At 40.2% G+C, this 137,141-nt stretch overlaps 9 protein-coding genes across 12 annotated transcripts in view; 3 read left to right on the forward strand and 6 right to left on the reverse strand.

The window, feature by feature from the left end:
- Window positions 1-2,562: 2,562 nt before the first annotated feature.
- Window positions 2,563-9,188, forward strand: stx7l (syntaxin 7-like). Of its 2 annotated transcripts, none has more exons than XM_086263649.1 (10): window positions 2,563-2,702; window positions 4,298-4,390; window positions 4,498-4,567; window positions 4,826-4,916; window positions 5,417-5,554; window positions 6,845-6,891; window positions 6,985-7,075; window positions 7,189-7,261; window positions 7,396-7,478; window positions 7,726-9,188. In XM_086263649.1, the coding sequence occupies exons 2-10, from the start codon at window positions 4,306-4,308 to the stop codon at window positions 7,819-7,821; spliced, it is 774 nt and encodes a 257-aa protein (XP_086119775.1). In that variant the 5' UTR covers window positions 2,563-2,702; window positions 4,298-4,305; the 3' UTR covers window positions 7,822-9,188. The 2 variants fall into 2 exon arrangements, with proteins under 2 accessions (XP_086119775.1, XP_086119774.1); XM_086263648.1 differs by having other exon boundaries at window positions 2,570-2,702; window positions 6,842-6,891.
- Window positions 9,189-42,413: 33,225 nt separating this feature from the next.
- On the forward strand, window positions 42,414-45,150 carry ccn2a (cellular communication network factor 2a). The gene is made up of 5 exons (XM_086263653.1): window positions 42,414-42,679; window positions 42,871-43,087; window positions 43,184-43,459; window positions 43,554-43,765; window positions 43,865-45,150. Exons 1-5 carry the CDS (start codon window positions 42,617-42,619, stop codon window positions 44,159-44,161), a joined length of 1,065 nt encoding a protein of 354 aa, XP_086119779.1. The 5' UTR covers window positions 42,414-42,616; the 3' UTR covers window positions 44,162-45,150.
- A 1,356-nt stretch (window positions 45,151-46,506) lies between these two features.
- LOC147312371 (uncharacterized) lies at window positions 46,507-53,808 on the reverse strand. Of its 2 annotated transcripts, XM_086263651.1 has the most exons (8): window positions 53,534-53,807; window positions 53,142-53,191; window positions 52,257-52,350; window positions 50,675-50,743; window positions 50,523-50,591; window positions 49,707-49,994; window positions 48,563-48,957; window positions 46,509-47,299 (listed from the first exon to the last, which is right to left on the reverse strand). In XM_086263651.1, the coding sequence occupies exons 1-8, from the start codon at window positions 53,577-53,579 to the stop codon at window positions 47,216-47,218; spliced, it is 1,095 nt and encodes a 364-aa protein (XP_086119777.1). In that variant the 5' UTR covers window positions 53,580-53,807; the 3' UTR covers window positions 46,509-47,215. The 2 variants fall into 2 exon arrangements, with proteins under 2 accessions (XP_086119778.1, XP_086119777.1); XM_086263652.1 differs by lacking the exon at window positions 50,523-50,591 and having other exon boundaries at window positions 46,507-47,299; window positions 53,534-53,808.
- Window positions 53,809-59,543: 5,735 nt separating this feature from the next.
- On the reverse strand, window positions 59,544-66,566 carry LOC147312372 (phospholipase B1, membrane-associated). Its single transcript, XM_086264004.1, has 16 exons — window positions 66,341-66,566; window positions 65,998-66,062; window positions 64,317-64,407; window positions 64,130-64,188; window positions 63,459-63,526; window positions 63,240-63,283; window positions 63,007-63,127; window positions 62,840-62,891; window positions 62,679-62,759; window positions 62,513-62,578; window positions 62,308-62,399; window positions 62,139-62,220; window positions 60,856-60,957; window positions 60,551-60,646; window positions 60,344-60,415; window positions 59,544-59,884 (listed from the first exon to the last, which is right to left on the reverse strand). Exons 1-16 carry the CDS (start codon window positions 66,396-66,398, stop codon window positions 59,759-59,761), a joined length of 1,275 nt encoding a protein of 424 aa, XP_086120130.1. The 5' UTR covers window positions 66,399-66,566; the 3' UTR covers window positions 59,544-59,758.
- Window positions 66,567-66,675: 109 nt separating this feature from the next.
- On the reverse strand, window positions 66,676-77,224 carry sel1l (SEL1L adaptor subunit of SYVN1 ubiquitin ligase). The gene is made up of 21 exons (XM_086264003.1): window positions 76,671-77,224; window positions 76,491-76,528; window positions 76,038-76,227; window positions 74,752-74,919; window positions 73,927-74,032; window positions 73,257-73,419; window positions 73,083-73,136; window positions 72,938-72,997; window positions 72,764-72,845; window positions 72,528-72,682; window positions 71,942-71,998; window positions 71,770-71,838; window positions 71,345-71,422; window positions 71,140-71,202; window positions 70,821-70,908; window positions 70,530-70,678; window positions 70,201-70,366; window positions 69,921-69,995; window positions 68,922-69,094; window positions 68,665-68,793; window positions 66,676-68,515 (listed from the first exon to the last, which is right to left on the reverse strand). The coding sequence occupies exons 1-21, from the start codon at window positions 76,756-76,758 to the stop codon at window positions 68,249-68,251; spliced, it is 2,418 nt and encodes an 805-aa protein (XP_086120129.1). The 5' UTR covers window positions 76,759-77,224; the 3' UTR covers window positions 66,676-68,248.
- Window positions 77,225-79,815: 2,591 nt separating this feature from the next.
- arhgap18 (Rho GTPase activating protein 18) lies at window positions 79,816-99,883 on the reverse strand. Its single transcript, XM_086264273.1, has 18 exons — window positions 99,499-99,883; window positions 90,590-90,854; window positions 90,027-90,153; window positions 89,326-89,408; window positions 88,942-89,091; window positions 86,430-86,493; window positions 85,881-85,999; window positions 85,209-85,280; window positions 84,983-85,076; window positions 84,653-84,744; window positions 83,801-83,878; window positions 83,090-83,249; window positions 82,914-82,996; window positions 82,609-82,815; window positions 82,343-82,474; window positions 81,459-81,580; window positions 81,314-81,369; window positions 79,816-81,135 (listed from the first exon to the last, which is right to left on the reverse strand). The coding sequence occupies exons 1-18, from the start codon at window positions 99,630-99,632 to the stop codon at window positions 81,044-81,046; spliced, it is 2,130 nt and encodes a 709-aa protein (XP_086120399.1). The 5' UTR covers window positions 99,633-99,883; the 3' UTR covers window positions 79,816-81,043.
- A 2,291-nt stretch (window positions 99,884-102,174) lies between these two features.
- On the reverse strand, window positions 102,175-107,502 carry fkbp6 (FKBP prolyl isomerase 6). Of its 2 annotated transcripts, none has more exons than XM_086264132.1 (9): window positions 107,165-107,502; window positions 105,230-105,347; window positions 104,881-104,970; window positions 104,575-104,792; window positions 104,328-104,447; window positions 104,007-104,204; window positions 103,683-103,792; window positions 102,825-102,925; window positions 102,175-102,432 (listed from the first exon to the last, which is right to left on the reverse strand). In XM_086264132.1, the coding sequence occupies exons 1-8, from the start codon at window positions 107,237-107,239 to the stop codon at window positions 102,844-102,846; spliced, it is 1,011 nt and encodes a 336-aa protein (XP_086120258.1). In that variant the 5' UTR covers window positions 107,240-107,502; the 3' UTR covers window positions 102,175-102,432; window positions 102,825-102,843. The 2 variants fall into 2 exon arrangements, with proteins under 2 accessions (XP_086120258.1, XP_086120259.1); XM_086264133.1 differs by having other exon boundaries at window positions 104,590-104,792; window positions 107,165-107,451.
- Window positions 107,503-107,722: 220 nt separating this feature from the next.
- On the reverse strand, window positions 107,723-115,555 carry tmem244 (transmembrane protein 244). Its single transcript, XM_086264134.1, has 6 exons — window positions 115,400-115,555; window positions 112,336-112,421; window positions 112,138-112,214; window positions 108,944-109,069; window positions 108,613-108,657; window positions 107,723-108,403 (listed from the first exon to the last, which is right to left on the reverse strand). The coding sequence occupies exons 1-6, from the start codon at window positions 115,490-115,492 to the stop codon at window positions 108,306-108,308; spliced, it is 525 nt and encodes a 174-aa protein (XP_086120260.1). The 5' UTR covers window positions 115,493-115,555; the 3' UTR covers window positions 107,723-108,305.
- An 8,765-nt stretch (window positions 115,556-124,320) lies between these two features.
- The window catches only part of tmem200a (transmembrane protein 200A), a 17,417-nt gene continuing 4,596 nt past the window's right edge, over window positions 124,321-137,141 (forward strand). Inside the window, exons 1-4 of the mRNA XM_086264412.1 lie at window positions 124,321-125,039; window positions 135,834-135,971; window positions 136,197-136,414; window positions 136,492-136,655. Of these exons, the coding sequence (XP_086120538.1) occupies window positions 135,841-135,971; window positions 136,197-136,414; window positions 136,492-136,655 (513 nt within the window). The 5' untranslated portion in view covers window positions 124,321-125,039; window positions 135,834-135,840. The remainder of the gene's footprint in view (window positions 125,040-135,833; window positions 135,972-136,196; window positions 136,415-136,491; window positions 136,656-137,141) is intronic.

Raw genomic sequence — 137,141 nt, forward strand, 5'->3', positions numbered from 1 at the left:
CACACACTCAACAAGGTGCTGACCATAGCCTTAGTTTTATGTTCTTGGCTGATAGGAGTGGCATCCAGTGTGCTGCTGGAGCCCATCTGCTTCAAGGTTCAGTGGTTATTTGAGATACTGTTGCCTTACTATAATCTTGAAACAGTCTTTTTTCTCTTTTTTGGACCTTTCTTTGGAAACCCTAGAGATGGCTGAGTGGGGAAATTCCTAAAAGAGCCAGACCAGCCCACAACAACCAACACCTTTAAAGCCACTATAACCTTTCATCCCCATTCTGATCCTCAGTTTGAACTTCATTAGGTTATCTTGGCCTTGGCTATGTGCCTGGACATTTAGATATGGTCTACATGTCTATGCATGTAGTTGCAGCCATGAGATTGGCTGATTAGAGAATCACCTTAAGAATCAGTCAAACCAGTGCACCTAACAAAGTGCAGTATACTCCAGTGAGTCTGTACTGGATACAGAAGTTAAGACTGTTATTGATTTGGTTAATCTGAGTGAACTTTGATGTGCCTGATGCGTCTGGTAAACAGAACATGTCTCATAGCTTTATGTAACATCATAATGTGTTTTGTAAAATTACCACGGAGTAATTACCAATTACCATGGAGTAAACACCAAGAACCAAATTATAACTACAATTTTAAAAAGTTGAGGTGGTGTTAGCAAGTGAACTGTTAGGTAATACTATTTAATCCAGATTCTGCATTATTCTGAAAGCAAAGCCAATTTTATATGTAAAGTAGGGTAGCAAATTAAAAAGAAATATCTTTCAGCAATATGGTGGCATGTATGTATAAATGGCCTGTATTTGTATAGCGCTTTACTAGTCCCTAAGGACCCCAAAGCGCTTTACACATCCAGTCATCCACACATTCACACATACATTCACACACTGGTGATGGCAAGCTACATTGTAGCCACAGCCACCCTGGGGCGCACTGACAAAGGTGAGGCTGCCGGACACTGGCGCCACCGGGCTCTCTGACCACCACCAGTAGGCAACGAGTGAAGTGTCTTGCTCAAGGACACAACGACCGAGACTGTCCAAGCTGGGGCTTGAACCGGCAGTCTAGCACATATAAACCACAGAAGGTGAACCAAAGCGCTTTAGAGACTGACACATTTACATTACATCCATCATTTGTACACAGTTCAGTTCTGGCCCATTAATGCATGAACATGAGCCCGTTGGTCTTGTTGGTGTGTCCACCGTGGATGATCTATTCTGGCTCCTTCGTGAATGTTCAGGTTGGGATCTGAGGAGTTTGATTTATGCAAATAGGAGGATGCTGCCATTGGAGGGTGCTAGTGAAATATTTGGTGGATAGACACCTGTAAAAGTAACATTCACAAGAATTTTAAAATACAAGGTTTTCCATGAAAACGCTGCATTGCAAAGAGATAATGAATGTATTCATTTCACCTGTCAGTTGTTTGTTTTTGTTGTGGTTAATCAGTTATGACCCATGTTAGCTGCAGGACCACTGTTTCTTTCCCCACCTTCAAGGACATTTCCCACAAACTCTGTATTCACAAAGCCACCATCATTGTGTATGATCCCCCACACACCTGACACAAACCTTTTACTCTCCTGCCGCCTCACAAGATGTACCAGAACATCTAGTCCCTCACTTCCAGTCAGTGCAACAGTTTCTTCCTTCAGGCCTCAGAAAGCTCAGTACTCAGAGTCTGGACTGGAAACTCATGCACATAGAAGTGAACACCCTACATGAATCAACTAGACTAGTAACATACATACACACTGAAGCACATGGACACACTTTACACATTCATACTTATATTGTTGTGCACATTTCTGCACACATAGTGCAATTAAATTTTACTTAATGCCAAATCAAAAGTAGATTTATATTTTAAGGTAAAGAACCTACAATAACAGTGAGAAAACTGCTACAATCAAATGACCCTCTATGAGAAAGCAAATTGTGACAGTGGGAATAAAAAACTTTCCATTTAACAGGAAGAAACCTCTGGAAGAACAAGGCTCAACAAGGGGAGGCCATCTGCAGTGACTAGTTGGGCACGATGGGAAGGAAACAGGCTAAAAAACACACTGTGGAAACCAACCAGCCAACTTTACCATGTAGAAAAACGGCATAGGTGTGAGGTTGAAATTGCACTAATTGTTTCTTATATAAAAGGGGATTAATTGTGCTGTTAAACGTCTTTACGTTCAGAGAAAGGGGCTTTTGTAAAGTTGGCCCACGATTTAAAAGGAATGTATTCAATTCAATGTGAATTCAATTTATTAGGCCGATTCTGGGCCCCGAGCATCATATATGACACCCAAGACCTAAACAGAATTATAATCCTTTTTATGGCTCTTACACTAACTAAAAGCACTGATGTTGTCCAGTGTAAACTAGCATTTTTGGAACTGATTTGGACCCCTCACCTGCCCACGAACCAGCATCTCACCTGGTAGCCTACAGCCGATAAATACCTAAGAATGAAAGATCATGAAGCACTTAACCTGTGCTGCGTCGTTGCTCTGTTTTTAAGAAAAGGACAGTTTTTTGTTTCTATACTTTTCTGGCCTGCATTATGTTACCGTTTGACACCTTTAATTTACAGCTGCGATCTCGCTGGGAGTGCAGCAGACATCATGTGACGGAGGAGTGGCCAAAAGTAAAAATCAGGAAGCACAACGACGCAAGAAACAAGTCACGAGAAAGGTAAAGTTCAAACTTTTACACAACTCAAGTAAACTTTTAGTCATTCTTGACAATTTCACTAACGTTTTAGACGACCAACGTATTTTTACGAGGTTGTTTCGTATTTTTAAGTTTTTTTGTTTTGTTTTACAACGAAAAGCGACAAACATCTTCATACTGACTTCCCTTGTAACTTCATGACTCTTAAACCCGCTAATGTTAAAATGAAGAGCAGTGTACAGGTAACATTAGGACAGCGTTAACCCCAACAAACACAAGTAGGTCATAACTAAGTATTTGCAGTTTATCCGTTCATGTTGATGGCATAAAAAATACTCTGGTGATTTCCGCATTTTTTCCTTGTTGGCAAGGAGACAGAAACAGAACATGCACGTTGGTTTAATTAACCCTAATCACACTTTAATTTTTAATTAAAGCAAACGAGAAATATCCTGTCACTGTGACAGTTTCTTAGCAGGTGGCTATTTGCATATTAAGTTTCAGTCTTTTTTGAGTCAGGAAGTCTGCATGAGGAGCTTGTGCTAAATATTCCCGGCCCAACACTCCTTCACTTCAGGTTGTACAGTATGATATGAGCACCTTTATCAGACTGTAGGACTTTCCTTTTGGCCTTGATAGCTGTTTTTTTTTTTAAGGTTAAAAGATGAAAATATTTTAATTCTGCAGCATATTTATAATATTTTATTTCACAGCATTGATATCAAATCATTTTAGCTGTAATGATCATTTGTGTGATCCCTCAATAATGTAAGTGTATTAGTTTCGCAGTGTTTTTAGTGGATAAGTACCAGCATAAAACTTGTTATTGTTACAGTATTTTTTATTGTTTCAGGTTACTCATGTTTACAGTATCACATTCCAAAGAAGCTGGACCTCTGAACCATTTCTAGGTCATGAGTTATATTATAAAGTGATTTATTTAAGCCACTCCTTCACTTTACTATTTCAGCTTCCATCCTTGCTCCTCTTAGCTTGAAGCGTAAGCTTACTGTGACTAATCACACACTGTACTCAGTGTTTGGGGGTGGGTCCACTGTATTCCTGTATAAAAGAAATAAACTTGCCTTCTCAGAGCTCTGAACTCAAATTTATTAAACACTGTGAGCAATGAGGACACCAGCCGTGTGGCAGGCTTTACTGTGTTGTGTGAGAATAAAACCTCAGACTGAGTTCATGAGTATTAAGAAGCACCCAGTGAAAGATAGTAGTGAGCTTCTCAACAGATATTTCTGGAGCTTTGCTTCAAGATGAAAACCTGTAGAAAGAAGGTGAAATGTAAGGAGGTGTCACAAACGTTGCATCATTTTTGGGGAGAGGAGATCACAGAAATCACTGTTTTATCTTGTATTTAATGCTGTACCTAATGTCAAAGACGCCATAAATAGAAACACAGTTGCAACATCTCTTCTTGGAAATTTGCAAAATACAATGATTATACTATATCTACACAAATGCTTTCACCCCGAAAGCCTCTTTTTTTTTTTCCTACACATGACAGTCACGAGAACAGTGAGCTGACTCCAGACGCTAATTAGATCTCACTGTTAACTCATGAGCGAGTCGAGTGAAGCCTGTGGTCTTGTGTGTCCTCGTAGCTTTCATCATGGCCTACCAGGCTGGGATTCCAGAGGAGCCCAGTGTTTTGGTTAACCAGATCAGCTCCAACATCCAGAAGATCACACTGCTGAGTAAGAAATGCACACATAAAAACGCATTATTGTCAGCCAGCGCGTCCAACACGTGGACACACTTCAATACAAATAAACAACATGCTTCTCTGTGACTTTCTTGCCAGCCTCCGAGCTGCAAAGGGCAATCTCTGTGCTGGGAACTGAACAGGACAGCAGCCAGCTACTACAGACGATGTGAGTTACTGGGGCTTGGTTGGATTTACATACCTGGGCTGTTATCAGAAGTATCTTGGTGAAAGTGTAAATGTGCAAGCGTAGAAAATGTTAGACTATTACAGCAATGTTTAATGCCGGCTAATTTTTTTTATATACTCTAAATTACTTCTGATTCCTTTTAAACCTATGCACAGTATTATGCCTACCATCCTTTGTCTTTGTAATGTCTGAGTACTATTCTCTACTTTAACAAATTCATTTTTTTAATGTCATTAGTCAACAGAAGCAGCAACAAGGCAACCACTTGGCAAAGGAGACTGACCGACTGATGAAAGCTTTTACTGCACTCCCAGTCGGACCTGATCAGGTAATGAGTTTCTAAAGTCTTCCTGATCTAAAAGGTTTGTCACAGTCAAGCAAACCACAAAGAACAACCTCTCTTTCTGTCTGAAAAATAAACTCACTGGCACAAAGGCTGTAGTTCCTCACATGTCCCTGGGGCCTGGTTACAAAATTGAGTCAGTCTTCATAGACTCCCATGTTAAATGCCCAACTTCACAGCTTCACTGCAGAAATAAACGTGTTGACAGATTGAAACAAAAATGCTTTTGGCTTCTTCTTAGCTATAATTGTTATTTATATATCACATCATAGCGCTTCACTCTTTCATTCAAAGTGGTTACTTGTAGTTCCAAAGAAACCATGGCAACATCTAAATGTTCAAAATAGCAGTCCACTGACCAATGAACATTGTAATCCATCTTTTCTGTAGAATCTGTGGTACCATACCAGACTGATTAACTACAGACCATAGTTCTGACAAGTCCATTTGTTCATCTGTTTACAATATTTTTGTGTTTACTTTAGCGTCAGAGAAAGATACAGAGAGAGCGCCTGCTGAACGACTTCTCCGCTGCTCTGAACAGCTTTCAAAAGTCGCAGCGAGATGCCGCCAGCAAAGAGAAGGAGTTTGTGGCCAGAGTCAGAGCCAGCTCCAGACTGTCTGTAAGTAACTGCCTGTCATCAGATCACCAAGTTGTTGGGTAGAGCATTAAACGACAGTTATAAAATAGGTACTGTATGGGAGTATGAGAGTGGGGTGAAGCCACTGCTATAAATGTAAACACATATATTACATCATTGCGTAGATTTAGACGGAATTCAGGTCTTTTGACACGCGTGTGAAGTGCTGTTTAAGAAGTGTTGTGTTTTTCTGCTTAGCCATAAACTGGACGACACATACAGGCGATTTTTGTCAGCATAAGTGCTTGTGATGGATAGCAGAGGAGAATATGTTTGGTATCCTATTGAAAACCTACAGAAGAGTAGAGACTTGAAAATTAGACATTCTTGAAACCATAGAAAATAAAATAAAAAATGGTTTTATGCAAAGCTTTTTAGTAGCTTGTTTAAGCTTTGCACTAACAATCCAGCAAAACAAGTAGGTGCTGTACATCAAGGCTCACTGCCTTTTTCCTTTCAGCAGCAGATTTCACTAGTGTTTGTTCTCACTTTCGTGTTTCTTACTGTTTTCACTCTCTGCTTCCCCTCTCCCCAGCCTGCCGAGGCAGATGGTCACCATCGCTGAGTGTAGTTCTGCTGCATGTTAAGGGGGTTATCTTTCTCTCCCCACTGTCACAAAGTGCTCGTTCACAAACCTTGTTGGGTTTCTCTCATCAGTATGTCGGCTTCTGCTGAGAAATGTCTACTTTTTTATTTTTACAAAAATCCACATAAAATTGTTATTGCACTGTATTCCACCACAGTGCTTGCTTGAAATAGTCACAGCTGGTTACAGTTTCACTCCTCTCTTAAAATTGTTGTAACCGCAGGCGTCAGTTCAGAAGTAGTTTCACATGAAGCTGTCACATGATTGTGAATCAAAAAGTATCTTTAATTGTGATTGTTGTAGTCACAGATTCCCATGATTGGACCCACTCACAGCTGTGTTCCCGTATCTCACTCTTGCTTATCTCGCTTCACTCAAAGTTTTTTTTTTTTTTATCTGCTATGCTGCTGATAAGTAGGAACAGCGTGTTACTGCTGCTATGTTTAATAATTTATTTTTGCACAGTAAATAAAGCTGCAAGGTGAATTTATTCAACTTGGCCATGCATATATTTTAACAATGAAGTGTTCTGCAAATACTGAATAATTCTTTTTCTTTTACTTACATATTGCAGCAAAGGACATTCTGTACTTACTGAATCATTGCTATACCCATAATCAGGAATAGAAGGACCTCTGCAGATTTGCAACAATAAGACTTAAATGTGTTCAATTGACTTCTAGCAGGGTGGTCAGCCTGAAGACAGCTTTCGAAATGTTCCTCCTATACCGAGGTAAGCCCACTGTTTCTGAACAGTATTATTCTTTCTGCTTTTTATTATTATAGTAAATAATGTTTTAACTACTCTAGTTGCATCTGTATGCAGTGATTCCCAGATGCAGGTTCAGGCTGACGCTGTCACTGAAGAAGATCTGAGACTGATCCAGGAGAGAGAATCAGCTCTAAGGCAGCTGGAGGTAGGGATCAAATTTCAACACCTAATATCTGTGCAAAGAAAATTCCACAAACACAAAGTCACAAACATCCTGTAAGTGCCTCTTGAATATGGACCGGCTCTCTTGATTTTTAGTCTGACATCGTAGACATAAATGACATCTTCAAGGACCTGGGTATGATGGTCCACGAGCAAGGAGACATGATAGGTAAGAATCTTTCAGTAAGTTAATGCTGACAGGTGTAACAGCTTCACATTGACAGTTTACGGCTCAGTGAGCAGGATTGTGCAGTTTCTACTCTTACCGCAAGTAAATTATGTATTTTGTTTTGTTTCCTGCAGATAGCATAGAAGCCAACGTGGAGAATACCGAGACCAATATCCAGAAAGGGGTGCACCAGCTGGCCCGAGCTGCAGGCCACCAGGTAATGTGACAGAGATATCTTAATGTATGATATGACAGAAGTGGTGAGGAACAGGAGTATGAAAAGACAGATGAGCTGTAATAAATGCTAGAAAAATGAGATTTTAACTTGGATTAGTAAAGCAAGACTGGTTGTTAGAGCCCGTTTCTGTAAAGCAGAATGTGTGCATGACTCTACATCATTTAGTTAGATTATAAAGGAAAGAAAATTCAAAAACATTAAATTCCTTCTGCTTATTTTCTTCTAGCAAAGCTCCCGGAAGAAGATCTGCATTATATTGATAGTGTTGGTTGTTGTTGCTGTTGTAGTAGGACTAGTCATCTGGGGCTCCCTCAAAGCCTGAGGGCTTCCTCCTCCTCCTCCTCCTCCTCCTGTGTTTATCACCATGGACCAAGAATGAAATTTCATTCTTAATCTTTTTCTTCTTCAAAAACTGACAGAGGGGAAAAAGATTGAAAGACCGTCTCTTTTTTTTTTTTTTTAAGCTTTTTTTTTTTTTTTTTTTAAATCAATTATGTTTTTAAGATATTGTAGTCCTCAATGTCAGGACTACAACCTTGTTTGCTGTGAAGCAAATCTAGCTCTGGTAGCTTTATTGTCATGATCAGTGTCTGATTTAGGCATGGTTTCCTCTGAAATGGAAGACTTATCAGATGAAAGAGGCGAGTATTCGTGTTTAGTGGCAGTCATTGTTGTTGAGTACGTCCTGCCCTAGCAATGTGGAGTCGCTCCAATAAATTGAATGTACACAATACACACAACGCTCCTGGGTGCAATAAGCAGCATGTTGGTAGGGGACGTTGCTGCAGCTGCCTCTTTTTGTCTGGTTACATATGCAAAATCCACATACTATAAGTTTCTCAGCAATAAAACAATGAAGTGCAGTATGTAAATTAAGTGGAAATGAACAAGCGCTAGGTGTGGGTTGCAGTAAAATGTAGCCAAACTACAGTCAGAATATTTAAAGCCTCTGAGGGGCAACAGTGTTTTTATCTGTTGTTTCCAATATTTCAAGTGATTTGATTTTTATTCAGTCTTATGTATAACAAAAATAAAAGCAAGTGCAACTTTAATCTTGCTGTTAAGACGTTAGACTACACTCCAAATAATAAGGGGAAGGGTTTGTTATTATGAGACCAATTCTGGGAAAATGGCAGCGCTGTGTAAAATGTAAGTAAAAGCAGAATGCAGTGAACACAGAAAACGTAGCCAACCATGAAAAAAATGTTTTACCCAGCGTCCCATTTTTTTTTCCTTTTTCCAATAATCATGTTTGTACATTCAGTAGGGACTTATTTCTTTTAGCTTGTCAGGGAAATCCTTTTCATTTCACTGCCTGTCACACAAAGGATTGAAGTAAAATATTCACAGTAAATAGTGCAAAGTCAAGTAATACACAGTGAGAGCATTTGTAGGTTATTTGGCATTCACTTGTGGTTCTCAGGAAAAGGCATCTAATTGAGCAAATTACGTAAGAGCTGAAGGAAAGTTGTCACTATTTTCTGTGAGAACTCTCTTATCCCTTGTTTTTAAAAACAAATAATTAGACGACCGATCTTAAACCAAAATATACTAATGCAAAGTATCCTAAGTTGCCTTGTATTAGTAAACACTAACACTGTTGTTGTCATGCTTCTGTATTTGAACCCGATGGAAAATTATGTGTGTGTGCGTGCGAACTGTCTTCTATTTGCTAAATAAAAATTCAGAATCTGAAGTGTGAAGAGTGATTTTTAACCAAAATTGTAGGATACTTGAAACTAGATTATGCACTTTCTGAGACTGTTGTACTGCTACCAAGTTGGAGGTAGAAAGCTGAAGTGAGATAGCAAATTAATAATTTTTTTGAAATATATTTTTAAAACTTTATTTTGATTCATTTTCCTTTTCAGTAACAAATGGAAGAAAGAGGGGGAAAAGGGAGGTGGAGGTGGGTGGGGTGGGGGGTTGAACTTAACCCATGAACAGTTTGGATTGTTTTGTCTTATTCATCTTCTTCTTGATCTTATGACCTCTTGGTGATTTGCCTCCCGTCATACTAGAGCTGAGACAGATTCATTGTCAACTGTGACCTTTTTATTTTGAAAATCGAAGCACTTTGTTAATGACTTGAATTGACATTTTAAATTTCACAAAATAAAAAAAATTTCTTGGTGGGGAAAAAAGCTGAGATTTCACAGCCTCCTATTCAGTTCCTGTAACTATCCCAGGGCAGTTTTGAAAGAGTTCGGTGAAAAACAAAAAAATCCACAAAATTTAGAGCAGTTTAAAAAAATAAATAAATTATTTATTATTATTATTATTATTAAGGATATGTATGAGAGAAAGACAAGAAAATGATGATAATCAATACTTAAGTCTGTGATGATTTCGATTTAAACTATAGTATGACCTGAAAGTTTAATATAAATTGGTGTTTACTGTATGCCCATACTCAAAATCACAGACAGCCAGATGAAATTTAAATCTACCAATTACTCAATTTCAAATTAGTCATCACCAACTGCCCCATATGCCTCCACATATGTCAATAGTTAGTTACCATGGTGAGAGCATTTTGTGTAACAGGCTGCAACCAACTGTTGACTTTTGCAAAATGGGCTTGGCATTCCTCTTGCACAATGCCTCATAAAAATCAAACCTGTAATTCATATCAAAGCGTTTTAAAATCCATGAGGTTCCCAAGAAGTTGCTTTGCAGATTCATGTTTTTGTGTTTCATGGAACCAAGATGAAAAAGAAAGTAGTCAAGAACCAGTTAAACGTTGGTTCCTCTGGTACTATGGTAAATATTTGCAATTATTTTTGTGAAAGCTTTAGATTTAGAGTACAAAGTGGTCATCATCTCATTTCTAGGGAATCTAGTATTGGAAATTTATCTGATCAAGATCTGAGTCTTGCTACCTGTATGTACCCAGGGTTGAGTGTAAACTTTGAGTGTCTTTTGAGAGCTGGTTCTTATTTCTTGGTGACAATACTGAGTCAGCATTTTTTCCAGATAAGGGTGGCCTAAGTAAATGTTTCATTAAAGGCTGGGGTTATGCCAGACCCAGTGTTGTTTACATAAAAGTGAATGTCTCTGATTTCACAAAAATAGCATTTAAATATAAATAGTGAAGTGAAAAACAAGAAAAGAAAAGAGGACTAGTAATAGATCTTGTGGTACACCTCATGGGAATTTTAATGGAAAACATCTTCAAGTGTACCTTGAAAATAGTTAAAAATCCGCGTTATATGGTAGGTTATATGATATTCTTGTTTAATGTAAACAGGAGGAAATAGCATTCAACAGAGGATGAGATCAGGGAGCAGTTGAGGTAGCTAGAATATTTCAGAACAGACAGTGTTGGAGTTGGACTCGGATGTGGAAGTAACAGATTGCTGTGACGCAGAAAGCAAAAGTTTCCATGGCAGAGCGAGTGATGAGGAATACTGGACACTGTTGCAAATTCATCACTGAGGCACAGAAAGAGTTGAACTGAGCGTCAGTAGGACAGGGAGTATTTTGAGCTGTTTACACACACAGAAAGTAGCAGGTTGCTGCAAATAGCTGAGCAGAATTTTCCTTCCCAACAGAAACCTCCCAGCTGTGGAGGATGAGGAAAGTTTGACTGGGTACAAAGTTACCACAAGAGAAGCTGGAGATTTTTAGCTTTTGGAGGACAAATTAAAGGACTTATGTTTAAAAGGATTTAACTTTTTGGTGGAAGTGTTAATGCATATCATTTTATAATAATATGTGTCTAGAAAAACAATTTATCACATAAGTACAGCTAACAGGAGCAATAGTATATGGAAATTACACTCTTTCGATCAAAAGTTAAAAAGTGGAGATAATAACCTCCTCTGGAACAGACAATGACCTCACTGAAGCGAAGTTTGTTAGTGCGTCATCAGAAGATGGACCAGAGGAAATAACAAGTTGCTATTAGCTTTCCTTTTCTTTTTTTTCCCTGAAAGAAGCTGTTTGAAAAAACGTAAATGGAAGAGAAGGTGGCATTGCTTGTGTCAACTTTTTTTTTTCCAGAGACGGGAGAAGAAATTTTGATCATTGTAACTCAAATTCTGAATTATGCATTGCCTAGTTACATTAATTCACAGAGCAGAAAACTGATATACATTTCAACTGGTCCAGAGTCACGGCCGAACCAAAGTAATAAATATTAGACTTCCAACAGATCGAGGGACATGAAAGAGAACATTGTTAAAAACATGGAACTCAAAATTGAAGCCAACAAGAAGCGGCAGAAATGGCAGTTCCTCTAATGGCCTTTTGAATGTTTAGCTCCAAAATAAGCTTAGGAATTTGAGGGTTATGTACAGTACCTATCTGAAATACTATGACTTGAAGTCTGTCCAAGAGGCCTGTATTTCTGTTTTAGGGATAGAAATGACGGTTTATTAATCTAGTAGGAATCCCTAATTAGCAGCTAACATGTACATGGATTTAAATTGCTCAGTTCAGAAACCGTGGCTGAGGTCACAGTGGGTGTGTCCACCATTTATATCCAGTTTATAGTCCCTAAAAGCTCCAAAAACACTGGAACCTACATTTCCTACAATTCACCTGATCCAATCTTTTGTCAGATTTACCTGGTTTGCTTTACACAGATGCTTTTAGACTCATTAAATCTAGGTTTCATTGCATTTTTCCCAGATGCAGAAAACAAAACTGTTTTCATTAAGTGAAGTCATTTGAAATGATAACACATTTCTTTATGTGTAAATTTAGATGCTCACCACATTCAAAGCACTTTTCACAGCAGGTACTTTATAATATACATTACCTTAATGATAATGGGTGTGTTTGGTAAAAAGCCCATTTCTGAATTAGAAAGTAGGTAATTATTGCTGCCAGCAGGGGGCAGTGTTGTATTGGCTGCTATAAAGCTCATAATATACCACAGTGCAATGACCTTACTTTTTATTTTTCAGTGGCATTCTAATGATGTTATTAGAGTGGTATGTTAATGTGCTTATGAAACACTTTTTTCCAGAAACAGAACAGCTACATAAACACTTCTGCTGCCTGCTGTTTTATAGTAGTGCTCACATGCAGACAAATCATTATGTAGTGACACAATTAAATCAGGCCAACCAATCAGGGCTCTGATCTTTCCTTAAATTAGATCATCTGTGTATGATCCATGTTAGTTCACTTGAATCAAAGTTCAGACTGTCCCCTAAAGAAACTACAATTTCGAGCCCTTCAGTAGCCATGCAGTGCATTGAGTGTCCTTGAGATGGACAAAGTGTCCCCTCCTGATGTAGGGTGCAAATCTACTAATAAATACTATTATCCGATGGAGCAATGGAGCAGTAGCTTATTTATCTTTTCAACTGAAATCTTGTTAGCAGCAGACTTGTTCCCATCATAAATCAATCGTATTTTTATCCACTTGTTTTAACCTCCTTTTGTCCTGTCCGTTGTTATGGCTCATGCTACCTCTTGTCCATTCTACTTTGTTATTAAATGCATCAGTCAGCCGCAGCGTTAAAACTACTGATGGGTTAGGTGAATACGAGTGATCGTCTTGTTACGATGCACTGTTCTGCTAAGAAACACTGGGTCTAGCATTCTTGTTAATGTTACCTTGACATTTACCACGCAACCTGAACATTGTTAAAGAAGCGCACCCCACTCTGAGGGTTCAGAGCTATCATGGTAGGAATATGGAGACCTGCACAATGTTAGGATAAGTTGTACATAACTTTATTCATTATTTTTGGTTTCATGAGGATCCAGTCTCTATTTTGAAGGTAGTCAGGGTTACTGACAGTATTTTCATTGCTATTAAATCTCATGGATTGCTGAAGTTCATAACTCATAATCAGAAATTAATTTCAAATCATCTAAAGTTCAGTAAACAGAAGAATAGATAAGTCAACTCAATTACTTTCTTGTCTCAGTGTCTTCACTCTCTTTCTGCAATCTCAGGTTGTCTCTGTAATGTTGAGATAAGGACTTTGGACTTTCTAAATAAAGTTTGTGTTGCATAACCTCTCCTTAAGCATCCCAGTCTCCATCCACTTGTATTCCTCGAGGGGGTCCAGAGCTGCAGAGGGCAGCATTCCACCCAATATCCCAGGAATGTAAACTTTACTTTGGAGTCTAGCAGAAGGAATGCAGAATGTTTGCTGTCAAAATGTCCTCTCTGCGGTGTATGAATATTAGAATAAAAAAGGTCATAAATAAAGATGAGGTACAGCTCTCACTGGTGGGATGACAACTGGCACTAGAACAGAAAAGCATGCTGTGGGTTAGGGGGGAGGGTTGGATTTGGAGGCTTCTGTGTATTCCAGTAAATATTGATGTTTTTTTTCCTGAGGAGGAAGTAGCTCTCAGTTATGTGACAGGATGTTCCACGCTGAGGTGAAACCGCTGCACTCACCTGCTGTTTCAAAGCTAAAAATCGAATGTCACACACGCCAAAGAGTGCACCTGTGAAAAACTGTGTACCTCCCTGTGCTGAAAAACACAACAAAGAAATGACATTGAGACAAAGTAAATACTGTGTTTTTGAAGTCTAACGGCTTCTCGTAAAAAGGCCACAAGGAGCTTGTGGTAAATGCTTAAAAAACTTCAATAACCAATTGGTAAACACCAAACCAGGCTGATATTTACCATCAGGGATCAAAGAGGCAGAAATGTAAGGGACTTTCCTTTTTAGTGTCCAGGTTAGTAAGAATAAGGGACTGGCATCGTCTGGCTCAGATGTAGGGCTAAAAGATTACATTTACCAAGCTGAATTTAGTGTTTGTTTGTTTTTTAATTTTAACTGACATACTTTGTTTTTGTTTTGTTTTTTAAACTTGAGTTGATTAAAAACATAGTACTATTAGCAGTATTTCTACTTAAGTATAGCTTTACAGGCCTCTTTGTGCCAATGACAGTGTGCCACTTCTGAATCTGAATCTGAATTGTATGTATGTTGTATGAATGGATGTGTACTTAAATTAACAGTAAGACATACTTAAACATTGAAAATACTAAAAATCACCACCTGATAGAGGGTGATGGATAAACTTAAAGAGTAACTGTAAGTAACTCTACTACTAGCTTTTTAGCTTCTTTCAGCTTATTTTTTTTATTTTAAACTGCACTAATTTGCTGTTTTGTTTTAGTCTCACTTGACTTCTGTAATTTATTCTGTCTGCAGCAGACAGTGAGAAATTTTCTTGAAAGTTGCAAACCTCAATCGTACCTTTGCAAACTGTCCTCGTTTTGAGCAGGTTCTGTACTAGTTATCATACAAGGCTTAAGTGTGAGTTAATGAAGGGGAAAGCTTAGCTTAAAAGAGAGAGAATATTTAGCTTAGCTTACATTATGAAAAAATAAGCTACCGCAGACGTACTCGTTTACAAAATGAGGGAATGTATGTGTTAGCATACAGGGCTGTGTTCCTTGGGCCTAACAGGAACATTACGCTGATAACGATTGGTTCCATTGTGACCAGTTACACTTATCTGCTAAGTTGGTTGTTACAATCACCAGATTCAGCAACTCAAAGCACTTTGGCAGAATGGGGAAGAAAGGGGATTTACGTGACTTTGAACATGGCATGGTTGTTGGTGTCAAATGGGCTGTTCAAATTATTTTTAGAAACTGCTGATCTACTTGGATTTTCACACATGACCATCTCTAAAATGGTCTAAAAAAAGAGGAAAATATCCAGTGAGCTGCAGTTCTCTGGGAGAAAATGCCTTGTTGATGCCAGCGATCAGAGCAGAATGACCAGAATGCTTTGAGCTCATAGGAAGGCAACAGTAACTCGAATAGGTAAAAATAAATAATTAAAGGAAACTCATTACACTGATTACAAATAGGGTATACAGAAGAGCATCTCTGAATGCACACACATCAAACTTTGAAGCAGATGGGCTACAGCAGCAGAAGACCACACTGAGTGGCACTCCAGTCAACTAAGAACAGGAAAGTGAGGCTAAAGTTCACACGGACTCACCAGAATTAGACAATAGATGCACGATGGCACTGTGGTTAGCCTCCCGCGCCCCTGAAAAAGCAGAAGTGAAAGGATGGATTCTTGGAAAACAGTTGCCTGGTCTGTTGAATCTCTATTTCTGCTGTAGTTGGTAGGGTCACAATTATAATAATAATGCTTAGATCAACAGCTAATCATGGTATAATGGTGTGGAGGATAGTTCTTAGCACACTGTGGGCACCTAAATACCAACTGAGCATTGTTTAAACATCAAATTCTACCTTAGTATTGCTACTGACAATGTCATGCCAATATGGACCAATATCCCTGAGGAATGTGTCCAGGAATTTACTGAATCTATGTCACAAAAACTTACAGCAGTTCTAAAGGAAAAGGAGAGTCCAACCTGGTATTAGCGAGGTGCACCTAATAAATTGGTTGGTAAGTGTGTATAATTCATCTTCCAAAGCCAGGAGCATGATCAACTTCTAGAGTCCTGCTTACCCTGCAGACATACTTGATTGAGTGGATTTAACTGTCAAATGGGCAGGACGTTCATTTATTTACTCGTTAATAAACAAGAAGCAAAGTAAAGAAGGATTTCTTCAACCTCCCCTTCAAATGTCTTGTGTGAACAAGTGTGGTTTGCTCAGCTCAAATCACCTCCTATATATGTAGGAGGCTGTTTGAACAGAGGAATGTCACCACGAGGAAAAAATGCTGGAAGACAAACTATGGCGAATTCGTATTACACAACAGACGTCATAGCCTCCAGCCGCCTCGCTGTTGGAGGGAATGAAGGATGAATGATGAGGGAATGGATGGAAGAAGGCAGGGAGGTAATTGAGGAATGAATGTGTGTCTCCTAGGTGGCCATGTTGTTGTCCTGGAAGGATGTGGGCACCAGTCAGACCACACACACACACACACACACACACACACACACACACACACACACACACACACACACACACTAGCACCATGGCCTCGCCAGAATCCAGCTCTTGTTATTGTTATGTAGTGGTAAGATTTAACTTCATGGTGGACCATTGGAATTAGAGTCTGGATCCTGGTAGATATTTGATTCTTGGTTTCCATAATGGCGGGTAATAAATTGTGGGTGTATGTCACGGTGGGAGTGTAGGAATTTGGCTCTAGTTTCTAGTTCCTGTTGAACCACAGTTACACTTAAAATATTGAGATGGTATACAGTCTTCCATGCTAACTGCATGGTTTTAGGCGGTCGGGGAAACAAATCCACACCATTTTCTGTTTCCTCTCATTCCATGGTAGCTCATTGGAGGGCTAAGAGCAAACCAGAAAATATAATTGTAATGGAAAGGAAAAGAATGAGGTAACCTGTACGCTGCACACAGCCTTATGGAGAGTCCTCAAGAATATGCGCGGTCATTAGAGTTACTGACATTAAGTGTTTACATGTGTATAATGAAACACCTCTTTCTCTCTCCTCCCCAACCATTTTCAGAGACTGAAAAAGATGTTTAAAAAAATACAATTTTAAATCATTTTAAACGTCTCGTGAGTAAGAATGTGATTCCATGTTTGTGGATTCCATAGACTTGAGTCTCAAGTGAGATATACCTGTTAATGAGCTTCACTGACAGGGGTTTTGACGTCAGAGACGGAAAGAGCTAACAGAGGAAGAGGTGTTAACAGTGTGTGCACAAGCGTGTTTGAGGAGGCAGGTGGACGGGGTCAAGGGTTAAGAGGGTTCGATGGGTGGAGAGATGATGGTGATCGAATGAATGGTGCTCCGCAAACACAGCTTGCTGTCACGAGCATGCTGGAGATGTGTGGACATCCACGAAACCGTGAGAGAGGAATAAGTGGATGAGTGTGTGAGAAAGGAAGAGGAAGGAAGAGAAGGTTGACGGAGTGCTTACGAGAAGGAAAGAGTGAAGGAGGGAGGCCCTCAGTTTACTCACAGTGTTGTGATAGATTCGTCATGTTTCCACAGCAGGGGGATTCTCAGACTGTTTGTTTCCATTTTATCGTCTGGTATTTACCTTTAACTGTAAAAATGTAGCTGTGTGTTAAAGATCAGGTCTATGAGAATAACTGAGACAAGACTTCAAATGAATTCTGTACATTAAGGAAAAATACTTGTTTGGCCATGTGATGAGAAGTGATATAACAGTGCTGAGAAATAAGTTTTTGCATATATTTTTTGCATATTTGTCATACTTACATGTCTTCAGATCATCAAACTCATTTTAATATTAAAAAAATTACCAGAGTTTCTAAATGATGATTTTGTTTATTAGGTGAAAAAAAGCTATCCAGACCTTCCTGTGTGAAAAAGCTAACGGTGAGATGAATTTTATGTCATACATGAAATCAGATGTATATACATGTCACAAGATGAGCTCAATCACACTGAAAAGGTGAAACGAAGATAAAAGGAGAAGAGGTGACATTCACTACCAAAATTAAAAAAAGAAAATGTATGAGATACACAGTACTATGCAAAAGTCTTGAGCCATCCCAAATTTATTTCTACTTATCCAGGTAAATTGTAAATAGGTGGTAAATGGAAATGCAGTACATAAGCCAAAATAAAGTTTGTACAATTCTAATCAGCTTCAAAGTCCATATTTGGTATGACCGCCTTTATTCTTCAACACAACTCTCTTAGACTTGTCGTAATCTTCAGGAATTGTTCTCCAGGCTTCCTGAAGAACATTTAAAGCTCTTCTTTGGCTGCTGGCTGTCTTGTTTCACTATTTTTCAAGATGATCCCACACTGCTTCAATAATGTTGAGATCTGGGTTCCGAGGAGGTCAGTCCATGACTGATAGTGTTTAACTGTGTGCTTTTCTATCCAGGTATGCTTTCCTGCAGTGGCCGTGTGTTTGGGATCATTGTTATGCTGAAAATGAAGCTGTTGGCAATCAGATGCTTTCCAGATGGCATTGCATGATGTCTGTTTCTGATGATACTTTTGTGTGTTCATAATTCCATCAGTTTTGACAAGATGCCCAACACCACTGGCTGAAATACAGTCCCAAACCATGAAAGAGGCTCCACCATGTTTTACAGATGGTTGCAGACCCTCACTGTTGCACCTCTCCTTAACCTCCTCCATATACGAACAGAACCCACATAATTCTAACTAAACCAGCCTCAGGAAATAAACATAAAGAAACCAAGAATGAAAACTGTATAAATTGTAACAAACTAATCATATAAGAGAAACACAGAGAAACAGAAAAGAAAGTCCCAAACCCACAGGACTCGGTAAAAAACCCGGGATCATGACAAGGAGTTTATATTTTTGCAAAGCCTATACCTTTTCACATTTTTTTTACATTTTTTTTATTTGTCGGTGACTTCAAGCGGCAGTTTAATAAACCAGTAAGACACAACAAGCCAAAAGGAATCAATGTCAGACTTCAGCTAAATTCATCCCCATGTTTCTGCACTGACTGGTTCAATCCGACCATCAAAGGCACAAATCTGCCACCACCTCAAGCATTTCTTTTTTTGGTTCTCAGTATAGACTTTTGCTTTTTTGCCTTAATTTATCCTGGGAATATTTGCCAAGTACACACAGTCTCTTTCATCAACACCCTTCTTCACACGTACAAAGTTACACACATTCATACCTGGCAGTTGCCCAGTGCAACCACAGTCTTCTACTGTTCGTCCAGTGAGCAGCTCCATCAGAGCAATCTGGAGTTCAGAAAATTGCTCAAGGGCATTTCTATGGTATTAGTTAAAAAAGAAAGAATCAGGTCACATTCACTTCCCAGAGCTGGATTTTTCTTGGCAAATCCAAGACCTATCTCAATTTTCATATCAGCTTTCTTGTTTAAAGTTAAGACTGGCACATATTGGAACTAGTCCCTTTGTATAATGAGACATATTAAAAAGAAAAAACTCAGTGAAACTCATCCAATCAACAGTAATTTTTAAGCCTCAGCTAATAAAAAATATTTTATTATTAATTGCGAGAGCCAAATTTTAGATCAGCAGATTTAGAACATATTGTTAAACTTGGCAGTGAAAATCTGTAATCATACTGATACACATTTTAGGCCTAATTTCTGTTGATTGCGTTCTGTAAGAAGACTGCTATATGCTAATTTAAGCATGATTATGACATAGACTGTATGTAAAAGATGGAGATAGCCAAGACCTTTGACAATATTTTTTGCATATACATTTGTAAATGTATCAAGTTGATAAGGTATATTGGCTATGATGTTAATAATTAGCTGACAAACTAATACTAGCTGTAAGCAAAATATTTTATGTAATAAAAATAAATAATAAATAAAACAAAGACTAGAATTTGACTAGAGAACTAACTAAACATGTTGTGTGGTTGAAAAACTAAATAAACTAAAATAAAAAAAATGAAACATGTCCTTAGTTCTAGTTTTACTTTTTACTGTTTATTCATAATGGTCAACAAAAGCAGCATGGGGATTGTTTTATGCAGGTTTAAAAGGATCTGACTGACTAAATGGCTGTGAGTGAATTACCTTCACAAAGTGTTGTGTCCTATTGTTACCATCATTCTGGATTTAAATCATATTTCTATCACTTTCCTCAATTATTTTCTCAATTTGTGTTTGATCGATGTAATTGTTACAATGTAACAATGGTTCTTGGCAATAAATCCTACTGTTAAAAAGCCAGTTTATGTCCGTTTAAATGGTGCCACATTTGTAAGGAAAATGCATTTGAGGGTTGAGCAGCAGAGTTGAGTATGCACTGACTCTTTGAGCTTGTGGTACCCCAGGTTGATTGACAGTGCTGCTCAGCGACAAGTCCAAATTCTGCCTATGGCAATTAGATTGTAGGGTCAAAGTGTGGGGAAGACACAGAGAATGCTGTGCTGATTGCTACACAAATACAGTAGCAGCTTTTGATAGTTTGGTGCAGCATCTCCATCACTAGAAAAACAAGGTTTGTAATCTTTGGAAGCAATCTGAATGCATAGAGATATGAAGATGAGATTCTACAACCAGTGGCACTCCCACATCTCCGCAATTGAACCCTGTACTCAAAGATTCTGGCACTTGCCTCCACAGAGTGGGTTTTATTAGAAACTACCTCCAGAATTTGGGAGTTGAGAAGATGGAATGACCTGCTGGCACTCCTGATCTTAATTTCACAGAACTTGTGGGATCAGTTTGGACATGCTCTTTGTGCGAGAGTGGCCAACACAACCACACTGCCCGAGTTGTGCAAAATGGTGGTTGAAGAATAGGATGCCATCTCACGGCAGTGTGTGACAAAACTGGCGACCAGCATGATGAGGAGGTGCCAGGCTGATGTGGCTGTGTATGGATCTTCCACAAGCTACTGAGGCCCATGTTTTATAAATGAATAAATTCTTAAATTGGCAATATGTCTTATTTCATCTAATCCCATAAAAGACACCAATCATGAGTCAATAGCTGAATAACCTGTTTGGCACTGGCAGAGAAGATATGGCAAGTTTCAACAGTCGCATCCCCTTAAATCCACATACTCAACTCTGTTGCTCAACCTTCAAATGTATTTTGCTTACAAAAGTGGCACCATTTAAGGTGAAATAAACAGGCTTTCCAATGGCAATCTAAAAGTGACACTTGGATGTTCATTCTCAGTGAGCGAACCGTTCAGTGCTCATCTTTTCATAAGAGCCATCCTTTCACGCAGCATGTTGCTCTGCTCAGACCAGTCTGAACTGCCCGTTGCTAGGACAGAGCCACTTCAGCATCAAACGATATTTTTAATCAAGTGGTCAAACGCTATTGCACAAACATTCTAAAGTAGCTTAGGTCAACAGCATCCCAGAGCCTGTTCTGTTAGCTGGAATGCTCCCGTATGCAGTGAACAGGCCTCTCTTTGTGTTTCAGTCCAGCAGCCTCACGCCACAGCGCACCGCTCTGGAATCCTGTTTGTTTTCTTTCAAATTTCTCAACCTAGTTCCCTCCGCTGTAGAGGCGCAGTGTACTTTGTGTATGTTCGTACTCTGTTTTAAGATGCATCTGTGTTTGAACCAGCGTAGCAACAGTATGGCTCATTGAGCGTGCGCTCATTTTAAACTGGTGCCAGAGTTCATATGCTTTAAAGTGGAATATGCTGGAAAGTGAGAATTTTACGGGGTTTTGTGCCTGTGTAAATCCAGTCAGCCCCGGCGCTGGTTGTTAATGTGAAGGATAGCAGGTAGATGCGTACTGGATTGAACTCAGCTTTCCGTGGCCAGCAGGCCTGGTTTCTAATTTGCAGTGCAAAATATTTGCTCTGGTAGTTTCCTCCCTCTGATCGAAGTACCAGGGTTCATGAAGACTTGACGAAGTTCTACCTTAAAAAGACACTTTCAAAATAAAATTCAGTTTGTTGTTTTGCATTTCTGTACTCCCACACATTTCTAGTCAATCCACTTATCTAACCAGTAATCTGCAATTATCCACAATACAGAGGACTTGCTAACACCCTCCATGCTGACTGGACAATCACCTCAGGCCTCCTCTCTCCCTCTTTAAGTCCTTCTCCCCTCTTTATCCTGGTTTTTCACTGTTGGCTGACCAAAACCAGAGGAATTCATTATCCAGGAAACTTTGCAGAACAGTGTCAGCCAAGCAGGGCAAGGCTATTCTTCTCTCTCATGCTTCCTGACAATGAAACCATAGCAAACAATTGCCCTGTCAGTACTTCTAAACAGGATGACCACTGTTATCTTATCATCCTGTTTCAAATACTGACAACACCATTTAATGTTTGGAAAAGATGACACTGTGAAAATGCCTTTTAATTTTCATTTTGAGCAAAGATATTCTTCTGAGATTACACTTCAGCTGAATTTACAGCAAAGAGGTTGATTTATTTCAAGAGCTGATTAACTCACTCTTAACTAGATAAAGATTTCTACAAAAAAAACCAGAAGACTTATCTCGACAAGTCTTCTTAGGTCTTATCTTAGGTCTGGAAACCTCCCTCTTTGAAAGGGGTAGATTACAACCTGGACACTTCACCAGTCTGCCAAACAGAAAGAAAACCATTCAGAGTCACACCTACAGGCAATTTAGAGGTGGCACTTTATGCAACCTGCAAATCTGGCACACACATCAGATAAACATATGCACTGAATAGACAATACAAACAGCAGTTTGGTCCAAAGGTTTCAAAAGACAGAAGTTTTACATTTGCTTCTAAAGCTGTTCCATCTGGATATTTTACAGTCTCTTAGCAACAAAGCATTACATGTTTTTTCCTGTGATATCAAGCAAGCCCTTCAAACTAGTTTCCTTGATTATGATTTGCTTAACTCAAAGAGAATGGCAGTGCTTTTTTGCTCAAGAAACACACACTAACACACACTTGTTCAAAAAATAAGGTGGCTTATGTAACGCGTGCTCAGCATTCTTCTTTTCGATGATCTTGTTGTCTCACATTGTGTATGGGAACATCAATCTTTCTGCTGTCATTAGAGCATTTCTCACTATGATGTGTTTGACTCCGTTTCAAGCTTTTTAAGACTCCATTTCCAGTAAGCCGAGGAAATGCCTTTTCTGGGCTGTCCCACTTAAATGCCACATATAGGCGGCCCCTTCTAATACTGCAGGGTAAGCTGCTCTGAAAAGCACCTCCAAAATACTCTGCAGGGCGGTGTGTCCTGAACGTCCCGCACCTGCATAAACACATCGAGCCAGGAGAGCTGCCTGCCGCCTTGCCAGGCACGCTAAACCACATGTCCAAAAGGCAGGAGAATAACATACCTGGGAACAGTTACCGTGAGAAGCGAAGGTATCGTAGCATATAGTTAACCGCAGAAGGTCGCACTCAAAAGGCAGGAAAGGCACAACCTTCAGTTTATACAGTACATGCTTAATGAAAGTCCGCTGGCCAAGTTTGGTTTAAGTGTTTGAAGTACAGACAAAAAATACCCGGTAACAAAATACAGAGGACTATATACAATATGTCACAGAGTGGAAAAATGAGGGGAGGAAACAGATGGGTGGAGGAGGCAAACAAAAGTGAAAGTGTTAAAATTGATAATTCAGCATAGGGAATGTATAAAGGTTATAAAGGAAACGTTTTGGGAACAGTAAGTGTACCTGAGACAGGCTACGTGTTCATGTTGCGACAGAACACCTTCCTGTCAGATGTGCTCTGTAAAAACTCTGCTCACCAAGACAAGGCTTCATAGTCACATAGCATCACATGACACGTTGTAATCACCTAACTATCAAACCCTTCAGTCATTGTACTTGTGAGACCTCACAAGGACCCTGGTCCAACAAGCCACCAGGGTTTTAGATTTGAAGAAATGCTATTACGAGGTTATTTAGTCTAATGTTTAGTCTTGTTTGCCGAGTTTATAAACATTAACTGGGAATAGCGAATGGGAGGTGACCCCTTTCTTTTCCCTACAGAGTACCCAGACAGACTGTAAACATGACACTGATCTCAGAGAGAAAAAAAAGAAGCTGAAAATAGCGATTTAATACAGTGAATTTTGTTTAATAAATGAGTATAAATACGGAATTATAAATCGTCTGCAGTCATGTCTACAAAATGCATTAGAACAGCTGCAAAACATCCACTGATTAAACAGATGGAGTGATAGTTCCTTCCTGCGTCATTGCCTTCATGTTTGCTGGTGATGACTGAATACAGCTGTAGAAATAGCAGTGAGCTCACAGTTGATGATTCATTCAAAGTATTTGGGGAGTAGAAGATAACAATGATGCTTTTAGGTGGATTAAGACTTGTACAAGAAATCAGCCTTAAAAGAAAAAGAATGCTACAGTATGAACAAGTCAGAAATGTGTTGAAGGGGAATGTATTATATTTATTAAATGTATCCTGGTTTTGCAGTCACATGACTATTAACCGAGTGACTATAACTTGTTCACCATTTTGGACATGTGTTGCTGTAGAGTCAAGTGAATTAGGCCCCATTCACACAGACCTATCGGCAACAAATGTGTATTCCTTTTTGGGCAATGGTTGCTGGAGGTCTGCAGCAGTTGCTAGGTGAAATTGGTCACAAACAGGTATATGGTGCTGCAATGAAAAAGGCATTATGATCTCTTTGGTCTTTATCAGACTGGTTACTCATAGTTTCCATGGAAGATGGTAATTTTTCTACCAACACCTGCTAACTACTACTAAGCGCTAAAGTGCGAGATAAACCAGAAAGAAAATATTAACCTTCAGTGTAAAACTTGCACCTTTCAAAACATGTTGGTTGCAGGGCTAAGGCATAACTTTTACTTTGAAGGCTAACATTCTTCATTTTTCATTTGCATTTTTCAAGCATGACTACAGCTGGACTGGTAGTTTATGACTGTTTGCTGACAAGTTGCAGTCTCCATGCAAACCACAGGGGACTGCAGTAATCTAGTAATTTACTAGTAAACAAGCAAGCACAAGGAGGTTTTTGGTGAGTTTCACCTAGCAACAGCCACCAACCTCCAGGAACCTCAAGCAATATATTTAATTAGCAAGCAGATATTCTGTATTAGGTAAATTTAGTAACTTGGTTCTGAGGACAGTTAGCTTGGCTCAGAATATAATAAAAAGAGGTTTTTGCACATTCACACACTCTTCTTATGGTCTGCATGTTGCTCTTCTGACTTTGTTAGGGTTAGCATCCTGGCAATAAATCATGTTGTTAAACAGTTTAGGTCACTATGTGCAACTAAATGTCACAGTACTGGGTCGTGTGGCCCAGTGTTTGAGTTTTAATGCATATTTTTGTATTCATTTGTGTTATAGTTTAACTCATCTAGTTGATTTCTAGGTTGCAGTTTAGTCCTTTGTTTCTTAGTCCCTTTTGTCATCTCTCCCTGGTCTGTGCATCTACCTGTCATGTTTCATGTCTGTGTGGTTCTTGTTGTCAAGTTCATGTCATGTCTATGTCTCTGTTTCCTGTTTTATTTTTTTATTTTATTAGTCTGGTGTTCTTTGTTCATTGTAGTTAGTGTTACTCTCCCCTATGTTGTCATTATGCTTCTGGTCAGCTGTGTCCTCATGTGTCTCCACTTCCCCTGATCACCTCATGTGTGTATTTAAGTCCTCAGTCTTCCTTTGTTCGGTGTCGCATTGTCTGTTTAACTTCCCCCATGCTATGTGAGGTTTCAGGACTCTGTGCTGGTCATGTTCATATCGCTTACGTGTATACGTTTCATAGTTCTTTCTTGTTCCAGCACAGAGTCCTGTTCATAGTTTTCTCAGTCATATGCATCATTGTCACCTTATCTTAGCCTTCCCTGTTGTCTGAGTTAAGTGTCAGTTCTTAGTTTTCCCAGTTCAGCTTCTAGTTTTGTCTTGCCTCGGTGCTTTCTGTTATTTTCCACATTAATCAGCCCAAATAAAGGCTTGCGTTTCATTTCAACTTCAGTACTGTCTCCTCTTCTGTCTGCACCTGGATCCTCACACTCCCACACACCAAGAGTGTATAACACTATACAAAAAATTTAATCTTGCAAATAATGACAACACGAATTTCCATCATAAATCTAAAATTTCTTACCGATAACCAGTTTTCCAAGTTGTTTTAACTTTAGGCTCTCTTGATCCATGCTCAATCATCCGGGTAAGGAAATCCCAGAAAGTTGTTTCTGTTCATCTGGATTTAGCATTTTTAGTGGAAGAAACGCATATTAATGAACTGATCTCACGGCTTATTGTTAGTCAGTGGTGCTAGTTTTGGTCATTATGTAACCAAGTATGCACCAAGTCAAGTGAGACTGAAGAAGACCCTTGGATGAGTGACGAAATGTTTCTCCCACTGAAAAATCTTAATCCAGAAGAACAGAATCGACTTTCCGGGGAGTTTAGGGTCCATTCATGTTGGGAACACATTTTTATGCACCACAATACACATAGTTAGCTTCACACAAAGACTGAACCAATGTTTATAGGAGGAAATATGACTCAGACAGTACAAAAAAAACATGAATGAGGCCACCGTGACATCACCCACTGGTTAGCGAAGTCAATTAAAAGTCTGCTGCTATAAGCTACAGTGGATAATCTTCCTCACTCTATTAACGACAGTAATATATAAAATGAAACTCATGTTTTTTTTAGTAAGATCTGAAACTAGAAATTTAGCCCATAAAGTTATGAAGAAAGTCTTTACTAAGGCCACGGAGTTCTTTAGGCACTTCCACAAAGGCTTCACAAGCTACATCCATCTGTTATACCATTTATGACTTGAATATATTTGGTCTTGTTAAGCCAAGCTAAGCTAGCTACCTCTGGCTACGATAGATAGCAAACAAACGTGAGACTGCGATCCATCCTCTCAATTAAATCTCAGAAAGAGGGCAAAAAAATGTTCTTCAGAAATGTTCAAATAGTTTCTTTATGCTGTAACATGCAAAAACACAATTAGCACTTCACAATGACACCTCAATGGTTTACATTTTTTAACCACTACACTATTGTAAGACTTGCCCTTAATCACTCCTGCTTAGAATGGAAAACATGTTTCTTGTGTCTGTGGTGAAGTAGGAGAAACTTGTGAAACCTGGGTTGTCTGCAGCTGGCTTGACAGTTTGCTGACTGATAACTCCTTCCTGCGTCATCACTTCCTCCTCACTTTGCTGAGGAATCCACTGTCAACTGGTCCATGGTTGCTGTGAAAAGTGTGGTGGGAGGAAAAGATTTTCCACTGTCACTCTCAGCTTTGGTACAGGTATGATAATGTTTATTTCACAGTCCTGTGAAAACTAAGTACACCCCCACATTTTGATAGCTTGTAGAAGCATCTGTAGCAGCATTAACTTTAAGTAAAGGTTTTCTGTATAATTTATCAATCTCTCGCATCATAGTGGATGGATTTTGGCCCACTCTTTTTTACAACATTGCTTGAGTTCATTAGGATTTGAGGCTGTTTGTTTATGAACATCTTTCCTATAAGGTCCCATTAGAGCATTTCAATCAGGTCGAGGTATTGTCTTTGACCTTGATTCTTTTTGTTTTCAGCAATTTTATTAAAGATTTGCTGCAGTAGTTTGCATCATTACCCTGTTGCATGACACAATTTAGGTTAAGCTTTACCTGTCAGACAGATGGCCTCACATTTGACTCCAGAATACTTTTGCATACAGAAGAGTTCATAGCAAACTCAATGACTGCAAGGTGTCACAGTCCTGTGGCTGCAAAAAAATCCCAAATCATCCACAAACATCCACCAAAATTCTTGGTACACGGTATGAGATGTTTGTGCTGATATGCTGTATTTGGCTTTTCTCAAATGTGATGCTGTGCAGTATTGCCAGTTTTAATATTCTCTCCCCAAATAGTATAATTTACCCAATATCAAGTCCAAAAACACAGCAAAATCCATTGAGGACAAAGCGCAAGGAAGCAGGACCAAATCGACAAAAGGAAACTGAAGTTAAATGCACACACTGGTAGTAAGAAAGAAGAATAGAAACAACAAGACTGAAACAAGAGGATGACAAGGAAATAAAACTGACAGTGAGGCAAAAGAAACAGGGACTCCTTGATAATTAAACAAGGATATACCCAAGGCAGAGATTAAGGAATTAAATATATAGCTACAGCTCTAAACACAAACTGAAGCTAGATTTTCAAAGGCAGCATTAGTACAGGTTAAGAAACCTAAAGAATAAACCAAGAATATGACCAACAAGGAACTGTATAGTACCTTAAAAAGAGTACAAAACTCAAACCCCTGGTATGGTCATAAACACGAGAATCGTGACTCAAAATAAAACATAGCTAAGATCAACGATGGACCCCATCCCAGAAGCCAAAATAACAATACAAATAAATCAAAACTAGGCCTCCATGACAGTGGTCTTTTCTCCTTGACTCAAAATTAACACACACCTGAATGCTCCAGCGCAGCGAACTGTCAAACCCTGGATTTTATAAAGGTGTTTACACTTGCCGATGAGCAAGTAATCAAGTACATTTAATTAACGGCACCTGGCTGCTGCTTACCCTCTTAATTCATATGGGAATAGACTTAGTGGACTTTTTCCACATGACTGTAGTTGGAATTTGTTTCCCATGTTTATCCCAGGATCTCACATTCTCCCAGTGTTTGTGTTAGTGCAGTACTTATACCTATTATTACTTTTGTATTACACTGAAAACTACAAGTTAATAGAGTAAATACTCGCTATTTTGTTTCGCAGATTGTTAGATCTGTGAGAAATGTTAAATTCAGCTGTTGTGGTAGTCATTTGAAAGAAAACCTGATAAGTTTCAGCGGTTGATCTTTTTGAGTTTAGGGGAATGTAAAAACAGACCAGCTGTGACCTTCCAGTTAGACAATCACAGAGCATCAGGTTGCCAGCAGACAAACAGACAGATGCAAGGCGAGGGTGTAGTCTGCAGTCTGACCTTGCAGCTCGCAGACAGATGGAGAGAAGCCTTTTTGCTCCAGACGCTAAGACAGACTGGGAGGGGTCCTCATAGCCACTGTGCGAGACTGTATATCTGGAAACAATTAGTGCTGATGGGAACCCTGGCCAGATTACTTCTATACGGCGCAGCACAATTCTGTTAGGAGCTTACAGTTTGCTCCTTTGTACAAAGCATTTCACTGTTCCAACACTTTACTTTTCCCACAGCTGAGAGCATTGTTTTATAATCCTTTATTTCACTGAAAGCACATTTATGTTTATACTAACAGCTTAGCAGAAGGGGAAAAACCCCAGAAAAGTCATATTTTCACAGCCATTTATGAAATTGAAGTCCTCCTCGAAGTAATCTTTCACTTTTTGTCCATTCGCATTAGTCATGTGAAAACAGTGTTCACTTCTGCAGCATTCAGCACTAACAACTCCATCAAAAGACAAACCTGCTGTTGACTTTGACTGTACTTTCACCTCAGACATCGCACAGATGCTATTTTTTTGACATCAGTGCCAAAGAGTCCGACCAGGTTTCACTAGTAAAGCCAAAAAGCACGGCAGTGCTGAGAGGCGCTCATAGCACACTTCAATAATAAGACTGTCTGTGGCTTGAAATTTGCTATTTCACATTCTCTTTGTGTTAGAACCTTTGGGCTAGTTTTCTGTTTAAACCACAAGCAAAATACTTGAAGATGAACTTTTTGAAGATGAGTCATTAGCCATGCAGTACTATGTGTTTTGTATTACATAAGAACATAGACAGGGAGTACAGGCACAGGACAAAGTATTTAAAGACAAGAGTCCTGTGCACTGAGGACTGGTTTTGTACACCGAACTTTATGTTTTAACATCAACAGTACAGTATATTATATCTTTAAAGGTTCCTTCCACCTACTTTATACATAAGTCAGTTTCCATGGAGAGTGCTTCCCAGCCTTAGAAAACTCATTACTCATTACTATTCTGCCTGTGTTTATCATGTCTCCTGGCTCTGGAGGAGTTTTGTTAAGTCTTAGAGAATAATCCTAATGATGACATAAGGGTTTTCTCAGCTTGGGTTTTGAGCTTACAAATTTAAACACAAAGTCTACGTTCCAAACTAGGGCTGTGGAGTGGAAAAGCCATGCTGACCAGGCAGGGGGTGGTCTAACTAAACATGTGAATTACACTATAGCAAGGCATTTTTGAAGACTGACCTAAGAACTCAGCTTCTACAAGAACATCTAACGACTGCAATGGAAAATCCCCTGAGGTACTATTTTATTATCTAGCTCCATCTGGAGCTGTTCTGGAGCTTTCGACCATATCTGTTCATCAGCAGGTTTCCCCAGTTGTGATATACTTGTAGATATTGAAATATATTATATACTTATATTTATACATAAAAATTAGCAATATGCAATTTCTGTAAACTGCAAACTTTACCATGTAGAAAGTCCCTAAGGTATCCCAGAAGCCATGTTGTCAGTGAAGGGGCTAATACCATAAAGGCCTTCATAGGTAGCAGGACATATGTGGCTTCCTCAGGCCAACCTGGGTGGAACCCATAAGACCCAATACAATACAATAAGTACAGTTTTTCCCTGTCAGTGCAACCTGGCAACCCACAACCTGACTGGTTAGGCAGTTAATCCTGAATTCACAGAAAGATTGGCTGAATGCTACTATCTCCCCTGTTTAGACAGAGACTAAACACAAAGAGTAAATAATTGTTAGTTGAGCTATTTGCGTGTCTCTTTGAGTAATTGGCTTTTCTATAGTTGAAAGTTAAATTAATCTACACTTCCAGAATCAGAAAAAACGGCAATTGAACCGCTGTAGAAACACAAACAATGCATCTGTCCAGCTGCAGACAAGCTGAACAATTTGATGATGGTTATTGCAAATCGTTGTCTAGGTTTGGAAAGAGGTGTTGTGACCATGCACAGTCTATAGCAACACTAAAATAGCAACAATGTACAAATTTAAATCCAGAATATCCTTGAATTTGAAACCTAAATGTTGTCTTGTTTGGACCCTACAGTTGGCAGACTGAGCAGGGTTGGCAGGTCAGTGAAGCCTAGGAAAGGCCGGGTGCTTTGTGGACTGGGCAACAAGAAGGGACCTAAACATTCCCAAAAAGTGGCTTTAGACACATGGAACATCGACAGACCTTCAAAGGAGCCGATTGAGGTAGTTTGGACATCTGACAAGGTCAGGTGTTTCAGGTATGTTCAACTGGTAAGAAATCCCAGTTCAAAATGGATAAATGGATACATGGACAGATGGAGATGTGAGATGATCCAAAGCAAGTCTAGTCAAGCTAGTCAGTCAACAGAAGCTGCAGTTGTGTTATCGGATAGCTGAGATATAGATGTATAGATATATTTTCCAGTGTTTTGTCTATATGTACTATTGATGACTTGATTGAGAAAGTAATCAGTACAAATGATTGGCGGCAATGACTGTTATTGACTGTTAAATGGAATTTGGGAAAATAGTAGCCAGTGTCAAGATTTCACGTTGGAAGTATTATGACCACAACATGTCTAAAAGTTATTACTCCTTGCATGTGGGCTGGTTCTGCTGCTTATGTAGGGCTTTTCTACTCTAAATGAGCACTCAAAGTGCTTTAAACAACATCCCTCATTCATACATGCATTTTTTTTCCAGCCTAAGTAGAAAAAATATTCTATGTAACATTTACACACATCAGCAGTCAATGGATTCACTGGAGAGCAAACTGGGGTTCAGAATCTTGTTCAGGGATACTTTGGCATGCAGACTGAGCAAATAGGGATCCAACTACCAACCTTTCAATTAGTGGATGACCTTATTTGTCGCCTGAGCTACCGTCACCACAAGTTGCAAGGGAATCCTGCAATAACTTTTTAAATTAAAACCTGTTTTCACCTTAATGAATGGGGGTCTACAAGATGTTGTATGTCTATTCATAAAAGTCAAATAAGCAGCTGCAAACAGGTAAACAGCATTAAATTATTTCTATGTTTGAATGGGTGTATTGCAGTAAATGGAGATTTGTGTTACCAGCATTTGCTAAATAATCAAATTCGAGTCAACAAGCTATGTAGCAGGTACACTATTTATCTAACAGTAAACAAACTTTTAAAGCAGCCCTAAGCTTTATGTGAATCTGTATGAGAGCACGGTTTCCTTCTGACAGCCAGTAAATAACCATCCAGTAAAACAGACACTAAACAAACACTCCTGAAACCAGTTTGACATCTCAGGCACCCTCAGTGTGAGAGACTCGAATAGATAGAAAAACACTGAGTTGGTTTGATGTTCAGGAATTTTTAAGGTAACATCTTGACCTGTGTCGCTGCACATCACAGAGTGAAACACCTGTCTGGGAAGTAGAAGCCCATGAAGCAAAACGTCAATTTTTTTTAAACGCTTGAAGTAACATTTACCTTGGCAGCGAATGAGACGAGGCAGTAGCGTGTGATTAAAGGAGATGTTTTTATTCAAGGCTTTCACGGGAAGCTAATTAACCGAGGTATGCAGTCGTGTGCCAGGCTAATAGGGGGAAGCTGCCGTTCCTGCAGGGAAGCAGTGGCCTCAGAAAGCTAAAGAAGACGTGTTTACATTCACAGCCTCCTCTGTGTGAGCCGCAAGATGTTCAATTCAAACTATTCACGACATGATTCCCCCCCCCCAAGTGAAAAACGAAGAAAAGCTTGGATGTGGTCAAGCTCACTTTTACCGCAAGATGAGAAAATTTGGCAGAGGAGAGCTCGAATTATTTCTCCTTTTAAACATGGTGATAAAGGTTACTTTGAAATGTAGTATAAGCACCCAAACAGGAACTAGTGCAAAGTTACCCTTTTAATAAGTGGTCAGATAATTCCTGCTGAGCAAAGCTGCTGGGTTTAGTTTGGCAATATCAAACTAAAAGCATCTTGTTGTCAGGGGGACTGAAGATATTCTCTCTTCACTGTACACTATATATTAAAGATAGATATGGGTCTCCCAAAGTAAAGCTACTGTAAATGTGCCTTAAGCCTGCATTCTTCTAGTGTCCATCAGGGGGCAGCTCCTGAAGTGCGACAGTATAGAAGTCTACTTCTCCTTTGATCTCCGACCTTATTGGACACTTTCTCCAAATTAAACTGATTGTATCCATCACTAGTTTAAGATAATTAATACTATATTATGTTAATTTTTAAAATATTGATCCCATTTAGAGTATAACAGGGTAGAATTTAGAGCACTGTTACTTTGTGATTGACAAAATTGTTATTACATGCATTTGCAGTGTCCTTGGTCTCTTATGCAAGACCAGCACTTGGTTTTAAAAACACAAGAGGGTTGTCAGCCAAAATGCTGAATTTGAATTTACAAACGTAATCAGTGATGTCACTTTGAGGGTCTGCGGTGTTCACAGAGGGAACATGGTCGTCTCAAGTCAATAGGAATGGCTTTTCCCATCACATCTGGTAGACTTGAAGGACAAACTGAGCTGAACATTCTTGTACATTTCCACTCACTGCACCACCGTGGTGTCAGTGAACAACACTGGACTGGTACTTTCACCACCAATCACACACACATAAACACATGTGCTTTCACTCTGTCTCTTTAAGCACTTTGTCTGGCATTCAATAGAAACTGAGAGAAATGAGTGGGGCGCCCTGACCTTCCTATTGGTTGATGACCCGCTCTATACCTCCTCAGCCACAGTTAATATTCAATCAGGTTCTTTTTACAAGGACAAAATCATAAAAATGTGACCCCAAAAAAGCACAGACTCAGATTTTAGTTGCTGCAATGTGGCAGTATGTACAGGTGTGTACAGGTGCCTTGGCCACTGCTCTCAATGCAGTATTCTTTATAAAAAACTGAACTGTTTACAGTAGCCAGATAACCTGCCTTTTCATAGGTAATCATATATTTGTGTCTCATTTGTTTAGTTGGCAGAGAAAAGAAATGTAAAATGACTTTTGTAGTGGACTTCTTTGGCTGCTCCCTTCACAGGAGCGCTACATCCTTCCATCTTCTCTGTGGTCTTACTCTTCTCCTCCTGTCTCTCTTATATGCTGTTTTTTAAATATTATTTTTTGGGGTTTTCACATTTTTTAGTGGATAGCAAGTAGATATGGACAGGAAATTGGGGTGAAGACATGCAGTAAAGGTGCCACAGGTCAGACTCGAACCCAGGCTTTTGCATTCTAGCCACGTGGTGTGTGGTTGCCCGCTCACACACTGAGCTAACCCAGCACTCTGATATACTCATTATTAATCTTTTCTTTGATCAATCCCAATGAAAATCTTGACATCTTTAACCCTCTTAAAATCGCCACCTACTCCACCCTGCCTGCACTCTCTCCTTCACCTCTCTTGTGTACAGTCTGTTGCTTTGGATGGTTCCGGGTATTTAATCTCATCCACCATCAATCCCTCTGCTTCTTGCAGCTTCACTGTTACACCTGTATCCCTCTCATACATACACATGTATTCTGTCTCGCTTCTACTGACTTTCATACCTCCACCTCCCCACCTGCTCCCGTAAACTCACTACAGATCACAATGTCGTCTGTGAACATCAGTAGTAGAGTTTTGTAGTGGAATAGAGACTATGACATGAAAAAGTCAATATATCTATTTTATTGAATAATCTAGTGTTAATGGGTAAATTAGGTTTTAGGGGTGTTTGTAGGTACGTTTTAAAGCTCACAAATCTGCACCTGACGTAGGATAATTATTCACCTAAATCTGATAAAGAAGTGACCAAGTGGGTTTTTTGTATTTTGTTTTCTTTTAAGTGAACAATTCTTTTCATCTCGGATCTTTAACAAATTTTCAAATCACTCTGAAGGAGCTGCCTCTGCTGTAGTTATAGCACAGTGTGTGGCCGGGCTGATGCCATATTTAGAAAACTATCATCTGTTCAGGCTGGTCCATCTTTAGGGCCACAGAGACTTGATGACCCCTAGAATTCACAGTTTTTTTAGCTGCTGCTGGCATTTGTAGGTCTGAAAAGTTAATTCTGATCAGTAGTGATGGTTTCATGATGGTGTAAAACTTCCTGGCAGGACTGAAGTCAGGTTGCCAAAATACCACCTGGTTTCATCAACCCTCATAGCTCGGCATGAGGTCCACAGGATGAAGCGCTCAGTGAGAACCCAGAGAGTCAGAGATTATTTCTAAGTTTAGAAACCCGCTCGACCTCCAGCTGAGAAGTCACAGAAACAGAACAGATGCTGTACTGGACCCACATGTAGTTGTGTTTAGGTGAAGACCATCTGACTTCCACATCCATGTGTGTGGCAGTAAATCTCGAGCTGTGATGAGCTTCTGTTGTTTGTTGAAAGAGCTATAGCCCAAAATTCTCATCTGTGTCTCTAGTCTAAACAATTTCCAGGATGCAGGATTTAAACAGGCAGTTTCCACTCTCTCTTCCTTTGACAGCTCAGAAACTCATCCGTCCTCCGGTTATATCTGTACAGATGTTCCCAGGCTCTCAGCTTATTACTATAGTTTCCACCTGTGACACTATTTTGCAGCTAGGGAAAAATGCTTTGTCCACAGGAGATGAAAATGATATCTTCCCTTTCCCTTCTACCCAACTTAATGATTTATGAGAAAATTTGACTGAAAAATGCAATCTACCTTTCAACTATGCCTCTTTGGCATCAAATTGTCAGTATATTATACTTAGGTCCATTACCCCAAGTAATATTAAACCCAACTATTTCATGCAGGCTGTGCCTGAAAAAGATTAGGTCTCATGCATGTTTCCAGGCCGAACATTTTCCCCCAGCGCAGCCTTTAAATAGACTCAGTTTCCAGCTTGACAGTTTATCTGCCCACCAACCCCATTGTTAAATATCCACAAATCATACCAGGCTCCAGATCCATTATTGGTCTCCCCTGCTTGTCTCTTCATAGACAGCCTTCAAAGGGTTTCCATCGGTTTTCAACCTTTTCTGTCAGTAATGGACCAGTCCCTTCTCCATTGTTAAATATCTACAGATCATCATCTAATTCATTTAAAATTTCCCCTCTGAGTGTTTTTGCAGACTGACTCCAAACTGTGAAACAAAGGAGCAATTTACTGTTCCAGCAAGTCTTCATTAGCCTGTTTGCTTTGCTGCTGAAACAAAGACACTGCAAATGACATGTTATGCACTTATTCTGCTGTTGTGATCGAGTTTTGCCTTCCTTGTGGAGTGGCTGTGCGTGCAGCGTTGACGCAAAAGTATGTGCACCGTGCTTTCGGAAAGACAATTAAAATGCCCGACATCTTAATTAAGTGCAAAATAATAATAAGGTCTCTCTGGGTTGTTTTCAGCTTTTACGCTCTCGCCATCTCTCTGCAGTCAGCCACCGAGTTCAAAGAAGCAGAAATATGCAGGCAGGAAAATCATTTTGAGATCTTGGCTTCATGTTCGGTTTAGTGGTACATAGATGGTTTGTTTGAAGGCCAAAGCCATGGAACATTCCTCGAATAGTCTGCCAGCTACCACTAATGGAATTTAGTTTAATGGACAGCTGAGTGGAGGTAACACAACTACAGCCTGAAATGTGGACAAAGTTTGGGAAAAACATACTGGATTTGCCAGCATATGCGTATAGATGCACATTTATAAAGTGAGCATAAATCAGAACAAAAGCTAACTCTGACCTTCATGACGGCTATAATAGCATGCATTAGTTTTAATTAGGTGTATCTAACAAACTGGCAACAGGGTGCAGCAATAAAGTCCACTAAGTACTTCTGCACTGCTTGGATAAATGCATCTACTAAACCTCATGCACTTTTTTTAAACAAGCAAGAAATGGAAAGTACATAAAAGCAAACTGAAGGCCGACGCTTTTAGGTGCAATGTGTGTACTGAAGGTGTTCGTAGTGTATCTGACCTGGTTCGGAACAAAAGTGAAACCTCAGGACAGAATGTTTTGTGCGACTGCTAATTTTGGTTTTTATATTCCTGTTTAACTTTGAAAGTGCTGGGAAGGCCTACTATGACTGCAGTGGTGCTGAATGCAGACAGTGTCCGCGAAGCTTGGAAAAGGTGAGGAGATGCCCCACGGGACACAGAGGCCTGCTCTGTGTCGTCAGCACCAGCTATGAAGTCATCAACCGTGGTGTGATAGAACACACATATGAGGTGTTTAAGAAAACTGGGAATTATTTCCACTTTCCAGAGGCGGCTAAATGAGGAAAGCGTTGTTCCCAGAACCTGACGTAGGCGTATGAAAATGTAGCGTGGTCAGACACTGAGTCTGTCATCACCGCAGATCCTAAAGTTGGTGAGCTCCCAGCTGACATGCTTCTGCTGCCTTGTGATGTCACACAGTAAGAATGAATGAAGCACGAACGTAATGAGGCTATAACGAGCAAGCGGCGACTAGAGTAAATCTGGACTGTAAGAGGCAGGCCTTGACCTCAAATTACTACACAGGCCACATGATCTTATGTGATGTCATGGCTAAAGTTGAGTCTAATTGTGAGGCTGGATGTGCAAAGGGTTATTTTGATCTTTATCTACAGTACCTGGCAGTTTTGGTTCACTCTCGTCACTCTGATCAGCATCATAAAATAGCAACTAGCATCCAAACACAGTGGGAAGTTTGACAGCAAGAGTCAGATATGAGGCAGACATAACTGAAGATATGCTAGTTTCACTTAAAGCAGGAGTCGGATGTTGCTAAAGAAATTAAGTGTCATGTAAACCACATTATTTTGGGCTCTCCAAAATTGCACAACAGAAGATTAGAAAAACGTTGCCTGGTCTCACGAGTTTCAATTTCTTGTGTGACATTTGGATTTTTTGCACTCTTTAGAGCCATTAATACCAACTGAGCATCATTTAAACACTACAGCCTACCTGAGTGTTCTTGCTGACTGGGCCCATTAGTTTATGACCACGTTGTACATATCCTCTGATGGCTTCTGATGGCAGAATCCAATAGAGAACACTTTGGTGGGACTGGAGTTTCCCATTATGGATGTAAAGTAACTCTGTGGTCCTATCATGTCAACACGATCCAGAATCTCTGAGGGATGTTTCCAGCACCTAGCTGTGTGGCATGATTTAAAGTTTTTCAGAAGGCAAAGGAGGGTCCAACCTAGTTCTAGCAAAGTAGTTGGTGAGTTATTTAACATCTAACATTCACTCCAACTATAACAATCAAAAGTAAACTAGTGAACTAAACAACAGATTTTTCCACTGTGTAAAATTGTCAGTTAGCATACAGACATGTTTAATAACAGTGGTGCTAAAAAGTACAAAGCTCTCCAGACTCCCCTGTAACACCACCACAGCTCCATTATGGATTCTAACCAACTCTCCGAGGCAAATATCTCAGTCTATACTTAGCCCTGACATATCTGAGCCTGCCACACACAGAGCCATATGTTTCCTTTGGCCACCACAGCCATCACGTCCACACATCCAAATCTGCAAAACAGGGAGAACGCAGCCAGTTGGCCTGCTGTTATTCAGAACGAAAAAAGATTCCTGAAGCTGACAGGCCAAAGTTAGTGAGCGCTCGCTGTGACAGCATCATAACAACATCCAGAAAGATAAGTTTCCTAACCTAGGCCCAGGGTTACGGTGGCTGTCCAGGACACAGCTGACCTTAAACGAAGCAGCATTCATTCATTGTACTTTTGTTACAACTGCAAACATCTTCAAACCACATTTCTAAAAAGCAGCTTAAAAACTGCCTGTGACGCATGAATCAGCCTGACAGACTCTAGATTACTCCGCACGTCAGATAACAATGTCAGTCAGAGTGTTGTTTGTGGCAGGAGTCTATTTCTCCATCAAGCTGTTTCCTTCAGATATCCCTGAACTTGAATTTAGGTCCTGAGGCTGTAATGACTGACAACACACACACACACACACACACACACACACACACACACACACACACACACACACACACACACACACACACACACACACACACACACACTGTTTCTGGTCTGTTTAATCAGACCAGAGACTCATACACACACCACACTTTCTCTCACAACTGTGGTCCAGGAGTCCCTACTGTACTGAGCCAGCACAGAGAGAGAACATATCCTTATTAGGAAAAGAGCAGACGCCCTTATATGGGGAAACTTCCTCTGTAGTAACAGCCCAGTCTGCTGGCTTTCTCACTCACATTCTTTCAGCTCCAGGTTTCTCTGGGAGTTTTTCATTTCCGATTCGCTGGCTGGAGCAGGAGCAGGGCGGCCTTTCATAAGATTCTAGCCTGGTGTGTGATCCCCCCTTTTTTTTTTTTGAAAAAAAAAAAAAAATACACAAACCTCCGTCTCGGCCCTTTCCTGCAATCTCCACTTTGGGGTTTGATGTAATAAAATAAGCCTGGCCAGGGACATGGCACACCTGGCCTTTCAAGTTTCTCATAGACTAAACCTCATTAGGCAGGTGAGAAGCCTTTGTTCGTCTCGTATTTACCTCATGGGTCTTCGTGGGCCAGGCTGCACTTTCACTGCAGTCAGGATTTGTAATCATCATTTATCCTGACTAAGACCAAATGCAGTCAAAACTTCTTGTCAGATGTGAAACAAAATCTCCGGCCTTTTCAGAATCTTCTGAAAAATGTTGTCTTTCGGGAAGTAAGAAAAGCCGCCTAAGACTCAAATCAACAAACATCCATTTCGGGAAGTGCCACTTGGACTGAGAACATTAGTCTTTGTTCCCTTAATACTTGTCCTGCATACCTTGGCTGAGCTGCTTATTCAGCTCAGGTAACTCAGAAAACTGACCATTAGGATAATGAGCAGGATGTACACTGGATGCATTCTTTTAACTGTTTGATGAATATTGGCCAGGTTGCCAGATAAATTTAGATTTAGCCGTGGTGTAAAAACTTTCTATCTTTTTAAATAACAAAGCAAAAACAGTGACAGTAACTAAGTCACTTTTGCCACTTTTGCCACAATATTAACAGGCTGTGTTTATCACCTGTATAGGTTAGCAAGGTGCATTCAGGGACTCTATGGGTCTGATACCTACTAATTACCACTTACTGGCCCACTCACTCCTAGACATGGATAATGTTAAGTCCTAATGTAGTTGACAAGGGTAAAATAAAAAGTGCCATGCAAAAGTCTTTAACCGTCCTTCATTTCTAGATATTTTGCTAGGAAAATCATAATTAACTCAGCCTGAACTCTCTTAGGCAAACCTTCTTTTCATGTTTGTATTTCAGTAGTCTTCAGGAGTAGTTCTCCAGGCTTCTTAAAAGACATTTAAAGCTCTTCTTTGGATGTTGGCTGCCTTTTGTTCTGTTCTCTTTCAAGATGATCCCACAGTGCTTAAAAAATGATGAGGTCTGGACTCCGGGGAAACCAGTCCATCACTGACTGTGTTCCATTGTGTGTTTTTCCATCCAGGTATGCTTTTATTACATTAGCAGTGTGTTTGGGATCACTGTCATGCTGAAAAATGAATCTGTTGACAATCACCTTCCAGATGGTATTGCATGGTGGATCAAAATGCTCTGGGTGAAATGCAATCCCAAATCCTGATAGAGCCTCCACCGTGTTTTACAGATGGCTGTAGACACTCATTGTTGTACTTCTCCTGACCACCTCTGTACATCTTGTTGATTATTTTAATATTTGTTGATTCTTTTTTACCAAAAGCATGAAAATTAGAGACCTTTTTACACTGATTTTCAGTTTGGTTCTTAGGTAACTTGACACTTCTCTGTGTATGATTTCCTTCAGAACCACTTCCACTTCCACTGAGAGCATCTCTGAAGAGTTTTAAATGAATCATGAATGAATCACCAGAAGGGCCATATGCATCTCTTAGGTCCTTTTCCTCAAATTTTGTTAAGAACACACTGCACATCATACCAAGATACGGCAAGTTTCCAGCTACTAGAGCTTTGAGAATCCCCTTGTTGGCTAAAAATTTTACTATTTCATGGTTGTCAAACTGTGTGGAATATTTTGCAGATTCAACAATGTAAGAGATGGGACTGAATGATGCATTTTGAAGCTGCTAGTAACAAAGTGCCTGAAGATAGAATATAAAATTGGTTGTCTGTTATGTGTAGACACAACACTGGTTCAGCTATTGAGTTTGGTGCCCTTGTTGTACTTGTGTATTTTTTCCTCATAAAACAGTCAGGTACAAAGAATGGATTGATAATAGTGAAAAAGCACCCAATCTCCAAAGAACCTTTGAAAGCCCGAAAACCTGTTGTGAAGACTATGCATCCACTATCTTTACTGGCCAATGAAGCAAAGCAAAGTACAGAAATGTTCACCAGCCTGTTGCAGGGCTAACATAGAGATAAGCAATGATTCACATTCACAGCCAAATTAAAAATCCTAATTAACCTAACCTCATGCACTTCTTTGGGAGGAAGATGGCAGAAAACCTGCAGATCCTGCAGAAAACCCACGCAGACACAGGGAGAACATGCATATATGCAACTCCACACAAAAAGGCCCAGTCCTGTATTGACATTCAGGACCTTCCTGATGTGAGGTGCTCACCACCCCTCCACCATGCTGAACTGCTCTTGGTGTCAGCCTCATGTGGTTATATGTGGAACTGCAGGTTCTGTCACTGACAGTTGCCATTATTAGCACAAAGGGCAAATTTTCAATAATAATAAGCCGGTAATACTTTTAAAAAAATCACAACTTTTACTCATAATCAGTTATTTCTGTACTTTGGAACTGGCACTGTTACTCAAGCAAAGAAACCTCTCTGAGTTGCTCCACATTCGGATGAGTCTCTATCTGCAGAACAAATTCACTGAGAGAGTCTGGAGGGAATCAGGTCAGGTATATCACGTACAGCACATGAGGAGGGATTCAGAAACAAAACGCTTCATTCACGGTAATGAGTTCTTAATGATAATGTGTTTAAAAGAGTAGCTAATAATCAAATCTGCAGTCCAGCCACTGATGTCAGTGCACAAGAATGCCGCTGCAGTGTCTCAGAAATAACCACATGGGCATAGAAGACAAAGTCTCTAGACAACAGCTGCCAGGTCTCTGTGCTGGAACAAGCACCTTGACAAATAACCAGCTCAAGTTATTGACTCAAATGAATTTCCTTTCACTAACCACTTGCTGTTAACGTACTAAAGTACATGCTGTCATGTGCCTTTGAAGCCAGGGCTGAGGAATGCTGTTGTGGGCTTAAAGTTTTAACCACATATTAAACTTCTTGGAGTTTGTTTAATTATTGTATGTTTCTGCTTATGAGCTTCTACCTGTTTTATTTCCACTGTCCTTCCTCCTCATCAAGTTATTTGAGGGTTCACTTTTGAACTGTTGCTGCCTTTCCCCTTTTCTTTCTTTTTGAAAAATTAATATTTATAGGTACTGGCTGTCTGTTTGTGAAGTCAGTCTTTAGGAATTCCCAGTGTGGGGTCTCAGGACTGTAACCAGACTTAACCTCCCAATCCAGATGAAAGGTGCTCTGAGAGAGAGACGGTGTTGTTTGGCCGAGCAGCAGAGCCTTGCCTTCAGACAGCAGGAATGTGGGATGTCTGGAGTGGGGGGCAGGAAGCGAGGAAAGAATGCCAAGTATGTCCATGTTTGTCCAGGGCTGGCTCTCCATTCAGCCCCCAGTGACGTGCTGCGAGGGCCAGCGGGTATAAAGGAGGCTCCACTCTGCAGTCAGAACTCAGATCAACTCTTCTACCGAAGCTAAACTCTAGCTTTCACCAAGAAAGGAAAAATAAAAAAGACAGTGAGCCGGAGCAGCAGTTGGGAACAAGACAAGAGATCAATTTGATCAGAAAAGTTTCTCAAGCTCAAAACTCTGACGCTAAAGGACGACTTTTTCCGAGAAGGTGTTTTTGGAAGAATCTAAATTAATTACTAAAGACAAGAGAAGATGGTTGCTGAGATGAAGAAAATGATTTTGCTGCCTCTGCTGTGCATCATGCTTTCCTACATGGTAAGTCAGAAAAAAATAATTCATTTTAGTGTTTTGGTGTAGGCTTTGGCTTTAGCTGGACTTGAATGGTGAAGCCAGTGCTTTAAACTTGTCTTAAGAGCCAGTGTGTTGGATGTGTGTCTGTGTTTCTAGCACACAACGTGGGCATGATATTTACCAGAGAATGTGTCTGTGTGTGTGCCTGTTTTCAGGCTGCAGGTCAGGAGTGCAGCGGCCAGTGTTCGTGCCCGTCCACCCCTCCTCAGTGCCCCCCAGGTGTCAGCCTGGTGCTGGATGGCTGTGGCTGCTGCAGGGTGTGTGCCAAACAGATGGGGGAGCTCTGCACTGAGAAAGACGTCTGTGACCCGCACAAAGGCCTCTACTGTGACTTCGGAGCTCCCAACAACAGACGCATAGGAGTTTGCACAGGTGTGCCACTCATGGCTGATCTTTTCTATGACGTCTGCAATAAATCCAATGTATGAAGCAAATCATGACCCTTCTCTTGCAAATTCTACTTGACAGCTCGAGACGGAGCCACTTGTGTGTTTGGCGGAACGGTGTACAGGAGTGGAGAGACTTTCCAGAGCAGCTGCAAGTACCAGTGTACCTGTCTGGACGGAGCCATCGGTTGTGTGCCTCTTTGCTCCATGGACATCCGGCTGCCCAGCCCAGACTGCCCCAACCCAAGGCGTGTGAAAGTGCCTGGAAAGTGTTGTGAGGAGTGGGAATGTGGTTCTTCCGACACAAAGGAGAATGAAACTCCCACCACAAAAAGCTTCATGGGCCCTGTTTTATCTGGTAAGTGTCTGTTTTTGAAGAACACAAGGCTACAGCAGGTTACAGCATAATTAGCACAGTTTTTCTAACCCAGCGTTTCCTCCTGTGTTTACAGCATACAGGAAGGAGGAGACCTATGGCCCAGATCCTTTTATGATGAGAGAGAACTGCCTGGTTCAGACGACTGAATGGAGCGCCTGCTCGAAGACATGCGGCCTGGGAGTATCTACCAGGGTCACCAACGATAACCGTGAATGCCGCCTAGAAAAACAGACCCGGCTGTGCATGGTGAGACCATGCGAGTCTCAGCTGGAGCAGAGCATTAGGGTGAGTTCTCGTTAAACAGCACCACACTCGTGACCTTTGGGCATATCAGTAAAAGAAACCCTGCTGAAGTTGCTCTTTCCTCTTTTTTTCCTCCTGTAGAAAGGGAAAAAGTGCATCCGTACTCCGAGAGTCTCCAAACCCATGAAGTTTGAGATCTCTGGCTGCACCACCACCAAGTCCTACAGGCCAAAGTTCTGCGGCGTCTGCCTGGACGGCCGCTGCTGCACCCCACACAGGACCACCACCCTGCCCATGGAGTTCAAATGTCCTGATGGAGAAGTCATGAAGAAGCACATGATGTTCATCAAGTCCTGTGCCTGCCACTACAACTGCCCCGGGGAGAACGACATCTTCGAATCCATGTATTACAAGAAGATGATGGGAGACATGGCGTGAGCCGCTCCTGGACGATAGGCGCTTTTGACTTGAAAACAAACACAACTCCATCTCATTTTGCAGCTCAGTATATATGTTTATCATGTTTTATTTTGCCATTTTCTCATTGTAAAAGTAGCCCAGGCGCTCGTCTTAGTGCCTGTATGTTTTGTACAGCTGATGAACATCAGCCTCATAGACTCAGACAGAGGGTTGCTTAGCAGCTCCAAAAGATCCCTGCACTATAACTTCTTTTTTTTTTTGACAAACCTGCTGTCAGGTTTCCGCCCATTTCCCTTGAAAGCCTTTTTACAAACCCGTCCATTTTACTGTGTGCATTTTATACCTTATCTAAACGTTGACCTCCTCTCTAAATGAGGTGTCTAATAAGTCCCTCCACCCTCCCAGTCCAAGACCAGACCTGTAAACTCTAAGCAGCTGTAGAGGGAGCATGCAGTCCACAGCAGGCCAGTGTTTCCCTGTCCAAACAGGTCTGAATGTGTCCTTGTATGTGTGTGTCTGTGTGTGTGCGTGTCTAAATTTTAGCCTTGTCTGTGTGTACGCTTTTCACTGTGCTTACAGAGTAGAGGAAAGGTCAGAGTTTCTGCCCTGGATGAGAAAGCAAGCAGCATGCTGAGTTTAGGGTTAGATAATGGAGTACAGTGGGCTTTGCCACGGCACTGAGAAAAGAAGAAAAAAAACATTTTGACTATTACTGATTCAGGTCAGAAGGAGGGGGAAAAAAGCATCTACAGGAACAAAATGTCTATTTTGTACAAAAATAGAAGAAGAGGAGACTGGAAGAATTGTAATTTCATTCCTTTAAAAAAATACTGATGTATATACTTTGTATATATGTGTACAGTTTAAGTTAATTTAAAAAGCCAAAATGTTTTCTGTGCTTCAAAATGTATCAGTGGTGTATTTTTGGTTATTTTTTACTATTTTATTGAGAAGTGTGACAAAAATGTTACATGTTTGACTTTGTAGCTGGAAATAAAATCTTATATTTTTTATACAAACATGAACTGGTCTGTCTTTAACTTTGATCCGAGACTGAGATCCAGCTCCACAACGGCTTCATTAGCTCTTGGCTTTCAGCCGACATTTGAAAGCACATTTAACCGTAGCTCTGCTAAACTGTTAGGTTTTGACACCATATGAACTCGTGCATCACTCACTCAGAAAAAAAAATAGCCTCAGTCATCGGAGCAGGCCTTCAGGCTCAAGTGATTTAAAGAGGCGTTCAACATAAAGGATGTCTTTGTTTAGCTAATTGAAGTAATCTATAAAAATCCCTCCATTTATCTACGACATGGATGCCTTACATATTCGTGCTGGTTTTATGCAACATGGTGCAGTGCAAGCACTCAAGAAAGCTGTGTGTCATGCAATTAAATTATGTACATAAAAGCAGACAAATATAAGAGAGGATGTTTTAAGTTTAATGGCATATGCATTTATTCATGTGTTTTCTAGTTATTTTTGTAACACACATAAAGGAAAATGGAAAAGAGTCCATGCAAACATGACCATTGTGCATTTTAATCATGCTGTTGCGTTTCTCGCCTTTGAAAAAAAGAGGTAAGAGATGGTCTAATGCTGCCATCTGGTGCCCTTTCACAACCTTAAAAACCCTGAACTATATTTGTAACAGCTGGCTGAATAGTGTAGAGATGCAAAGTTCCAAATATAACTAATACAAAATATCCAGTAAACACTATCCCCATTGTCACTGTTATCTGTGATCTCGGATTATGTTCAGTAACTAAATTTTTCTGTTGAATTTTCTGTGCAAAACCTACCTTCAGATGCAGTATTCAGGCTTTCCAAGACTGCATTTGTCTGACTGTACATGATTCAATTTCAAGTCATGCCTACAGTAGCTATATTTACTCGAGTTGCCAAAGAAAGCAGAACTTTCACATTTTAATTTCTCCACTGCCCACATTGTGTTCTTGACTCCTTCCAGTCCATGTTTCGCTCGGCAGCTCTTGACATATTGCTGTTAAAATGCAGCATTTAAAAAAAACCCAGCTAACACTGTATGATAATATCTACTCTAGATATTTTCTTCTTAATAGTAACAACCAAAGAATTTTCATATTGCTGCCAAAACAAAGGTTAAATTGCCCGTTGAAAAAGAATGTGTCAACAGCCTGTGTGTCATGCTGATGATTCATGTTGTCAGCGTTGTCGCCCACAAGCAAGCACAGACTGTATCTACACTTGTAATTTAAGTTTGCAGTGGATCCTATAGGTTTGTGTGGGTTGTGTAGATCAATCTATACAGTGTGATGGTCCTGTAATGACTCTTAATACTCTCCCTTTAATATGTTAATAATAAGCTGACTTTAGAGGCATGAAAAACAGTCACCAAATAGAGAATTCCAGATAAACTATTCAATTTATTGATTTTCTTACATAAATTCAGTACAGATCACACCCCAGACATTAATCCGCTAAAAATCACTTACTGCCTTGGCTTGATTTGCATCAACTGCATCTATGACAATCATCTAAGTCTTCTCTATCTTTAACTTTGTAAGTAAATGCGCATTCCAGAAAGAGCTTTGTACATGTATACATGCCATTACTGTACAACCTCACCTTGTAGGTGTATACCTGGATTTGCCTTAACCTTTCACAATGAATCAGTGCGCACCGTTGAGATAATCTAAAAAGCAGAAGAGATACGTTTACAGAAACAGAGACGTGATTGTCGGAGAAAATGAAGCTGAACAAGTCGCCTTTCTTCGGAAATCTTCTGAAATGTTACGCACGCAAATGCACGGTACGCGCGCACTTGTGTGTTGTTAGTATGCACGTCTAGCTGCAATGTGCATCTACTGTATGCTACTCTATGTGAACGTCACGAGTGAGGCTGCGGCGGTCGGGCCTCCTCAGGAAAAATAGCGGAAAGACAAAAATCTTGTCACACATTCACACGCTCTGTGGAAACCAGGCAGCTGGTAAAGCGGAGGAGGACGAGGAGGCAGAGGAGGTTGCGGTGTCAAACTTTGTTCCAATCTCTCTCTCTCCCTCTCTCTCTCTCTCTCCCCCTTTCGATTTCTCTCAGCCTCGCCGCAGCTCATGGAGTTTCAGGGCAACATTTTCAAGCTCTGACTCGATGGCTGCCAGACTTTCAATCTCAGGCTCCTGCAGGTATAATGAGAAGGCAGCGTGTGAGAGAAGGGACACCAGCAGTGCAAACAATCATATTTATTCGTGGCTCGAATGTCCTATCTATTAGAGAGAGCGCAGATAACGTCCAGAATGGCATCCTTTACCTTCAATTTAATAACAACTGTGTTGCAGTTTGCATCCATCAAGGCTATTGCAGTGTAAATAGCTTCCTTTCAAGATATTGCAGGGAGTCAAGCTGTAGGAAGAATCCTGCTTTAGAAGCAAACAGGTAAAACATCCTGAGGAACAATTTCATTGCATTCAGGAAGGATTTCCTTCTTACTTGCTGAGAGAAATCCCTCATATCTAAATATGAATGTATCATTAGACTAGAAACAGCCATACACTGTATATCAAAGATGGATGCAACTCCTAGTTCTAAGAGGAACATTCTGCATTCTTTCTAATGGCCAGCAGGGGGCGACCCCTGTGATTTCAAAAAGAAGTCTGGTTGGGCAGATATCTGATGGAAATCTAGACTTTGGTTCCTTTGATCAAGTTTTCTGATGCATCTGTGGTCTCAATCACTGGTTTCACAGCTTATTGAATGCGACATGATGTTCTTTGGTATACTCTTATAGCTGAACAACACAGAACGGAGATGTCCATCTCTAAGATCTATGGTTTAACTCCCAAAAAGATAATCAAACACTCCTTGTTGTTTTACCCCCAAAATGGAGGGAGTACGTAATCGGTTGTTTGTTTGTCTGTTTGTTAGCAGTCTAGCGTCCACAGTTTTCAAGATTTAATGTTCACATTTTGTTTGATGGAAGACACCCAATAACAGCTTGAGATGATTTCACTTTGGTGAAAGTTATGTCGTAGTCAAGCTCACACCAAATGTAAAAAAATCAGTATAACTTTAAACATATTTTTTTATATCTTGTCTTATCAGCTTTACAACAATATGTTTGGACTCTTTATTTTTCCAGCACGTCACCTTACAATGCCACAGCGATGCTGTAACAGGCTGACGTCACCATGTTGTAATAAAAACATCATAAAACTTTTAAGTAGTTTAAGTATCCTCTTTATGCTCTCGGTGTTCTTGTTTGTGTCATTATTAATTAGCGGTTTTATTGGCGGTTATATAAAAACAATTTCCAGTTTTTATTTTAAGCCAAGTTGTGGCTTGCTATATCTCCTAGGCATGTGGAAAGATTCCTTTAAGCGATTTAGCACTTTTTATTTTTGTTTCTCAGACCGTGAATCTCACAAAAGAAGGGGAACGAGCACCTCTGACTTTCTGCTGGCGCTCCCTTCTTCCTCCAACCCCCTCCTCTCCTCCGGTGCTCTTCGAGCAATCATCTGCAGCTCCTTCTCCTCTGGACTCTTCTGAGCATTTCTTTTCTTCTCCTCCTTTTCCTCCGCTATCTCTTTTGAATGATGAGGCACTTCATGTTGCTCCTCCTTTGTGGCTGCTTTCTTCTTCAGCAGCAAAGGCTTGGTTGCCTTGGTCCACCGCTGTAAGCTCTCCCTGTTCCCTCGCTTTGTCTCCTCCTGACGTCCTTCCTCTTTGCCCTTGTTTTTATGGAAGAGTGAGAGCCTCTTGGTCATCTCTTCCTCTTCATCGGATGTTTCGTCTTTTGATTTCTTTCTGCGTGCGTCTCTCTTCTCATCCGATCCATCATCTGGGAATATGAAAAGAATAAGATTTATTTTTATTATTTTTCTCACTGAAACACCTCTGCTAGGCCGCTGCCAGAAAAGTCTCCACCATCAGCAAGATTCCACTTCTTGTAATGAAATATTTCTTGCCAGCTGGCAGCACTGGACCTCAGTAGTGCTAGCAATGCTTTATGGGAATTATCAGCATGGCTGAAGCGATCAGATGACTTGGCTGAAGCTTCATTTTGCAGAATCAGTATCACTATTTCATTGTACTCAAAATAAAACAATTTCTCTGTTGAACATTGCAGAGATAGAACGAGCTGATTGCAGTCTTGATAACTTTAGAGAGTACGGCGAGATGACTGCAGTTGTAACCGAGCGCTTGAATTTTCCAACAGTGAGCTACTCATTCATTCCTGTTGACGAGCTGTCATTTTGCCAGCCGTGCTGGCCTCGCTCCCCTGCGAGTGAGGGGGCTGAGATTCATCATGTAGATGGAAGTGCTTCCATCAATCAGCCAGCCCTGAGATAGCAAGCAGTTTCCATTTACAAGGCAGTTTTTGTTTCACCGCTCTCTCTGTCTTAAGATCCTGCTTCTACCATTAATGTTACATCTTTTCATTTGCTTTGAGTGGCCTGTGTTATCAAAATAAAAAACTCGACTGCATCTTTAGATGCCAAACTCTCGATCTCCTTTTCCAATTTCCTTATGCTACTTTTACTTTATAACACATAAATTTCAAAGAAGGACCAGGAAATGTGTGCTTGCCTTTGCTCTCCTCTTCTGAAATCTCCTCTGCTCGCTTCTTGTCATAGCCTTCTTCATCTTCCTCCCTCTTTTCATCCTCGCCCTCCCGCCACTCCTCTGCAGACTCAGAGACGTGGCTTCCCGGGCTTTCATCACTCTCCCGTTTCACCTGCACTTCTTCAGCTTCATTGTCCCCCTGCAACTCGCCGTCTTCCATGCCTGCTTCCTTTTCATCTTTTCCAGCTCCCGTCCTCTTGGACAGGATAGATCGTTCGCCGGGGCCTCCTAAAGCCTCCAACATGGATCGATCTGAAAATAGGGGAGAGTGGGGATTTAATTTACTAGAAGAAATTGATTTTCTAGTGATGTTAAAAGAAGGCGCTTACACAAAAGTACTACAGTTTATTATGGGGTTTATTGTTGTTACCCCCATGTTTTTGATTGACAGTAGGAGGCATATGTAACCCAGACAATTTAAAAAAACAAAAAAAACAAAGCCCATTATCTTCTTCTTTGACCACATTCAAATTGCTATTCTTGTTTTTCCTTCCCACCTTACCATTGTGTGATTGACTTTGGTACTAGCACTGATTTAAAAAAAAAAAAAAAAAAAAAAAAAAAAAAAATCTAGGTATGCTGTTATTTCCCTCACAGAGCCTCAGCAGAAGTTAAATCTACCTCAGCACTTTTGATGTGTTTTTAGCGCGACTTTGCTGAAAAACATAAATAATGGAAACTATACATCACTGTCACAGCTGCTGCATTTAACCCACCGATTAGATACGCCATAAAAAATAAGAAGCATAACCACATGATGTATAGGAAGGTCCAGCTCACCAGGGACATCATCTGTAGCCTGAAGGGTCGGTGCTGCTGCTGTAGGCGTATCAGCTCTCCCCCGACCACCTTAAATGAAAATGAGTCGCTCGAGCCTTCCATCATTCTTATCTTCATGCACATGTAAACGAGATGAGTAATCCGTGACTCACCTTGAGCAGCGATCTCCTGCATCTCCTTCAGAAAGTTTTGATGACGAAGGATAGTAACAAGTCGGTCATCTGCACACACACACACACATTAAAATGCAAACATAACAGTGAAGAAGAAGAAGAAAAAAAATAGCAGATAAAAGGCAGGGAATTGATGCTGTAGGGGGTAAATCACAGGTGTACATCTTTCCCTTTTCACTGTTTTCAAAGGATTCAGAGACACGTTTTTGTGGATTCATCAGAGTTAATTGCCCTGGAATTTACTGCTTTCAAAGCAAGAGCACAATTAATCATTTGGCCCACAGAGACTCCCACAGCAGCAAGCGAGCACTTGGACTTTCTGCTGACCCACAAACAGCACTGCATATAGCATGCAGCAGCAGGAGCAAGAGACACTGTACTGTATCATGTTCTTGTATCAATCAGTTATCTCTCTTTTCCTTTTACTCCTCCTCTCCATTCTCCTTTCTTTCCATCCCCTACGGTGGTGTACAGTTTCCCGCTCACAGCACCCGCTCAGTAGCAAACGCTCGATGAGTAAGGCTGTGATCGATTTTTTTTGTGTGTGTGTGTTTTTTTTTATACAAGGACGACATCAAGGTAAAACACCATCTATGTAACTGAATCGTCTTTACCGAGTCCTAGTGACCTCTCTGAATAAAACACTCTGCAGCAGACTTTTACCCAGCATTCACTGCATCAATCCATTAACCTTATGATCAGAGCGCTATGCACGCGTTACGAGAGAACGGTGGATTTCTTCTAAAATACAGCACTTTTCCAGCAAGGCCTGGCCTCTTAATCCGCTCTTTTATATGGGAATGACAGCTGTGAGGGTGGGGATGATGATAATAACTGACCAGGGAAATCTGTATAAATCTATAAACAGGGAGCGACCTCTACCAGTGCCCTCGCAAATCGGTAAAGGTTAGAAATGATGTAAACATACATCCATTTTTGATTTTATTCCCATGGGGCCAAATCAGAAAATATGATATCCCAAGGCATTTAGCATAGTCAGATTAAGAGAGCCATCAGTTTTGTGATGAGCAAGCACTTGGCAACAGAGGGGAAAATACATTATAGCTGATTAGACCCTCAGATTAATGGAATGTAAAACTAAAACCTAAAACACTGCCGCGATGGGGCAATATGAAGGAAACGCACTGTGTTTCTGCAGCATGTTTAAGATATGAGGATGTTAAGAAAAGGTCAGCAGAGAGGATAACACCATCCAACAGTCTGGGAAATGTTTTTATGTGAAAATCAAAGTTTTATTGGTGTTTTTAGATGGGACTAGATAATAGCCAGACTGTGGGTTATCTTACAGTCCTTATGTGTGTGCAGCCTGTGTGCAGTAGAAGAAGCGACATGCTTCAGTTTTAGGTAATATTCTAACACGTAATTGCAAAATCAATTCTTTTTCATTAATAACTCATTTTTTACGTGCATGTTGCCTGTGCTAATTTAAGCTATCAATGTAGTTGTTTGCAGCACTGAGCCATGCTAACAGCCCCTTTTAATAATAAAGGACATTTGATTATGCTCAGTGTTGCTGAACTGTCTTCCTTCTTTTGCTTACCTGTCTTCAGTGTGGCCAAACACTCCTGACTGACAGGCATGGGGTGTGGCCTCGATAGGACATCTGCCAGCGCCTCCACGATGCATTTCATCACCTGTGGATGCACACAATCCAGAATCAGAGGAGAGACAGTCCCCAAATGATCCCAAAAAAAGTGAGAATTACAGTAAAACAAGCTGCTGTTGCAAGCAAGATGAATTAAACTGAATCAAAAGCAGCATATGAGTCTGAGACTCTTTGAATGCAGCTTGTGTGCTAACTTAGCCACTAATTGAAAGATATAAATCTCTTTAGATGAGGGATCAAAATTATTTCAACTCCCATTGCGCCAATACTACATCCATACATAATTTTTCACAATCTTTTTCTTCTTCTTTTTTTTTTTTTTTTTTTTTTTAAAAAGGTGCCCAGCTTCTTCACAAAAGACCTTTGAAGTGATCCACATTTCCCTTTTGCAGTCTTGTCTCTCCAAACCTTATTCTGGAAAGCTCTCTCTCCCTCCCTCCCTCTCTGTCAGTGGATTTAGCATCCTCAAAATCATGGAGGTCAAGGCTCTCCATTGCTCTCAAATTGCTTTCTATTGATTTTTACAAAGGCAAATGTGGGTTTGCCTCACAATGAAGGTGCTTAAAGCTTTAAATTATTGGGATTAAACATTTCTAATCACTGCGTGCCTTAAGAGTGCAGCTGGAGAGCAGCTAGAAGGCAATGCAGTGGATTTGTATTATTTGTCATACTGACAAGAAGAATATCCCTGAAGTATCGATTTAAGAAGGTTAACACTAACCTGTACTAGTTTCTTTTTTGCTTTTTGCTTTTCTGTTGCTCCAATAAAACTAATATTAGAATAGAAAATGTTACCAAAAACAATAAGAAAATATTTACCTTTACGTCCTCATTCTCCAGCTGACTCGAAGTCACTGGCAATGAAAGGACTGCAAGAGAACAAGAACACAGAGAGAAAAGAAAATCATGCATGTTTATTTGTTCACATGCTTTTCATAATCCCTACAGCTCCTTTGTGTGCGTGTGTGTGTGCGTGTGCGCTTTTCTTTCCTCACTCGCTGTGTTACTACAAGCCTCTGGTTGTTTTAGTAACGAGAATAATTGTGCCAAAGGCGCAGGTGAATTCATTGCAATTAAAGATGCGCTTGTCGCTGTCCTCGGTGCGGAACCCCGGCAGTCACAATACTTAATGCAGATTTCCTTCAACCAACCGTCTGTGTCTTCATATCGCTCAACTTCATCAAGGTTTAGCTGTCTGTTCTTTTTCTTACCGCAGCTAGACAGGATTGTCAAAAGGAACAGTCCTCTCCCGATCATGTCTGGAAACGAGGCGAAGTAGCTCTCCAGGAATAATAAAAAATAGCGAAGCTTTTATCAGAAGGTTAGGTTTCTTCCCTGTAAATCAAAGTCGGTGAATTAGGGACGCATTCTGAACAAAACTTAGCCGCCTTTCGGTATTTCTGGAGAGCTAGATTTTCTGCAGCATCGGTGACCCGACAGCCTCCGTCCTCTCCGGTCTCTCCACCAAGACCTCGCCGCAACAGCACCCTTTTTATAGCGTGAGCTGGAGAGAGGAAATGACATCATCCTGGGACAAATAATTGCTGTTGTACCTGATCATACCTCGCTGGTTGTCAGGGCGTGTGCCAGTTCAGAGTGCCTCAGGTATAAAAGTGAGCATCTCTATCCCCGTGCGCTGTTTGAGCATCGATCATGTTTTTCATCCTTTGTATGGTTTAACTGGAAGCATATGTATTTTTAAATTAATTTTTGGTTGTGTAGACTTTAGCTTTGATTCAAAAGGTTTATGTTATACATTTGATTTTGAAAAAAGCAACAACCGCACAGGACAAAGACACACAACAATGAAAACAGGATAGGATAAAGGGGGTAGACAGATGGCGGGATTTTAAATAAGTAACAAGGAATATGAAGGGTGATGATCATCATCCTGATACATATGTTTATCCGCACAATTACCACCCACAAAAATATGGATGTATATCTGAACACATACCTATAGCTATATGTATATAAATATATACACCAAGCACTGACATGTGAAGTAAATATTACTGATTATCTCTTCATCATGGCAGCTGTCAGAGAGTAAGTGAACATTTTGTTCTAAAAGTTGATTTCTTAGAAGCAGGAAAAATGTGCAAGTGTAATTATCTGAGGAGTTTGACAAGCTGATGTTCCTGGTCTGCTGTGGTCAGTATCTATCAAAAGTGGTCCAAGGAAGGAACAGTGGTGAGTCAGTGACAGGATTGTGGACGGTCAAGACTCATTAATGCTCATGGGGAACAAAGGTAAGCCCGTGTGGCCAACAGATGAGCTACTGCAGCTCAAACTACCTAAACAGTTAATGTTGGTTCTGATGGTGTCAGAACACACAGTGCATCACAGTTTGTTGCGTATGGAGCTGCATAGCTGCAGACCAGGCAGGATGCCCATACTGCCCCCTGTTCACCAAGGAAAGCACCAACAGTGGACAGATGAATATCAGAACTGGACCATGGAGCAAAAGAAGTCAATCTGATGGTCCGATGAATCACACTTTCTTTTACATCACGTGGGTGGCCGGATGCGTGTACCTCACAGGGGAACACCTGGCACAGGATCCACTGTGGGAAAAAAGCAGGCTTGTGCAGGCAGTGCGATGCTTTGGGCAATGTTCTGCTGGGAAACCTTGGTTCTGCCCTCCATGTAGCTATTACTTTGATACGTACCACCTACTTAAGCATTGTTGCAGACCCTCCTTCCTTGGAAACAGTATTCACTGATAGCTGTGGCCTCTTTCAGTAGGATCATACTCCCTGCCACAAAGCAGAAATGGTTCAGGAATGGTTAGAGGAGCACAACAGCAAGTTTGAAGTGTGGACTTCAAATTCCCCAGATTTAAATCCAGTTGAGCTTCTGTGGGATGTGAACCCCAGAATTGAAGGGGGAAGTCTGCTTTTCCTTCACATCTTGTTTAAAGACTATTTGATCTGGGAGCTGGCGCCAGTCCCCCTCGATCCTGTACTGGATAAGCAGTCAAGAGAATGGATGTATTGTAAATAAATGATAGTGTCTCTGTCAACATCACTGAGTGATTCCCCATAGGACAAAGAGGGATTATCAAGCTGTATTTACTGATTGTGCCGCTTGACTGCCTAAATGTGTTGCCTGGTGATATTTTATTAAAAATTATTGCTGCCATTGTCCAGATTTGCTCATGTGAGCATGTGACCCAAATCAAACTGAGCTATGTTGCAAGGTCTGTTCATATTTAGGAACAATGCAGTATTTATCTTTCTAGATTAATATTTTATAATTACAGCATACAGTTTATTGTGCCTGTTGATACAGATAAAACAGACAACCTCTTTCTCTGAGCCAAATACACAGCCTTCTTCACACATCTATTGAATGAAACACTCTTTTGGTAACGCCTACAATAATTTTCACCTATTTAGACAAAATTTATCACAGTGTAACACATTTAATCATCATGCACAATGCTAACTACAGAACGCAGGTGTTAAATACAACTGCAGCTGTCATTAGATACAAATACTCAGAATTGAGTATGTTTTGCTTCTGTTGTTATGAAACTGATATCAGGTTAGTCCAAAGTGCATAGCAAGAAACACTGAGTTGAAGGTTGATACCAACTGTGGATGAAGAGATAAAAGATCTTTGTCTTCCTCTTCTTTTAGCAGCTCCCTGCTCTGCATATGCCCAAACCATCTCATCCCTGCCTCTTTATCTTTGTGTCTAAACCACTTGACCTGAGCTGTTCCTCTGATGTACTTGTTTACAATCCTGTCCATTCAGGTCACCTCGAATGAAAAACACCTGTCTCCCTGTCAGTGCTACTGTCTCCCAACCATGCATCACAGCACGTCTCACCACCAGCTAGTAAACCTTCCTTTTCACTCTTGCTGCTATCCTTCTGTCACAAATCACCCCTGATACTAGTCTCCAGCAAGTTCCCCTTCCTGTGCACTAATCTTCACCTCTTGTGCACTGTCTGTTGCTTTGGATGGTCGACCCCAGCTATTTGAACTCATTTACCTTTACTTCTACTCCTCTACTCCCAGACTCTCCTTCACCTACTTCCTGCTCTCGCTACAGATCACTTATTCCACAGAATCTCCTGGCAGACCGCGTCTGTCAGTCTGTTTTTCACCAAAGAAAACAAAAAGGAGCTCAAATGCAATCCCTGATGCAATCCCACCCGCACCTTTAACCCATCTATCCACGTCATCACTGTCCTCATACATGTCCTGCACCACCCTGACATACTTCTTTGCCACTCCTGACTTCCTCATCTCTTTCTCTAGATCTACCAACAGACAGTGCAACTCATTCTGACCTTCTCTATTCTTCTTCATCAACATTCTTAAAGCAAACATAACATCTGTAGGGCTCTTTCTCAGCACTAAGCCATACTGCTGGTCATCAGTATACTTCATCTCCAAACCTCATTTCTCCCACAGTCTAAAGACATGCATCATGTTAGGTTGTGAGTATGGATTGCTATCTCTCACAATTAGCCGTCCAACAGATTATCAACCCTGCCTCTTTCCCTGTGACAGCTGGGATAACCTCCAACAACCTCTGCAGAAAACGGATGGAAGGTACTATGGGGTCCTAGGCTAAAACTTTTCCAAGTCACCAAATCTCTGTTTGTTTTATTGCCCCTCCCAACCTACATCAGCCACACTGAAAGTCCCCACAATTACTTATGACTGCAATTTGTTTTCATCTGTTCTTCTGTCATCTCCTTCTTGTTTCTGCTCCTTTAATGGCTTGCCACAGTGGAGCAATGTGCGTTGACCAATCTGTATGCAATTATCCTGATCTGCATAAATATTTGCCAAAATATATTTTATACCAATGCCCTTCCTAAAGGATGATTATAATTAGAACACAGTGAAGCCTGTAAATAAGGTCCCAAATAGCACCCCAATTAATTTAGGTAATTAGACCAAATCTGCCACCCGTGTAACCAATAACAACACTGAAATGGGTAGTGATGATTTATCTAATTACAATAACTAATTTTTTACTTTAAATTTCCTTTTTGCCACATTTTACTGATAACAAATTAATTAAAAACATGACATGAGAGAAATGTATTTTTTTGATTTCAGTAAACCCATCAGGCTTTTACTAAGAGTAAAATAAAAATATCCCTATTAATAGTCACAAATAGTTCCATCTGTTGTGCCACCCGCCTAAATGCACACAACTCTCTCACCTTGGAAAAGCTCGTTGATGGATCCCGCTGCTGTATGAAAGCTGCAGGTGTGGAAAAAACTCAGAGAAAACATCTTCAGGGCTGGATTTTTTACAGACGTTTCAGCGTGCGAAAGATACGATGGAGCAAATAGAGTTGGGGGTTGTTTGTGATGTTGGAGGCGGTGGGTGTGTGATCTGTGTCTGATTCACCTCCTGACCAGCGGTCTTGTCACATCAGAAGTGTCAGAATTGGCAACCCTGCACCAAGTGAAGCTTTATTATTGTTTTTTTCTCCCTTTGAATTTTAATAAGACCTTTTCCCTGAGCCTCCTGAGATCTGACATTAAATGATGATACATTAAAACTGCAGAAACAGTACCAGCATTTTGTCTCCATTTATAAGGAGCAGACATGCACACTGGAAAATTCTAAAACTTCTGGATGTGCATGTCCTCATGAGGTCATTTTCATCTTGTTACTGACATGTTCATTAAAAAACAAACAGAGCAGAGGTTTCTAAAGTGGGAGGGGGCGTTTGGACTGTTTGCAGTTTCACATTCACCGACATCCCAAAGATCTCATTATGCATTCAGAGAAACAATAAAGGCCAATCTGCATCAGAGCTAGACCAGAGGATCCATATTTGTCCCGCGTAAAGTGCCGACGGCTTTGTTTAAACATGAAGACTGTTTCCTTTGAATACAATAAAAGGGTTATAATGAAATCTGAAAGCTACAAGCACTAACTGAAATTCGTCAAAGAGAAGCATCCAAGAAGCAACAAAGTAAACTGGCACAAAGCAAATAAATTTGAAAGAGTTTGGGAAAAAATACATGTTAGGTGATTACAAATAATTACCTTTCTAAACTCAAGGGTTATGCGTTTTATTATAAGAAAACGTTAGAAAAGGGAGGCTTTCCCCATGCAAATATGATTGTTCCTACATATATGACACATGATATACTTATACAACCCAGCTGCACCACACTGAGTACATATCATATGCTTTTCCTTTCCATTCTGGAGGTAAATTGCTATTTCTGAGCACATTAAAGTAACCTGAGATTGCCTTAATATAGTTTCCACCTGCCTTTGTAATCACACTGATTCAATGGAGTCGGTGAATTCTGTATTGTAGGCTCTGTTTAACCAGAGAGTACAATACAGCCATCTGCACTGGATGATTACACCTCAGCTACTGACGCCAACCGCTGACATTTTGCGGGTAAAAGATAATGACTCCACTGCTCAGCACCCAGCAGCATGAGCAACACTTAGTGTTTTTTTGTTGTCGTTTTTTTTTTTTTTTGTTCAGGTGCAATGACTGATGGTTTGCTTTCCCTCTTTTAGTGAAGAATAATAATAATATTTCAGGCACCGGAGGATGGAGCAGTGAAAGTGGGCCAGCAGCTGCCTGGAGATCTGAGGAGCAGACCTGTGACTAAATCTTCCCCTGTTTGAGAAGTCAGAGCTGTCTGGGGAAATCTACAGCAGATGATATGAATGACAAATTTTCATGTTTAAATCATTTTTTTTTTCACTGAGCTGATCGAGGCACATTGCCAAGGTCCCTCTGCGTGAGTAAGCGTGCAGAAACAAACAAGCATAAAAAAGTTTTGTTTTTTAAAAAGGTAAATCTGAGTAAATTAATGAGTCTGAAAACTTTTTTTAAAAAAAGGCCCAGAAGTTTTTAAAGAGGCAAAGTCGTTAATATTTTATGTATGAATGTATAAAAGTCACACGAACCAAAAGTAGGTCGTCATGCTTTGTTAATTACAACATTTGCAATTTGTACAAAGCAAACCTTTTATTAAAAATACATATATGCTCTAAGTCTGCTCCCCAAATGGGGGAGAAACAGAAACATCCCACTACCAGGCATGCGGTCTAACTGGTATATCGTCTTTAGCGCAGGAAAAGTTATTTAAATCTCAATTAAAAACTGTAAAAGGGTCTATTAGAAAGTCACATTTCTCAGTTCAGTTCACTTTGAAGAACAGTTCACAACACCAGTCATCTCCAGGCACTTTATTTAGTAAAAATCTGGCAATATTATAGAGACAACCCCCAACCATCTGAAGCTCCCCTATCCTCATCTCGTCCATCTCCAACATCCTCTGAGATTCAGATATTTCGGCTGCATGATTGCAATGATTGTTTGTTGTCAAATCTGTCAGTTTGCAGTCATTTCCTCCATGCTGGTGAATGGCTAAAAAACTCCTTTCGCCCTCTGTGTGTTTTGCGTCGGGAAAAGGAATTAAAAGCTACATAACTCCAAACTGTGCCAGGAGGAGCAGCAGGAAGATGACTGCTGGTGATGGAGCGTCAGTCTGGAGGGTAGGTTGGTCTGACTTGGCTGCGATCGGTCGAGTGAAGATATATGGGTGTTCCTACGTATATGATATGTAATATAATAACTGTAAAAATCAGATATTGAATTAAGATTTATCACAACACAAATAATGCAGTACTGCAGAGCGTTTTGAGAAGCGTGACGCACCGTAGCCTCTTTCCCAGTCTTTCAAACAGCTCTGAGTTGCTGGTGAACTAAAATTAATTTTTATTTCACCAAGCACTCATTTATTTTAATGCAGTGTCATTTATATGCACAGCAGCATGACAAAGCAGTAACAGAGTGTTTTGAGAAGCATCTAAAGCACAGGAATCATAACAAATGGAGAAAAAAAAGGTTCCACAGCGCTAAACTTCCTTGAATCAACAGACTTTTAAACAAACATTTTAAAACACTTTCTGAAACCTAATTTCACTGGAGGAACGTTTAGTTAATATTCAATTCTTTAGACCAATCAGGCCAAACAAAGTTGTCAAATATGGAAAGCTAATCTTACCATAGGCGGACAGATGAGAGTGATGGGGTCAGAGAAGCTGCTCACAATCGTCTTTTCTCCCTCGGGCTGAAACTGTGAGAGAAGCAGACATGTGTATTTGAACAATTACACAGTTCACATTCATGTGAATCCTACACAATAAACCCTGAATGACTCATTGACCTTTAGCCTCTTGTGCCTTTAAATCAAATACAACTTATTGTTCACCATGTTGTTCCACAGTCCCTTGGCCAGCTCCTCATGTCCCTTTATGGTAAAGTGGAAGCAGTCGTGAGTGAAGAAAGTCATATCGATCTTCCCGTTCTGCTCAGAGAGACACAAAATACACTGCGGTATAGTTTTAGTGATGGACAGCATTGTTGGTGAAACATGACTCGTGAGTTTCTCAGCCAAAATGCTACAGCTGTCACACTGGGGATCACTGATGAGTCAGTCATCGCCGCGTGATGCTTCGCACCGATTGGTCTGAAAGCAGACACTTATGTCACACTGATAGGCGTGAGATGGATTACCGGGAGGCGGGGCGGGTCCGCGTTCTTCAAAAAGGGCTGGAGAACAACGGCGAAGTCGTCCCTGAAGAAGCGGTCGCTGTACAGCAGCTTCTCGAGTCTTTTCTGCAGATGAAAGCAGCGTGAGAATCAATTTGTCTCCCATTCTCCTCGCTTGTGCTGTTACAATAACAGCAAACACACAAATTACAGTGAGAGCTGCGAACATGAAATCAGCATATAATGTTTTGGGTGCAATGTACCCTGTTTGCACATTAAAGTGAGTTATCATTTGGGACAATGACAAGGCAAATTATTATGGAAGATACAGTCAAAATGCATTTTAATGGGCATTTCTTTAAGCTTTGTTTCCTTCCAAAATAGTTCTTCTTTCAGGCTGGTAGAAAACAAATGTTTAAAATACATTTCTCTGCACTCTGTAAATTAGATATTTATACAAATTAGTGCATGTTTAACAAGGCAGTTTTGGTATTCTATGGCAAATGGGCTCTATAGTGCCAGGCAGTGAGCACAGAGGACATCTGTTTGAAGATGAAGTCTGTTTATGATTGTTTGGTCACTGCCATCCACACCATCCTCTTCCTCTTTGCACAAAGGAGGAGATACCAGTCCTGTAACTGCCTGTCTCCTGGAATCTCCTCCGTGCTCTTGAGACTCTGCTGGGAGACACAGGAAACTGCCTGTGCAACCTCTGCAGGGTTCAGGTATCACCTTATGTACCAGTAGTTACACTGACCCTAGTCAAATGCTAAACTAGTGAAAACACAGGAAGAAAAGATGAGGAGTGACCTCCACTGTAAAACCATTGCTGTTTTGGGAGTTGTGTCTCTTTGTTGTCCCTCTAGAGCACCTTTCGTTAATTTCATTAACACTAAAGCAGCTGAAACTGTTTAACAACCCTCTCTGTTACTTTTAGCTGACTTGATGCTATACTCTGATTAAAACATTTTTAAGCAGTGCATGTATATTTATGGCGGTTTTTCCTCATATACTGACCTAGAAATCTCATCTCCGATAGCTCTTACATACAACAGAGTGTGCAGTTCAAGATTCTGCAGGTGTTTTACAGACGAGCTTGTTTGTGCAGCCTAACATTCAGAGTCTGCTGTACAGAATGAACACGTTGTTCCTAAAAAACATGGGATTTTTTTTATGATGCATAGAGGGATCAAAAAAGAGTCCATATTCCTTCTAATGTGGCAACCAAATGAAAGAAGAATTTATCTCCTGTACCATCTTTCCTTATATAATACATAATCTTATAACATGAAAGAAGTAAAGTGCACCTGGAATTCCAGATTGACCTCCACCAGCTCCCGGAGTTCAGGAGATCTGGCTACTGGCTCTATCAGGCACGAGCAGAAAGACCTAAAACAAAGTCAAAAAGTAAAAAGTTCAAGAAGTGTCAATCAAGCCAGAGTTTAACTTGTTCTGAGAGAGAAAGAGAGTGATCACCGCTGGAGCAAACACCCTGGGGTGGGCTTCTGCACCTCCCTCAAAGTCTGCATGGGGAGGATCTGAACCACGTTCACAATCATACGGGGAACCTGAAGCACAGCATGAAGACCTGCACTGTAGTGATTCAGCACAGCACTGACCCTCAGTCTCAGCAGACAGTAAATCCAGGGCTAAGCCTGATTTCGTTTATCTTCAACTTTACCTCATTCATAAGCATTTCCAACGAGACAGTCATATAGTGGATGAAGTTATCTACTGAAAAAAGAGCCTGGAAGTAGAGGAGATTCATCAGAGGTAATAGAAGAGGCAATATTCCATATATAGAGAGAGATTTTCTATTGAATTAAAGATAAGAGACCAAGACAGACTTTATCTTTGCAGTAATCACAGATGTCATTCATGCCCATGAGAATAGTCAAAAGCTTCCAGTCCTCTTCAAAGTTGAGACCCTAAAGGAAGAGACGACAGTCCCGTTACCTCTCCCATCCCTGTGCTGTATCATTACTGAGAAAACAAGGCCTCGCTTTACCTCGTAACCTCTCAGTGTGTCTATCAAATGTCTCGTCTGACCGGGGAGATTGCTACAAAATAAAGAATAACATGTTTCCTAAAGTGAATTAGGTCACAGCTCAGTTATTTTTGTAGAAGAATATAATTTGTTAGATTAGGCAACACAAAAGTAAGCGAAGGTCTTACAAGGTGTTGTGTCCAGTTACGGCCAAGTTGAAGCCCGTTTCACTGATATGAGCCTGCATCCCATGAACTGTCTTTCCAGGAGAAGCTCCAAGCAGACTGGGGTTAAACAGCTTGATGATATCTAAAAATGACAGCGTCAAACAGGTAAAGAAAATGAGCTGGACTTTTCTCGTTGTGAGTTTCATGGAACGATACAGTTAAGAAACAGCTCGGACACAGCAGTGACAGCTTACTTGCCAAAGTAATGACATCTTGATATGTCCCATAGCCTCCAATGCTGCAAGCAGAAAGGAAAGCAATACCAGCAGCAGAACTGTTAATGTCAGTTTAACCTTGTTTCTTACAGACTGACACTCTCATGGGGGAATACAGTTTCTAACATGTTCCTGATATGAGATCAGTCTGCTTCACATCATCCTGATTGTTATTTGTGCGAGATTTGTGACAGGCACCTCCATGACACGTGACGAAACTCAATGGGAATGCCGAGGACAGTAGTGGCGTTGGCGCCGATAGCCGTCTGGAAAAGAAGGGGCACAGCATAGAGAGATCAGGAGCCAAGGAACAGAAGAAAAGCAGTTTTATGAGTAAGTGTTTGTGTGGGTGGTTTGTCACTCTAATATAAACGGATCCTATTATGCCTTTCCAAATTCTCTGCCGTATACGTGCAACGCTGCCGAATCAAGGCTCGGGATGAGAACTATTATAAACTGTGAGTCATGCAACGATACACAAAGAGTCTAAGAATAAAAAATATAGAGGAGATGATAACAGGTCCCCATTAACCAGCTGCAATTTGGGCATCTTCTCTTAGATTATGAAGATGTGCCGTTCTCATAAAAGCACAAAAAGAGATAATAACTAAGCTGACTGCTCTTCCGTTGGTGCAACATTTGGTTAGTAATGCAGTTTAAAGTTTATTTCCATCTCATTTGCACTCAGTCTTTATCCATCACTGTAAGCGTTTTAGCTCTTCTCACGATTGCAGCTGCCTTCTGCTCAGCAGGACTAAGCGAGTATGCAAAATGAATGAATCAACGGTCAGAGCGAGTCTATTTTTGGTCGATGTTACACTGTATCATCGGCACAGCAGAGGAAGCAGCAAACAACATATAACACCTACTGTCAGAGAATCCCCCAAGGCGGCGATGACTTTGATATCTGCGGCCTTCACAAATTCAACTAGACAAAAGGGTGGAAGGAGGGGTGGATAGAGGGAAGGTAGAGAGGGAAAGAAAGAGAAAAAGAGCGTTAGTTCAAACTCTTGAACAACACAAGATTTGAGGTCAGCAGGTGACACCTGGACAGACCTGAGGAGGGGACAGAGGGAGAAGGACTCATGTCTGAGCACTGGAACACAGGATGCTTGAAGCTCACTGGCCGGGTTTTCTCTGGAAACTCCTAAATAAGTAAAAAGAGAGAAGCCTCGCTGTCACATCGAGACCAGTTATGTTTCCTTATGAGTCCTTATAATGACAAATGTTTGTCTTCAGGGACTGACAATTGTTTTCTTCTTTTTTGAGCGTCTTCCTACATCGGAATAAACTGCTATAAATGTCTTAAACAGTTGCGTAAGTTTAATACTGTATATGTTGATGCATTTGTGGAGAAAAAAGGGAAGCTCATGTGCAAAAATTTTTAAAAAAATCAACTTTAAAATCTTCAAAAAAATCTTATTGCATTAGAACGTTTTAGATACATTATATTGCCATAAGTATTTGCTCATCCACGTTCATGCGCATGTGAACTTGCATGACATCCCATTCCTAACCCATAGGGTTTAATATGACGTCAGCCCACACTTTGACGCTATAACAGCTTCAGCTCTCGTGGGAATGCTTTCCACAAGGTTTAGGAGTGTTTATGGTAAATTTTGAGCATTCTTTTAGAAGTGCATTTGTAAGGTCAGACAAGAAGACCCGACTCACAGTCTCCACTCCAATTCATCCCAAAGGTGTTCTATTAGGTTGAGGTCAGGACTCTGTGCAGGCCAGTCAAGTTCTTTCACACCAAACTCGCTCATCCATGTCTTTATGGACCTTGTTTTGTGCACTGATGAGCAGTTATGTTGGAATAGGAAGGGGTCAAACCCAAACTGTTCCCACAAAGTTGGGATGTGGAAGCATTAAGAGTTCCTTCCACTGGTGCTAAGGGGCCAAGTGCAACTCCTGAAAAACAACCCCACACCATAATCCCCCTCTACCAAACTTTACACTTGACACAATGCAGTCATACAAGGACTCCTGGCAACCGTCAAACCCAGATTGATTTTTTGGGAGCATTGGTATTGTGGTACTTTAATACATTTTACAGCATAGCAAGTCTGAAAAACAAACAAACAGGATAATAGCAACTAAATAACTGACAGTAAGATCAGGCAAAGCTTACATTATATTATGATGTGATCACTGTTTTTGTCCTTGTCACATGATCTGTAAATAGTGTCTCTGTATGTTTTTACTAACTTGTGTGTAACACCAACCTGCCAGAGGGTCTGCAGATGGAAATTAGCCCAAGGCTATAATCTGGCATATTTACATTTGTTAAAATGTTCATTAATATGTATTGTCCCTCTTTCTAAATAAAATAAATATAAAAATATTTAATCCAGCAGAGCACAGTGTTTGTGCATTAAGATTCTGTTGTAGATTACAGTAGGCAAACCTGAACATAACTTTCACTGCTACCGTGGAAACCTCATCTTCAGTACCTTGTCGGACTGCGTTTTTATTGATCGATCATTGTTTCACTGTCTTTGATGCGTTAGCTGTGCACAAGTTCAGGATGCCTGCTGGGCCATGTGGTTAGTCTGGTGTGACACGATGATAACCTACTTTTAAGAGAACGGTTAACAATTGCTATATATTGTTTTTTGTCTTTTTAATAAGCCTGTCAACGAAGGCTTTTTGCTGTTTAAATGACGACCAAAATTTAAACTTTGTGTCTAACAACAAAATAAACCCTCAGTGATAAACATAGGTGAAACAGTACCTTATTGAGGGCCTCCTTGCTGTAGTGCCGAATCCCCTCTTCATACTCCAACCACCAGTCATTTCCTTTAAAGGGATCATTAACTGAAACTTTTCAAACCACTTTATAAGCCACTGATAAAGCTCATCTTTAATCAGCTAAATAAGCCCTAGTTCAAAGGTTTTTGGTCTTGACTTTGGCCTTGGTGTATATCTATAAAAACAGATGGTTGATATAAACCCAAACAATCCATTAAAAAAATAAATAATAAAAGGGAGGGCCCCGTTTCAGAGGCTGTTGTTACAATAAATATAGGCACACAGCCTCACGTGGGAGGTGCCCTCCTGCTTGTTCTAGCACTTACCTTTGACAGAGCAGGACGCGAGCACACACGTTGCCACAGCGATCCAAAGCCACCCCATAGTATCGCGTATGGACCAGTCAATGGGTCACCCCTACACACTGCACAATGCGACCCTCAGTTTTCACAGCATTGTCACTTTGTCTCAGCCTCAATGGCTGAGCGACAACCAACAGGTCCAATGAGAAGCGGCCGCTCTCGCTGCTGATCAATGTCAGCAACATTGCAGTGTTATGTCAGACATTTAAAGCCAAGCAGGGCACAAGCCACTTATCCGAACTACAAATGATCATCGATCCAAGCATTTCGGCAATCAAACATTCAGAACATCTTTGAAATATCCATATATCATTTATTAAATTTATAAACGCGTTTTAATGGTTAAAAAAAAAAAAGAAGAAAAAAAGAAAAGAAAAATTCTTCTCTGTAACTTTGCCCAGTGTTTTATTTCACACCAATTGTGAGTTATGTGGGTGCCGATGTGAAAGCAGGAAACAGTTTGGACTTATTTCTAATCATCCTGCAAACAACACTACGCTCTCCTTCTGGGGTTCAATCATGCATATCTATTGGCAGTTAAACACTAACTTTAGTACATTTTGTGGAAGTGAACAAATGAGAAAAAAAAAACAAATGAAGTGAAAAAACAAAAATAAAAAACAAAATGAAATTTCAGATCTTGGTTCCAGAAATGCTGCATGGTCTAACCGTGGCTTCGTTTGCTTTTCAGCGCAGCCTCGGATTCATGTCCGTCTGATCTCAGAAGTGTAGGCAGATTTCCAACTTGGACGTTTGGTGAGGGGGTGGAAATTGTCACGACAGCTGAAGTTTTAGAACAAAACAAAAGGGAAAAAAAAAAAAAAAGAAATGTGATCCACTTCCTCTACTGTAGAAACAATGCAAGGTTTAAGTTGTTGCTATCTTTAAGGCTGCTCCAGATAACAGTTGGCATTTAAAAAAAAAAAAAAATACTAAGCTGCCTTTCAAAACCAGCAACAATAATTAAATCAAAGAACAGTGTTGGAAAAAAAATGTACACATACTGTAGTGTACAACTTCCAAAAAAGTTTAAATTCCTCTCGCTTGCTTTTTAAATTAACTTTGATGTTTCTGTACACATTTTAATCCCCGTGTGCATCAGCAAACATCACCTACTTCACAGCCCAGCTTTTCTGTCAGTGAGAACTTCCCAAACTATTGTTCTTGTACTGATGACTCAGCATAGTTTTAGTATATTTAGCACTTATTGATCTGACAACATGTCACCCAAAATAACTAATGAATGCAAAACTGCAAAGCATAAAGGAATGCAAAATTTGTTCACTCATCAGTTAGCTCAAAAAAAAGGCTAAACTAAAAGTCTGCAAGGAGATCAGAGAAGACATGCAGAGAACCAGGACTTTCTTTTACCAAGTAGACCAGCGCTAGAAATGAAAATGATTTTACTTCACATTTTCCACCCAGACTTTTTTTAAATACTGAACAAAATTGGGAATGAAGCTGTCTAACGAGTGTAATTTTCTCAGTTGAGTTCGTAATGCTTTTGATCTGGCAACCACAAGACTAATTCCATGTTGAGGACACGGGGGGAACGTCTGGCAGTATCCTGAGTCAAAAAGTACCAAGTCCAAACACTCTCTACTGCAGTGTTGTCCATTAACACCCACAATGTGTCGGTTTCAGCAGAAGACCAGCATATTTTAAAGGAAGAAAGAGGTGAGACTGAACAGTTCAGCAGCCATCATCAAGCCTTTTAAAAAAAACCAAAAAAAAAAACAAAACCCACACACACATGGCGGGGAACAGGCAGAGTGGGCGAGGTGCTCAAAGTAGCAGGTATTCAGCTACTGGTGCTCCATGCAGTGAGCCTCTTGTCCATCTTTCACCACCCTCACTCCGTCTATCTCCCTCTCAGTGCTGCTCCTCCTCTTCCTGGGCCGGGCCCTGCTCTGGTGTTTCTTCCTGAGCCTGGGGCTCGGCCTGGGCCTGTGGCTGTTCCTGAGGCGGCCTGGGAGGAGGCGCTGGGGCAGGTGGGCGAGGTGGCACTATGATTTGGTGTTGGCGCTGTCGGTAGGCGATGACTGTGCCTAGCAGTAGGGCGATGACCGTCATGAGGTAGAGATCCCACTCTGGGCCCAGCAGCTGGTCCAGATCCACCTGAGAAATCAGCTCCTTCAACTGCGAGAAGTCGCAACCAACAAGGAGGAAAAAGAAACATCATTTTTCTTTCTAATGAAGAATCTCTGAAACTATCTGAAGTACAAGACGTGTTACTGAAAACCATACGGTTAGCATGACAGCTTGTGAATTCAGGAGGAAATACTCACATTAAGATCCTGCAGGTACTGGAGAGCATAAATCAGGCCCAGTTTGCACAGAGCTAGAAAAACTGGAACCTGGGCGTCAGGACTGGCCTCAGCAGCCATGTCATAAAACCGTTTGGCTAGGTGGATGTCCTGCAGCAAAAAAAACATGGAAAATTTCAGAATTAGAAATCAAATTAACAACCACACTGACTTTGCTAAATGACAAAGCGCAAATTTGTGACATGTTGAGAGCCAGGTGATGTTTAGTGAGTGCTCACCTGTTTGATACCCAGGCCTTTCTCATGCATGTAACCCAAGTTAAACATGGCCTGTGCGCTGTGCTGCTGCTCAGATGCCAACCTATAGTGAATGACAGCCGTCTCGTAGTCCACGTCCGTTCCGTAGCCATAGAAATGATAGTCTCCCAGTTTTATCCTTGCCACGGTGTAACCTTACAAGGACAATTACATGTGTAAGATTTGGTTTTATATGCAAACAGTCACGGCTAGAAATCTTCTGTGAACCAGCTTAGTGTTCACCACTCAGTATCTCACACTGATACACAAAGACAGGCTGAGCTCGATTATCATAAATTACGATGCATGTGACCCCAGAGAGAATCAGTGCACCCTCAGCAGCTATGGCTGCTCAGGCATTAGCCTGTTCCACTGCACTTAGATAATATATAGCTATGGAGGATGCATGAGACACACTGGAGCTGTGATGCTCACTGTTGCCATGGCTTTTGTTATTAAGGTTGTTGGCTGTGACACGCTTGTTGATAATAAGTGCAACACAAACTATGTGCAGTGGTGTGTGTGTGCTGTAAATTGAGCTGGTTGTGCTGGCTGAGCATTGTAGTGAAATGTCTCCATTTCTGAAAGGATGTGGAGTTTTGGTACCACGTTGGTTACACCTGATAAAACCACAGTGGGGTCAAATTCTGTACAGCGCAATGAGACTTTCTTTGGTAACAGAACTGTGCTCAGCTAGCAGGAGTTAGACATCCACAGCAGCACAAATTCAACCACAAAAGGAGCCAAAGTTTGACTAATAACTGTTTCACACAGCACAGCCAAGCAGAGCAGCTGCAGCTGTGCTCACAGCCAGTGTCTACACAGCATCACAGTTCAATCAAGTGAAATGTGCAATAAGCAATACGTTCCCAAGCTAAACATCATGACGCATTTCCCTAAACTTGCAGTGCACTTTGACTCTACTGCTCCGGCGCACACACTGTTCACACTGACGAGGAGACGGAGCTTGTTTAAACTCACCTTGCGCTGCAGCTCTTGTCCAGTGGAGCAATGCACGAGGGTAGGTCTCATTCTCACTGAAGATCCTTGCCCCTTCTGTGTGGCATAATTCACACAAACACATGAAAAATTAAAACATTTAAAATGAGACCTGAATCTCTCTCTAACAAAGGTAAAGAGCGTAGCAGGATCATGACACTAGCATTTAAACATGGCTATAATATTGCAAGTGGTGCACATAAATTAACTGCTAAAAGCCTGCACTACCATGGTTAAATACTAATGTCTTGGTTTTTCTTACTCTGATCCAGAATGAAGGCCACGTTGCTCTGAGCCACCTCGTAGCCCTGCTCAGCCAGCAGCAGATACTGAACCAGCGCAGCGTCCATGTCACCCTCCTTAAAGCTACCGTACGCTGTCATCAGGCGCTCTGACCAGCGACCACGCTCACACACATTTTTGAAAAGCTGCAAACAGGACACAGACACACAGTGTGATACACATCTCCAATTTGTATTGAAAGTGCAGATAAAAGCCACTGCTGTTAATCGATAAATGTTTGAGGAGACACCAAGTTGGAGAGACAATCTCTTAACAGTGAAAGAAGCAGCAGATTTAGGGTGGACTAACCTCTACAGCGGTGTGGCAGGAACGCATCACACCAGTACCAGTAGCATGCATCTGGGCCAAGTTGTAGAAGGCCAGGATGTGCCCAGCCTGTGAGGCCAGGTTGAAGAATTTAAGAGCCTGCTTGTAGTCACGCTTCACGCCAATGCCATCTGGGGAACAAGAATAGGAACAAAAATGTTATTATGTGAAGAAGAGCGAAGACTGAGGACTCCTAAACAGACAGCGGGCGAGAGGAAAACTATGAAAGAATGCAGTGAGACACTGAAGGACACACTGAGCTGTAAAACTCACTGTAATACATGGTGCCCAGCTGGAGTTGTCCATCCACCCAGCCCTGCTCTGCTGCCTTCTGGAAGTATTTGAGGGCCAGCTCGTAGTTCTGGAGACAAACACACAACTTTTCAATAGCTGCTTCAGCAGGAGAGACACTCTGACAGCTTGCCATCAAAATAAAAGCCTGTTATATAAAACTGTTTTTCTTTGTTGTTTATATAAAACTTTATTTCAACTCGAAGTGCCTAAAAGTGAAGGTGAGATCTTATCTATATGTACAGATCCCATCAAAAGATATGAGACACGCTTAAAAAAATATATAAATAAAATATCTTACCACTGGCACACCTCTACCATAAAGATAGGCCATCCCCAACCCACTCTGTCCCACCGGATTACCCTGGAAAAAAAAGTACATTAATATGTAAAAACTATTACTGCATGTTAATATTTAAAGAAAGGGTAACAGAATTCAGCTGTGAGTGAGTGAGCAAGCTCAGAGTGAATAAATTACCCAGTTTAGTCTACAGCGTTATCCTTACCAGGTCAGAAGCCTTCTTGAAGTACTGCAAGGCAGTCTCATTATTCTGAGGGAGAAACTCACTGCCTTCTGAATACATCTGAGGAACAGACAGTCACAGACATAAAAGCTAAATTTTATACCTTAAACACAAATACACTGCCCTCTGTGAAAACATCAATGCCAAGCTGGTTTTATTCTAAAAAGTCTCTATAACCAAACTGTCTCTAAGGTCAACACAACACAGTGTTAAATAGATGGAAAATATGGCATTAAAAGCAAAAAAGAAAAAAGAAAAAAAAACCTGCTCTTATAAGAAATGAAATTAACAAGGTGATGAATGGAAAATTTTATAAAAAGAAAGAAAAGAAAGAAATATCTGTTTAAAAAAAGAAAAAAAAAAAAGGTGACATAACAGTGAAGTGAGTGAGCCTCCATCTCACCCACCTTTCCAAGAAAAGCCATAGCATGTGTGTTGCCTGCATTGGCTGCCTGGTTGAAGTAGTCATATGCCCTCTGTTGGACAGAAAGCAGCATAAATGCATTTGACAGAGAAAACTCACAAAATAAGCAAAACAAATAAATAAAATACAGTGAGCGAAATCTATGACAAAGATACCTGGTGATTCTGTTCTACTCCACGTCCTCCATGTAAGTGCAGCTGACCCAGGCCCACCTAAGTAAAACATTCAATTAGTAATCAAATAAAAACTACAACAAGGCTTCAGACTGATACTACCCAGCAATGACACATTATGTAGCCCTTTCACATTTAGACATTACATAACATGCATGCATAATCCAAGTCTGACCCAGATTTCAGTTCTTATACAATAAAGTAAATTAGTGCCATCCATTCAAGCTACTTCCCATTCCTGCCCACAAGAAAAAGCAAAAATGCCATATAAATAAAGAAATAATAATAATAAAAATGTGTGGACATGCAACTATATTGTGTAGTTTGTTAATTCCCCACAGTCAGGAGCTTTCACAAAAGGCAGAACAGTGAAGCTGATCACAAATTCAAATGTTTTCTTTGCCAAACACGTGTAACGAGAACGATTTCTAAACTGACACAAATAAACACATTACAAACATTTTGACTGTGTGTTCAATCAACCACTGGCTCAGGTATGTCAAAGGAAAGGTCACATTAGCTCCCAATACCAGCAATAAATTATTTTTTAAAAATTTGACCACTTTACCTGAGCTTGGACGTCCCCTTTCTCCGCTAGAAACTGGTAGTACTGGATGAGGTCTTCCTCCAACATCCCGCTGGTAGATCCCGGGTTCTCCACCTCATCGAGCAGTCTGATCCTCTGCACCGCTGAGCCTCCTGTCAGGGAAACATCGCTGGCCACTAAAGTTGGCAGAGGAAAGAGTGTTATTAGCCCAGCAAGAACTATTACTGCACTAGAATATAATAACGCAAAACACTTACCCTGATTTGCTACAAGCCTATAATGCGTTAGTGCTGACTCACAGCTTTGGGGAACACCCACCCCTCCCCAGTACCTGTAGCCCTAATAAAACAATATAAGGAAGTGTAATTTTTATTAAAGTATACAAATAGCATGACTGCAGCATTTCTTCACTGACAGAAAAATCTGCTTACCAGAATCATGTGAGCGAGCAGGTTTCCACCCAGTGCACCAAAGGTGTAGTAAACCAAGGCCTGAAAAACAGAGAACATGGCAGAACATAAGTAACTACTGACAAACCCATATACTGTAAAACAAATCTACAGAGCATAGACGTACCTTAGCTTGACTTGAGTTAACTCCGAGCCCTGCTGCATACAGAAATCCAAGAGCCTGAAGAAAAGTAAACAGAGCAGAGTGTCACAGAGTTGCTCCTCTCAGCACAAATAACCTGCAAACAGGCTTCCAACACTTTTCTCAAGAGACGTGTATAATTATGAGCGAGATCATTACCATCTGAGCTTTAGGTGAGCCCTCCATGGCAAGCTTCTCAAACATTTCTCTGGCCTTGGTAATATTTTGGTTCATGTAATCTCCAAACAGCATGGCATACGCCACCTTCTCCATGGCTTTCTGGTGGCCTTTTTCTGCCACTTTTAGCAGCTTTTCATATAATCTGAGAAAGATAAGCAGAGTAGGCACAAGCAAAATTGAATCCACGTTCACATAAAAATAATGTGTACATGACAAACAGTAGTGTGATAGCTAAAGCAAATAAGGATGTGCAAATGGAAGGCACGCAAGCGCTGGCTGGTAATAAAACACGCAAGAAATGGACATTGAACCCAATCGACATGTAAAATAACATCAAATTTTGTCTGTGAAATAAAAAGATGACCAGAAGGCAGTAGTGGGAATATGCATTTTAACTTAAACAAATAAAAAGAAAATTGGCAAAAAAAATGTAACCTTGCCAAAATCTTCAATTTGAATAGAGCATCTTTACTTTTGTTCCTTTTCTGATTTTTATCTTAAAACAGAGTGTGGGCAAAAACTGGAAAGCTTCTGTTTCTGCTTCATCTAAAAAAAGATTTCAAATCCACATGCTTTCTATAACTCTTCTTCAAGAGTCAAAATTAGGCTGACAACTACCAGAGAAATAAACTAAAAGTAAGCCACTCACTCTTTTTTCTGAGTCTTCCTGGTGGTGGAGTTTAGCATGCGCAGGACAGTCTGATACTGCTTCTCTGCTTCCTCAGCCTGAAGCCTCTGCTGTGCCTGTTCCTCCGCTGAGGGAAAGAGAGGAGAAGCCAATCAGACTGTTTAGAGGAAATAAAAGGTTTTCAAAAGGTTGGTAGCAGTAGCAGTTATGCAAACAAAGTCATAATAATATCTTCAGGCTGGTTTCAGTAGTCGTTTAGTTCTACCAAGACTGTTACTGAGAAGAACAAAGAATGATCAGTGACAGTTTAACACAAGAATTCATGTGTTAGGGGAAAAACATTTAAGGTCACAGTGACCTTTGATGCTGCACATTGTGTACATATGCTAAGTTTTTGGCTAATAACAAATTATGCATTTTTGCAACAGACTACTAGTAAAAAAACATGCTCTTTACTGAGTTGTGTCTTATGTGTAGACAAATCGGTTCATCTGGTGGCCTAAACAACCAAATAGGAAGAAAAACAAAAACAAAAAAATCCTCTGAAAATGGTCAGGTACAAGAGCTGGACTGAAAATGAGTGAAAAACCAGCCGAGTCCAAAGAAAACATTTGAAAGACCTTGAGAAAGCCTGAAAAACTATTGCTCAAGATCACTTTAAATATTAAAAGCAGGTCTGGCTCCTTGGAAGCAAAACATAATGAAATGAGGGCTGGCTCAGGACCTGTACTGTACAATGCAATATATTTAATACCAAAGTGCCGTAATGTGACTCCATTTTGGCTTTAAAATGAATCACAATATTTCATTTGTGAAGGTTTTAGAGTTTTTGAGTTTGAAACTCACTCTCACAGAAACCCCATTTCTTATCCTGGTCATAGTCGTACGTCGTGGCACACCATAGCCGTCCATCCCCCCGCCCGTCAGTGGTACACTCTATGTACTCTGTCTCCTGGAAGAGGAAGGGGAATATGCAGGGTTCTCCATGGGCTGTACCTCCATTCACCACAGGAACTGTATTTAAAAAAAAACAAAAAACACCCATATATAAAATTTACTTGATTGAAAACAAACAAACTCTGGCTGTTTTCCTTTAAAATACTGGTGGACCTGAGGTCTAAGTGAAAATATATTTTTTTCTTTATATTCTCAAATCTTTTGGTTTTTGCTGCATCATCAACTTTGGTGTGGAAAAATAACAAAGAGACAGAGGAGTTGAAACAATTACCATAGAGTTGCAACTTTACACACGCAATTACGTTAATCTGAATACATCTCCTTCACACAAGTTCAGTAATACAACTGTGCAATGAGCTAGCAGGGTAATTACAAACAATCCCCAAGTGAAATGATGTAACTGCACTGCAAGAGGAGCCACAGGTGCGAGAAGCTGTTTAGTGTCTCACGGGGGTTTAACCGTTTATCAAATGTGGCTCTACCCTGAAACCACACTCAGCTTAGCTCAGAGTCAGGCAAAGTGAAAACAGGTTAACATGTTAAACACTAAACAAAGCTTACAAAGGAAAAAAATCATAAGAAAGAGCTTGTTTGCAATGCTGAGATCATGAGACGTGTGATAACACCACTACGAGGCACTACTACAAAAAGAAAGATTTATAGGTTCAGACTAGACATCGTTAAAATATATCACTAAGCTTTTCCTTCCATGTAGCATGCTAACATCTTAGGCTCTTTATTTTAAGAACGCATAGGGAACTATCTTCTGACAAAACATTTAACACTTTAAAGCAATCAACGATAAAATTTGAAGCTCCAAGTCCCAAGCTGAAATCGCACTTCTTTACACTGTTATAATCAGATACCAAATAGCTCAACGGCCCATTAAAGTAGCTACATTCAGCAGTCATGACCATTTTTGGGCCATCCTGAGGGCTCTTAACATGCAAACACTTTTAAACACTGATAACATTTTCTAATGTAAAAAGTGGGGATTAGAATATCAAAGCCATCACTGGTATAGCAGGAGATGCTAAAAACTAAATTTCTAATAATTAAAACAGTAAAAACATCAGGAAGTATTTAACAACTTTGACATCTCAAACGTTAATCAACTTATTGTGATTGTTTTTCACGCCTTTGTTGTGTGGATGTTTTAAAATCTTACACCTTACCCTCTTTAGGTTTTTCCTCAACGGGAGGAGGTGGGTCAGGTAGGTCCTCCTTCTCCTCTCCTTCTAGACCCTCCGAAGGGGGCTGTGTTTCCGCTTCAGGATGGGAGTGATCAGTGGTCATAGAAGTACCTGCCACAATTTCTGGTGATAATCGAACATCTTCCTCTTCAGAGTCTGGGTCATGGTAGGACTGGAGAAATCAACAGGAGGTTATTACAAAGGATTACTTAAAGGAGGGAAATTACGCTGTATATAAAAACAATGCCTTTGCATGAGGCTCATTTGCAAAGTTAGCAGTGTGTTCAATTTCTTTTTAAGTTGAATGACTTCTTACTTTAACTTTTCTAGGCAACACGTATACAAAATCGTGTGTTACATATAACTCCCAAGAGACCAGCTTGCAAATGAGTCTATGATCAGCATTAACCATGCACCAAAGAGCCCATGACACACCTTTAACTCTGGTGCTTCGTCCTGGTGTTGCTCCTCATCTAAAAAGCATTAATGTTGCAGCAGTGAGAGATGTGTTGTTTTGATTCAGTCAAAGAAATGTAATAGACGAAAACAGGTGCTGTGACACTTTAAGACACGCGTATAGTGAGTGTTACAACACCACCGGCATTTCATACTCACCAGCTGTTACTCCTTTGCTGAACACTATGAAGAGAATACCCCAAAAATAAAGTCTCCTTGCTGTTTTCAAACACTTCTTATAGCCCATTGTTGTTATTTAACAAGCTAACAATCTGCTAGCTGTGACTACTGCTATTTCTATTACTAAACATCCAGTCGCAGTCTCGGGTCACACTACGAGAAGTAGCATAAGTAAACTCCCTGTCACACACTAGTCTGAGCCGTATTCCCTCTAGATGCCAGCTTGTTTAATTTTAGCTACTGTAGCTGTTTAACAAGCTAATAGATCCCAATGTGAAGCTAAGCTAGCAGAGTAGCACCTGCTGAAATGACGTAAACCTAACAAGCTAGTTTTACATAGCCGCAACAAAGGTTAGCAAGACAGCGTTAATAATATATGCCCGCTGTTCAACTGCTCGGCCCAAAAACTGGATGACGAGTACCTCTTGACACTTCAAAATATCCACGTTTAGGGACGAAAGCCAGTAGCTTTACCCTTTGATATACACCACCCAAATACTACTTAGCGTTGAGCCCACACTACTGATCGCCACTTCCTTTTCTTGTGAGTCGACCAATCACATTGCGCCTAGATTGACAGTAGCCAATGAATAGGGGCCAAAGATATGTCAGCGAATCGGATGCGTACACAGTTATGTTTCCAGTTTAGGGGCTTGTCCACGACACCAAAACACTTTAAGGAGATAATAATAATCTGGGAGGTAGAGGGTGTTGTTTGGACATGCTATTAGTTAGGATAAAAATATGCATTTTGAAGTGCTGAAGGTGAATATGTGCAAACCTGAATGTAACTACAATAAAAAGGGAAAACCCGGACATTATGGCATTGAATGTTTTCAGCTCCCGGGTAATCCCATGTTTACTATTTAAACACATTATCCATCTTGAAGGGGAAAATAATAATAAAGAAACTGCTCTCGGGGAAAGAATAAGGGAGAAGAGGAAAATCAGGGACAGTTATCAATCAATCAATCAATCAATCTACCATAGGCCATGCTATGTCAATAAATCTCTTTTTAAATCTCTAACTATAGTTATTCCTTATACTTCAGGCTCTACCTTTCTCGAGTATCTTGTGCAGAGTGTCAGTACTGATTCCTGTTACTTTTGCTACTCTGGGCAACTTTAAAAATTGTGGTTAAAGCAGTAACCACTGGTTTTACTAATCCATTACAGTCCATTTGCTTGGTCTATGCCATTAGATACCTAAAGCCATTTTCTGGCTTTTGTTTGTATTCAATAAGAAGTGCTTTCTGTGATATGATAATATCAAGTCTTTTATTAATGTATTACTTGTTTCTTCTTAGTTATATCAATGTTTTTTAATCCGATCAGTCCTGTGTTTGTGCTGCTCGTTATTCCATTTTAATAATTGTGCAAAGTTTTTTTCAGTGTCTTAAATCCCTTGCAAATTTAGCTTTCTTTTAACCTGCTTTTACATTTGCCATTATCTTTGATTATTTTCTTTAAATCACTTTGCAACTGCTGTTTTTGGAGCTTGCGTCATAAATACTGGTTAGTTACTTTAGTGGGTTTCTTTCTGTAAAGCACTGGCATTTGTGCTTTAATATTTCGTTCATAGTGTAGTGGTTTAAAACTCTTACCACATATCAACTGCCATTATGCAAGTTTCAAAAGAACATCCTTCCTCAATGTGACGCTGAAAAACTTGTTTATGCGTTCATTACATCTAGGCTGGATTGTAATTCATTACAAGAGTACTGACAAGGATTAGAAAGAGACAACATATTTCTCCTACACGTCTCCTTAGAATATTTCTCCCACACTGACTTTTTTCTCTGGCTCCCCGGTAAAATCAAGAATTGAATTTAAAATTTGTCCCCTCACATACAAGGTCTTGAATAACCTAGCTCCATCTTATCTTAAAGACCTCATAGTTCCATATCACCCTCTGTGCTTTCAGACTGGTGGCTTACTTCTGGTTCTGTTTGAAAGTAGAATGGGAGGGAGAACCTTCAGCTTTCAGGCTCCTCTATTTTGGAACCAGCTCCCAGACAGACGCTATCTCTACTTTTAAGATTAGGCTTAAAACTTTTCTTTTTGATTAAGCATATAGTTAGGGCCGGATCAGGTGACCTTCCCTTAGTTAGATAAGATAAACCTTTATTAGTCCCACATGTCCTGCAAAAGGTAGGCAGCTGGGAGCTTCCAATGATGCACTGTATTTCTTCTTCACTTACCTTTTTCACTCACGGTGTGTTTATACATCACTTTGCATTTGATAATTATTCTGTCTCTCTTCCACAGTGTCTTTTGTGCCGTCTCCCTCCCCTCACACCCAACTGGTCGCCGCAAATGAGCCTGGTTCTGCTGGAGGTCTCTTCCTGTAAAAGGAAGTTTTTCCTTCCCACAGTCAGCAAAGTGCTTGCTCACAGGAGAGTCTGATTGCTGAAAATTTCTCTCCATTATTTTACAATCTTTACAATATAAAGTGCCATGAGGTAACTGTTTTTGTGATTTGGCACTACATAAATAACACTGAACTAAATCGAGCACATTTACAAACAAAAGGTTTTTGGTTCAATTCCAGCTGGAGAAACAAATCCTCTTTGCAGGGCATCTGGGGTAAAAACTCTTCTAAATCAAACATGTGGAACTACCTGCTGTGGTGACCCCTTGTGACAAGGGAGACGTCAAAAGTAGCCTTTAACTTTCTGGTTGATCAATAAGTTTCATGAAGCTTACAGGCTCAGGTGAAGAATACAAGGCCTGGAATCTGTAGTACTGGTACATAATAAAGGTGTCAGCAGCTTTAGAATATTAGTTTAAAATTCAAAAGCACTGTGTAAATTCTTATGGATATTATATTCTGCTACAAAGTGTGGTCTGTTTGCATCTGGTGCCCTGAATCTGACTCACAGAAAACCTGTACACTAATTCAATCTTTCTGTAAAAACTGCCAAGAGCTCTGACTCAAGCCCTTTACATCCAAGCTGTTGGACCTCATTATTTCTAACCTCACTGTTACTCTAAGTAGGTCAGTACAACGTGGTGGGAAACTAACTTCTCATTTGAAAATTGGAGAGATACAGGACTGCGACAGTTTTTCCAGTGTACAAGAACTTTTAAGTCATTCGGATACATGAGCACTCATACCAACAGATGTGGTAATTAATAACTGCATGTTTATTTACAGGCAGTTTTAGTGGTCATTTCAGAGGCAGTTACACAAAAACAGTTATCTGAAAAAAAATCACAGTAAACAACAATACAAGGCAGAAAAAAAAACAAGATATTCAAAAAAATAAATAAATCAAAATCATTCAAAATAAACCCAAAATCATTTTTTTTTAATACTCCCTAGCTATACATAAAAGAAGTGGCTCTATAGTGCAGACACAATCCTCCACAGGCTGCTGAAACTGTGAGAAACTGCACTAAATCTGATAAGACCTTTGTTGAAAACTGAGAGAAACACAAATAGATGCCAAAAAAACCCAACATAAAATGGGGATTTTTTTCTATTCCTGTCTAAATGCATGTTTTGCCAAAGTAGAATATATCAACTCATGTCCACACTGTGGATGGTACTGAGCCAAAAATGAATAAAACAACAAATGAACAGATATGTTTGGAGCCCAGCACGTGCAAATGTATCATCCAGTCAGCAGTCTATCCCTTTAAAGCAATACTTAAAGTGAACTTGACACACACAGTACTGCATGTGTATGACGTACACATGTGCTTGTTCACATTGTAGAGTAGGGTAAAACACTCACACATCCACTGTTTTTGATCAGTTTTCTTCTACGCTAAAAAATAAACCACTGCTTTACAGCACCTACCTTTCAGCTTCAGAGACCCAAACCTCCAAAGCATCCTTCCTGGTGAAATGCTCAGATTTAATGCTATTTAATAATGTGGCTGTACACATCATTTTTAGGACTTTTAATAGACATATAAACAGATTAAAAAAAAAAAAATCATAATTAGCCCACAAAAATGGACCAGTATTTATTCATGACTGATTTATGATTTAATCAATATTATTTTTCTGCACCAAACTATTAATCTCTATAATCTCCTGTTAATAATAATAATAATTTTCCTTTTTTCCCCCATTGAGAAAAAAGTATGGGAATTTAAGTTGTGCAATAAACTAAAAAGGACACGTATTTCCACATAACATAAAATCTGCTTTGATGAGTTCTTCCATTAGAAAATGTGCATTTTGTGGCAAATTTGAGGATCAGTTAAAAGTATCTATATCTATGCTACATATGAAAACTCCAAGTGCATCCAGAACCACAGACAACAAGGCAGCGGATATTCTTTCAGGACACAGTGGTGGCAATTTAGAGAGGTCCAGCATGAAGCAGGACCTGATGAACTCATCGCTGCATAGCTCTGATGACCCACTCTGCTGTAGGATTCACCTGGTAGAGGTCTTTCATATACGTTTCCCCATCTAGGCATCTTTCCTCTTTGAAGACGACAAGAAGAAGAGCAGACAGAGAGAAACATTAAACACATTGACAGCATGTACTGTCACGACTTAAAATGCATATTTGTGCCATAGAAGCTGTTTTATGAGCAAGGAAATTAATATTGTAGTGTATGTTTTTAGTTTACACATGTAGTTTTATGGGAGCAGAACTCACTGATGTTTCCGCCGATCTCATAGAGACACAAATCATCTGTTTTTACTGCCAACGAGCTGGAAGGATGAGAGAGATGAGAGACGTAGTCAGAGGACATGCGGGCATGTGAGAGCTTCTCTGTTTGTGTTGTTAATATTCATGTTACCTGTCCTGGCTCAGGAAGCGTGTTAACACATCACAAGCCTGCAAGTCTTCGGTAAGTTGAAGTGCCATAGAAATTTTACTGAACTGTGGTGCGTGGACTCGGATAATCCCCTGTGAGGTCTCCTGCTTGTACACAGAGTCAGAGAAGAGAAACAGACTGTCAGTTGCATTAGATGTAAACAGTTGAATAAAATAAGGTAATCTAAATCACTCTTCTAAATAACCCAGGTACTTACTTAAAACCTGGACTAATGACAGCTCAAGAATGTGGACTTAAAAAAAATTGTGGCTCCTCTGTTTAATAAACTACAGTCAAGGTTTAGGTTCACATCACTAAAGTTATTCATCCACTAAGAATCTGTCAAGAGGAACAGATTCGTTTTAACACAAGACTGCACAAAAGAAAGAACTGCCTAGAATCCCTTCAATTGCTGATTAACCAATCGCTCTTGTCAGACACCCGTGAGGAAAAGAGGCCGACATCTAATCAGGAGGATTGTGTGAGCTGCACAACGGCTCCTGTATAAATGATTTAAAAATTCAGTTATCATGATCTTCATTGTACTTTTATACAATAACACTAGATGTCTCAGACTGAAAATACAGTAAAATCTGTAGCCATCATAGACAGACTGACTTGTGTGCTTTTTTCCTAAATCTGTCATACATCGTCCTTATGCAAAGAAACCCTTTGTCTGCTTTGACACCTTTACCGGTAGTTTACAGGTGGTCTTCTGATAAACAAGATGTACACGGCCACCGGGTTAATGACTCTAGTCCTCTGATTTCATTGTATTACATAATACAGTGTGTTTATAATTTATAGATTTCTAATAGGATATTAAAAAACGTATCTCAGTGAAGCCAGGAAATTCAAACTCTTACCTCAGGGATAGTTTTCTCAGACGGTCTTTCAATGGCTATCTTCTTCAGCAGCTTCCGTACGGCTCTCTCTTTTTGCTTCCTCTGACTTTCCATATTTTGGTGCCTGACCTGATTCATAATGAACTTGGGGATCTGGATAAGACAGGCACATCACAGAGATATACTCCATTAAAACCAAAAAATAATGGTGGTTAGTGAGTAACTAGTTTAACCACACAAAAATGCCACACATGCACAGCTTTAATGCTAAGATTTTTTTTTCTTACAGTCCACAGGAGATTTTGATATCTGATCAGCAGACGGACAATGTTGGCCGTGCTGGTTGCCATGGAGAACTCCTGTTGTTCTGTAACCTTGGACCGAAAGCCTTTAAACATGAAGATGTTGGGCGCCATGACGACAGAGACATTGTTCAGGGTCATTTTATTCTTGGCCTGATTTTTAATGACACGCTGGAAAAACTCCACCAGTGCCTGCAAACACAATTTTTTATTTCACTACAAAAATAATCACGCGCCATAAAGGAATAATATAGGGAACAGAAATGTGATGACCATAAAGCCAAATTTACCTTCAAAGTGTCTCGATTGGCTTCAGGTAGCAAAAGGACGAGCAGGTTTAAAGCCTGTAGCTGCTGCTTCTTTGTGGGGAGATCTGTGAACGCACACAAATATACACAGCATGAGTGTGACACTTTGTTGCCTCACTATGTGTGTATGAAGCACTTGTCGTAAACAGGAAACATACTGTTAACAGCAATAAATGCATTGAGGTACTCCACGGTCAGTAGTGGATGGGGTAGCTCCCTGATAAACAGCTTCAAAAGGCTAGCAGCATCGTGCTGTTTCATCTGTTGCCACGAAAATGTCCCATCATAGAAGGAGGACTCAAGATCCTGGCACAGGAACTGGAGTTGGGACAGACAGAGAGCCTTTATCAACTTCAAGTACAATCAACAACACTATTACTTTCACATTTCAAATAGAGAAAGAGGTGATGTCACGGGAAGGAAAAGCTCAGTTTTAAGCTGCGTTCCCACTGGAAGTGACAGTGAAGAACATTTGGTCAATTCAAGTGACCATGGGCGAAATAACCGATGGTGGCCCAAGGTAAACTTCTCAACTTCCAGGTGAGCGACTGAAGCGCCTACCAGGAAACCAATAACTGACATATGACCTAATAGTAAATATATTACAGGGTTTCTTAGGCAACCAGAACCTGGACTGTCTGCAGGTTCTGAGCTGTCAGCTTCAAAGTGATGAATGATGGGTGAAGTGTTTTTTTTTTCCCCCAGTGTGGACACTGCTTAAGATGAATGACAGTGTGGTTGGAGACGGAGTAGGGAATATATATGCTCTGGAAGTTGATGCTTGATTTTATTATGCTTGGCATTATTATGAACCTGAGATTTTACATCGTCTCTGTGGGAGGGCTGGTCAGCTAAATACTTGAACTAACCTTGACTCTAGTGGCTACTCCAGGGATCCGAAGAAGGCCCTCTGTGTGTAATCCTTCCTCCTCGATATGACTGATGATCTTATGATGAGAGAAAGAAAATGTCATTTAAAAACACCATTAAAACAAACATAAAGCCAATGAGTTGAGTGTAAATTTTGAGGTTTGGAAATATGCTTAAATACACACACATGCAAAAGAACAAACTACGATTACAACAGAGGTTCCCAAAGTGTGGGACCTGCCCCCTAGGGGGGGCGCAGAGTCATTGCGGGGGGGGTAATGAAAAGAGGGGGGGGGGGGGGAAACAAAACGTTTGGACACTGCTAGCGTAATGGACAAGTTTTTGACGGGGCTTCCACACAAACGCAAAGCAGGAGATGAAGCATCGCCAAATATGTTTCCAAACCAACTTCCTTCCAAGCCAAAGACTAGAAAATATGGTGAAGCATATCTTCCCTTTGGCTTCACCTGCACAAGTGCCAAGGAGGTCTCCCCTGCAGAACTGGTTTTCACTGCGTCTGGAGCATGCACTGGGCTCTCCAAATCACAGAAAAAAAGAATCCCACATTCTTGATTTTTAGTTCACAAACACTTCTTATAATGACTAACTACTCCTGAAATTTTGCTCTTTATACAGTAAGGTTACAGTGGGATACAAATAATATCAGGCTGATCCTGCCACGATTTATTCCCCCTGTCCAAATCATGAACAAACAGCATCCCACAGTTGTTTATGTTTTTGAACCCATTTTGCACTTTGGGGCGAACATTGTTCTTGTAAAACAAAGGGGGGCCTAGCAAAAAAAGTTTGGGAACCACTGGATTACAATATGTGAATGTCAGTGCACTCACCTTCTGCAGTATCAATGGCACTTTGGTTCCAGGAACCCGTCTCTGGTCCTGATCCAATAAAGTGGTAAGAGGAACCCCAAACAATCCACTTTCTGCAAACACAAACAAATAGTGAGTAAAACAAAAGCACTGCACCGCACACAAGCACAGATACCATACAGGCACACATACCTTAGCTTTCTGTTTGTATGTGTGTAAATGTATTTATCTGTTGTATCTGACTGTGTGATTTGTGTAATGAGACATTTCTATTTAGGCTGTGGGGGCCATCTTGTGTGTGTGTGTGTGTGTGTGTGTGTGTGTGTGTGTGTGTGTGTGTGTGTGTTTAACCTTTAGTCTTCACTTTCAGGGCCTTGGCTGGCTTGAGGTCTATCCCAGAAGTGTCAAACAGAGCAGTCATCTCCACAAGCACCAGTCTATGCACCTGACAGAACATTACACACAGACACAGATAAACACAATGATGATACTAAACAGTAAGTGAATGTGGAGACAGCTCATCAAACACTTGTCTTGTAGGCATAGATACACAGATCACTGTGTTACATCATTTTACCTTTTTCATATCCAGAGGAGACAGGTCTCCTATTCGCGTCTGACCCGTTTTATCTGGGAGAAGCTTAAAGTTCTAGGGAGGAAAAATAAAGCTAAATTGACTTCTTATTGTATTTACATTCAGTTAGTGTAAAAGTCAAATAACTGCATGATGATAGATACAGAAAAACCCTTTTCTGACATTGTATGATCAGTGGAATTGTTCTGTTATACCAGCTCCAGCCACCAGATGTCACTAAGATTTAGCTCCAACACCATATCTGCTAATTGACAACACCATATATAGGACAGAAATGCTTATCAACTTCCAACACTGTATATAGATCAAACAAACAAATTCCAACATAACTGTAACTCTAAAAAAAATCTGATTATAAGGGTCTGCAATCCAACACAACAACAACTGTGTGCAAATAGTTTTTTCTGTGCTGCCATATCCATCTTCTGCTCTTCCTGGTAATTACTGACCTGCAACAACTTTCAAATAGCTTTGCCATGCTTGCCTGACAAAGTAAATGATCAATGCATCCTCTTTTGACTCTAAAGCGCCAACGCTGTCTATTGCACAAGCACAGACATGTTCAGACAATAAGAAAATTAAAAAAACACCATTAAGGAAGTGAATATGCGCATGACCTTTGTGTCCGTGTAAATCCTCAGGAATGCAGCTCACCGGTAGTTTGTCGTCAGGAGAGTTAAGGCTCCGGGTGACCTTAAAACTTTGGTGGTTGTCCCTGTAACTGAGCGCCTGCTCTGAAAACGCCACGTCAACATTCAGCTCTGTCTCCGTTTCTGTTTAGAGACACACACAATGAAGAAATAAAACTTATGACCACACATGTAGGGTAGTACAGATATGTTTATGATAGCTAAGTCCAAGTGTATACAAAGAGACAACTGGATGTGTTTTATTGGAGTTTAAGAGCGCAGCGTATTAGTCACTGCAGCACTCATAAAAAACCTATTCTCTGCAGCTTTATCTTCTCTGTTGTGGAGAACTTCTGCTTATTATACAGTCACACGACTATACTCTGTTACTTCCTCTTGAATGTTCTCATATCACACAGGGACTTGTGTTAGTTCCCAAAAATGTGTGTGTGTGTTGCTAGGCAGATTTTTTTTTCTTTTTGGTGGTGGTGGTGGTGGTGGGGGGTCTCAGTTAGTGATTTATGACACTGACTCATATTGTAAGCACTTATCTGCATGAGTATGCTGCACATACCGGTTGAAGGGGCACCTTTCTGTCCATTCTCACTTCCTTCTTCGGATTTTTGAGGCTCCCCATCCTGCAACACACAGCACAACACACACACACAGACGTGAACAACACAGCAGTCAACAAGTTTAACAAGTCACAAATTTATAGAAAGCCCTGTTACACATTATCTTTTCTGTTAATTAGTGGACAAAGTCTGTGTGTGAGTGTGCATGAAATAAATATGAGAGGCTCAAACTGTTCAAACAGTTTGGACTAAAGACAGATTTAAATTTAAACGTATTATTTGTTAAATTTATTTCTGATTATAAATCTTGATCCCTGTATTTCATTTTATTTTTGTAATTTATCAACGATAACTCCAGTCAACTCTTTAACCCATACTGAATTTGCAGTGATGTCATAAAATTTTGGATTTTTTTAGGGAACTAGCAAGTAAATACTGCGAGACCTGTACTGAAGTGAAACACAAATTTGTGACCACTTCCTTTGTGGTACGTGAAACAACAGAACACTGAAAATGCTTATTTTCATGAACATCGAGTTAATTTTAACTAAAAAGGCAAAACCTCATAAATGTCATTGTCAGTTCCCTTATGATTTTTCCAAAGGGCACTGACAATGCTTTGAGGATCTACATAGTCATGCATAGCAGCGTGACTGAGGCATAGGTCTATGCAAGTCAGTCAAAAGTCTGCGACCCTTGTATGTGTCGCTTTGCAACCAAAAATGGTAATCAACAACTCTAAAGTATGATGTCACTTGAAACTTCATAACAAATTCGCTATGAGTGTACTTTGTGTTATGCATGTTGAGTTCTGATCAGCTGTTTATAATTTAATTTGTTGTTTAGGTTGTAAAGTTGGCAGCATTAATCTCTTTTTGTCTTTTGTTGTTGCTGTGTTTTAAAGAACAGTAAAAAGAGTTGGCTTCCACCCTGTCAAAATTGGTTGTTCATCCAGTTTATCTACTTTGGCGCCGACCCCGGTGTATGGTACAACAATCCAAATGTTGAATGTTGCATCAAACATTTAATATCCTCAATAGTTGTCATTTGGGCTGTGTAGCAGAAAGATTAGGAACACTAAACGATTTTCCACCAGCAGGACTGAAGATAAGTTACCAGCAATGATTTAAGCTTGATTTAAGACTGCGCTACCCTGTTAAACTCACAAATCACACTAGTAAGAATTCAGTGTGCTTAGTGTACCACATGGAGAGTGTACTAGCTGAAGTATCTAAATTAAGATACAGTCGTAGCCTAGAAAGTACCCCACTGTAAAACCACATCTTGTTATCCAAACTATATTTATTATGCATATGTAAAAAAGTGTACAGCCAAAAGGTGGATCATCACTGTCCAGATGGCAGCAAGGTGTGGTTGGGAGTTGTGTTTTGTTTTGGGCCTCTAAGCAGACTCCTCATCTCATCCATATGCTCAGGTGCCAGTGATGATCTGAGGAGTTTCAATTACTCACTTCAGAGCTTCCTGGTCTTGGGCTGTGCACATGCCACACCAGCTTGTGATGTTTCCTCTTAAGATGCTCTGTATATTACCACTACAGCTCACTGGGTTGAGTAAGGCTCCAGGAGCTGGGCTTGTTTCTGGCCTGGACCCTCCCCCTGCTTTCCTCTCTATTCTCTACTGTCTTTGACCAATAAATAATATAAATGCAAACAAAATTATTTAATAAGGAAGAATCATATATATTATACTTACTGCTCTTCTGTACAAGCTAGCAAGAACTTTGCTGTCTTTTGCCAGGCTAAGCTAAATCAACCATTGCTCTAACTTTGTGATCAGGCATTAGAATGGCTACTCACAGCAAGAAAGCACTAGAGTCTCAATGGGGTTTGACCGACTGCAAAATACTGGGTCAATTATATTTAGCAGCCAAGTATGACCCCCCCCCCCCCTTTTTTTTTGCCTTCAAAAATGCTTTAAGTATTTTGTGGCACAGATGCAACAAGGTGTTGGAAATATTCCTCAGAGATTTTGTCCACACTGAAATGATAGCGTCACACGGTTGGTGCAGATTTGTTGATCTATAATGAATCTAGAATCTCCAGTTCAATCACATCCCCCAAAGGTGCTCTGTTGCATTGAGATCTGTTGACTGTGGAGGCAATTTAGGTATAATGAACTCATTCTGTTTAATGAATCAGTTAGAGATGATTTGAGCTTTGTGACATGGCGTGCTACCATGCAATAAGCAGTCATCATGTTTTCCAGGAAAATCCCAGGAGATCAGCAGTTTCTTAAATACTCAGACCAGCACGCCAGGCTCCAACAATCGTGCAGCATTCACAGTCACTGAAATCACCTTTCTTCCCCATTCTGATGCTCAGTTTGAACTTCAGCAGGTTGTCTTGAGCATGTTTACATATCTAAATGCATTGAGTCCCTGACACGTGATTGGCTGATTAGATATGTGTTAATGAGCAGTTAAAAAGGTGTACCTTACAATGTGGCTGGTGAGCTGGCAGTTTGTGTCAAGCACAGTGTTGATCTGCTAACCTTATCAGGGTGTCGGAATATATCTCGAACATCAGGAAGTTGTTGCCGGTTACGTCGCCTTAAGGTCTGCTGCACTGATGCCACGCGACGTTCTACGGCTGCCGCCTGAGTCCTGGTGAGCGTGGAAAGGAAAACTGCACTGTCTTCTTCCTGTCAATACATAGATTAAGATCAAACACAAACTTAAATCTATTTGTTGTTTTCACACAATGTTTTACATTAGTCCATCTTTTTTTCTCTCATGTACATGCTTATTTGTATAAGAAGGCTTCAAACGTGACAAAGAATAAATGCTTATTTAAGATCTGACCTGAAAATATGGAACTGATTAACTGTACCTGGACTAACTTCTTATTAATTCAATAAAAGATATATGATTGTTACCTGATCATGATCCACTGTGATTGAATGATCAACAAGCCGCGCTAGACCTGCTTCTGCAAGCCACGCCTCCTCCTGCTCACCCTCTGAAAGAGACAAACAGAATGAGCAATACTGAGAAGGGAAGATGATGGGCAATTCCCTACTTGGTTGCTGAGATGATGCGGCGTTACTTAAACAAATCTACAGGTGCAGGAAAGGGAAAGGAGCGACCACATACACAAATGGCTTACATATTCTAACAGGAAGAGCGCATTTACGCTAGAAAACAATAGTCTTCACACACTAAAGGCTAAATTTGACTGAAGAAATGCACAGGAAGTGCATTCCTACTGTGCAAGCCAACACAGAGCCAGTATCCACAAGTCTGAGCTGGCCCAGCAGCGGTGTGATAAACAGCTGGTACTTAAGTCCCACATGAAACTACTTCAAAACGAGACACTTAATGTGTTTCCAAACTGTTTAAACAGAGATGCGAATGACGGCAAACAAGCAGAAAATGAGTATAAACATCGGGGTCTGAGGGAGACATACAAAGTGTTACATAAAGAGATGAATGAAAAGGCTGAGCTTTCAGTGAGGAATTCCTCTTCCAGTATAGAAACAGACTTTTAGATTAGAATTTGTTTGCGTCTGGACCAACACATATGTCCAAATAAGTCTACGATCCAAATTTTGCCTTCATCCTTTAATGTGTATCTCACCTTCAGGAATTTTCTGCAATTCCTCCTCTTGAACTTCTCCCTCTCCCCTCTCTCCTCCGCCGCCCGAGAATGAAATATTCTCCACCTCCTTCCAATAGTCGTCCATCTGCAGCTCGTCCAAAGAGTCCTTCAAAATGAGCAGACGTGCAGAAAAATGAGGTTTTAAGCTCACAGTTTCAGCTTCTCTGCCCCGTTTCAGCGATTAATAATTCATTTCAACGATCTTCCAGATATGATCCACAGAGATAATGAAGTAGACAGGTCTCTCAACTGGTCTCAACAAGTCTAGATGGTGGCAGCAACTGGCTGCGCCAACTGTCTGCTCTCACATAACACACATACCACACACACACACTTTTCATAAAGTGTATAAGAATTAAAGCAAACCCAAGAGCTTGCGTACTGTGTCACTCCCAGTGCAACTAAGAGAGGCTCAAAATACTGTACATCTTACCAGAGAGCTGTAAAATACAAAAAAAAAAATCCTATACAGCGGAATTTTGTAGGAATGAAATGAAGTATTTGCCCCAACAGACTGAAAGTGAACAAAATCTGCTGGCTACCTGAGAGTTGTAGCGCTGACATGCAGGCGATGGTCTCGACCTGGAATTGTGGCTGTGCCTGGGGCTGTGGCTGGAGCCAGTCTTGGGGCTGGATCCAAGCTTGGGGCTGGAGGAATGCTGGATTGCAGAATTTTGACTGGGCAGTGACATTGGCTCCGTGCTGCTGGTTTCTGTGCTGCCAGTGGTAGAAGAAGCAGAAGTGCCATATCTGTCTCCTTGTTGTCCATTCTGGCTGTGTTGCAGGGTGTACTGGCCTGTTTTGCGGCTGGAGACACATACAGACAAGAGCAGGGAGAGGTTCGTGAAATAGGTACATAATGGACAAAAGTTAAAATTGAGTCATTGGAGTTCATACACTTAGCTGGATATAGCTGCGTAAGGCATTGCTTTGCTTATTTTGAAATGCTGATTTATTAAGATTTTTATTTTTTGTGTACCATTGAAATATCAGTGTCTGTGATGCAGAGTAGCAAAAGAGGATCCCAATAAACTAAAGAAATAATATGGCAAGCCAGCAAAACGTATCATCTTGCTATCATAGTGGTCATGATGTAAGAAGGGGCAACTAGGTTTCTCTTGTAGCTGTGTACTTTGGACTTAGTAGTGACAGATGCCTTCCTCCAGCACTTGTTGGAAACATGCTCTGTAAGTACACAGGTGTGTATGCACTGATATTTCCTGTACCTTTAATGACATGAAAACAGGGCGATACAGTAACTCTGGACACGCTGGTCAAAGGCTCCAACTTAAGTTAAGCTATTAGCAAGGTCGTTTCCTAATCAGTCATCTAATGATGCCAGCATTTTCTTGGAATAAAAATAGCACATCTCGCAGACCTTGGACTTTCCTTTGCTATACAAACACTGCAAACAAAGTTTATCACAAGGCATATTAGTGTGGCTTAGCCTAGGTTAGTTGATGGTGTAAATAGATAATACCTGCTAGAAATATCCTACTGACATATTAAGTACATTACTTTAGGTATACAATTTATCTGAACATATCTTTTCACCTTCCACATACAGAATTTCAATATCAATACTGTGTGTCATTAAATCTTCCTGCTCCAATAATATATGTTTAGTCCTCTGTTTCTCCTAAAAGCCTCTCTCTTATCCTGGTTCTGCTTGAGGTCTCTTCCTCTTAACAAAGGAGTTTTTCCTTCCCATTGTCACCAAGTGCTCGGTCTTAAAAGGGTTGTCTGATTGTGACAGTTTTCCCTCTAATTTTGTGGGGTCTTTACCTTATGATATAAAACACCTTGAGGAGGACTGGTGCTTTATAAATGTTGCAAATAATCTGATGACATCACAATAGATCACTGCAGACAGATCAGAGGTAGACTGACATCAAAATGGGGAAAAATAATATAAATGTGATACTGGCTAGCTGGCCAGTTAACAATTTTGTAATTCACTACAGTAAATGCAACCGATTTAAGATGTTACAGGACTGCTTACTATGAACTTCTTTAAATTTGACCACAACATTAGCAACTAAAATGGACTTGCAACCAATAAATGTCATGAAAAATATGAGTTTATATTGACGATAACAAAGGTCTAGTTCAGGTCAGTGTACTAAGTTAATACAATTAGTTAATCGGAACAAGAAAGATGAGTTATAAAGATGAGTTACTGTTTATTCTTTTTTTCCCCCCGGTACACACAGATATCACAGGCACAGGTGTTCCTCCAGTAAAAGACGTAAAAAAGTAAAACCCAGCGAGTGCCACTCACTTTTTTCCCCCCTTGGAATTTCAGCTCCCATCACACTGACAAGGTCTCTTGTAACATGTGCATTTTTCTGCTGGATTTGAAAGCACACACTAAAACTGAACATTAACAATATAGAAACTATTCATTTTTATGTTTTTTCTTGCTGATTTTAAATGTTGAATGCAACATTTCTTATGTATTTATTCTGCTTGTGCCCACTAATAAAGACACAAAGTTTTCACACCTGCTGTACTATAATTAGTAGCACCTCTGTCACTATATATTGTGTAATTACAACATCCGGGAGAAGAATAAGGGCAAAAAGGGTTAAAACGCTATTACATCAGCTTATTGAAATGTCCCAGAGCATCAGCATGGGTTCTAAACTGTGCCAACAACAGCAGCAAAGCTTTCTTCAATTATAAGATTGATTAAGCATGACAACATTTGTCTCTCTTTCCTTTAAGCAACAAGAGTTATATTGAGCAAGCCACTACACTTGTAGTGCAAGTGAAGCTCCTTAAGGGTCTGTGGTTTCAGTGTCACACATCAATCAAGCTGAAAGGCTGCTTTCAACAATCTTGTCATTCATCCATCTTTTTGCAAATTATCAGTGTCATCTCATTTACCCAAAAATATAGAGCTGCACACCCGTTAGCAGGGCTGTTTAAAACATCGGACACCACGACAATAAAACTGATTGGAACAGGCCCCTCAATTAAAAAACTACAAGTATGGCTCCTGAGTCCGAACACAGTTATTCCCGTTTCTATTAAAGGGTGCTGTCATGCACCAATATAGACCTAATATTTCAAATGTATGCTTGAGAATCATTATAAAGCTCTCAAATAACAAAACAATGACTTATTAGGTGTTTGTAAGAGATGACATGTTTAGTCGGTATATACAATATGTTTATAAAGCATTAAGTCACTAATAAATGGGACATTAGGTCAATTTCAATACAGTATAACACAGCAAAAATACCAAAACAAAAAATTCCTATATAACTAATATTTAAGTTTATTTTATGTTAGAATGATATAAAATCACAACAACTTCACTTTGACATATGCTAAAGCCAACAAAGAAAAGGAGGGAGAAGAAAATCGTGTAAAGTAAAGTTGCCCTTTGTGCAAATATATGATTTACTTTCAGGTAATGAAGATAAGCAGAACGTCCAAAAAAAATGCAAACACATGCAAATGTACCAACACACGTACATGAACTCTGCACATATTCACACACTCATATACACAGGTGTTCAAAAGCAAAAGATAAGCACTGATAACTTTTAACTAAAAAACTGCCATTTTCTACAAATCTCCAAGGAAATGGAGGAAGTGAAAATCAGTTAGTCCCAAGGACTAAATGGGATTTCAGACAGAGCGGCACTAAGCTGATGCTCTTTATTAATTAATTTGGAATTATCACCCCAGTATTACCCTGAGGGTTCGTGCTGAGCTACGGCCACATACCACAGCAGACTTCCTGCAACACCGAGTACAACAAAGCCATAAAAACACAAGGATTTAGCTGGAAGTTCTGTGCGATACCACAGACTTCTCTTTATACTTCATCTGTGGTTTTAATTTAAAAAATAAATAAATAATAATAATCATCATCTCCCAGTTCATGTCCATGTTGCCTTTAAAAGTTCAGGAAGTTTGATGCTTTCATTTGTGAGGAAAGACATCAGCGTTTTCTGATGTACCTCAGAAGATGCGTTTACCCTGAAAGCAGGCAGAGCTATGAGCTCACCACATGAGTTAATCGTTTACATGTGTTGATTCAGAGCTTCAGGATGAACAGTTTGACTAACTCATAAATCAGAGATGACCAAACAAACACACACACCAAAACGTGCACATTACTTTATCGGTGTTCAAATTCATAAAAGGCGTAAAGCAGCATTTGTTTTTTCTTTACAGTACATTAGATTTACAATGGAAAACATGTATGATTATGCATCAAAGTGTCTAGCAATTAGCTAATTTTAGTATTGAAAATAATATCGACTAGTTGGATTGCTGACTGTTTTTGTAAAGACTAAAAAGTAGAAACAAGTACTGAATGAGTTATATGCAGTAAGATTTAAAATTCTGGAGACCTGTGGGAAACTGACTTCCAGTGTAGTCAGTGGATATCCAGGCTAACATTTTCATTTCTGTCCAGGGGTCAGTGTCTGAAACGTGATTGTTCGATAGCATTGTGACTAAAAGTGGATGACAAACAGAAACCAGAGAGTTATCTGTACCAAAGGTCTTATTACCTACAGACTCTCCTAACCTGTTTATAGGGATTTTATGATCCCCGGTCAATTTTCCATCAAACCCAGCTGAACTTTGCATTTATTAAACTCTGTGACTTCCCAGTTTCATAGGGTTTCAGAATAAACTGGTTCCTCTGGAGCTGCCAGTTTTGTTTTAAGCACTTTTGTGTTTGTTCGAAACACTTTTGATAATTGAGAAGTTAGCGTTGCTGTGGTAGATTTCTCAGTTCCTGTGGAAATGTGGCAAACGTCATGTTTGCTGAACATTGGCAAGGTTAAAGTGACACTGTGAGTATCATGCCAAGCTGGTTATCATTTAGGCATTTTCCTGCATTTTAATAATTGTATCTGACACTCAAACTCAGAATCTGACAAAAATGAACTTCAGATCGTCAGCGATCTAACTGGGTAAGACACTCCTGCCACATTTTTCATTACAATACAATCATGTCATTCATGGAAATGTATTTACGACCTTGTTAAAAATTAACCTAAGGTTGTTGATCACTATGTAACAATCAGGTTAAACCCAAAGTTCAGGTCTGCCTCCTGTTTGTGTCTTCCTACAGTGTTAAAGTCAAGGTCGCAAAGCACACACCAAATTAATGCAAAGAAATTTGTTTAAGGCTTTGCATACAACATCACTTTGCTTGCTTATGCACACACACACACACACACACACAGTCTGAGAGACTCAGCAGCGTGCCCTCAGCTGCCCTTGCGAGCAAAACAAACACATTCTCATTTTGGCACACGTACAGTACATATACATATTATCTTTGAAGTATATAGAGTGCTGCAATGGTGTGTATAATTGTTCTCTGTACCTTTTTCCACACCTTTTATCAGCTGCTTAGAGCTGCCGACAAAGACAGATTGCGCAAGGCCGTGTGTGCGCGCGTGGACTGAAAACAGCCTATAAAAATCAATCCCATGCTGTGAGCTGCAAACAGGAAAGAAAGAAAACAGTGGCACACACAAAGAGCCAGTTCAGTACACATGAGGTGAACATGAGTCAAGATCTGAGGAAGCCAATTTCCCACATGACCAGCGTGACTTTATGAATCACTCCAGTGGCACAAAACATGATTTGGTGGAGTAAATGTAGCTTTAAATGAATCAAAGCAGATGTTATATTCGCAATTTCTAACAATTTATTAAAATTCTATCTGATCTATTCAAGAAGTAACAGCTATTATTATGTTAAAGACACACGATCATATTAAATATGGAGTAAGTTACAGCCTCGGCCTGCAGCATTAAGATGAAGCAAATATTTTAAAGCATTTGTAAAACAATCTTCTACTCTTACTATAAAACACCAAATCTCTACATGTTTGCCCACCAACTCCTTCCTATACGATCTCGAGTTCAGTGACCAAACTTGGCACACAGGTACAATCTTAGGTCCTTGAAGGTTCTTATCTATCGCATATATTATGACATCACCACATTGCATAGCAACAACATACCAATAGGCTAAAATGACCCTTTTATTTTTACTATGCAAGTGCCTCTAACACCTTAAAAAGCATTGTATTATATTAATTTGATGATAAAATCTAACTTATATCTACAAAACTTTAATATTATGATATATGTGCAATCATGTTGCCAGGCAACCACTTAAAAGTGGACAAAAATCACTGACTGAACAATACTGTAGCATGTACTTGTACTTTGACTTGAGCAGCCATTTTTCTTTTGCACTTTATTTTTACCCATGTTTGGTGTCAGATACAAGGCTTGTTTTCACACAGCTGCATTCCTGCATCTATTGGGATTGACTTTTGACATATTGGGAAATGTTTATTCACTTTCTTGCTGATAGTGAGATCAAAAAGACAACACGCTCGTGTCTGTACATGCTGTAAAGAGAAGCTTCAGGCAGATTTATCCCAAATTAAAACGTCTGGCTTGCTTGTAAAATAATTAATCATATTTCAATTTTATTTGTTTAATAGGATAAAAAACACCTATATGTGGCTTTTGCTTTGAATGTGAAGATATCCCTTTATAAACAACCTAAAAAAAATATTGTCCATAATGTACGACATAAGATTTTAAAGGAGTGCTTGTTTCAAAACTGACTTTGGAAGGGGAAGACAATCAAACTTATTTTTAAGGCTTCAAAACACAAAGTGAACAATGGGCAGCTGAGGAAAAGGGAAGAGGATGACAAGTGTTTGTGTGTCTGTCCGTGTGTGCACGTGGGTGTGGTATTTCCATTTAGACCAACAGATGCCAGCTGCTCTTTCTGAAGACAGAGCCTAGCTCTGTTTCCCCGTCTTACACAGTTGCTGGTGTCAGCAATGACCCACTGGTTGAACAAATCATCTTCTTGTAGTTCTAATGAATCGACAATATATGACCTATCCATGTCTGTTATAGTATTCCTGATTACTAACTCCTTTGCCATGTGTTTTTCTGTAGTATTCAGTTTTAGCTGCATCTCCTTAATCCTCAGCTCTTCTGTTTGTAATTTGTTTATCCTTACAGGCGCCAGATTTGATCTGACCGATATGTGTTATACAGAACACAGCTGTGTGTTTGCACCCTCTGCGTTGTTGTAATTCATTTTGGCCCGATGCCTTGTAACCTTTCATTTATTTCACTTCCTGTTGTAGTGCTCTGTTGTAGAGCTAAACTGTCTGTTTTGTCACGCTAAACTTTGAGAAGTAGTGTTTTATGCCAAGTCAAATTAAGCCAAAAGGTGAAGTGCCAAAAATTCCAGTTTCTCAAAATGCTGCCAGGCTCCAAGAGCGAGTCAGTCCCCACAGACCCCCATATTTCCTGAGATTCTGAGAACTGTACAAGGGATTGAAGCTTTTTAAGTCACTGAATCTGGAACTGGTGCTGTTGATCGAAGGGTCTGTCCTATCCAAAAAGACTGCTCATTGTCTGGGCACTAATAGCTAGGTACATCTATAGATGTACCTAGCTAATGCTAGCTAGCATTAGCTGCTAAATTAACATCCAGACTCTCATTCATGTATGGTTTATAAAAAGAAAAACAAAGAAAAGAAAAAAAGAATGATGCATTAGCCCCTATGCTAAGGCCACTGCTTCAAGAGTAGTCCAAAAAGAATAATGACATCACTTTGGTTACAACCCTCTTTTATATACAGTCCATAGTTTATATATGGCAATGGAAAATGTGATATAATAGTGTAAAGTTTCCTTGCTTAGAGGGCCTGAATGTAACAAATAAAGACATCAAATGCGAGACTTGACACATTATGTCTCTCTGGCATTTCCTGATGAGGGGAAACAATGACTACAAAACTAAGCCTCCGCACGTCAACCTAGACAGGATACACATACTCTGCTTGGGAGGTGAGACAAAGGCAGCCTGTAATGTGATGCTGCTTTTCTTTTTTCTTCTAGCTACCTGGACAAGCCATCTGGAACACGCACAGAGATACACACCTACGCACAGGTGTGCGTGTTTGAATCCCAGCTGGGGCTGTTTACTTTTACCAGCCCACAGTTGGTGACGGCAGGTGTTTGCTGATGTAAATGAGCAGACTTCATATCCAGCTCAGCCTGTATGAATCAGCAAGATCCGTTATAAATAAAAGAGTAGCTATACAGTTGTTTCCGTAACACCTTAGTTCTCATTCATCGCTGCCCCAGCGACAGCACCTCTTGAATTACTGAGTCTCTTCCTCATTGTACAAGCGGACATGAAGGTCGTCAAACCATTAAATAAAACAATAAGCCAGAAAGTTAAGCTATGAAATCCAGACAAGGCATGACTACATTCTGCTACATGAAGAGAACATCAAAACACCCAATCAGATGTTGTTTTTCAGGTGGAGACTGATCACATCGAGTACTAGATTTGAAAAATCTGTGTAGGAAACATTGACTACTGCCCTGGAGGTTTGTGGCAGCCCAACATGTAATTTATCAATCATACATTTTACTAACCACATGACATCACAGACAATTATCATTCTGGCCTTATATTTCCACTGTTGCATGGCTCCATAGTGTTTTTTTGCCTAACAAGAGAGAGGTTACTTTTGGGGTTGCCTCAGGAAGGGCATTCGGCATATATAAAAAAAGAAAAATCTGCCAAGTCAAACATGTATGGTTGCTCCCATGTGAATAAGAAAGCAGTTAAAAGTAGTTTCTGTATACTTTGTTACAGTTAAATTATGTCTTCAGACACTTCCGAATTATCCTGGTTTTAAACTAAAAACCAAAAGCTTTAAAGTGCAGCAACACAGGCCAAGTATAGAATAACTCTACACCCAGCTCTATATTTTAAGTGTCAGGGATTTTCTGTTTTGAATCACAGAAAACTGACTATCCCATATAGATTATTTGTTTTAAGACATCCTTACAGCTGTTATTTTCATAATAGAACAATCTGTGTAATATAACATGATTTTTTTCTGTTTAAGCTGATGGAAACTAGTGAACAGGATTTACCACAGCCCAAAAGTGTGTCACCAACCACACTGACCAGGGGAATGGGATATATGAACTACGAGCTAATTTAATACTTCTGCATTTGAGTCTGTTCACTGCTTATAAAACTAGCACTTCGTAGGGGAAGACTTTTCGTAAAGCTACAGTGCTAAGGAAGAACTGTGGATTAGGTGTGAAATCTTGGCCAGCGGAACAAAACCAAGGTGAAACTTGTTATCTGCTGATTAGGAAAAAGCATAACCAAAGGCCAAGGGCGGAGTTAGGCCAGAGGGAACAATAAGAAATGTGGACTGCCTGCAAGCGCAGTACACCGGGCCACTGCTGAGTTCAAGTTAACGCAGTTAACACTCCTTCCACAGCTGAAGTTCAAAAAAGAAAATGAGGAAAAAATAGCATTATCAACGTGACCTTTGCCCTCTTTCACACACACTTCTTTTAATGGTCTGTAAGGACGGCATTACAGCTGCACACACTCCCACCTGTGTACGGTGTGCTCGGCGTCCGGTACTGGCGGACAGCTGGACTCACACGGTCCAGTTTGCTGCAACAGTTCCGCGTTGCTGTGGTAACCCGTTAAAACCACTCCCTGTGACTCCATCTGCTGCCGGCTCATGTTTCTCCCGCTTTTCGTCTTTCTTCTATTTTACACACGGCTATGACATCCGATCGCTAATCGATAGATAATCACTTTATCCGTGTATTCCTTCCATCTGTGTGCGGATTTGTTGCCGACTCATTCTCACATTTTACTCTCCTCCTCCTGGTTCTCCTCGTCCTCTCGGCTCCGTGTTATCGTCTTTCTCTACAACTTGTCGGTGTGTTTTCTGAGAGGCAGCGCAGGACAGGGGCTGGATTACACTCACAGACCAGCTCCGGGATTGGTCCAAACCCCGCAGGGCAAAGTTTCCGATGTGACAGCGCACCCAGCTGCTCTAACAGGGTACTGAAAGCTTCCTGTACAAATAAGCTCAAGGGGGTTTTCGAGACTCCTCCATATATCTTCCCAGTAAACACACTTTTCTCCTTAGATTTGAATTATCATTTATATATAGACACACACACACACACACACGTATGTGTATTAACAGCTTGTGGCACCATTTTTAAAAAGTTGTAAAGCAGGACAATTAAAACCATGTTTCCTACATTTTATAAAGATGGTAACTTTACATGCATTTCATGTAATGTCAACATGGCTCAGTCTAATCTGGCTCCACATTGTGTCTTTTGTCCCGACTTCCTTTCCTCACCCTCAACCCCTGGCGCCAGATAGCTGACCCTATCTGAGCATGGTTCTGCTGAAGGTTTCTTCCTGTTAAAAGGGAGTTTTTCCTTCCCACTGTTTCCAAGCACTTACACATAGGGGGTCATCTGATTGCTGGTGTTTTTTTGTTTAGATTATTGTAGCTGTATTACTTCACCTTACAATATAAAGCCCCTTGAGGCGACTGCTGTTGTGGTTTGGCTGTATATGAATAAAACTGAATTGAACTGAATGATCTGCAACCCGTACAGCTAGTGGGACTTAAATGTATGTTATTTGCTCTACTATTTACAACTTACGGTAGATTAGGTGGAAGTCAATGCTCAGTGTTTTTCCACTCTGGATTGATAATGAGCAAAATAAAACTTCCTGCTAGTTTCAGCCATACAGCTTAAGGGTTCTTTATTGTCATCTTACAGTTTTGCAGCTGTTGTTTTAAAATACAGCCTAGGGTTCATGTTCGTGGGCAGCTGCTTTGGCTTTGAAATGAAGTAGTGTTTCTAATATGCAGCTTTGCAAATACTTGAGGGTGTTCACACACTGACCTGAGCCTGCATTATATTAATATCCTGCAAGTTTATACTTGCACCCCCAGGAAAATTGCTTGGATCATTTTTGGATAACATAACATTTCTAGTAACCACAAATTCTAAACGATAGCTTTTAATATGTGAATAACTAAAAAAGCTACTTGTCACATTACTGTTCAATATGCACAACTACAATATAAAAGGTAAACTGACTACTTTTTTTCTGTGTATGCTGTTATATATGCAGTGTATACTACATGCTTATAACTGTATCATATTTCAAAGGCCCAGAGTCAGTCAGAGCTGATCACAGCACATGCACAGCAGGTAAACTACACATTTGATCCTAAATTTTGAGCACTTACAGGTAACACACATCACATAGCATGTGACCTATGTTTAAAAATAAAAAGGGTTACATACCCATATGCACATACCGGTGTACAAACACAAAAACCTTACTAATTCCTTACCTGAGCTGGAGGTAGTATGTGAATCTGGAGGCCATTGTTTTGTTGCCTGATTGAATTCAGTAAAGCTTTGTTTCACAAAGCACAACCTACTGTACTCACCATGTGGTGGGAGTTGATAGTAAAACTGACCCACCCACACAGTGAAAATTGGATTAGCCAGAGAAGTAAATTAGATTTTTGTGCACCTCCCCACCTCTGAGGTCATGCCACCACTCAACTCAGTCTCTCCATGACTTCAGTTTTATTCATCATTCACTTACTTCCTGCTTTGTTTCTTCCCAGTATCCCTCACGCTACCTCCACTTTGAGATCACTTTCATTTGGGCCTAGAGTACTGGCGGCCAAAGGGCATCTATAACAGTAAATCTTTCAAATAAGTTTTGAAAAATGAGCTAAAATTGGTAATTTTGTAATTTTTTACACTCCTAATAGCTCAAATAGTCCAATATCATCACATCTTAAGTTTGCACAAGTTTGGCTGCTTGTGGCAGTTTGGTTTGTTACAAACATTGCTCAGTTATGACCCTGGTACCTGCTACACTCCAGCAGTAGTATCAGAAAGGGCACCCCCTGCTGTCAATGGAGATCCTTTCTCAGGTAATTAGGTCAAGTGAAGCTCACAATTAAGCGCAAACTCTTAATGTAGCTCATCTCCCCACTCCTGTAAGCCCCCTACCCCATCTGCTTCAGTAAGAGGAAATGAATCCTGTCTGGACTGCCAGGATGGAAAAAAAACCAAACAAGCCAAACAGCCATTTTAATATTAGAATTACATCCATAATATCTGCCTACAACAGATTAGGTTGTGAGCTAATAAACTGAAGATGAAATTCAAGATGAGAAAACCTTAGTTTCCAGTTAGTCAACAAAGACAAACTCTTCTAGAAGTGAACATTGTATTTTTTATTATCATCATCATCTCAAGATCCCAAGCAAATGCTTAATACTCCAGCAAACATGCAAGGAATATGTACAGCAGGAGTCCAAAGGAGAGAAAGGGTACTAATGAGAAACATTATTTAACAAAATATCAAAACAACACTTAATTTGAGATAATTTTGAAAGAATTGAAACAATGATTACAACCCAACTCCCTTCATAAGTAGAAAACAAATTATAAAAGGAAAACATGGTGAATCTTGAAACCTGCAACAACAAACCAATACCTGAGTCAAAGACGAAGTCAAAGACGATTTGTCCGTGCAAATGGCAAAAACTCATGAGAGCTGTAGTTTGTATCAGATCATACAGTTAATGTTTGGTTAAATGATGAGATCCAGATCAGTAGAAGGAAACTAACCAACAAGATTTTACTTTGAAACACAGTCTAGTATTTTTTTTTTTCATGGCTTCATTAAAAGTTATTATACAGAGTGTATTTATTATAATTTATTTGTGACGACGGGTGTAGCAGGTTTAAGGGAAAAGGACAGTTACTGGCACATCACACGGAAGTCATTTTAAAATGTTAACCCTCCCATGGAGATGAGATTAAAATATATGAAAACCAGACAGAATGAATGAACAGGATTTCTCACCTCCTCCTCCTGCTGGTCCTCACATTTTCACTGAGCCCTTCAGCTCTCTAAACATCTTTGAGTACAAGTCTTTCTCTTTGTCCAGGCTGTCTTTATAGCACCTGGGACAAGAAAATGACACGTGAATATCTTCCGAGTGGTTTCACAAATGTTACAAAAGACAGTTATGATCCACTATGAGGAACACCTTGCTTGTACTGGGCTGTACCTCTTTTTGCCTTGTGTGTGCTTTGTGACATGGTATGATATCCTGCGGGAAGTTGTGGATTCAGATATGCTCTTCTGCACACATTGGCTGAGTAACAACTGGTTATTCGAGTTACTGTCGTCTTTTTAGCAGCTTGTAGCAGTCTGGCCAATGAGGCAGAAAACCACTGCTTACTGTTCATTTTCCCTTTTTTGGATCATTTCCTTTTAAACCCCAGAGATGGCCGTGTGGGAAAATTCCAGTAACTCAGCAGTTCCCAAAATACTCAGATCAGCCTGTCTGGCACCAACAATCATGGCACGTTCACAGTCACCTAAATCACCTTTCTTCCCCATTCTGATGCACAGTTTAAAGTTTAGCAGGTAGTCTTGACTATGTATAATCCAGTTTCTGCCATGTGATTGACTGATTAGACGTTTGATAGACCTTAACGAGCTGTTGAAGCAGTTACACAGTGCACCTAAAAAGTGGTGGGTGAGTGGAGGCATTAATATAAAATTAATGTAATAGTCACAGTTGTGTGGACAGACAGAGGGCTCTAGGTCAGGTAGCTGTTACAGTTTCAGCGAACTGCTGTGCATACTGCTGCACACAGGCCAGGAGAAACAGCTGAAGCAGCATTTATTCTAAAGTCATTAAAATCATCTTACATTGTCACTTTCCTCAGAAGGTTGTTGATGTCACTGTCAAAGGGCTTCTGTGCTTGAGCAGATGTGAGGCAACAATGAGCACTCGCATACTCATGCAGCTCCAGGTAAGCCTAAAAGAAATGCGATTAGTGTATCAAACTGCATCTTTAACTAAGTTAATATGTTTTGGGAGACTTGAAACGCGAAAGCGTGAATAAAAATGATTTTGTTTCCTGTTTTTCCTGTGTCATCAACCCCCTTTTTTGTTTGTTTTTTTAAACCCCCCAGAGATAGTGAGGATTATTTATCTGACAGTCTGGAAGACAAACAAAAGCCCCGTCCTACCTGTCCGCAGCGGAAGAGAGCCTTTGTGTTGGCAGAGTCTATCTCCAAGGCTTTGTTTCCATATTTCAGGGCTTTGTGCGGTCTTTCCAGGCGGAGCTCAGCGAGAGAAATATTCAGGTAGAGAGGAAGCAGAGCCGTCTTGATCCTCTCCTTCTCTAAATCACTCTGTGTTCCCCTGTTTCCCAGCAGCGTCATAGCCTGCAGGCAAAGCAGAGAAATATAATCAAAAAACACTTTCACCAAGAACAACTTGGCATGATATTAGCCATCGCAGTAAAACGTAATTAAAAATAAAAACAATTAACATACTTCAAAATGTACCTGTTTATAGCGATCTTTGGCATTGTAATATCGGTTCTGGTTGAAGAAACGGTTGCCAAAGCTCCGCAGTGTGTTGACAACTTCAAGAAGTGTGGACATAGGAACGGTGTTCTGCTGCTCCTGAGGAGGAGAACAGAAATCAAAGACCGTTTCTGATCTGTGCTATAAAAGCAAAAAAGTAGAGGCTTTTAAGTATGTGTAGTAAAGATGCAGATCTGTCTGAGATTGGTAGTACTAAACAGAGCACCTGCAGCCTCCCTACCAGACTCATTGTAATAAAGTCATCCACTTGTCCTGAGTCAAGGTAGTCGAGGATCTGAACCTCATACAGAACCACAGCTGCTGTGGGGATAAATGGAGGGCATCCCATTTCCCCGTAAGCATACTGAGGCTGGAGGAGGAACCGAGAGAACTCTCCTTTCTTCATGGTCAACAGACCCAGCTCCAGCCCGGCCAGTGTCACATCTGTTTGAAGAATGACTTTTAAAACTGGTATATTTCAGGCGGGAAAACAAAAAAACTCACGGTTCAGCCATTGTAGAGCATTTCTCACCTCTCCCCAACTTCATCATCTGAGGGTATTTGAGGTGAGTGGTGGTTTCAAAAGGCTGATCAGAATATTCCAGGAATCCTGAGTAATGGACTGTGTGGAAGTAAAACCAGACCATCAGTGATGTAGCAGCTCAACCAGCTCACACAATTCACAGGTTATTGCCCATAAAATGGCAAACGTGACCTTCAGGAGACAACTGGGTGCAGGGTTCATAACAATCTGAACAACACTCTACAAGAAGTAGAGATTTTTGTGAATTGTGGCTAGACAAACTAAAAATCCTGACCTCACGTATATGATAACTTACAACTGTAAGAGGCTTTAACAAGAAATGTGTACTCATACATACTGAGTACTGAAGCGTTTTCGGGGACAGGCGGGCCCTCTCCTGGCTGGACCACCTCCTTCAGGATTCCTCCATCTCCTATGATATCGTTCATCCGCGGACGTAGCTGCTCAAAAGGACTCTACGATGGAAAGAAGATTAAATGACACTTGGCAAACACACATTTTATACTCAAACACCAACCGCTGCATTCTTATGTGTGACACAAAGTTGGTATAGATTTGCTACTGAAATTTATGTGTACTTCAAGGACCAAAAATGTTCATACTGTGAGTGTACCCTTCATTTCATTATATTTTGTTTACAAGGAGCAAGAATTTCTCATCATTTTTTAAGTGGTTCCCCAGACTTTATGGAGGTCTTCAAAGGTTTTCTTTGCTGCTCTGCTATTTTACACATTTTAGTCCAGTCCTTGTACCTAACTATTTTCAAAGTTATTATTTGTTTGTTTGTTTAGCCACTTAAAACTGACCAATTAATCATTCAAGCATAAAAAAAGCCCCTAACTCAAGGCATGAAAGTGTTGGGTATACACATAACAAACAACTTAACAAAGAACTGATTTTAAAATTGTATCTTTATCTTTGTTACGAGCAGCTAATCACAAGAACACGGCACGGCATAGTTGTTTTCTTTAGTTGAAAAAAATAAAATAAAAAAATAATACAACAAAAATATCCCTGTGTCCTCAAAAAAAGAAAAGTGAACAAATAGAGGAAAATAGTGGTAGACCAGGTAAGGGTCACAAAGGGCTGTGTACACACACACACACACACACACACACACACAGTAAAATAAATACCAATATTAAATGGCATAATAGGCAGCAAATAATGACACAATAAAATAGGCTGGTAGTTAAAAAATAATAATAAATAAAATTCTTACAAAAAAAATAAATCTTACTGCTTTTTAGCACACAGCGACAGCGAAAAAACAAAGCGTAGCTGTAGTAGGAGACAAGGCTCCGTCCCATCTAGCTTTTTCTAGCACAATATTGTGCCTGTAAACGAAGACAGTGAGGAGCAGTGTATTTTAAGCCGTTACACACCTGAAATGAAAATCAGTGACATGGTCTTATGGTCTTAGAGATTAATCCCAGTCTGACATTGTCGGTTCAAATTGGTAGGTATGTACAAAGAAATGTCAGGAAGGAAGGAGGTAGAACAGTGAGGCTCTGGGATGTTTTATAGATGACGATCTGATTGTGATACCTCATACAATAGTAGTTAGAAAAACCTTCATTTTTCAGCATGGCAATGATCCCAAACACCCCAAAACACCCACAGCCATGGACTGGCCTCCCCAGAGCTCACAGCTCAACTTTACTGAAACAGTGTGGGCGTATCTTGATAGAGAATAGAACAAACAGCAGCCAACATCCAAAGAAGAGCTTTGACCATCCTCCAAGAAGCCTGGAGAACAATTTCTGAAGACTACTTAAAGAAATGAATAGAAAGCTTGGTTGTGTTGTTGAAAAAACGTGGTCTTACCAAATACTCACTCGTTACAATCGTGCAAACTGTTTTTGCACGTTTCAATAAATTGCTGAAACTTTTACTAGCAAAATATGAAGAAAATTTAATAAAAACCTTTGCACAGCTATGTATGTGAGGTATTTAGAGTAAATACTGTTGACACTAATCAGAATTCTCTTGCATGTAAAATCATTGTGTTGAACTGGCAGTGAAGTACATAACCAGCTGACACTTGAGGCTAACGGTGAACTGTACCTAATTTTACCAAGCTAGTTGTGTCATTTCAAACCTGGGCACTATTTAAAAATAATAGCCTACATAAAGAATATATGTTTTTTCTAGACTAGCTGTAATATTACATTATAGTGGTTATATTTTTTTAGCAAAAATTCAAACTTTGCTAGCATTTGGTCAGTTAGCTGAGCTAGCAACTTTCAGGCTTGCTGACACGTTTACTTACCGGAGACCTCGTTTCGAGCGGCTCCTCGCCGTTTATTAGCCTCCGCAAACTCGATATTAACCCGTTCCTTGACATTTACTCGGTAGTATGAGTTAAAACTGTTGTAAACAGCGCTGTTACACAGATAACTCTGTAAAGCCAGTTCCCTAGTTTGTTCTGGCGCTCAGGCTTGGGTTAATTACACCACGTGACCTTGACGAGCGTCCCAAACTGTGCGCAGAAGATGGGTCCAGGAAACGCGTCTGTGCAATTTGTCTGCACATTTAGGTGAGCCAATGCCAACTATACACGGGGCTGGTATTACCAATCCCAATACTGAAACTTTTAGCCTATAAATTCAGTTTATTTGGGAAGAGCACTGTATCATCATCAGTCTGCAAATTCCGCCCTTAACGAGCCTTTTGAACTATTGACTATTTTGAAACTGGGGTCTGTGTTGTTTTAACAGACAGAAATCGTCATCCTACTTTAACTGCCCGTTGATATAAAAAAAAAAAAGACAGACTGGAAAATAGAGACACACAGATAAAAAAAAAAAAAAAAGAAACAATAAAAATGTCCTTGTTCATAAAACTTTTAATTCAAATTCCAAACAGATTTTAAATATTGTAAATATAACAAACATTAAAGTTATTTTTGTGTAGATGTGCACTGAGTTTATTTAGACAAAACTGTGTGGCCACCGTTGAGCAACAAATTATATGTGAATATATGTAACAAATTCTGAAGCTTACACTAACATAAGAAATAATGATAATTTTAAAAAAAAGACAAAAACTATCTATGCACACATATCAGTCAATAGATTACAGGTAGTATATAATTCACAGTTTTTCCAACTTTAACATCTGTTGCTTTAAGCTTATGTTTAAAGTTTTAAGTGTGTAAACAAATAATACAAAACTGAAATATAATAAACTGTACAGAAAAGGTAAAAAAAAAAAAGATGTTAAATTGACAAAAGTAGGCCATTTGTACAAAGTGGGATCAGACTATTACTTGAACTGAACTAAGCTGGTAAGGAAACAAAGTCAGTCTTGTGGTTCTCTTTAGAATATGTACAGTATAAATAACTTTATTGACATACTTTAGTTGCTAATACCAGTAATAACACTGTCTGCAGTGAAATGCTTCATTTTCATCAAAAATTCTGCAGTTCAGCCGGATAGACAAAGTTGCTTCTGAAAAATTTGTAGGCCATTAGCTGTCCTCCAAATATCATCATCACCAGGCCTGTACCTGTGGAGAGAAGAGTTAAAGGACTGCAAGAGCAGCTGAATCTGCAGGCATGATGTAAGTGAGCTATAGTATGTCTAGATAGAAGAAATGTAATATCTTGAAATAGATTGGAAGCTTGAAAAACAAAGTGGATATTTTTTTGTCTTCTGCAAATGAGATTGGAGTCAGACAGAGGCACGGACAGAACAATGAAGGAGTACAAATCTTACCCAGAGCCATCCACCAGTGCTCAGCTGAAGGGAAGTCTGACATGACTGCAAAACACACCAGAATACAATTTAAATTTTGTGACAACAATTACTATCAAACTAATGAATACTGACTGTGACCTCGGGGAAAAAGATAAATATGCAAGCTTTATGCTTGGATAAACTGATTCCAGTTTAGCGGTGAACATTCAAATGAAATAGTGTCCGTGGGTTTATACGCTGAGCTGCAGCCTCTATATCCAGTTACATAACCAGGCCTCCAATCCTATCAGCTGTTCCGCTCAATTGATCCACTTTGTGTTTCTGCGTGCGTGTGTGTGTGTGTATATACCTGCTACAGTCATTGCAATGTGGAGAAGTGTGACAGTTATGGCATAGTCCCAAACCCACTCCTCCACAATCCAGGCAAACACCAGTCCTCCCAAAATATAGGTCACTTCTGTGGAAATTACTCCGACTGCAGGAAGAAAGCAAAAAAGTGGCACATCACCTTACAGAGCTGCTTTTGCTTTAACAATAAACTGCTATGTCCAGTCACATGCGACTGTGATAATGCTGAGCCACTATAAAATGACATTTTCAGACAGCACTCCTGATACTGAGTAGGAGCCCTTCAATCTTTTGTTCAGGTCAGGAGATTCCAGAAACAACAACCAATGAAAATCAGAGGCCTGACAGGATGAAGCTGGAGCCAGGGCTGCAGCGCAGTGACACCAGGGATGTCCGGAGAGGCATGAGGATGATCGCTGGCTGCAGGCCCAGCAGTCAAATGCTAGATGGGGACATCAAGAGGGCCAACAGGCTTAAATGTTTATTTGGAAGATTTGGCACATCGCCTTGCATTAACTAGCAATGCTGCCACCACCTCCGGAGACATGTCTGGAGAAGGTCCCTGTTCCGATACCACGAGGGCCCATCCCAATGCCAGCAACTCAGCGATTGCAGTCTGGTAGCCTCTTAGTTCACACATCATGAAGGCTAACTGCTTGCAAAACACACACACACATACATACCAGGGTACACTATCAGATTCATATTCTCTGATTTCTCCAACACCTTTAAAAAAGATGACTCCTATGTAGGTTACTGCAGTGGTGTCCTGGATCATAGATTACTTTACCAGATTTTATGAGTAATTCCCATTTTTGAGCAGGACTGGAACAACACAGTACACCGCGACCTGTTTACTTTCCTCTTTGAGCTGCAAGCTTGAGACTTAAAGTTCACAGCAGTCTTTTCTTGGATTAATAAGAAATAAATCATCTTATTTGAAGCTGACCTTTCTCTCCTAAGTAAGCCCATTTAGGAAAAATAACCTTGATTATTTGGAGAATAATAAGAGAAACACGAGGAGTTCTTTCACTGTGTTCATGGGTCAAGTTTCATCCTTAACAACCTAAATATGCAAAAAGGACATGAGAGAAAAAAGGGTTGCATTATTCTGATTTCAGAATTTTCCTGCTTTACTATCTTGAGCTTCAATCCACCATCTGCCCGGAGTCTTTCTGTGTGGAGTTTGCATGTTCACCCAGTGTCTGCGTGGGTTCTCTCTGGGTACTCTCACTTTGTCCAACAGTCCAAAGTTTGTTGACAACATGACAGAGTCTATAGAACAATGTAGGTGAGAACTGTGGACTAGAAAGTCCAAATTCAATACTTCTGAAAGTTGCAGAGATTATACAAGAAAGAGAGATTATAGAAATGGAAAAAAATAATTTTCAACAGATAGTGATGACATTGATATGACTATACTGAAGAAAGTAATTCATGAAATTATGTGTCCAATTACATATATATGTGATTTATCACTCAGAACAACTAGATCAACATCTATGGTAATGATGGAGTTAGTGTAAAATATTACCGAACATATACATAATAAAAAAATATGCAGTGGGGATATTTATTGACCTGTAAGAGGCTTTTGATACAATTGACAATAAAATATTGTTACAAAAAATGGAAAGATATGATGTGAGAGGGGCCAAAAACAGCTGGTTAAAAAGTTATCTTGATGACAGACAGCAATTTGTACAAATTGGTCAGTCAAGTCTGTGTGCTTGAATATTTTACCTGTGGTGTCCCACAAGGTTCAGTATTGGGTCCCAAACTATTTAATATGGCATCTGTAGAGTAACAGACTTGTGTGCATCTATGCATGTGCATATGGATATGTATAGGTGTGTAAGTATGTATTTATGTATGTGTTTATGTATGTATGCATTTGTATGTAGATATGTATATTGTTACCATTTTGATTAAGAGATTATATGCAAACTTAGGGGCAGGACTGGATGATCCACTGCTTCTTTCTGCTCACCTTTTTGTTCGGGTTTATAGATCATTATGTTGGGAATTTTTTATTTCAGTTTCCTGTGTTTGTTTGTTTTTGTTTGTTTTTTTTAAATTTTAATAATTCTAAAAGAAAGAAAGAACGAAAGAAAGAGCCCGTAGGCCTGAATGTGAGTGAGAATAGTTATCTGTCTCTCTGTGTTAGCTGTGTGATAGACTTGCAGTCTATCCAGGGTGCGCTCGCCCTATGACAGCTGTGATAGGCTCAAGCCCTTTATATATATATTTAAACACAAGAATCCACGTGTCCCTCAAATTTAACAGTTTCCTTGTCCCAAGTTCTCAGTTATGTGCGCATTATATGCAGTAATTAAATCAGAGGTGCCCGCTTCTTCACAAGCGGTTGCCACAGTGGGTCTTTGAAGTCAGACAATTGTGAGAACAGATGGAACACACAACTTTTTCTTCTAGATCATATAATCAAAATATGGTCAATGTGTTTTATTTTGAATTAAAACATATTTATTTATTTCATTTTTAGCTTCTGAAAAACTGGAAAGGAGCTAAATTATACTGTATACAGCACAAGTCATTTTAAATAGTGTGTAATTCCAAGATAATTCTGTGTAAAAACGAATGACTGTAGCTTCTGTCTTTCGATGAATGCTGCAATGTCTCAGAGGAGAATTATATACTAAACATGACTCACTGCAGCACTGAACGTCACAGGACGTCCTTGCTTCCTTCTTGTGGCTGTCAAGTTACACAGTTCCTCCTCTTTCTGATGAAGTAGTATAATTTTACAATTTCTACAGTCTTGAGCAACCGTTATGAAGCAGTTCCCCCGCAGGGGTTATTAAAGTTTTTCTGATTTCCATTCAGGCTTTAATGCACTAAAAACACTTAAAGGCTACCTATCATAGTCATTTACATCTCTTTCTGTAAAAAAACAAAACAAAGAAAACCCTATATTTTAGCTTTATAGTTAAATGGAAATAGAAGTAATCTATTACCACGAAATGTGTAACTATTGGACTAAAGGTACTCACTGTGGAGGAGGACAGCATATGTCTCATATGTTTTGGATTTAACCTTAAAAGTAACTGATAACCTCAGAGCTGAATAAATTCAGCATTTTGTAAAATACTGGCCTCTGAAATACAGCAGAATGTAAGTAACAGAGGTCATGAAAATGATGTGCTCCTCTAGTTTTACTTCACAACTGTAACTCACCCAGGTATTTGGGGTTCTGCCATGACGGTTGCGCGGTGTAGTCGAATGGAGCCAACAAGCTGTTGATTTCATGAACCCTGAAGACATGAAGCAAGAAAAGATAATGACGTGAGCACGAACAATAACAAGTCTATTGCAACCTGCTTATCTGTCTCTCTTATCCCACTGGGTCTCATTATCGTGTGAGTCTGAGTTTACCTGAGCAGTCCAATGCAGAGACTGACCGCGATGTAGTAGAGAGAGTAGAAGCACACCATGCACATCAACAGATTCTGCAGAACAACCTGAAGAGAGGAGAAGGAAGACTAAACCATTAAAGCTAATGAAGAAGCTATAAAACCTGCTGTAGTCCAAGTTTCCTGTCCTGAAAAAAATCTCTTTCTGAAGGAGCATAAAGAACAAACAGTAACTAAGATTCTGTGATGAAATACTACTTATTTATAATGCTGCACCTTACTGGCAGCATTTTTGCCTCATTTCTAACTGTTTATGACAGAGAGGGCAGGACAGAAATATCAAGCGTTATGGCTTTATTTTCACATTTTTCTGAGAAAACTCATCTGGAGATGTTTACCGGAAAAGACACGGGTTATCTGATATATTGCTTGGCTGCTGAAGCTGACAGAAAATCACTGCTCCTCTCCTCCATCTTCTTCTTACGTGACCCAGAAAACTCCTGACAGCAGACAGTCAATGAGTGCTCCCTAAGGCATCCTTTTATAGATGACTGACTGCAACCTTTTCAGAAAATCAGTTATATAACACCCTAGGAGGGCTGATAACACCCCTCAGGGCTGACAGTTTGGCTTGTCAGACACAGGTAAAACTAATTACATTAAAAGCTGGTTCCATTCCAGTCAGGTGTGCAGGTGCCAGCACAACGGCTCACTGGCTTGCTGGCATACTTTAATGGAATGGGGTCATCGTTAATCTTATTAGTTATTGTTGTGACAAGTCAAACGTCTGCAAATAAGATGAATAACAACTTTCACTGCACTTTCAGGTAAAATAAACAGGCACTTCTGGTTTCGAAGGTAACAGGATACATGATGACGAGTCAAGCTGCTCATGTGTTTTTTTTGACTCATTTCTTCATCACCAATGATAAATGTTAGATATCCAGTATTTCCGACAGAGAAAAGTGCAGCTTTTTGCAGTTTATGCCCCCAAACTCTGGAACATCCTACCTAAGAATGTTAGAAACTCAAACTCTAGCGATAATGCCAAGAATCTGGGATTTGAGTAGGGTTTTTCATTCACTAGTAATAAATCAATCAAAATCGAGTGAGCAGTGGTGCATTTCATAATACCAGCATACAGCTGTACCTACTGCTGAGTTCATCCACATTTAGTAATCTGGCAGATACAAAGAAAATTCCTATTTTCTTCATCAATGTCATACTGTTCTTACTTTCAGTTTGATCTTTCTCTATATTTCATTCTGCCCCTGATTGTAAATATGCACTCTCTTTCTATATCCAGAATGAAACTCTTATGTTGTTCATTACCTCAGATCTCTTTTCTCATTTAAATCTAGTAATTACACCACACAGTTTAATAAGCCTCATATATTCTCCATGTGTACACTAATGTTAGAAGAACTGCTTTCAGGTACTGCGCACCGCTCAAATAGAATGAGCTGCAAACAAGCTCCGACAGCTTCAGTATCTGATGATTTTTTATAACTCTTCCAACATTTTCTCAATTCAGTTATTATTTCTTTGTTTATTGTTGTACGACTGTTTCTCTGTTCTGATCGTGTTCTTGTGTGATGTGTTTTCATTTTCTCAGGTCTCCCTTGGACAAGACATTGGAAACATTTTGTTTCTGTGACTGGCAGACTGATGTTTTAATATATAAAATGTAAGACATTTGCTGTAATTTCTCTTACGATTACTAAACTAACTCTCTAAAAAACATGTAAATAGGCACCTCAGGCATATACTGTTCTGTACAAAAGTCTCGTGCCACCCCTCATTTACTTATATTTTGCCAAGAAATTGGGATATTGGTTCAGCAATTTATTGAAAAGTGCAAAAAGAAATTGAAATATAGTATATAAGGCAAAAATAGCAATTGTACAATTCTAATGAACCTGTAAGTCAATATGACTGTTACAGTGATGCCACAATGCTTCAATAAAGTTGAGGTCTGGGCTCTAGGGAGGGCAATCCATGACTGATAGTGTGTGTTTTTCCATTCATATGCTTTAACAGCACTGGCAGTGTGTGAGAGATTATTATGCCCCCACTTCCACTGAGATCATCTCTGATGAGGCTTTAGTAAACAGTAGATGGATCAACTGAAGGGCCAGATGCATCTCTCAAGTCCTGTTTTTTTTTTTTTGCTTGAATGATTCATAGCTCATAAGGTCTTAACTGGCTCAACAAAAACAAACAAACAAAAAGAAAAATATCCAGCTGACAGGTGCAAGGACTTGACTGAAAATGAAAGGCAGCCAATGTCCAAAGACAGACTTTGAAAGACCTGGAGAACTATTGCTCAACAACACTTTAAAAACAAAAATTAAAAGTAACTAACTTCTTGGAAGCAGACTATAAAGAAAAGAGGTGTGGCTCAAGACTTTTGCACAGGACTGTAAGATAGTGTTAGCAGTTTTTACATCAGCACAAAAATGGAAAAATGCTTAACAGTTTAATATATGAATACTTTACAGACTCTGCACCTGATATGTGGCGTTAAGGTACATTAATGTACAATGTTTTCTCATCTTCCAGTATTTCTCGATTGCATTTCACAATATATTCTGAGCTCACTGGGATGTTTAGACCTTAGATACCGTCTATGATTACTTCTCACTGTATATTTCAACAGTTTGGATCACAGTGTGAGTCTGTCCAAAACCATTAAAGTAGCTGAGCTCATGCTAATACCATCAGACACAACTAAACACTTTGGCTAGCTGTCTGTTTGCCATCTTATTGCCATCTCCTGATTACAGATTATGTTTTAAAAGCATGACCTGGAAATTAGCTTTGATTTCTAGGAATGCAAGCCTACAACCAGATGTGCAGTGCCACATACACTTATGGATTAGAAAATATGACATTATACAAAACCACTGCTAGCTAAATGTTAATTATGTGTGTAATGAGGTGCTATAATTCAAATGATTGTCAGTAATTGTAATTTTCAGTAAGAAAATTATTACCAAGTTGGCTAAACATTTTGACCCTCCACATACAGTAGTCTAACTGTATTCTAACCATTTTCTACATACAGTACCAGAGTGTGTCCTTACCCAGGTATCACTGGGTGTAGTTTTGAGGGAGATGGGTCCATGGCGTTTTATGAGCGTGACTCCACAGCAGCGACAGCAGTAGTCCAACAACATGAATGGTTGCTGGTCTACATGAGAGAGGCAGCATGTGTATATCCGAGTGTGTGTGAGAGCATGTTGAGGGAAGAAAGGAAGGAGGGCTGGATTAGAAGAAATGAGATTACTACTAAGAAGACTGAATCAATCCCAAAGCGGATGAAGACAAACATATACATGTAGTCAGTATAGCTTTGAACACTTACACGTAAGTTAGATGAAGGATGTTGATTTTCAGACTTCAGGAAGTGCTACGGACAAAAATTTATGTGACAGTGTAGTAAACTTAATTTAGTTTATCACTCACAGGCTTTCGTTATTTTTTTATGTCTGTTAAAATTATAATGCCCTTACATTATAAAGGCAAAACGGTTCACTGAATAATAAAATCACTGATGAAAATGACTGGTTGCCTCTCCCTGAGACTGGTCTGGTCAGAGGTTTCTTCCTGTTAAAAGGGAGTTTTTCTTTCCCACGGTCGCCGAGTGCTTGCTCATAGAGGGTCGTGTGATTTTTTTCTTTCTAATATTGTTGGGTCTTTATAATATAATATAAATATAACCGTTAAACAACACCTGTTTTGAATGAGTTACTCTTGCTCAGTCTAAATGTGTAAATCATCCTTGAATTCATTTTTCGGGGGTGGAGGTTGGGGAGAATATTAAAACTTTTATTCTGCAGTTTGTAATGTGAACACTGGGTGGCAGCATAGCCTCAAATGAACTTAACCAACACACACGCACACACGCACACACTGGAAGAGATGATAAGAGGCGCATGCAAGGGTCTGGCAGCAACAGATAAGATGCTGACCATTCATATGTATATATTTGTGCTATGTGTGTCACAAATTGTTTTTCTACGTGTCTATTTTTGGCGTAGAGAAGAAAAAGAAAAAAAAGAACAGATTGGGAAAATCTGGAGGGGGGACTGGGGGCTGCCAGCTGCTGACCATCCATCATCTGTCATGAACAGAAGCGAGAGTGTCAGACAGGAGACAGAGAAATGACAGCAGCTCCATGTCCTCGTATCCTCCAGAAATTACGCAGGAAACTATATTCAACTCCTCATCGTCACAACATGCGTATCCCCCTTTGAGTGAGCGGTAAAGCACATGCACGTGCGCCTTTGTGTGGAGTGTGGAGTTGACTTGGCTGCCACGGTAACCTGCATCATTGTAACCATGGTGATGGTGAGCAGGGGAGTAGGAGGGGGGGTTGCATGAAGAGTAAGGTGGGCGTCATAACTAGCTGTCCCTCTGCAAGCGGTTTGTGTGCTGGTACATTTTATTACTCTGAAGCTCTCAGGAAACTTCTCACACTCGTCTGTGCTTCTCTGCTAAACATTTAGAAATCAGCAGGATGGGAACTGAATGTGTGACTGTATTTTACCTTGAAGTTAAGGTGTTTGGATGATTGTATGTTTGTAACTGCTGTAATGAGGGCTAAAAGTAAAAGCAGCTGGGATTAAAAGAACAATCTGTCATTTTGCAAAAACACACCATTTTGCTTCCTGGCAGAACATTTCAGTGAATGACAAATGGCACGCATGCTAAATATGAAGCCAGCTTTGTTTAGAATGTTTAGAATGAGGAGGGAGATAACAATCTACCTGCCAACAAAGCTAAAGCTTACCAGTTAACACATTATTTACATATTGCTTTCACCAGTTAGCAACAGCATTAAAACCACTGACGCAGTGATTAAATTGCATCAGTGGCACCTGTCAAGTGGTGGGGATATATAACACAGCAAGAGAACAGTCAGTTCTCGAAACTGATGTGTTGAAAGCAGGAAAAAATGCTCAAGCATAACAATACGATCGATTCAACAGGGGCCACATTGTGATGGCTTAACCACTGGGTTGGAGCATCTTCAAAACTTGTCTTGCGGAGTGTGAAGTGATATTTAGTACCTATAAAAGGTGATCTAAGGAAAGACTGGTGAACAGTCATCAAGGTCATTAGTGTCCAAGGCTAATGGATGCCTTTGGGAAGAGAAGGCTGGCCTGCGTGCTGATATTTCACAGAAGATGCAGTGTAGCACAAGCTGCTGACAGTCTGAATGCTGGCTGTAGCAGAAAGCTGTCACAACACACAATACATCACAGACTGGAGAGTATGTTTTGGTTTGCCACAGACCAATCACAGTGCCTATCCTGAACCTGGTTAACTGCTCAAAATCCTTATAATGTTTATGTGAACATCAGAACAGCACTGTAAAGCATCTGAAGAAGGTGGCTGATCTGGTGAGTGACTTCTCCCTCTAAATCATATGTCTCTGTGAAGTCTTTACATAGAGAAGAAATGGTTACAGGTTATGTTGAAGATAAATAGTAAGCAAACATGAACCTGGTATTCATGTGGATGTTGTTTTACTGTCACAGAAAGTTGATTCTATTCACCTGGATGTAACACTTTCAGTAGAACAAGTTTTGTCACTCATCAGTCTCTTTTCTCCAACTTCATAAACAGTGCATCTGCTTGATCACTGAAACCAGCACCATTCACTAATAATGAGGTCAGTTTCATGATCCTTAATAACCAAAATGTAATGACCAATGGCCACGGGTACTGCTCACAGAGAGTTGGGGAATGATTTAGACGTCTCCTCATGTGCCCTCCTCTTGGTTCAGACATGGTTGTTCCATTTTCACACAGATATGCCTCCTTGACTCTCTGCTTAAACCAGCATTCCTCCCTGTGCAGGATCTGTACATCCTCGTGATTGAAAGAGTAGCCACTGGCCTGTAGGTATAAATAGACTGCCAAGTCTTGACCTGACAAGTTAGTTCTTCTCCGTTGTGCCATTTGCTTCGCCGGAGGTTGCTTGGTTTCCTTGATGTATAAATCACGGGAGTCCTCCTGGCACTTAGCAGCGTACACCTTATTACTCTGTTTGCGTCGGAGAACCGGATCCTCAGGGTAGACCAATTTTGGGGGGTTTAAAAGCCACAGAGGCTCTGTTCTACAAAGAATATGCATCTCAGCTGTTCCAATACTCCTGACATATAAGGGATCACTAAAGGTTTTCGCTCAGGCAGCAGTTGTCCTTCTTCTCTCCTGAATTGCCTGGGGCTTTCTTTAGGTGCCTTCCCAACGTTAACAAATGCCCAGCTGGGATAATCACATTTACTCAGGGCCTTCTTGATATGTTTTTCTGCTTCCCTGGTCGCTGTATCTGTGTGGATGGTGTTCGCTCTCAGTTTGTGCTCCAAGTGGATAATGAGAGTCAAACCTTAAATACTGATCCGTATGTGCTGTTTTACGCTACACATCAACTTTTAAATGTTCCAGATTACTGATGGAAATCTCACAGTCTAAGAAGGCTAGCCTGTCATTTTTAATATCCTCCCCGATGAACGTGATGTGTTTGTCCACCGAGTTATCTACAAACCTCAACCAAAGGCTCAGTGGTCTTCCAAGATATGATAACAGAGCCCTGTTTTCCACATCTTCCATATACAAACTGGCCACATTGGGTGAAATTGCACGTTTCTCTCTGCAATGGAGCTGGTTTCTGTCATTATGCAAATGTACTGTTTAAAGGTTGGGCAAACCTGCAGTCAGCTGAGACTGAAGAAGTCAGTTGGATGAGTGACGAAGCATTTCTTATTCTTTACGTTTACCCTTTGCTTTTCTTTTATATGACCTTTTTCACACAAAAATTGTTCACATATAACTTGGCGAGCACAATAAAGAGGGGACTTAATGCAATCAAGCAGGCATCACCTTTTGACTTACACAAATGAAAGGATCTACTGCTGAAGTCTTAATTATAGAGACATTATTACTTTTATCAGTTATTTCTATGCCTTGGAGAAGAATTGAGGTAGCTGTCAGTCATCTTAATCTAACCCTCAGCTGAGAAGTCAATGAGAATATCTATCAAGTTGATCTATTCATTTTGACAGTGTATCACTTGTTGCACTGTGTGAGAGACAAAAGCATCATTGGCATGAGTTAAAACTTGTCTTTGACTTTCAGAAAGCCTCAATAGCAATTCATTCATCCATTTTCTTAACTGCTTATCCAGCTCAGGGCTGTTAGGAAGGGATAGAAGCTATCCCAGCTGCCATAGGGTGAAAGGCCAGGTCCACCCTGGACAAGTCGCCAGCCTACCAAGCTCACAGGTCAGGGAAATATATAACAAATTAAAACATGTGACAATGAATCTGTGTTTCAACCCAACTCAGCTCAGGCTATCAGTGGTGACATAAGCACAGTAAAACCTTTGAAGCCCAACGGCATTTTAGATGCATTTCAAGGCATTATGAATTATTAAGCCGGCACTAAAACTAAAACCTCAAAAGGCAAACAACAGGATGTTCTCTTACAAAATGTAACAAACCGTAAAGCTGGTCGCCTTTGCTTGCGATCCAGTCATAACAAATGAAACAGCAGCTCCAGACCTGATATGATACGAGTGTGAAAAATGGGAGCGATGACTCAGTTCAGCAGCGTGCTCCTGCAACCAAAGGGACTGTTTACACCACACGAGTGAGCTTAAACAATCTGTGCTGCATCCACCGAGGAGCAGAGATGAACATGCTGCGTCTCAGCTTTTTGTCCCGCTCTGTTTTTAAGGTCTCTGAAAATCATTTCAAAACAGACCAATAGGGAGGGATACTCATGAGCTCACTTGGGCTCATTGACCTACATGTCAATATGCTCTATGTGGGAGCCGAGAGGCTGTACTATCCATGCTGAGTGTCTGAATAGCACATAACGACACACAGACGTGGTTTGCATCTTAATTTGTTTAAGATAAACACGCAGCAGGAGGAAAGAGAGGAAAGCATGAACAAATGATCAGTCAATAATGGGGAAAAAATCATTAGTGGCTGCTTTAAATCATTCGTCAGCTTGTTTCTTTCTCCTTTAGCCAATCCTCCAATCATGGCATGTGAAATGATCTGTGAATACTGTCCTCTGGCTTCCAGCTCCCTCGCTGTCTGTCAGTCTTTATTTCATCCTTGCAAATATCCTCATTTGAAATGATAAACAGTGAAAGGAATTTGAAAAATTCTCTGCTGTCTTTCTTTCTCTTCTTCCCTCTACCTCTCCTTCATCAACATTTTCTCTCCACCCCCTTTTTCCAAATCTCCTCTCAATTACATTTTCCCATTAATTATTTAGCTGCAGACTCTCGTCCACAGCTGCTTACAATAAGTGTAACACCAAAAAGTCAACACATTTTGTAAATCACATAATCTCAAGAGGGCTTGTAAACAAGAAGTGTACCGGTAAACAATGTAAGGCTTTGTTTTTCCCCTCTAACTCCCACGCTCTCCCCACATCTTATTCTGGTTCTCGCCCCCAGTCCGTTATGAAATGTAAACAGAGCAACTGACTGACCACCTTCATGGATAACTGTGGATATCGCCTGGAGCATGTATCGGTTTGTATTTCCAGATGAGAGTTTTTGGTATGTTATAGGATCCAGATGTTTCCACAAAAAATCAGAAAAAGCTGCAAAGCTGCGTGTTTGAGGATTTAAATAGGCCACGTCTGTCACTGGGAGGGTGTATGTGCATGTGGCTCAAGAAAACGCTATGAGCTGTCGTTCATAATTAGTGAATTTATGGTTAACTGGGCCCTGTTTAAACTTTTTACGGCTAATAAGCAACTAAACAATAATGTTTACTGACTGGTTAACAAACAGTTTACAAAGACTGTCGGGATGTTACTGTGAAATGTGAAATAGATGGAGCAAATTACTGAAATAGGTAAAAACACACTAAAATATAATATATAAAGAAAAAAAGATTTATATTCTAATAAGCTTCAAAGTCAGTATTTGGTATGATAACCTTTATTCTTCAACACAGCCTGAACTCTCTTACGCAGATTACTTGTCATTTCTTTAAGTAGCCTCCAGAAATAGTTCTCCAGGCTTCCTGAAGGAACTTCAGAGCCCTTATTTGGATGTTGACTCCCTTTTGTTTCATTGTCTGTCCCACACTGCTTCAATAATAATGAGGTCCAGGCTCCGGGGAAGCCAATCCATGACCGATTATCTTCTATCCGGTTGTTCAGTCTAACGTCACTAGCCGTGTCTGGGCCTAAACTCCGCTGCAGGTCCATATATCAAACGATCACTATGGCATTACTGAGAGTTGAAAAACTGTCTAAAGTCTTTCATCTTTAATAAAATGATCAGCGTTCTGCTCTACCAGGTGTAACAATTGAGTTTAACATCCAGGCATCCATGAAAACGGAATTTATGACATTTAACGGAGTTAGAAGTTAGCAGGGAGTTAGCTCGCTAGCTTCTATCTAAATACAATATAGCATGTCCTGACTGCGGGGTTTTGGAAACAAATTAAAACGTACAGCTCTGTTATCACTTCCAGCATAAATGAAGACAGAAAACTAAACAGCAGTAACGTTTGTAGGGTTACTGAAGTTGGGCTAGCTGGTATATAATGATGTGCTGCGTGACCGCTAGCGACACAGCTACGTTAGCATAATATAAACAAGCTAACTTTTTTTTCCACTCGATAAAAGTTAACGTGAGTGTTCTCGGTGGTCAGGAACAAATGTAATCGCATGGCAGGATGCTGTAAAAGGACCAAACTTCAGCCAGGAGAACAACTGAGATAATCCATCCACAATACGAGGTTAGTCATTCATATACTGCTGCATGGGCTGGGCTGTAGTTACACCCTAAGGTTTTAAAAACTGAGCTTAAATAAATGATTAGCGGTAATAAAAGCCGAGGGAGGTCAACAGTGATCACTGACTGTTTTAGGAGCTTTTTGAGATCAAATAGAAGAAAATACATAACATTAAACATGTTAACAACACAAAAGCCATATTAAACGCAGACTACTTTAGACCCGGAAGTAGGATTCGTCGCGTCATCACTGAACAACCGGATTGTGGGTTTTTCTATCAGGTATGCTTTTCACTACATTAGCAGTGTGACCATGATCCCTGTAGTCGTGAAAAATGAAGATGTTTTCCAGATGGTATTGCATGGTGGATCAAAACCTGATGGTACTTTTCTGCAGTCATAATTCCACCAATTTAAAAAAGATCCCCAAACCATGACAGAGCCTCCACAGTGTTGAACACTTAGTGTTGAACTTCTACCCTGACCTCCTCCATACATACCAACTATCATTTGTACCACAAATTTTAAATTTGGATCCATAACACTTGTAGCTACTGATGCAATGCCCAGTTCCTTTGTAATTTCTCCTTCAGTTGTGCAATTTCTTCAAATGTTCTGAAGATTAATTGCACACATTTCTGGCTAATAGTGCATTGAAAATTCCTTTGTAGGTTCAAAAAATACTCTTTGTCTGTCAAACTGAGTTATCATTGGCATTCTTTTTTTTAATGCCTAAAGATAAATATAAAAATGTTTTTTAAAAAAACAACAATGGTCGGTACATTTTCAGAAAGCCTGGAGAGCTATTGCTCAAGACTACAAGCAATTCTGCTCCTTAGAAGCAAAATATAGAAGTATAAAAAGACTTTAAAAATGTAAAACTTTTAAGCACAGTAGACATGTCAGGTACTGATGTAGCACTTTTCTTGTGTAAACTGTTGGTGGCTTAAATACTGTGAACTCTTAGACAGCAGTTTGTGTCCTGTTTTGCTCCACTTTTTATTGTTTACTTTTGCTTTGATGGCTCTTAGTTTAACCGCCAAACTATTTTGTGAAAGTTGGGATTAGGAAAGGATTGTGTTTTGGGTTAAGAAGAGATGAGCTTGGAGCAATGCTGTTCTTACAACTGGCACTAAAGACACGGTGTGAGTACCTGGGATACTACCAGCTTTGACTATTCAGCAGTATTCAAGGCTCTGGGTATAAGAACAAACCCACCAATCAGTAGCTCATAAAATAATACAAAAATTTTGCGATCAAGAGGGAGTAAATAATATTGATCAATCATTAATTACATAATAATTACATAATAATTAGTCATTTACACTTGTTATTGGCATGAGATGGATTGGGGTAAAGATGGTATGTAAGGGTCACATTCAGGGTAAAAAATGATGCCTACATACAAAGACTATCGCCTCCTCTGCATGTGTATGTTCAGCTGCTCTTGAGGTTTCATTTCTCACCAACTTAATCTGAGCCATCTGAACAAATAATGGGCTCTCTGTATTTCTTACATTTTCTCTCACACACAGACACACACCTACTGTTTATTGTTAGATATCTGCCCAAATGCCTTAAATTCTCTTCTTCAGCTCCACCCAGCTGCTATACTTCCCTGAAACTCTTCCAGCTTGTAAACACAGGAAATGACACACATGCCAACATCTGTAACGTTTTTGCTGCTCGCTCTCTCTCTCTCTCTCTCTCGCTCCGTGTGTGTGTGTGTGTGTGTAGAAAGAAAAGCTGAGAAGTTTACAAAGACACAGCGCCGAGAGCTGCATCTGAACATCTGATGTCTATTTACATGAAAACCCGGAGAATTAAACGTGCCAGTGCCGCAGTTAGACATAAAAGCATGCTTACTCTTCCTCGGCCTTTTATGGTTACCCAGTTTTTAGACTCCTGCTGCTTACTGCGCCCACAAAGATCTGTAAAACTACTGCAAGCGGATCCATGTTTGTCTTTGCTTAGAAAGCAATGACATGTCCATATGTTTCCCCTCATAAATCAGTCTCGCTTCTTGTCTTCTGCGCCCTACACATGCAAGAAAGTGCCCCGCGTGGAAGCCTGCCTGCTTTCCTTTCGTAAACACGCACACGCCCGAAGTGCACACATGCATATAAAAGTGCTACAGCGCGCGTACAACACATTCACCCCCATCTACCTCTCTCTCTCCCTCCTCTTCCTCTCTCACTCGCTCACACATTCTCACAAGCCTATAGCGCTTTTAGAAGAAATGGTTGGAGCTGCCCCTTCTCTCTGCAAGTCAGCGGAATAAAACGCGCTCTACACTTTTCACCAATTTTCTTTACACGAAACTCCTTGCTTCTAAGACGTTTTTTTGGTTGTTTTTAAAAAATATATATTTTCCTTCTCCCTCTTTACGCAAATTGAAGTTCTTTTTTTTCGAAAACAAGGATACCGGGAGTTTTACGCATTACATCGAGCCAGTCGAAGGACGGGTATCATATCAGCTTCCTTTGCTGTCTTTTCTCACAAATAAAACAGAGTTCTCCGCTGGGGAATTACAACCACTTCGTTTAGGACTTTAAATAGGCAGAAAGGATTTTCCTTCAGTCGTAATTAGCGTGCCTCGCCACCCTCCTTGTCTCGAGCGCGCGTACTCTCCATATGGCGTAAAACGTGCCTCGCGCAGGATAAAGTCATCAGAACTGGCACTTTGTAATATTTCAGTCTCACTTGGCGAACCACAGAAGCCTAACGACCATCGTCGTCTCCGTTAATAAGGAGCTTGGATGTCAGCAAATAGTACTGCCGCTTGGGAGTGGAACCGTCTCCTGTCATCTTCATTTTCTCCAGCATGGCATCTCACTGGAAGTAGCCTTCAAAGTGGAAGATGGCTTTTTACTGTCCCTAGGTTATAGCCTAATCCCTCCACATGCCTAATGGCACACTGACGGTGAAAACTCGGCTTTTGTAAAAAGGTAAGAGCTTAGTTGTGGTTTAAACTCTTCAAGGGGAGACGTATTCAAGCAGATTTAAGCTGACAGTTTTACAGTCTCCCTTTTATTTACATGCATATTTTACAACGCTCAGTGTTAATATTTGAAGAATAAAAAGGTTTAACATCAGCCACAAGCCACTTGAAAGACTGATGAGTGGGGATACGTGTCATCTTACTATTATCATTTTTATGAGCTGTGCTAATCTTTGTGTGGTTTGTTTATTTGCTGTTTTATCTTGGAGGGAATCCTCTGATCATTTTACTGTGCCAAGGCTGAGATGATCCTTTGTTTAGGCCAGCCTGCTGTCTCTTGATTATCATTGGCCAACTGGTAGCCAAGAAAACGTGATGGCATGCATGTAAGCCTCCAAAGATGGATTAAAGATCATTAAAGGTCAAACAATTTTAGTGAGCCTATTGTCAGAAACCTTCAAGCAATATTAGGAGCACACAAAGATGTAACAGTAATATATGACTTTTAATGTCTTTACAAACATTTATGCAATAAACTAGCTCAGTGCTGCACAGTGCATGTGCACCAGAGGCTTCTTGTTTCCACATCACACTTGAGTAGGTGGAATACAGACCACGACTGGCTTCTAGTTATGATTTTACAGAGTCGTCTCATCTATACGCACGTTAAACTCGACTTTGAGGTGAACATAGAGAAATGTGATGATTGCCTTTTCATGGGCACATTTCTAAAGATTCAAAAGAAGAAGAATGTGGAGCACTTTAACAGGAGGTGCACCGTCACTGGTTTTATCGTGCAGCGTGAATGAAATGATTTTGAATTAAGAGTCAGCCTCACCTTGAGGGCCGTTTGAAGAACTAGGGTAACTCACTCAGCCAAATGGCTCATAATAAGACAAATTTAGCTGCCAAACACTTTGCAGAGAACTGGATCTGGGTTTAATTTGGGAATAATTAGGAAGTCGAGTGATGTGTTGGTTAATCCTCCGTCACAGATATCGTGCTAACCGGATAATCCTGTTTAAATACCCCCTTTGGTAGGTCAGCAGTTCCTTCAGTTTTTTCACTCCAAAGACCTCCTTGATGAAATAATAAGATCTTTTTGTGTGTGTGGAGAAGAACAAATTCTGGTTTGGGGTTGGAAAAAAATGTTAGTAATCAAATTAAGCAAAGCAACATCACAAATGAATTATTTCATGTTTCAGTCCAGTTTGTCCACCACTGCTGCAGGGCTGCTGGGGCCAGCTCGCGTCCCAGGATGAGTGTGGGTGACTGACTGACACTCAGAGCTGTGAGGAAGACAGAATGAGTCATTTTAATGGAATCAACAGGGGGCTCACTCCAGTTCATAAACACACAAACATGCACGCTCTTACGCCTGGCATAAGCATCTGATGATTCAATGCAAAACTTAATTCAATTAAGTAGAGAATTTATCACAGGAGGCAATGACACTGAGTCAGCGTGAAGGATATGTGCAAAAAAAGAGTTTAAAAAATAAAAGGAGTATGTATCATCAAAATAACGAGGGGAAAAAACAAGATGGTGAAGGGGGTGGATGATTTGACACTCCAGCACTCGCTTCAGAAAATGCACTGCCAAAAGGTCAGCGGGAAAACATAAAGGGACATATTCTCCAGACAGATGACTCACCCCCTGACCATGAGTCTGTAGGAGTGTGGCACTACACAAACACTCGTTTCTATCTGTTTTCCTCTTTTTTTCTCTTCTTCTTTTACTTCTGATAGTCTTATCTGTTCCCTTAAGAGCGCCAAGGAAACAGACATAAATCACAGCGGTCCTTTACATTGGAAAGCAGCAGCGCCAGATGCGATAAGGTTAATACGATTCAACAGGGTCTGCACAAAGTCACCTCTGGCTGATTAGACCTCTGCGTGCACAGACTGACTTAACCCACACAGATCTCACTCCAGTGTGCTCTGTTGTACTTGTTAGGCTAGGAAACTTACATCATTTAATTTTTACTACCTTTAGGAGCTTGGTGACTCCCAACCAGGCTTGTTCACTTTAAATTTTCAGCAGTACAATGTTATATTCATATTGATGAGAAGTGTAAGAGTTGCCAATTACTGCATAACGTATTCTCATCTACAACTCGTGCTGTATTTTTCTGCACTATATCCAATCGTTGTAGAAATGTTACAACAAGCAGAGTATGTGACGCTGAAGTGGTTAAAAAAAAGATCATGTCGCCAGTTTTTTTCCTTTTCTCACATAATGCTGATCTTGTCAGGGTTCATGTCGTTGTCACTGCTCTTGTTACTTACACCTACTAATTGGCCAAAGTGCCATGTAGCGGGTTCTGAGTTGGACAGCATGAGCTTTTCAAGGTAGGTGAAAAGCAGCAGACAAAAACAAATATTTTGTAGGACGTGCACCAGCACAATTTTTTTTAGATCTGCAGCTGATCGAGCAGATGTGGGGTGTGTTTCTGGAGCTGAGTGTGACCTCTGAACTTTCTGGAAAGGCAACTAGAGAACATGTCAGGAGTGAACAAAGTGGATTACTGAAACATCTGGCTGCATGAAAGAGATTTGTTCCCGTTGTGTATGCAGGGCACAGCATGCATAATCCATGTGTCTTCACTTTCACAGTCACTAAAGCCTGGAGAAGCAGAGAAGTCATCTGTAAGAGTTCACACTAGCTAGTCCATATTACACTTGTACAGTGTTCTATAAAATACTACTATGTGCTCCTACCATAGCTAGCATAAAAGGTGGATGTAGTGACTGTGACATCACCCTCAACATGAGTTTCTGAAGCCACATTTTGAAACCTCGACATGAGTGTTTTGGTTTTGTTGCTATCGTGGTTGCAAACAATAGGATGTGATGAAGGGGGCAGGTCTGACTGTGAAGCCACACGCTTATTTAGCCAATATGACTTGTGATTGCCAATTCCGTAGCCATTGTAGGTATAGCACAGATAATTCAGTTTTTTTGAAACATGGTATCATCAAGATTTACAAACTGGATGCATTTTTTATTCAAAATAAACATAAGACATTCTCCCACTTAAATAGAACCAGAAATCTTTTTTGCAACCACATCTATCGCCATTTGGCGGCCTTCAGACACAATGCAAGCTCTTACAATTACAGTCAGTCAGTGTTTTGACTGCCAATGTGTTTTTGGAGCCAAATATTATCTTATATGAATGTGAAGGTGACATTTATACTAGGCAGCTTGATAAGTAAACACCATTCAGAAAATATAAGAGTGCAACACACAGACACACACATATCAACTATTTAGTGCAAAATTCCACTCACCAAGTGATGCGTGCAAATTTCTGGGATGGTCTGTACTGCACAGCAAGCCATAATGTTTTGACAGACAATCCATTAAAAATGCTCCAACAGGCTTAAAGAGCATGCGCGCGCACACACACATACACTGAAGAGGTGCAGTTTAATGACTGGCAGTAGTGGACGAAGCCTAGCAGAAACTAACTGGCTCCAGAGCCCGTGCCGGGACACCTATCAGTCAAGGCAGCCATGAACCTATGTCAATTATCCAGGTGACAAAAACAAAACTTCCCCTCAGTCAGAGTTGTTATGAGTTATGAGGAGGGAATTCATATTTTGCACCCGGCTGTAAATGTGCTTTGTAGATCTATAATTTTATTGTGTTTTATTAAACTGTTGCTTAGCGCTAATCGGCTGATATCTGTGTTATATACAGTTTATGATAACAGCCTATTGACTCTGCTCGAGAGCAGAGGAGGATCTAACTTGAATGGGCAGAGCTACGAGAGAAGCAAATAAATTGGCAAGCAGTAAATTCATTCTTATCAAATTAAGTCAGTCTTTTTCACTCTTTCATGAATTACATTATTGTCACCATTAGCGTAGGTGTACAATGAATCTGAAGTGCTTTATTTTGACATGGGAATAAATAAAAAAAAAACACAAAAAAAGCTTGATGGTATAATTGTTTAAGCTTTTTAAGCTAAAAGGACAGAACACAAAGATCTGATTTTGTTCACTTTTTTTGTTCTTAACTCCTGCAAGTTAATTTCCATCACGACTGGCTCGAGAGCATTAAGTGAACTACATTTTAATATTCTGAATACTAGCAAAACTATTAAAAAGTCATAATTATATTCACTGAATTAAAATAAAACCACGCTATTAAGTCGTGCTGGTGTGTCGTTTCCATGTTAGACTCTCAGCTCCATGCGATTATGGCAGATGACCTTAACTTCAGCAGCAGGGGGGGGGGGCTTTGTCTGTCTCTGCATTTTCATGGCCTCAGTTAACCTCAGCAGAGAACTTTACGGCATAAACAAAAACAAATGACCCACTATAATTGTAACAGGAGACATGCAACATTGGATGCCAGATTTTCCCTCCCTAGCAAGCTCCATTTTTATCCTCCTGCTCATTCCTCTCTCATTACATCTCTCCTTGCCTCTTTCCTTCGTACTCCATCTGTGTCCATATTCAAGTTCTTTCTCCATGACATGTCAGCGCACACTTCACTGCAGTGAGTCATTTGAAACAAACTTTCCTCAGCATGCTCAGAGTACAAAAAATAAAAAGTCTCTGGAGTTTGTTAAATGTAGATCAAAGTGTCTCCTGTAGTCGCTTACTCCCTGTCTCCTTCCTCTGGCTGTGTCTCCTTCCAGTCTCACATCTTTACTCTCCCTTCAGCTTCTCAGTTTCTCCTTCTATCCCACCTGTCATGTTCTCGTTCCTCTTCCACGCTGCATCATTTCCTCTCTAATGTGAGGATTTAGAGAAAGCTGGGTTGTAGAGCCTTAGTACAAATCGCATAAACAAGATGTAACTGAAACCCTGAAGGTAGCTGTGAAAAAAAAAAAGAAATATAGGTCTCCGGTGTGTCCCTTTCAGATTTAAAAGTCTCCAGCATCCTTTCCTTCCCTCCCCCTCTTAATCAAACCTCTTTCACGCAGAGGTAGAGGTGGAAACAACTTAAAGGTCAACAAGTCAAAACTGGCTTAAAATAATGCATGGGGAATGCCCCTGTGTTGATAGTACGCATGCTAATGATGCATCTGTCATCCCAGTGCACACAGCTGGCAGTTGCTATGGAAACGTGTCACCTAGCAGCAGCATATAGTTGCTATAGGGACAATATATCACGTGGCGTCACCTATAGATTAGCTGTTATCGACATTATCACGCTACAAAAAAAGGAGGTGTTACAATGTGCCGAGGGAACTCTCTGCCCTGAGAGATGTGATGCATCTATTTAAAACGTCTCCAAATGCTTAAATAACTTCACAGAGAATGAGTTCGCTTCCTGAAAGGGTGGGGCAAATTGCTTTAATATGTTTTCGTGCCTTACCGAAAGCACGCAAAGATAAACCTGCTGCAGCAATTTAGCAATTACTAAGGTGATCACACGAGGCCTGATTTATTATTAATTTTAGACCGATTTAGAGAACTGCCCAGCAAGGGAGCGGACTGGAAAAGAAGCAGCAGGTTTTTGCACAAGTTTTGTGTGTTTCATCACTGTTTAAGCAACAAGATCACAGTAAGTCTTTAAAATAGAAGAAGAAGGAGGACATGAACTGAATGCATGTGGCGAGCTCGATTACTGAATGCTAACTTTCATCTCTTTTGGTCACTGCACATGGAAAGCCTTTATGTGTCAGAGCCTGAGTGCATTCTCATTAGGCTGCTGGTGTTATCTGTGTGACAGCACTTCTTCTTTTCTGCTCCACTTGTTTTTTTTTGTTGATGTTGTTTTGTTTTTTTTTTACTCCAGTCTTGTTAAAACTATGGATGCACTCAGCTTGTTTTCTTTTGCGGTCTTTTCACAGCTGTCAGGAAAAGCATTTTTACCCTCCTCTTGTTTTCGTCAGGCTTTTTTTTTTAATGCTCTTTCGATCACTCATCACCCCCACTTTGTCCCAGAACAGTTGTTCCCTTTTTTGTCCCTCTGTGGTGAAAGCATGACTCAGTGTTGCACCTTACATGAACTGATGTAAATAAATATACTCCATCCTCATTCTTTTTCTGTTCTTGCATTCCTTTTGTCATCTATCCTCTACTTTCTACTCCTAACTCCAACTCTCGCTACCCTTCTTCTTTGCCACCGCCGTCCATCCTTTTTCCTCCTGGTTCGGTAAACCGAGGAAATCTCTCCCGTTGCTCTTGAAACATTTGTGTGGGTTCCTGTTTGACGCACACCGAGGAGCGAAGGGGAGAGAATCAGGGTGGGAGAGAGGCAGAGTGAGGGGGAGCACAGAAAACCTGAGAAAAGTGGCTGGTTGTGTTTGTCCTTGTGTGATTCACCATCTGTGGTGGAGAGCGCTCTCTTACAGCAGTTTTTTTTTCAACCAATAAGATGATTGACATGAAAAATACATTAAAATGTGAGAAGGAGAAAAGAGGGTAGGAGGAGAGAACGTCTGATCTTGTGTGTGATTCACAGTTACTTTGAATACTAAAAGCTTTGTCTGATTTTGAATATTAAATCTGACTTCATTGCTTTCAGATATGCAGAAGAAAAGAAAGGAAGGAAGGAAAGGAGGGAGGGAGGGATAGAGCGAAACAGGAAAGTGACCGAATAAAATTCAATTAAAATTAGATACAGATTAAAAATAGATCGACGAGGACAGAGGGTGGGAGGGAAGAGAGAGACAAACAAAGAGAGCGATAAGATGAGAAAGTAAGCTGGGGTGGAGAAAGAATGAAAGTAGGAGAAAGCAAACATTATTCAGGGTCACAACCAGAATGCATTAGCACACAGACAGCGGGTGAGAATGGAAGCGAGAGGGGGAGATTTACAGATTGTGCCTTCTTGGAAGAAAAAGGAAGACAGGATGGACACGTGGAAGCAAAAAAAAGAAAAGGGAAGGTCATTGGTGTATTATCATTCCCATGCTAAATCTGTGTGATCCTTTATATATACAGACATGTGCACATGCCCAAACCTGGGAACCAAATAACTTTGTAACACATGACTACACAGAACATGTGCCTATGGTACATAAAAGTAAGTAATACAGAAAGAATGACATCACATTTGTTCTAAGTCAGGCAATGGGTCATTAAAGTATTCTTTATATTCTTCTGAATATGCCTGTGATCATGAATTAATAAATACATAAGCGAGCATGTCTGATAGCACTCAGAAAGCAGAGAGAGAGGGCCATGCTAAAACTGACATTTCATGACATTTGTCTTATTATAATACGGTGACGTCAGCTGGAGCTGTTATTGGTCTATCGTCACACAAAATTGGAAAATTATATCTTGAAAACTGTGGACACTAGACTGCTGACAAACAGGCAAATGGAACTGATTGCATACTCCCTGCCTTTGGGGGTAGAAGTGTTTCAAGTGCACCGTTATTAGTACAATCTACTCAGTGCTTTATACGTTTACACTAGACATTTGGCCTCAAGTTATTTGCTGGTAAGCTTGTTTGTGAAATGAAAGTTTATATTACTAAAGCTACTTTTGACTGCTCCCTTGCTGCAAAGGGTCACCACAGCAGCTAGCTTCCTGAACCATCCCTTAAGGGGATTTGTGTGTGTCTAGCTGGAATTGAACAAAGAGCCATATGCCTGCCAATCAAATGTGTTAACCTCTACACCATAAGATAATCTACCGTAGCTTTAAATGATTGTGTTGCACAACGTTAAGATCATCATTCATCAGTATCACAGCTGTTGTTTCTCCTGTTTAAAGGTTCCAGAAAAAGAGAAAACCAAAATGCAGCTAACTGGGGGAAGGTCCAAAACCCAAAGTGAGGACTCAGCGATGTAAACGGAGTACATAAGAGTCAGGAAAAATAAGTATGTGATGCAGCATGTGAGAACCCAGCTAAGGTTCAAAGACAACAAAACAAAACAAGAAAAATAGATTTAACCATTTTTGTTCATTTTTTCCATGAATTGTTAACTGAAAAACTGTGTAGAAACTGTTCAAAAAAAACCTACAGTCTTATTCAATATTGGAGACAATGAACTTGTGAAATATTGGAATGTCCAGTTGCTGCCAAAATTCATCATTGTATGGCTGTTTTTGTGCTCAGGTGGGTTAACAGCACATACAAGTCAAATGTATTATTTTTAAAAAGCCCTGTTTGGGATTATCTTCTCATGGACCGTCACATACTTCCAGCACAGCTGCTAGTTTTAGATCACTCAACTGGAGTACAACTTTGTTACGTTGTCGTGGAGAAGCGAGGAGTCAAACCTGTGTGGCCAAAGAAGCAAAAAGCAGGTTCTTTTTTTCTTTCTGTTTTAAGTGCCGACACATTATGGCATGAACAGTAACACAGGTTCTGGATGTTGTTCTTCAAACATCAGGATGTTACAGCAGAGCTCTGCATTAATAGCTTCACAAATTCACATCGCACAACCTTGTGGGAAAGGCGAGTATGCTCCTGATCCTGCTCTTGACCTTATGTGCTTCCTTCAGGCGTGGACTATCTGTCCTCTTCAAGTAAAAAGTGGTGAAAACTAGGGGTGCAACGATACACAAAATTCACGGCTCGGTTCGATACTTTGGTGTCACGGTTCAATATTTTTTCAATACAAAAAAATGTTCATGCCTTTTTAATTTGTCATTTATTAAAATTATAAATATATATTTTAACTCAAAAGTACAGTTTTTAAATTTAATGTAAACAACAAAATAATAAATCTATCTGATCGAGAAATCACTCATCTTTGGAAAAGAGAGTTTATTACAGAGAAAGGGCTCTTTCCAAAATAAAAGCTACACTATACGCTTCTTCTGGGGTATATTCTCAGCAGCATAGGTCCCCATAAGGAGAATCATGTGCTAACGGCTGTCTAAATGACTCGGGTAAAGTTTGTAGCATGTGTGCTTGTTGTTTTTGTCTTTGCACTACGATGATGTCGGCGTAAATGTGCAGTCATATTCATTGTGTTCCCACTAGTGCTGTCAGCGTTAATCTCGTTAAAATGACATTAACCCCATAACGCGGCAAATTTCCGTTAACAAGTTACCGCGGATCGCCCCGTGCGTAGGGCTGGACGGCGTCAACACGTTAACAAGCTAACTGCGCTAACGCACTAGTTCCCACCAATTGAGCATTGCGTGGCAAATCCGACATACTGTTTTACTTTTGTCCATGACGCGCTTACCATCAGGGTCATGCTTCGCATGAAAACCAAGATAGTTCCAAAGGCCACATCTGAATGAGGGTGGGGGAGGTTCAATTTGCCATGTTGCAACGAGCTTAGCTTCTGTCTTGCTAGCTTGGATCTGCGCTCGACAGAGCAGCCTAGGCGGAGTAGTCGAACGCAGATCCACTGAACACTCAACACAAAATTTTGTATTGTTTGATACACATGCGTACCGAACCGAAAGCACTGTATCGAACGGTTCGATATCGATACGAGTATTGTTGCACCCCTAGTGAAAACGTTGGGTCTTGCAGGGAGACTTAATTATGAGCAGCAGCAGTGGGCCTCCATACTAAGCATGGGTCAGTTTGAAAGACAAGTTGATGCTTTTTTTTTCTCTGTGCAAGTTTGAGGATGTGAGTTCCTGAAAGCAGTCTGGAGGCGCTTGAGAGGGCAGGATGATACTCAGAACTTTGATCACACTTCACATAAACTGGGTGATTGACCTACTGATTACCTTTGGGGGCTGTAGTCTGATAGAAAACCCTATAAACATCACAAATAAAATTAGCAGGAGAAAACCAGCGGTTGTTCGCTGCCAATTTTTACAGGGCTCGCTCTGAACTGCTGAGCTGTTTTCACATTTTCATCTGAAATTTGCATTTAAATTCAGTACCAAGGTCACTCAGCAACAAATTCAGTCAATGTAATCCTCTTCATGCGCAACAGGACAATGCTAATGTTCATGTGAGGTCAGATTAACAGTCATTTAGACCCAAATGAGTGCTTTCAAAATAAACCTGTGTTTGTTTAAGCCCCCTTCCTTTAATAACAATAATAGATGTATGAGCAGCTGGTGAGCCCAGAGACCATGATTCATTCGAATGTTATGACAGAATTGAGGCGATGTATTTTATTAAAATCTATAACAGCTTTTAAAAAAAATGCAAATAACGACAGGAGAAAAAAACAATAAACATGCAAAAGCAATAAATACAGGATGTGAATCAGAATGAAACACACTACCCAAGATTCAAATCACAAGCCAAGTATGCTTTTGGGGTTTGTTTCCTTTACATCCTGCAAGCATCCTGCAGGCCTGAATGTACAGCTTCATGTGCATGCACACTTGCACACTTGTCCCCATGATCGTCCTGAAGACTGACAACAGGCAGCCGAACAAAACATGAGCAGAGCAGGCTGTTGTGCTGCTTGGTGTGCTTACATCTGTATCACTGCTAGGCTCTAAAGAGTATTTCTGGGACTTGGAAAGATGCTAAAACACGCTTTCGTCATGACACACTTTCCCCGTTAGCAAAAAAATAAATAAAACAGCTTTGAAAAAGTGCATGAGGTGACACATCAGCTTTAAATCACACAAACAGAGCTGTGATCTGCACAACTGTGGGAGACGGTGTGCTACTGACTATTACGTGTCTTACACATCATATATTAGGACTACCTGGGAGACTGTGACTATGCTGAAACACATGTGCATCTGTGTTTTGATACAGTTGTGTTTTTTCCTCACTGTGACTATACTGTGCATACCTATGCCAAATACATCTTTTTTTAGCAGCAGCATCTTGTAATTGTATGCACCAAGGCCCTAACAATCTCTTAGCAACAAACTGTAAACCAGTAATGTGGATGCTGATTAGGCAGTAGAATTTAAAAGTCATTAACTCCTAATTTGTGTCTGCAGGTGAAGAATGACTGCAGCGGCAGGTGTGCTAACAGGCTTGGCCAAGCTAAAGCGCCAGGACTCTGCTCGCTCTCAGCATCGGCCCGTACCACCGACATCGCCGGGCCTGGGACACGCCGCCCCCGAGGCCGCTCCTAGGTGATTGTCATGTGCATTCATTTTAACACAGTAGACAGAACTATAAATTAGCCTTTTAAATTGCTGCCTCTGCAGCAGGAAAGAGGATATTGTCACAAAAGCTAATGTGTGTTGGTGAAATTGCTTCTGCAGTCTCTGAAAATTTGCTGTATTTGTTACCCATTGCTGTTAAACTGTTACCTCCAAAAATCCGTTTGTGTTTTCTTGCCATCCTTTTTCATTTAGGAAGAGGAAGAGGCGCACCGATGTCGTAGTGGTGCGAGGTAGACTCCGTCTCTACTCTGCATCTGGGTTTTTCCTCCTTCTGGGACTAATCATCTTGGCCATAGGGATTGGCATGGCGACGCTAGGTTACTGGCCTCACAGTAAAGCCATACTTGCTGGAGGAGGAACTGGAGTCAAGACAGAAAAGGATGCAGCCAATGCGAGCCACAATGGGCAAGGTGAAGAAGGGTGACTAGAAACCTGCTGGCAAAAGTTTGTTCCTCTCATGGCTCATCTCGCTGTTTTGTGGTTTTAGGTACGCCTTCCAAGGAGACTGAGAGCGCTCTGATGCGATTCCTAGAACAGCATCTTCACTCTGAGAGGATGAAGATGCTTGGGCCCTTCACCATGGGCATTGGGATTTTTATTTTCATCTGTGCTAATGCAATACTTCACGAAAACAGAGACAGGGAAACCAAGGTAAGGCTGAAATCATCGCTTCAGGATGCGCACAGTCGAAATACTCAAACACTGTATGGGAAACAAAGAAGTTGGAAGGTTTTTGTGGGTAATGCAACTTTAGTTTTTGCATAATCTGCTTCAAAAGTAGGTTCTTTAGCAATATTTCCATCAAATGTTTCTAAATTTAAAAGCCAGAACTTGTAGTTAATATTTCTTCCCTGTCACTGATTCTTGTTTCTGTCCCTCCTCCACTCTCTACAAAATAAAGGGCATGTACACTCTAGTCATCCATATTCATCATCTCCATAACATGCAGATCAGACTTCTCCCAGTCTCCTTCCACCTTTAGCTCTGCAATTTTCCCTCTGATTAAATTCACTCTGTTTCCATGCTCTCTTCTTCTCTCCTTTGATTCAATTATCCCTCTCCTTCTCCCTTCCCTTTACTGGTAATCCTTGTGAGAAACATGTCCCCCAAGGCCACACGGTGGCAACGTGCACAAAT

This window comes from Aulonocara sp. 'chitande type north' Nkhata Bay, linkage group LG15 (assembly GCF_057382095.1).
Source record: "Aulonocara sp. 'chitande type north' Nkhata Bay isolate Kocher_YH1m ecotype deep benthic linkage group LG15, A_spYH_male_GT1.1, whole genome shotgun sequence".
Taxonomy (NCBI): Eukaryota; Metazoa; Chordata; class Actinopteri; order Cichliformes; family Cichlidae; genus Aulonocara; species Aulonocara sp. 'chitande type north' Nkhata Bay.

Excerpts from the sequence above, each read along its gene's own strand:
- stx7l (XM_086263648.1), top strand. The coding sequence starts at position 4,306 with ATGGCCTACCAGGCTGGGATTCCAGAGGAGCCCAGTGTTTTGGTTAAC. Across the intron at positions 4,917-5,416 it reads TCCCAGTCGGACCTGATCAG|CGTCAGAGAAAGATACAGAG; the intron begins GTAATGAGTTTC and ends TGTTTACTTTAG. Across the intron at positions 6,892-6,984 it reads AATGTTCCTCCTATACCGAG|TGATTCCCAGATGCAGGTTC; the intron begins GTAAGCCCACTG and ends ATCTGTATGCAG.
- ccn2a (XM_086263653.1), top strand. The coding sequence starts at position 42,617 with ATGGTTGCTGAGATGAAGAAAATGATTTTGCTGCCTCTGCTGTGCATC. Across the intron at positions 43,088-43,183 it reads ACGCATAGGAGTTTGCACAG|CTCGAGACGGAGCCACTTGT; the intron begins GTGTGCCACTCA and ends TCTACTTGACAG. Across the intron at positions 43,460-43,553 it reads CATGGGCCCTGTTTTATCTG|CATACAGGAAGGAGGAGACC; the intron begins GTAAGTGTCTGT and ends CTGTGTTTACAG.
- LOC147312371 (XM_086263651.1), bottom strand. The coding sequence starts at position 53,579 with ATGATCGGGAGAGGACTGTTCCTTTTGACAATCCTGTCTAGCTGCG. Across the intron at positions 50,744-52,256 it reads TTTGGCCACACTGAAGACAG|ATGACCGACTTGTTACTATC; the intron begins GTAAGCAAAAGA and ends GTGTGTGTGCAG. Across the intron at positions 49,995-50,522 it reads GGCTACAGATGATGTCCCTG|ATCGATCCATGTTGGAGGCT; the intron begins GTGAGCTGGACC and ends CCCTATTTTCAG.
- LOC147312372 (XM_086264004.1), bottom strand. The coding sequence starts at position 66,398 with ATGGGGTGGCTTTGGATCGCTGTGGCAACGTGTGTGCTCGCGTCCTGC. Across the intron at positions 62,892-63,006 it reads GTAACTGGACACAACACCTT|CAATCTCCCCGGTCAGACGA; the intron begins GTAAGACCTTCG and ends TTTATTTTGTAG. Across the intron at positions 60,647-60,855 it reads CGGACCCGCCCCGCCTCCCG|AACGGGAAGATCGATATGAC; the intron begins GTAATCCATCTC and ends CTCTCTGAGCAG.
- sel1l (XM_086264003.1), bottom strand. The coding sequence starts at position 76,758 with ATGGGCTATAAGAAGTGTTTGAAAACAGCAAGGAGACTTTATTTTTGG. Across the intron at positions 72,846-72,937 it reads TGCTCGCTCACATGATTCTG|GGCTACAGGTACTGGGGAGG; the intron begins GTAAGCAGATTT and ends TTGTTTTATTAG. Across the intron at positions 69,095-69,920 it reads GACAAGAGCTGCAGCGCAAG|GTTACACCGTGGCAAGGATA; the intron begins GTGAGTTTAAAC and ends TGTCCTTGTAAG.
- arhgap18 (XM_086264273.1), bottom strand. The coding sequence starts at position 99,632 with ATGAGCCGGCAGCAGATGGAGTCACAGGGAGTGGTTTTAACGGGTTAC. Across the intron at positions 90,855-99,498 it reads GCCGAGCACACCGTACACAG|CCGCAAAACAGGCCAGTACA; the intron begins GTGGGAGTGTGT and ends ATGTGTCTCCAG. Across the intron at positions 89,092-89,325 it reads TCACAGTGGATCATGATCAG|GAAGAAGACAGTGCAGTTTT; the intron begins GTAACAATCATA and ends ATGTATTGACAG.
- fkbp6 (XM_086264132.1), bottom strand. The coding sequence starts at position 107,239 with ATGTCAAGGAACGGGTTAATATCGAGTTTGCGGAGGCTAATAAACGGC. Across the intron at positions 104,971-105,229 it reads CGAAAACGCTTCAGTACTCA|TCCATTACTCAGGATTCCTG; the intron begins GTATGTATGAGT and ends ACTTCCACACAG. Across the intron at positions 103,793-104,006 it reads CTCTCTTCCGCTGCGGACAG|GCTTACCTGGAGCTGCATGA; the intron begins GTAGGACGGGGC and ends CATTTCTTTTAG.
- tmem244 (XM_086264134.1), bottom strand. The coding sequence starts at position 115,492 with ATGTTGTTGGACTACTGCTGTCGCTGCTGTGGAGTCACGCTCATAAAA. Across the intron at positions 112,422-115,399 it reads CTACACCCAGTGATACCTGG|GTTGTTCTGCAGAATCTGTT; the intron begins GTAAGGACACAC and ends TCCTCTCTTCAG. Across the intron at positions 108,404-108,612 it reads GCACTGGTGGATGGCTCTGG|GTACAGGCCTGGTGATGATG; the intron begins GTAAGATTTGTA and ends TTCTCTCCACAG.